At 35.1% G+C, this 126,363-nt stretch overlaps 7 protein-coding genes across 8 annotated transcripts in view; 4 read left to right on the top strand and 3 right to left on the bottom strand.

The window, feature by feature from the left end:
* The first annotated feature begins 10,622 nt into the window (after positions 1–10,622).
* Positions 10,623–12,251, top strand: LOC110465820. The gene has a single exon (XM_021521924.1). It carries the CDS (start codon positions 10,623–10,625, stop codon positions 12,249–12,251), a length of 1,629 nt encoding a protein of 542 aa, XP_021377599.1.
* A 3,228-nt stretch (positions 12,252–15,479) lies between these two features.
* On the bottom strand, positions 15,480–33,633 carry LOC110465837. The gene is made up of 15 exons (XM_021521945.1): positions 33,400–33,633; positions 31,050–31,252; positions 29,768–29,854; positions 29,363–29,540; positions 27,554–27,659; positions 25,992–26,091; positions 24,283–24,360; positions 23,943–24,094; positions 22,688–22,731; positions 22,092–22,197; positions 21,541–21,714; positions 20,667–20,796; positions 19,310–19,426; positions 18,252–18,303; positions 15,480–18,089 (listed from the first exon to the last, which is right to left on the bottom strand). The coding sequence occupies exons 1-15, from the start codon at positions 33,491–33,493 to the stop codon at positions 16,636–16,638; spliced, it is 3,075 nt and encodes a 1,024-aa protein (XP_021377620.1). The 5' UTR covers positions 33,494–33,633; the 3' UTR covers positions 15,480–16,635.
* Positions 33,634–37,102: 3,469 nt separating this feature from the next.
* Positions 37,103–59,543, top strand: LOC110465751. 2 transcript variants are annotated; one of them, XM_021521791.1, is made up of 16 exons: positions 37,103–37,162; positions 37,686–37,786; positions 38,296–38,519; positions 39,223–39,312; positions 40,248–40,415; positions 41,710–42,053; positions 43,298–43,403; positions 44,669–44,778; positions 46,140–46,337; positions 47,701–47,868; positions 50,412–50,618; positions 52,161–52,277; positions 54,247–54,390; positions 55,616–55,739; positions 56,630–56,704; positions 58,738–59,543. In XM_021521791.1, exons 2-16 carry the CDS (start codon positions 37,711–37,713, stop codon positions 58,894–58,896), a joined length of 2,310 nt encoding a protein of 769 aa, XP_021377466.1. In that variant the 5' UTR covers positions 37,103–37,162; positions 37,686–37,710; the 3' UTR covers positions 58,897–59,543. The 2 variants fall into 2 exon arrangements, with proteins under 2 accessions (XP_021377466.1, XP_021377467.1); XM_021521792.1 differs by having other exon boundaries at positions 37,125–37,162; positions 37,692–37,786.
* Positions 59,544–61,261: 1,718 nt separating this feature from the next.
* LOC110465761 (tRNA-splicing endonuclease subunit Sen2-like) lies at positions 61,262–89,435 on the bottom strand. Its single transcript, XM_021521829.1, has 11 exons — positions 89,423–89,435; positions 75,141–75,240; positions 73,455–73,663; positions 72,565–72,686; positions 69,257–69,387; positions 68,153–68,937; positions 67,102–67,155; positions 65,352–65,487; positions 63,941–64,110; positions 62,120–62,209; positions 61,262–61,356 (listed from the first exon to the last, which is right to left on the bottom strand). The coding sequence occupies exons 3-11, from the start codon at positions 73,647–73,649 to the stop codon at positions 61,288–61,290; spliced, it is 1,752 nt and encodes a 583-aa protein (XP_021377504.1). The 5' UTR covers positions 73,650–73,663; positions 75,141–75,240; positions 89,423–89,435; the 3' UTR covers positions 61,262–61,287.
* On the top strand, positions 75,441–104,886 carry LOC110465760 (smoothened homolog). The gene is made up of 12 exons (XM_021521828.1): positions 75,441–75,566; positions 77,640–78,673; positions 90,085–90,300; positions 92,957–93,135; positions 93,909–94,128; positions 95,867–95,990; positions 96,736–96,828; positions 97,079–97,187; positions 97,574–97,762; positions 98,145–98,281; positions 98,862–98,999; positions 99,326–104,886. Exons 2-12 carry the CDS (start codon positions 78,218–78,220, stop codon positions 100,447–100,449), a joined length of 2,985 nt encoding a protein of 994 aa, XP_021377503.1. The 5' UTR covers positions 75,441–75,566; positions 77,640–78,217; the 3' UTR covers positions 100,450–104,886.
* A 3,588-nt stretch (positions 104,887–108,474) lies between these two features.
* On the bottom strand, positions 108,475–115,264 carry LOC110465792 (MKRN2 opposite strand protein-like). The gene is made up of 5 exons (XM_021521885.1): positions 115,222–115,264; positions 113,295–113,518; positions 112,006–112,055; positions 110,126–110,291; positions 108,475–109,528 (listed from the first exon to the last, which is right to left on the bottom strand). The coding sequence occupies exons 2-5, from the start codon at positions 113,510–113,512 to the stop codon at positions 109,324–109,326; spliced, it is 639 nt and encodes a 212-aa protein (XP_021377560.1). The 5' UTR covers positions 113,513–113,518; positions 115,222–115,264; the 3' UTR covers positions 108,475–109,323.
* A 272-nt stretch (positions 115,265–115,536) lies between these two features.
* LOC110465834 (solute carrier family 22 member 18-like) overlaps positions 115,537–126,363 on the top strand; it is a 12,091-nt gene continuing 1,264 nt past the window's right edge. Inside the window, exons 1-8 of the mRNA XM_021521942.1 lie at positions 115,537–116,001; positions 120,450–120,693; positions 121,475–121,607; positions 122,492–122,604; positions 122,858–122,950; positions 124,275–124,387; positions 124,834–124,935; positions 125,517–125,637. Coding sequence (XP_021377617.1) covers positions 115,750–116,001; positions 120,450–120,693; positions 121,475–121,607; positions 122,492–122,604; positions 122,858–122,950; positions 124,275–124,387; positions 124,834–124,935; positions 125,517–125,615 — 1,149 coding nt within the window. The 5' untranslated portion in view covers positions 115,537–115,749 and the 3' untranslated portion in view covers positions 125,616–125,637. The remainder of the gene's footprint in view (positions 116,002–120,449; positions 120,694–121,474; positions 121,608–122,491; positions 122,605–122,857; positions 122,951–124,274; positions 124,388–124,833; positions 124,936–125,516; positions 125,638–126,363) is intronic.

The raw sequence follows: 126,363 nt of genomic DNA, 5'->3' as shown, positions 1-126,363 counted from the left end.
TAATGTGTATTGTCTTCTTCTCTACCAGAGACACCCAACCATTATTATGACACATTTATTTCATGTTGCCAGACCTGAAAAAGTCAAGGAAATATATATCAAGGTCTTTAAGCAAATTGCTTTTATAAGTATATATTTTTTAAGAAATAAGTTCCAGCGAAATTGTTATTCTTCTTCATTATACCATATTCCTTGCTATAAGTAACACATTTGGACATAAAACCTAGCAAAGTGCCGTCATTTTTGCTTTCACGATAATTCCTGAAACCATTGCATACGACATCACAATAATTGTTTTTTTTAATTGTTAAATATTTTAACATGTATGTGAAGGTGTTATTTCACTGCAAGATGACTAGATCACATGAGGACATGTTTTTCGTGTTATTATAAGGTCGTGACACATATCACGGCTGATGATTTATTTTCCGGTGATATACAGTCACAGAGTATTGCAATGAATTTGAATTGTTTGACTATTAGTACCATCAATGAGTCAAGTTTTTTCCACTTTCTCATCGACTTCGAAAAAATAAGGTTAACCCTGTTTATGTAATGGCACATAATATTAGATGTTGAGTTGACCTGGATTCCATTCATTGTTCGATTCAGTGTATGTATTAACTGCAAAAGAATTGGCATATCACTATTTTTAAAAAGACTATAGTCTCAATACCTTTATTTCGCTATGTACTATTAACTATCTTTATCACATTCCTGTTGAATCTTGTTATAGCCATACAAGCAATTTTCAGACCATGAAATACAACGTTCTGTATTGCACATGTACAATACAGAATGTTGTATTTACCTACTAGCCGGGACGACTTTTTATGGGAATTCCCTTGCCATGGCGAACTTAAAAGTTCCCGTTAATTGCAAAAAATTTCAAAGTTTATAAAAATCTTTGTATCGATCTCTACCAAATACGAAAGGTATGTGATAAAAGCAAGACCACCCACTAGTGTATCGTGCTTTCTGATTCGTTAGAAAAACGCAAGTGTGTGGTCTTGCATATGTATATGATGCTGTGTAATTCACTTTTGGCATACTCTATTTATTACCAACATTGTACAGACGCAATCACGTGTGTGTTTCGTTCATTTTTCAAGGTACAAGGCGGTTGACTCTGCCGGCGGATTTCTTAGTCCCCGCGGTTTGCTGTAACATTGAAGGTGACAGTAATCTTTTTTTTGAGTTCATAATATACACACTTTATTCGTTATTAAAGTTATTGAAGTAACCAGTACTCCTGTTATTTTTGAAATTCGTTTAATAAAGGGGTTTACACACCACCCATTCTGCTTCTCCACCTTTTCAGCCCCTCACATCACTGATGAGTCATATAAGGGCGAAACAGCTGTATGATGTAGTGTAATTCATTGTTGGCTTACTGTATCTATTACCAAATTTCATAGCTGCAATCTCCTGTGTGTGCTTAACGTTGATCTCCTTGTAATTGCATCATCAATGTTTATATATATATATATTGATACATATCAGTAACAATAATGGATATGATGGTACAATGTCTAAATTAAAAGCATCTGCTATCATATCCATTCGGTTATCGGTTATCAGATTATTAATGTTAAACATACACACCCTTTGGTATATCGGGGCTTTTAACATGTAGGTACCCTCATCTGACTATAAATATTGTTCTATTTATCACTTCCATTGGACAAGCCATTGACCAATCAAATTCACTAAAATTGTTATCTTCCTGTTTGATTAAAATTGTATTATTTATTACATACGGTTAGATATAAAACGTCATAGTTGTGTTGCTTTGCCAGTAAAACTTACTTATTTACTCGACAGAACGTGTTTACTTACACACATTGATTCAAATGGTCGACTTATCATCAGCAGGTCAACAGGCAGTAAGGAGCAAAGGTCAATCCATCTGTGCTTATCACCATGGAAAGCAGGTGATTTTCAAGTGTGAAACGTGTAATGAACTTGGATGTCCCCAGTGTCTACATACAGTTCATAGGAACCACGTTCTGGGAGACCTAAGTATCAGAATAGCAGCGAAGAAAGAAAAAATCAAGCAGTTTATTGAGCATATAGAGAAAAAGGATTTACTTGAAGTCAGAAATGAGTTGGATTGGGCAGACAATGAACTGAAAAATAATTCTGACCATTTTGCGAATCATATCATACATTTGACGGAACAAGGCAATCGAATGAAAGAAGAGATAGACGCTCAAATTGCAAAATTTACAGGACTTTATAAAGTATTGGAAAAAGGAAATGCTTTTGAATTGAAAAATTTCAAGGAAAAACTTCATAAAAGGCTGCAGAGTTTTGAAACACATTTGCAAGAATGTAAAGAGTTCCTTCACACTGGAGGTGATGTTGAGATCTACGATTTTGCTATTCCTAATGCTTTTGTATGTCCATTCAAACCTTCTCTAAAACAAGTCAGGTTTACTACAAACGACCACTTCTATGGAAACCTTGAAAAAGCATTTGGTACCTTTGAGCATGTCGATCTGCACGAGAGAGATGCAATCCCTGATATATCTTCAGGTTTGTCGGGGTCTACTCAGTCGAATGACATTGCTACAACTAGATCAATACGTTCAGAGACAAACAAACATTTGCACGAGAAACTTTCCCAGCCAGAACCTGTGTCATCCAAAGATAGACTACTACCAAAAGCTAAAGTAATAACTGAAGTCGCAGTCAAATCTAACGTTGGAAATACTATATGTACAGACCAAGAGGATAGAGTTTGGGTGACTTATTCTGACATGAAAGGTACAATTCTCTTGCACAGGAACGGCTTCGTGTACACAGAGGAGCGCTCCAACCTGCGAATTACGGATTTTAGTGTTTCTCCAACCACACAGACCATTTGGGCCTGTTACGCAGACGATTGGTCCGTGATGAATTGCTTGCTGTCAAAAAATCCATGTTTTCGTTTCCAATTCTACACCAACGACATGCCCGTTTGTCTGTGTGTGACATATGACAGTCACATCCTGATCTGAACCAATCAAAGACTCACTAAATACACACTTGCTGGCCGAAAGAGAATTTCTACGAAATTGTCTGGAACGAAAAATTTCAGTTGGCACAATCCAGTCAAGATTTCCGAATGTAGGGTTTCTCAAAATATCGCAATTTTGGATCTAAGCGTATCAGATGAAAACACTCCTCAGAGGCAGGTGCTTGTCATGAACAAAAACTTCGAAATACTGTTCAAATACACAGATGACATGCCGATTTTGGAGCCCATGGATATTTCGCATGACAGTCATGGAAGCCTGGTTATAGCTGACAGACGTTTTGTTCATCTTGTCAGTGATCAGGGGAAACACATTTCGGTTATACACTCTGACAGCACGTGTATCAGAGCGATCGGTTTGGATCAGGATAATATCGTCTGGATTGTCACTGATTTGATCAACGTGAAGCTTCTTCAATACTATCATGATTCTAGTCATGGCAAATCTTGAACCATTTCCTGAAAATTAGATAGGGGCAACCAGAATGTTCCTTATTACAATGAAGTACATCGCTTTGATTTCGTCCATTGCTGTTTTCGCGTAAAAGTGTGGAAAAAAACCAGTACGCGATGTGCTGAATTTAAGGAGATTTTGGAAAAGAAGTGCTATTTAAGTGGAAATTCCGGCAGTCATATCGATTGAAAACAAATCGTGTTATTACCCTAAATTACATAATGCACTGTTTTTGTTATACACTTTATAGACTAGTACTAGTATCGAAAGCAACTGTATCTATGCTATTTTAAAATTTCCCTTTACTAAGTGGATACATTGCTCTGTGAACAGATTTTAACTTTTTACTTTACGTTCTTATAAGCAATATCCGCACGGTCACATGATTGTCAAGTTGCAATACATCAAAAGACATTAATTCAACGGGTCAATTGTCACGAACTTTGTGGTTGATGTACTGTTGTTTTGTCTAAATAATTGGTGTTTTTTTCACTCCTACTGCGGACGATTTAGAACAAGTTGGCGGAGTATAACAAGGACAAATCTTAGAAAAGAGTGTCTAATACTTGTTAAGGATGTTTCGAATTGTTCATATATAAACTAACACATTATTGCAAATTGAGCTCTATGTACTCCCGTAAAAACACATTGCAAGTGAATCAATAAACTGAATCTTTCATCAAATGTGTTTATTATCATTCCTTATTTCATGTACTATGTAATACAACTGTGTAAAATATAGATTTTCGGATCTTCTAGGGTAGCAGTGTACAGTAGAAATGGCCCGACTCTGATAAACAAGGCACATGTCGAGGAAATGTAAACACAGCGGATTTACCCTACACAACACATGTATACATGTATATATATTTGTAAACTGCTTTACATTTACAATGCATATAAAGTACTGAGAAGTGTATAAACCTCTTTTTTCAATGTATGTCACTAGTGTGAAAACCATGGTAACCACATCAAAAATTACCAAAAAATGCCAAAAATTGCTATTTTAACCTAAAATTTGACCCCCGCAACTAGAATTTTTTTTTCCTAAGCTCTGTCTGAAATTAAAGATTACCTACCTGGTTGCAGATTTATCTGGGTACCAGTAAAGTTGTAAAACTACATTTTTTGCAATTTCGCGTCGTGTGCTGTTGTCAAATTTTACCTCCTGTAAAGCTAGCTTTTCATGTGTACGCACCCTTTCGGATTATGGCCAACATTTTACTCTCGAACCAAAGAAATCTTCTTTCTTTTTTACAAATGTGAAGCTCACATAGCCCACGTCATCATGCTTATACCAATTTTAGTACAGTTTTATTTTTATATTTTTTTACATATCATTATACAGGGGTTAGCCATTTAACAAAAATATCACCCATGGCCACATCCCTCTACTGTATACTGCTACCTAGGTGCTGTTCTTTCAAAGTCAGACAAGACAGTTAAGAAACGTGAGTTTAACATTTTGTTAATTGTTGAATTATAGCGAGATTGATGAGTTTAGATTAGGACTAGTAAACCAGAGGTCATATGTTCGACTCTAAGCGGAAGCATCGATAAATAATGGCCTCTGTTACACTAGTTTTGTATGTACCCAGAAAAGCCTTGAATCTGCACATTGTTTGGCCCTATTGGAACATCACAATCGAAATGTGCTCATTGTTAGGACCCCCTAGGTTTTTAGTCTACATATTTTGGATGGTCTACCTTTATGGTCTGAAAACGTGAACCTTTTTCGTTTTAACTCAAATATCGTAAGGATGCTATTTACTAAATAAAATGTTAAAATCTGCCGAGTCATTCTTTGAGAAACGGAGTATTTTTTTCATATTACATGTACTTATAAATGACCAGGTTCATATAGGGAAATTATGAATAAGAATGCTAATTTATGACTGACCCTCAAAAGTGGTTTAAAAAACGTTTTGTCTTGTTTTTAATTATTGTGCCCTCTGATGACAGTGGAACAATAAAAAGGAAACAGCATCAGACCATTATGTGAAACTATCAAAGCTCATGATTGCCAGGCATCGACAAAAAAGCTTCCATCGTTTTTTTTTTTATAAACTACACGTGTCTTGTCCACTGGTTATGTTTTCTGCATCCTTATCTTATACGCTCACATTATGCCTTCTTCCAGGCCTAGTTAAGTGAAGGAAGAACAATACATATTTTGGCTGCAACTTTGTTGTCGACGACGCACATTCTGTTAATCATTTTCTGAACTAGTAATATTTTAAATTTCAAACATCTTTTCTGCAAGTATTTGCAAAAATAAAATAATAAAAAAATCAGTTATTCCTGAGTGTTCCTTTTAAGAGGTATCAATCGACGGGATATTAACAAGTTGCTAGTTGGTTATGATAGCTCAGTGTATATTGATTAAGGTTTTTGTTTGTCATAATGTTTTATTGTGTAAAGGGTGAACGCGATATTCTTTTACAATTGTTTTATGTATTTGCAAATAATTTTTTAACTCTGCTTTAGAAAACAGATTATAAAGATAATACATACAAAAATATTATAAGACTCATTCATGCTCAGGGGTGTTGGATAGGAAAATCCCTGGGTGGAATTTCCCTATCCTACACCCCCGAGCATGAAAGAGTATTTTTCTCTCATTCTAACCACACAAATAAGTTCAGAAACCATGAAAATGCATTTGGACTGGCCACCATTTTGAAAATACCCCACCCTGAGCTTTTTAAACGAAAATGAATCAGCCAGCCGTATTAAACTTATCCCATATTGGCAAACGAGGTTTGCTTAGGAAAATTAATCACATCTATCTAACGTGTACGGTAAATATATCGTAAAAGGGTTTTAATTTGATCTGGTCGCGCCTTTTCCGCATTGCGGCATAGGAGAGTTCCAAATTCGTGACTTCACGTCATTGTCGAGCTATTGTGACGTCACCTCACGTGGAATGGGGTGTAAGGTAGACATTTCCTACACCCCTTTCTTACCCTGGATAGCTCTATCTTACACACAGGGAAATGAGAGAAAACGATTCTTCATTATGTTTACAGATTATTTTATTTATATACATGTATTTATTACTTGTATTTCTGATTCAGGCATGGCCTGGAGAGAGCGAAGCACATACTGTACAGTTGTTTCAATAGTATAGTATAATTTTTGAATCATAACATTACCCATTTTAATACATACAAAATGTACCTGTACTTGGTTTTGTATAATAAACTTGAATCTGTTGCTGGGGAAAATCATTCATCCTTGTACTTATGTGTGCTCTGTTTTAGAATGATCCACATTCACACTACACCAATATGACGCATCACATGTTAGCTTGAAGTTGACTGGTTTGTACTACAGTAATACTAGACCATATTGCTGGTAATAGTATCCTCATTTGGTTCTTGTTTTATCCAAGAATAAAAGTATACATTTATATACACCCTCCCTCTACTCATGTCTGTTCATAATATTATATATTATTATTTTGATCAAAAAGAAACAAATCATAGAGTAAACATGATAATGAGAGTTGTAGACATCATGTTTAAACAAATGGTTTGAGCTGATATGCCAGTCCATGAAGGATGTATCTGTTTTTAATTTAAATATGTTTAGCGTGTTAGATATAGCAGGTTAGAGACTGTCACGTCTCACACCATTATACGCATAAAATGAAGATTTAAGATTTTTCTTTTTAATAATTTAGATAATCCACGTGAAATGAGGAAATTTAATGTTTGTACTAATCATATACCTTAGAAATTCCAGGTATCTATAGCAGGAGATTCCTCATTTTCATCGTCGCTGTTGTAATTAAGTTTTGTAGATACCTCGGGATTGATTGGCATATATCAGATAAAAACAGTTGTTTGCAAGTGACGTTTCTGGAGGTTTAACTTTGTGTCATCGTTCTTTGTGGGAGGTTTTGCGATTTTGACCATGTTTTCCTCAATGTTTGATTGATTCCCTTCTAATGTCATTGTCAAATTTGAGCAAGATTGTGTGTTGTCTTGTGTTCAGTCATAATTGTGTTAACCTGATGGAATGGATGTCAGTTTCATGATGCACTTGTTGTTCTTGAGCAGTATTGTTGTTAAATGTGGTTGAATAAAACAATTATTTGATATATTTACGGGCTCCATGGACCGGAAGAGGTCACCGGAAGTACGAAACGTTTCTAGGCTGTGGCTGTACGATTCAGTGATGGAATCAGTTTGGTTGGATCAGATCTATTTACACTCACATGTTACCGGTAAAGAGCACCGCTTGTGTGACTACGGCACCCGAGACCTTCGCTCTTATCAACTGTAAGACAAATGTTTACAATCAATGACTGCATTGATTTATTTTTAATATAATATTCCCCAAGCAAAACAAAATCAAATAAAAAAATAAAAAAAATACACATTTAAATGTTAATTCATTATTGCCATTTCTCAACACGGGATTGTTAAACTATAAATCCTTAAAATGGTAGTTGTTATTTCTTGCTTAACGGTCAAAATTTGGGTTAAGACAACAACTGTTTAATCTGTTGTCAGTATACTGTGACCAAGAGGAACGCTGTGCTGGGTGTCTTGGGCAGGTATTTCAGTGAGGTAGCAATGTAAAGTCGGCATCAGATACGCGCTATCACAAACAGGCAAATACACCAACATACCCTGGCTTCAGCACACATACACACATGCACGTATACATAATACACATAGAGGCCGTTCCTTAAATGAACTTAGCTGTTAATATCGGTAGGGCGCAAACATAATAAAACCAATTTAAACATGTTTTAATTAGCGATATATTTTGAAATCCTTTTAAACCGACAAAATAGAATTGATTTATCAAAACAACAATAATGTACTCGGATATTTTTCACAGTTAATTCAAAAACCCCGTGGAATACACTGGATGAATCCCTAATTATATACAACGACAAAAATCACGAATTAAAACAAAAGTTTGAAATGGCATTTGAAAATAAATGTATTGAAATAATATTGCACAAAAGCAAAGCTGTATAAAGTTATGTAGCAATTTCTCATAAACGTATTTATCAAATTCTCAGAGCTTCATTTAAGACTATCATACCTCGCCGGCAATGTAACGACACCTTTCACTTATTATACTAAAGTTGTAATATTTGACAATGATGCATGCTCGTGCATGCTGTTGTTTTTGCCCAATAAATCATTAATGTGCAACGTTCTGTGAAAGGTTTTCATTGTTATACGAATGTAAATAAGTGAACCGTATGTGACTGATCTTAGACACATTAGGTTTGTATACTGAGGGTACATGCGTGCATGTACATATCAAAACGTTTCAAGACATATCTACCTTAAACTGGCACTAGTTGACCACTCAAATCTTCCATAAATGTTAAATCAGCTTTAACATTTGCCTTTTAGTTGAAAGAAAACGAGGCTTTGAATGAATAAAAAGAGTTTAAAATGATCATTATCTACGCCACGTTGCATTAAAGGAACCAAAAAGATACGAAATCGCAATTGATTTTATTTACATGTGGTTATTTAAGTTTATATATTTCCAGCAAAATGTTGGTGTTATGATGGAATGTAAAACTCTGGATTCACAAACATTGGCAATATTATTTACTCAGGAAATATTTTTTCGCATCAATATTTGTTGTATCCTCGTTATACATTTCAATGTCATAAACGTGCGAAAGTAAATACCACTGTTATAAGCTGATATAAATCATTATCAGTTGTATCTTATCTGTGATATGCCCATGTGCCACACGGCGTGACAGATATACAAATATGAATGAAGTCAATTCGCAAAATCAATATAACAATATGTCAACTCCTTACTTTTAAAATTTAAACTAGTGTCCGTTATCATTTTGTTTTCGATATAAAATGACTGTGATTTGATTCACTGACTGAACTTCATTATAAAGCCGAAATACAAATAAACTAACTTGTTTATGTTCCAGCAAATCGTGTAAAAAGTCGTCATTTCTTACATTTTTATATGATCACAATAAGCCAGTGATATGAAGAGTTGCGGATTCGTAGAGCAAAAAGAGAATAGTAAAAACCAATTTAATATATGAATTATAAATGTTTGCGCGCCTTCATCGACATGTTTCCATCTGTCCTGGTGTTTTTGGTTGTTGAATCGAGTTTGAACTTATCAGGTACATTATCATTCGGGGAAACGATTGTATTTTGTGTTGAATTAACACTTGATTTTTCTTTTTAATATTGTTGGATCAGTTTAGTGATCCTATAATGGAGTTGTTTGTGGCTTTGGTCATTCGCATACTCTGCTGAATTGGTCTACATCAATTGAATTGCTTATTGAATTGTTCGTATTCATCACTGCTGAATTTGAGATAGATGGTTCGTTATCCAATCTATTGAATCTGAAATTGTTCTGCTGGCGGATTTCTTAGTCCCTAAGGTTTGCCGTAACCTCGATAGCCACACTAATCTCTTTTGAGTAGTAGCACGGTTCATAATGTACACATTTTACTAATCATTTAATTTGAAATGAATCAATACAAGTTTCTATTTTGAAATTCATAGATTTGAGGTTTTCATGCGCCTCGCCTTTCTGTTTCAACAGTAGTTTAGACAATTTTGTTTTCCCAGCTTTTGACCCCTAGCATCAACGATGAATCATAGAAGGGCGAAACAGCTGTATGATGTAGCGTAATTCATTTTTGGCAAACTGTATCTATTACCAAATTTCATAGTTGCAATCTCCTGTGTGTGCTTAACGTTGATCTCCCTGTAATTTCATCATCAATGCTAATATATATATTTACACATAATTTAGGCGTTATCAGTAACATTTATGGATATGATGGCACAATGTCTAAATTAAAATCATCTGCTATCATATCCATTCGGTTATCGGTTATCAGATTATTAATGTTAAACATACACAACCATTGGTATATCGGGGCTATTAACATGTAGGTACGCTCATCTGACTATAAACATTAACTATAAACTATTTACCACTTCCATTGGACAAGCCATTGACCAATCAAATTTACTAAAATTGTTATCTTCCTGTTTGATTAAAATTGTATTATTTATTACAAACGGTTAGGTATAAAACGTCAACGTTGTGTTGCTTTGCCAGTAAAACTTACTTATTTACTCGACAGAACATGTTAACTTACACACATTGATTCAAATGGCCGACTTACCATCAGCACGTCAACAGGCAGTTAGGAGCAAAGGTCAATCCAACTGTGCTTATCACCATGGAAACAAGGTGATTTTCGAGTGTGAAACGTGTAATGAACTTGGATGTCTCCAGTGTCTATATACAGTTCATAGGAACCACGTTCTGGGAGACCTAAGTATCAAAATAGCAGCGAAGAAAGAAAACATTCAGCAGTTTATTGAGCATATAGAGAAAAAGGATTTACTTGAAGTCAGAAATGAGTTGGATTGGACAGACAATGAACTGAAAAATAATTCTGAACATTTTGCGAATCATATCATACATTTGACGGAACAAGGCAACCGAATGAAAGAAGAGATAGACGCTCAAATTGCAAAATTTACAGGACTTTATAAAGTATTGGAAGAAGAAAATGCTTTGGAATTGAAGAATTTCAAGGAAAAACTTCATAAAAGGCTGCAAAGTTTTGAAAAACATTTGCAAAAATGTAAAGAGTTCCTTCAAACTGGAGGTGATGTTGAGATCTACGACTTTGATATTCCTGATGCTTTAGTATATCCATTCAAACCGTCTCTTAAAAGTGTCAGGTTTACTCCAAATGACCACTTTTATGAAAACCTTGAAAAGGCATTTGGTACCTTTGAACATGTCGATCTGCACGAGAGAGATGCAATCCCTGACATATTTTCAGGTTCGTCGTGGTCTACTCTGTCGAATGACCTTGCTACAACTAGATCAATACATTCAGAGACAAACAAACATTTGCATGAGAAACGTTCCCAGCCAGAACCTGTGTCATCCAAGAATAGACTACTACCAAAAGCTAAAGTGATAACTGAAGGCGCTGTTTCATCTAACTTTGGAAATACCATATGTACCGACCAAGATGATAGAGTTTGGGTGACTTATTCTGACATGAAAGGTGTAATTCTCTTGCACAGGAACGGCCTCGTGTACGCACGGGTGAGCTCCAACCTGAGAATTAGGGATATTAGTGTTTCTCCGACCACACAAACCCTTTGGGCCTGTTCCGCGGACAATTGGTCCGTGATGGATTGCTCGCTGTCAAAAAATCCATGTTTTCGTTTCCAATTCTTCACCAACGACAGGCCCGTTTGTCTGTGTGCGACACATGACAATCGCATCCTGATCGGAACCAATCAAAAACTCACCAAATTCACACTTGCTGGCCGAAAGATAATTTCTACGAAATTGTCAGGAACGGAAAATTTCAATGGGCACAATCCAGTCAAGATTTCCGAATGTAGGGTTTCTCAAAATATCGCAATTTTGGATCTAAGCGTATCCGATGAAAACACTCCTCGGAGACAGGTGCTTGTCATGAACAAAAACTTCGAAATACTGTTCAAATACACAGATGACATGCCGATTTTGGAGCCCACGTATATTTCGTATGACAGTCATGGAAGCCTGGTTATAGCTGACAGACGTTTTGTTCACCTTGTCAGTGATCAGGGGAAACACATTTCGGTTATACACTCCGACAGCACGTGTATCAGTGCGATGGGTTTGGATCAGGACAATATCGTCTGGATTGTTACTGATTTGGACAAGGTGAAGCTTCTACAATACTATCGTGATTCTAGCTATGGCAAATCTTGTACTATTTCCTGAAATTTCTTGGGTGGTCAGGATGATCATTCTTCAATACTATCAAGTGGATTTTGCTGGCAAAATCTTGTACCATTTCTGAAACTTCGTTTGTGGCCTGAATGCTCATACGTATCATAACAGGCAGACTGCAACTGTTAAATGTTTTGATCTCGCAAAGTAACATAAGCGAATATACAAGGCCGTGCAGTGTTGAATTGAATTATTACTTAATAGAAATAAATCGCGGTGGTGTTGGAATCTAATGTTTTTGTGCCACGGAGATCATGTGACTACTACCATTCAAACACTGCTCTCCTGAATCTGTAAGATTGAAGATTGTAACTCTGTTAACTGTTCGCGGTGTGGAAATTGTCGCGTTGACAATGGTTCAGAAGTCTTTATATACCATGTAAATATAATCTAAATAATCTCTTTATTAACATTTATACATATATTATGCTAGTGCATATTTTCGCGCTAATTTACTCAAAGCAAAAAAACGCAAGAATTTCCCCTCCGCGAAAACCTCCTCTTTTAAAATATATATTTTCTCATAACTAGTTCTAAGAGAAACATCGGGCAGTCGCTATCGGCTCATCTGTTTTATTCGAAAATTTGGATATATAGCAAATCACATTTGTTTTCTTCGTTTATTCTAATGATATTTTATGAATACTCACTTAACACATAAAACAATTACTAAATATGTGTTATCATTCATTTTGTGAATAACATTCCTAGCGGAAATGTCTTTTCAGGTCAATTGTGAAAATCTGAAATCGCAAAAATAGAATATTTCCTAAATATTCGAGAAATTGAATACATAAACCGCATTAAGTAACATCAAAACGCTTTTATAAGAAGTAGCAGCTAAACAGTATGTTTATCTAAACCCCGGTAGTTCCGACAATTACTGAAATAATAGTGGAGGGGAGAGGTGGGGGAGATTGAAGAAGGGGAGGGTAGTGTCTGGATTTACGGGCCCAAATGTAATGATACATACTCAAACAGCTTTTTGAATTTCCGTATATGATATTGTTAAACATTATCTTGCTAGCAGTGTAAAATTTGTTTTTATATACATTATCTTCTAACAGTATGATATGTAAATTATATATATTATCTTCTAGAAGTATGATGTGTAAAAGAAATATTTACATGATCATCTAACAGTATGATATGTAAATTATATATATTATTTTCTAAAAATATGGTGTGTAAAATAAATATATACATTATCTTTTAACAGTATGATATGTAAATTATATATATGATCTTCTAAAAGTATGGTATGTAAAATGAATATATACATTATCTCCTAACGGTATGATATGTAAATTATATATATTATCTGCTAGAAGTATGATGTGTAAAATAAATATATACATTTTCTTCTAACAGTATGATATGTAAATTATATATATTATCTTCTAGAAGTATGGTGTGTAAAATGAATACATACTTTATCTTTTAACAGTATGATATGTAAATTATTTTTTAGTAACTTCTGGAAGTATGGTGTGTAAAAAAAATTAAAAAATCTTGTAAGCATTGCGATTATTTACCCCTTTTTTGCGAATACAGCTTTTTTTACTGCTTCAAATAAATATGTCAATTGGTGGACGAAACAATCGTCTTCATTTGAAAACATTAACAGTGTGATTATTATAGCTTTAGATGGCAATAGACCTCGTTCTGCGTTTGTGAATTACGGTAGTAATATGATCACATCGCTTTGTTTTACTGTAAAAAACAAATGATATTATTTACTAAATAAATGTTAAAATCTGTGGAGACATTTTTTAAGAACTGAGTACTCTTTCCTGCCTTTAAGATATAAACAACTTTTCACTTTCAAACAAATGAAATTGAAATTTCCTTTCCCTTACTTTTACACTTATCACATTAACAGGTTCAGAGTTCAAAGTATCAACTTTCAGAGTTCAAAGTTGCGATCAAAAAACATCTTTTTGTAAAACTAAAAAGAGAACAGGATAAGATAATTGTATTTTATTAACGTAATATGTTCTATATATATGTTTTTGTATGTGTGTATGTGAATATGTGAGTGTGCACACAATATGGGTGCTGTACTTCGATATAATGTGTTTTAAGTTACAACCAGTTATCTTCAAAATATAATAACTATAGTAATTTTTACTTAAGGAGTCTTTATGTGTCTTTTAATGGACCCCAGTGGAAATAAGCTTCATGGCTTTCTGGGTAATCCTGGTTTTAAGGGCATCATATATTTTACTTATTTTATTTTTCGTAGGCATAACCATTACTCAACTTGTAATTTTTAAAAGTGTGATAACTTTTTTTAGAGACTTATATAATTTTACATTAATATGTTTTATAATGTAATCAGCCATATACATTATTAGTGCCAAAACATGTATTGGGTACTGTATGAAAATGTTGTTGTACCTTTTTTACCAAATAAACTTGAATTGAGTTGAATTCAGATAACTCATTTCAAATCATGTTGTTCACAAACGACCAAAGGAAGAAAAAACGAAATGTTTGGTTTGTAATCAGCTGTTGAGGACGCATCTATTGTCAATCGTTTTCTAGACTGATAATCGGTAACAAAGCTATAATATAATAAATATATTTGACTTTGATATGAATACATAAAAAGTCATAAGATATTTTTCTTTTTATGACAGACCGGCCTTGCGAGTCAACGCAACACGGATTTAACCAAATGTATTATTACTAAATGTGTTTCAGCAAAATATTCGTTTAGCACCATAATAACATTGGTTTGGATTTAGTTTGTATCATGTTTTATTGTTTACCGAAACTGCATCATTGATTAAATTAATATTTTTATTTTGATATTTCCTTTCCTCTTAAGAAAACATAACGTAAAAGTTATTACTGTGTTCACATATTTATGTATTAACTATTTTCTGATCTGATGTCAGTGGATCAACTACATATCACGTATGATAACCTCATTTTTTATTCCTGATATTTTATTTCTGAATGGAAGTATGATCTGTAATATAAGATTAGAATTTACGATTAAGAAATCGATTGATATCGGTGTTCTAAAATGTAACATCTGCTAAAGAAAATAATCTATAAGATAGCATATGAATACGCAACATATATTCACTGCCTGGTTTATTAATTTTGTACATATTTGTGTCGGAAATAAATACATGTGGCTTTCGTTGTCAAAACATCTTCTTTATTTTCATGATGTTAATTTTTTTAACAGAAATACGTTACCAGGATACTTTTGCCGTAGTTTACGTTTCGCCCTCCGCAATGCAAGCGAATTTATCTTCAGAACCAACATTAGTTTACAACATGATTAACATAGTTTTCAAACGTAAAGGGCGAAATGAACATATGATCAAGTTGAATTTTATCGGCGTAGGACGAATGTGTGACAAAGCGAAAGATTCACTGTATACAGTATTTAAAATCAGAGAATGACTTAGTATATCCATTTCAAAATATAATCTCTGCTGAAGAAAACAAAATGAAAGTACATGTAAATGAACAAAATACAGGTGTATGTATATTCATCAATTTATTTCTGAATCTATGATTGCTTTACAAAGTAATGCATCCTTCATATTTTATAACTACATTGGCGTGGCACAGATCCCCCACCATGCGGTCTGTATATATGTGTATGGAATGTGGGGTTTGGGGATCTTGCCACGCCCCTGTGTTTAAAAAGCCAATTAAAATTCATCATCAATATATCAAAGCAGTGTTATTTCCTTAGATAAAGGAATCCAAAGATTTATCACAATCCGCAAAATACTCTTTTGGAAATGAACGAAATAATACATGTACAGCGACAAATAACTTGAAAATTACAAAACCACGAAAAGAATATTGCACGAAATCAAAACTGTGTAAACTTACAGTTGTTTCGTAACAAAATAATAAATAAATAATATCACAGTACTTTTAATCAAGACTATCACACGACGCTGTCGATATAACGATACTTTTCACCGGTTAAAGTAAACCATGTACTATTAGACAATAATACATGCGCGTGTAGTTTGTTTTGCCCAATCAACACTTACAAAACTCTTTAAAAGTCCCCCTCTTCCCTTATGTATGACAAGTGCAGACAACATGTGACTGGACTTGGGCAATTTAGACCTATAACACGAGGTTACAAACGTCCATGTATATGCCTTCACGTGTCCACATCAATTCATTAACCTTACGAAAAATTCTAAAAGAAAAAGTATAATTTATTGTAAACTATCTTTTAGTCGATAAACTCAATTAGAATGTTCGGATAATCATTTCGATGAACAGTCTTATATGTACTGACTGCAATGCATTGTTATACTAGCCGAAATACAAATAACTTATGTTCCGCATAATATGTACAGTTGTGGTTAGATTTCATGTTGTAATTCTAACCCATCCTTGACCAGCGTAGCAACTTGGTTAAGACGAAGAAGAATAGTACAAACAAATTTGAATTATTGATATCTGATGCCTTATTCAACAGGTTTCCATCTGCCCTGGTACTCTCGGTCGTTGGTTCAAAGGACACTTTGTTAGTCCTTGTTGTTTCAAACATATTAGTGCTGTCGGTTGTAGATTGAGATTTACCAGGTGCACTATTACCCGGTAAAGCGGTTGAATTTTGTATTGAATTGAAAGTTGAATTTTCTGATTTTGTTGAATCATTTACAGTGTATGATCCTAGAGGAGTTGTTTGTTCTACATTCGTAATATCTGTTGAGTTGCCCAATGTAACAGTTGAATCAATTGTTGAATTATTCATATTTAATAATGAATCTGTTGAATTTGAAACTGATGAATTCGTTATTGAATCTGTTGAATTTGAAATTGAAACAACTGAACTAAGTGTTACATCCACTGTTGAATCTGTAGATGTATTGAAAATCTCCGGAGTGGTAGGAATCGGTGTTGAATGTGTTGGTGAACGCTTAGTAGTGATAGATGATGCTGATTCAGTATTTATAATTGAAGAACCTGCAGTAGTTGAATCTGGTTCTGGTGAAATAGAGTTTTCAGGAGAAGGCATTGAAGAGACTAGGTCCGTTGTGTTCTTATGCAGATCAGGAGACGTTGCATGTGAATTCACAGTGGTTGGACGTTGTTTAGTGGTTTGAGGTGGCGTAGTCATAGATTTATCTGTTTGGTTTTCAATATCATTTGTACCAATAGTGGTTTGATTGAAGTTTGTAATTGCTGTAGTTTGAATTTTAGGAAGTGTGTGTATGGTGGCTTTAAGTGTACTGAGAGTTGTTCGAGGTGGTGGCTGTGTGAAGGTTTGAAGTATACTGCCAGTGGTAGAACGTGGTGGTTGGTTGGTGGATGAAATTGTACTTCCAGTTATATCTGATCGATCCATTGTTACTGACGGTGTCATTTGCTGTGTAGGTTCAGACTGATTGATAGGGGATATCTGGCTTGTGGGCGTAGAAAGTATTGAGGACATTGGATGACTTGTAGGCGTGGACGAGACTATAGGCTTGACCGTGCCTGAAGATATTGATTTATTTACATCCGTGGGTGAATAAGTGGTTGCATTTTGTTGCGTTGTGGTGATGACGCCGACGTCATCATCAGTCAAAGTTGATTTTGTAGATTCCATCGTTGTGGTAACAGATGGTGTTGTTGTGGCAATAGTAGTGACATGTGGTGTTGTCGTGACAGTCGTAGTATCTGTTGATGTTTTCGTAGTGTCGCGTGTTGTTGTGGTAACTGTGGAAGTTGTCATGGCGACAGTTATCATGTGTCGACATGTCTGACAGCAGTGCGCTCTCATTCGTACTGAACCATCACAGTCTGATGACGTACAGACGTAGTTTGGGTCATCACCAAGGGGACACAACTCTAAAATATAAAATCAACATAACGTTTTTATCACAAGTCGGAGTAAAATACATCACAAATACCATCATTTTCCCAAAACTCATAATAAAGATATTGATTTTTTTGAAATCGATTATATTTATCATACAAAATTGATTTTGTTCATCTGAAAGAATTACTTACCATCAACGTCACGTGTATTTCCACTGTATATACAGTTGCCTTGCTGGCACCACTGTAAAATAAATGAACATTTTTTTTCTAAAATATCTCAATGATCAGATTTTTTATGTTACACTTAATTGCATTCACTACAGGTAAAAAGTTATCAGTTAAGCACATTTATGTAAATTGTTGCATCACTGAGGATTCGCAAACGCTATATTTCCTCCAAGAATAAATATTTAAGGCGTTAAAAGAGACAAACAAAAATGCCAACTTCACAAACATTTTCGTAATCAGAGTTTCAAATACTGGTGAAGCATTACAGATGAAATTTAATTTCAACATTGATGAATAAGTGGTTTATCTATTTTTCAGGAAAGAATAGGTTGGGCTTTTCAAATACATTATTCACGTAAATAATTTTCAACAGTGCACCGATATGACTGATACTTAACATACATCTTGTACTAATCACATTGAATCACGCCAAAGATACTTGACTCCTTTACCTTACCAATTAAGTGTTGATTTATAACTGTTTGGTATGATCAAAATGTAAACATTTTTATAGCTACTCAAAATTTTATCAAATCAACCAGAATATTTACAAGCAATTAGAATTTAACTACATTAAGGTATCATGTAAACTTAACTACCCATCCAACCGAGTGAAACTCCATCAGTTACTTTCTTTATCGCTAATATCATGTTCTATCTTTTTCTCTTAACAGTTTCTTATCTACATTTTTAGGCTATCACTGCAAAGTTATACATGTTTTATCAGCTAAGCTTGTTATAAACGATGAGAAGGACTATGTATAAGTACAATAGTACTTGTTTCCTAATCATCAGAATTAAATGTCTATGTAATTGTAGATACTTATTGACATGAATAAAATATGGTTTAAACTTACTAACATACAGCATATTTCATAGCATTCCTTTCGCGTATTTATATAATTTATGTTGAAATAATTTGCCTGATGCGGGCAATAAGTAATAATAAGCATAATTTAAATTATCAAACAGAGTTTTAAAATATGAGTTAATGGAGTTCTTCTGAGTGTCATACTTACCCTCAGGTTCGCACAGGGTGTACCGTCGTGGGGATAGATGAGAGTGCACTCCCCTTTCCCCGGGATACGACACGCCATGCTGTAACAGATACTGCTCCAGGCGTCCACATGATATTCCTACAATATAAAATTTCCAGAATGAAGACATGTATTTTTGCTGGACATTATAACTGTTTATGAGTATAACAAGACCACCTAAGTGCATCTAAACCTGGTTTGTAAACTGCACCGGTACACCCATGCATTCATAACATGCCATTGTACCCTCAGATATCATACTTCACATTAACATCATGTCCTTGTTATGCAAATGTGAAGCAATTTTGATAACATTTCTTACATTGATACTGAACGGACAGGCATCCACTGCAAGAGCTAACACCGTGAAGAGATAGTTGTTTTTCTTTGAATAGTCCCTCTTTCACCTTCTATATAGCAGATGAAACAACCAAGAGGAGTTGTTTTCTGGTTGAGAGGTATTTCTCCTGTAAAGTTTTTCATAGACTTTTTTACCTATAAATTGGACATTCTTTTATGATGACGTCATTTTTTTTTGTTTTCATTTTTATTTCTTTTTTCAAACTTTTTATTTTCGAACAACTATATTTCTGTAAAATAAGCTGCACCATGTGAAAAGGAGTAATAAGTTATTTGTTACTATAGTTACAACGATAATAATAGTTTAAATTGTTGGTACCTTTACCTTAAAAAGTACATCTATGTGGTTTGTTTTATTATTTGCAACATTCAATGCGTTTTGCGTGCAACAATTCGCGTAATTAAATGTGTTTTACGTTAATTTATGTTTTACTCAACAATTTCACCAATTGTCATAGTGTATGTCTTGATACGCCATTTACAATATACTTCCATTCTTCTTGAATATGTGGGCAAATGACGAGTCCACGACAAATTCCCTATACTGACATATGCCTTGATGAAATACATTTAATATCATTTTATACTGTTAAACAGTGTGGGGTACTACAGCTGAATGAATTTTTATATATAATGTTTTTGTAAAGAACGGGAAATAATATAGCTTAATTAGTTTTACATGTTTTCTTTTGCCTTACTTTGTTTAGAGTATGACTAAAATCAATTTATATTTGTTTGTATCATAAAAAATAACATAATTTCTGTTGCAGCAAATTATGGTAGAATTAGTTATGACAATTTGGCGTCCACGCTTAGCGATTGAAGCTGTAATAATTTTCAACTTCCGAGCCCCAAAACTTCACACAAAGCCGCATTTCGAGATTTTCAAACTCGATCAAAAATCTTGCACCACCTTTCCCCAAAACTCTTTTTTCTGAATCCGGTACTGAATTCGGATTTTATTTCACGATCATCTTACCCTGCATACCGCAGATCGTTTGCCATACTGTGCCCTGCATTGGTCGTCCGGAAGATAAGTCAGTCCCGCTCCGTCTTCTGTACGCGGGTTATATAGGCCAGGAACATTCATCATACAATTCAAGCCCTTCCTGTTTAAACAAAAACCATGATAAAATGTACACAAAATCAAAGCAACAGAGTTACACTAGTTCAACTTAACGAGTTCTAATAACAGGTCAGACTACATAAGATCTACTTAACGCAGTGGCTTTACAACAGAAACCAAAATGACCAAAATACCGACGTCCAAAGGTACAAGAACATATAAAAGTTTCCATACAAACGCGATTACACCCACTGAAGATAAAAAAAAATAGTTTACATTCTACCAGATGACTACTGTATAGATATATACCGAACAATAAGTGTACACTGCCGAGATTTAACTACCCGAAGATATCAACAAAAAACATACTTACCAGGTTCAATTGTACACACATAACGATCTACCATACTGACAAGGTTCCCTTTTATACGGAAACAAAAGTTTCCAACCTTCCGAATTTAGACTATAAATCAAAAGCTTACACATTGTTGCGACTAACAATGACCCACTGAACACAGAAAACTAAGATGTCCAGACGAGATTTAACTGTAAACACGAAGAAAAATATCCAGATAAAACCGAAAAACAAATATCAAAAGTTCTACAATACAATTCCCCATTGCATGACTCATACGCGAAGATTCATTGGCCACCGAGACCTTAAAAGCCAAACACAGATATTGCACTGTAAATGGGAACCAAGTGTCCAGACTACGGAGGTTCTACTGGACACTGGCACCAAAATGTCAAGACTACGGAGGTTCCACTAAAGTGAATAATAACTTACCTGTCCAGACTTTCTATGTAGTCGTATATGGCGGTCCGTGAGCAAGGAGAGAACCACCACGGATGACTCGCTTCTGTGGGATCAGTCACCCCTAGCATGCTTGGGGCCATCAAGTACTTGTCTCCTTCTGGACACGCTTCGGCGACCACATTACCATCATGGTGGGAACCAAAACTGGAAATCAATATTTCAAATGTAAGAATATGAAAAAGTTGTGTTCAATCATAGAAAAATATTACTTATATAGACATGTTATTCATTGAAGCACAGATACACGTTTTGCCATGACCCGTTATGTTTTGTATGTTTTTTCTATGGACGATACTTCAGGATCTCTAGACATGCATGTTTATTCCTAATTTGATTTTTTCTAATATGTAAGAGGAAAAACTTGACTTCACACAAATATAACCAAACATTGAACGATTTGGCCTTGTTGGTTTTTTAATATTTGCGAGCTGATTCAATTCACGAATTAACGCAAAATTGTGTGTTTCGGGGAAAATAGGACATATATTTACAGGTGTAGAGTGTAACAATGTAAGTGTTACCTATGTCCCAGCTCGTGTGCAGCAATATGTATAGATAAGGCATTTCTTTTCTCCTCCACTAGAGACACCGAACCGTTCTGACACATGTTACTCATGTACGCCAGACCTGAAACACACGTCAACGCAATAGATAAATAAAAAATCTCAAGATTACATACGAATGACATCAAACGAGTTTAAGTTATCAAATGTGCGTGTTCTACGTTCATCTTCAATAAAGTTTCTTAAAAACAAGACATAATGTAAAAGAAATTAAGATTCTGGGTATCATATGATTTACCTTTGTTAAACATCACATTTCTGCATTGTTTGCATTCCCCCGTAATTTTTAGGACACAATCGCATACTCATCAAATGACTGCTCAAATAGTGTTATTATACATCAAGGGTATTAAAGGTACGTGATAACGTTATAACAAATAAAAAATAGCATAAATCAATAATGATTTCATGGTATATTATATTCCCTAACAGAATTACTCTTGGTATTGACTAGCTTAGATATACTTTTGGAACTTCAAATTACATGGAAATATAACAGCAGTTTAACACGAAATTTTAGATTGTTCCTAGTTCGGTTTAATGTTTCAACTTACCAACTGTCTTTTTAGACTGCATTAGTTTGTAGTATAAATCATATCTGAAAGAATAATACAATTCATATGGAATAAATCATATTTGATGATTATGTTATACAACCACAACTGTATGGTTTAGAAAACATATACATTTATAACAACTAAAAAAAAATGAATGAAAAAAAAGGTGTAAACAAAAAAACAACATAATTCAGCTTTAAATCATAAAGCAAAAAATCAGAACTGAAAGTCAATAAAGTAAGAAGCCACCAAAACAAACGACAAGACATCATGAACCTCCTAAATATTGGGGATGATTTTATGTGTTCCGGAACGTTCAGCATTTAGGGAATTGAATCAACTGGTCTACCCGTTGTCAGTATAATGTGACCCGGCGGAATGCTGTACTATGTGCCTTTGGAATGGTATTTCAGTGAGATAGCACTATAAAGTCGGCATCAGATCCACGCTATCACAAGGAGGCAATTACACCAACATACCCTGCCTCCAGCACACATACACAGACTCACGCTTACACAACACACACGGAGGCACGTCCTTAAGTGACCTAAGCTGTTGATAGTACGTTCAACCTTATAAAACCAAACCAATCCTACACCAATGTTGCACCTGTTATAAAACGTATTGTGTCTCCTGAAAATCCAGGAAAATTTCTTGGAAACAGATGATGTTTGATATACTGAAAAAGTATTTAGGCAAGTGTAACGATCATACATTTGTAATTAATTAATCAACAATTTCACCTCACTACATGATTCATTGATCAACAACAGTATGTATCTATCCCATGACTTGAAAATAGATTCAGAAGTGAGCTATGTAAGTCCGCCAACAGCGTGTAAGTTGACACATGTCTAGATCTACAGCATTTGGTTGGTAAAACAGAAACATATGTACCTTGATTCCCAGTCATATTGAATATTGTAGTAAAAAAGAAACCCAGAAATTCCAAGGGTTTATATAATTAGTTCACTTACATTCTCTGCAGAGAGCGTAAATGAGCGTAACCCATGGAACTTCTAGGATGAAAAAGGCAGATTTCGTTGTAATAGACTGACGTCATTGATCAACAAAGACATGGGAATAGATCAACCAATTGATAAAATAAGTATCCATGTCTAAGAAAAACCTTGACATATTGAATCATTCTAAATATGAGAACTAACAAACAGGGTTCGTTGTAATAGCCTTAACATTGGTAATCTGTCTAATCAGGATTTATTTTGTTAGCCTTTAATTTATCACTATTTACCCCGTGAACAATGTGGCATGGTCGTGATCCAGTAAGCGTTTGAGCACATCTCGTCTCCATTTTGAAAACTCAAACAGACATTCCTTATCGTCAACAGTATCACAGTCGGAACAGATCCTGTGTTTCTCCGACCAGGGGCAGATATTTGATTCCTAGAAAAAAACATAAGTGAATATGTAATTAAAACAAACATGTTACCTTTCACAAAAAATGTGAAAATGAGTATATTTCTTGTGAAGTTCAATTTAATGGCTTGGTTTTTATATCAATCAGGAAAACCCTTACTATAATCAATCAAGGGCATTCACTCTAAAAACCTTAAAACATCATGTTATCTTACATTACAGATGACAAGGCCGGTGAGTACAATTTCTACTTGCAGGTTCTGGCTAGAAAGAGTCTTGAAGATTACGTCCATCTGAAGCGAAAAAATACACGGTATCAAGCCAATTGATATAAAAATATTCCTCATGCCTTTATATTTTTTATTTCGTCAATGATAAGGCCTTACAGCTTAAAAAGACATTTGGAATTCGTTTTTTCAAGATTTGATTGAAAAAAATCTTCCTCTCCTGACCAAAAACAAAAAACAAAACTGTCACCAATTCCCTTATCGTTTGATATTTTACCAATGATAAACCTGTAACTATGACTTATATTGAAAGTAGGGATGGGTTTTTTAAGATAAAAAGAAAAATCCTAAGATAAGAAACAGTCCAGTGCGAGCAAGAAAAAACAATTAAACTAGCCTAATATGAGTAATGTCAAAACTACAAAAATAGCGGTGATTAACAGTATGGTTCTGTTCTTGTGATTGAATCCTGTAGGTTATGACTTGAGAATCATAAATCTATGTATAACTCACTTGAATAAATAAAATGCACAACCAATCATCATGAATGATATATTAGTAGCATCTATGTTTATAACACTGACTAAAACAAACAAACAAGTATTTTTATGAGTAACAATATGCATAAAAAAAAAAAAACATGAAAAAAAAAATAAAAAAAATATGCGTAATCAAACCAACACCGATTGATATCATATCGAGGTTATCAGCATATCACTTGTTCTACATCCTTGTGCAACAGAGGCTTAGGATCAAACACATTGTTGTAGATTTTGTTGGACTGGTCATCGACCATTACAACTCACTAACATTGTTTGCCTCCACCTCTTTATAAATGTATTATCGGACAGATGTAAATAATTTATTTTGTGTCATTAAAACTGGCTAATTCACTAGAGAGAATATGTATATACAAACTGATTTAAAAGGCAGCTACATCATCAGAAGCTCAAAAGACAACAAGGACCAAAGGTCAATCCAACTATGCTTAACACAAGGGAATCCAGGTGATTTTTAAGTGTGAAATGTTTAAAGATCTAGGATGCATTAAATGTCTGTCATCATTTTTAATTTCTTTTTTTCCGATCGCAAACATTGAGAGTGAGGTTGAAAGAATAAATATGTATATAGATATATAGAAATAGCGAGTAGAAGAGCATATTTTTGTATTGTGTAAACCACAGCTTGTTCTCTATCCTCAAGGCAGTCCCAAAGTATGAATTAATGTATAACCTTATTTATCAAAGAAAACGCAACAAACGCAAATGTTTATGGTGTTACCAACAAGTTAAATCTGCTTTACTTTTCAAATGCGTCCTTATCACCTTTCCTAAAAGGCATTTTAGATACATCCTAATCAGTTTTCCTTGTCCGCGATGCTCTCAGCTTAATTGCTGCCTTCGCTGTCTTTAGCCGAGGGGACTATTGGTTTTATATAATAGCTATATTTTCAATTATAGTATATCAATTCTATCTTCTTGTAATATGATTTGTATGTACATGTAACTGTTCTGTTTCACTGTGTCTTGAAAAAGGAGCGGATCGCTCCGAAAATTTGACAACCCAAACTTGTCCACACAGTTTTTCAACAATTAAGGATGCATGCTTACAATTGAGAACAAATTCTACCTCTAACAGTGTGTCACGATCTAAATGTTTCCTATCTATGTAAGTCGAGTTAAAACTATCAAACTTACCCCATGTACTACATGTTGATAGAACTCAAGCATGTTGTATTTTGCGGTCAAATCCTTTTCTGTGTCAGTCATATTAAGTGCAACGATATCCGTCTTCCATCTAAAACAACCAAATATGACATGGAAATGTTCGAACCCGTCTCTTATTATATTCTAAGTCTTTTGTCTATTCCTAAATGATATACAGATTTCTTTTTCAATTTCCATGCGATAAACTGAATTATGATATATTTATTTATGTATTTTTTTATTCAGTTTTTTTTTACTTTTCAGAACAGGGAATGTATGACAATCAATAGATAGTTTTGTTTATAATTTATTATAAAAAAAAATAACTACAAAATTTCTACCGAACAATGTATCATGAAAAAATGAACATTCAGTTTAAATATTCAAAAGGTTATTTTTAGCAATTGAGTGAAAATCCGGTTAAATTATTTACGACAATTTCATTTTTGTTTTTCATCATTTTTCTTTTAGAACAGGGAAAGTATGACAATATATAGATAGCTTTGTTTATGTTTTATTAAATACTAACAAAAGGTTTAACCATATAATATCTAAAATGAACACACAATGCAACACTTAGATGAGTCTTTGACTTGAAAGCTTAATCCGAAAATGCAATCTGGTTAAAATAAAAATGTTAATTTATCACCCAAATCGTTCAGACGTAGTGTTAAATGACGATCTGTATTTTAATCAGTTAGAAGAGAAAGAATAAATCAATTTTGGATATAAAGAAAATGAAGATATCTCTTTTAGTTATAAAAAGAATGAAGATGTCTGTTTTAGTGATAAAGAGAATTAAAATATCAGTTTTAGTTATAACGAGAATGAAAATATCAGTTTTAGTTATAAAGAGAATGAAGATATCTGCTTTAGTTATAAAGATAATGAAGATATTAATTTTGGATATAAAGATAATGAAGATATCAGTTTTTGGTTATAAAGAGATAGAAGATATCTGTTTGGGATATAAAAATAATGAAGATATCAGTTTTAGTTATAAAGAGAATGAAAATATCAGTTTTAGTTATAAAGAGAATGAAGATATCAGTTTTAGTTATAAAGATAATAAAGATATTAGTTTTGATTATAAAGAGAATGAAGATATCAGTTTTGGTTATAAAGAGAATGAAGATATCAGTTTTGGTTATAAAGAGAATGAAGATATCAGTTTTGATTATAAAGAGATTGAAGATATCTGTTTTGGTTATAAAGAGAACGAAGATATCAGTTTTGGTTATAAAGAGAATGAAGATATCAGTTTTGGTTATAAAGAGAATGAAGATATCAGTTTTGGTTATAAAGAGAATGAAAATATCAGTTTTGGATATAAAGATAATGAAGATATCAGTTTTGGATGTCAAGATAATGAAAATATCAGTTTTGGTTATAAAGAGAATGAAGATATCTGTTTTGGTTGTACAGAGAATGAAAATATCAGTTTTGAATATAAAGAGAATGAAAATACCAGTTTTGGTTATAAAGATAATGAAGATATCAGTTTTGGATATAAAGATAATGAAGATATCAGTTTTGGATATTCCTGTACTTACTTGAGGTAGTTCTGGTAGTCTGTGACCACTACATACTCCACGTACAGTTGCTGTGAACCGTCTGACTGCCTTTTCCGCCTTCGTCGTTCAGTGACTACTGTTGTTTCTGAAATAGGTTTGGATTATTGTAAGGGAGAAGGTTACATAGTTCAGCTTGAGATATGAAACAAAATACAGCACATGGCAACACACACATGTATATCACAGGTAGTATCCTCGTCTGTCAGTACACCTATAATATAATAGGTGTATTGACAGACGAGGCTAGTACATGTGGGTATATCATTTGCTTGGCCATGCTTGCCTTGTTTATGTGCCTGTGTTTGTTGTCAGATTTAAAGGAGCTAGACTCGCACTTGTCTGTTTTGCCGGGTTTTAAGGAACTGTGCAAATCTATCGTATCTCTATGTCTGTTTTTGTTGACAGAGTTTAGGAACTAGACAAGCCTTTCTCGTCCTTAGTTCTATTTTTGTCGTCAGGAATTGAGGAACTGGGCAGATCTATTGTTTCTCTATTTCTGCCATTGTTTTTTATTTCTTAGGATCTCGACACTTCTCTCTTACCTTTAAGCATGTTTTTGTTGTCAGGTTTGGAGGAACAGGGCAGATTTGTCTTGTCTATATTGTTTCTATGTCTAATTTTGTCGTCGTGTTCTAAAGCAAATTTGACAAATTTCGAGTCCAAAAGGCTGTTTTTGTCCGGATTTTCGGAGCAAGGTACATTTATTTCGTTGTTGACAGGTTTTTAGGAGCTGAGCAGATTTTTCTTTTCAATGTTGCCTATGTGTCGTTTTATCGTCAGGATTTTAAACAGGTGAAATATGTTTCATGTCTCAAACCTGTTGTAGAGCTTTGAAATGCTTGGCACACACGTCTTGTCTTCAAGTCTATTATTTTATGTTGTCGGCTTTTGAAGCTGGAACACCTGTCCTGTCTACATTTTTACACAAACTGTATGCAATAAATTGATTACATTTTTTTTTTCATTTCGTGGGTAAGAGGTAGACATTCATTTGTTTAACTGAGTCACACTTGATGGAAATCCACTCCTGGTTTCTTACAGGTCGGTAAAACAGTCATGCAGATCGGTCAACATAATTAGCATAATTTTGTTTATTTGTATCAGCGTGTATCTGCCTTTTATCCTTTGATGCATTTATCTACACAGAAATCTACCTGTAAACGATCGTTACTGTGGGACACTCGTGGGTAACACTTGGTTCAATCACATTATATTTAAATAAAGATGTTTTATAGAACCAGCCAGGAAGCCTCCCATGTTGTAAGCATACGTCAAAGGGCAGATTTGGGAGGATTAAAATATCTTAATTCGTATCCGCTTTAGTAAGATATCTTCGAACTAAGTGACCCCAAACCACCTCAGACTGTCACGTTTTGATTATCATTTATTACACAATGTCCATCACCTACAGCGTGTTCTGTACTGTTCAATGATATATCTTTCTATTAAAATTAAAAAGGGATTATTTGATGATTATGAAATATTATATTTTATAGAACCAAAAATTAACTAGCATATCGGGGAGAAAAGGCAGGAAAGATAAGAGAAGAAGTATTTATTTAGTTTCTGTTGGTATCGAAAAAAAAGTGAAACTATTTAACTATCTTGATTCAAAGATTTAAATCACGTGATGTAAAATTAGTAAAATTGGTTCGTTTTCCCCCACAACTTTAAAATCATGAAACCTGAATTGGGGTTTACTGCACAGAAAGTTTGACATTGAATGAAACCAATAAACAAAAAACAAAAAAACAACAAATATAAAACACAAATAAAAAATAGACTTACCGTTGAATTGTATGACGTCTCCTGTAAGGTCAATGGGTGTAGTGGACTTGGACATTGAGTGAGGAAGAGTAACACGACTTCTGCCCGCACCTGATGACCTTGGTGACCGCTGACCTTCGACATTCTCATCACTTGATATGACGGAATGGAGGAGACCATCTCTAACGAAGTGTCCATGCTGGTATTAAAACATTATCAGCAGGTTTGAATTTTTGCGCGAAAATTGTATTGTCTCATAAATGTATACACGTTATATTACATTATGAGATACAATGTATTTGGATTGATTTCATTTATTCAGGACATTTTTAAGTTCGCAATAATATTTGAAGAATAATCTGATTGTATTTTTAAATCAAATTTAATTATTTATCTTTAAAAAAAAAAAAAAAAAAATCAAATTACCATTATGTTGATCTGCCCGTCTTTCCAATCAATGGAAAATGCCGAAGTATTTTCTTCATCTTTGTAGAATGTTTTCTCACTTTGAAGCTATGAAAAGAAATACAAGAATGAGAACCACGAACAATCCCGATTGATGAAAATACATATGAAAAGAATAAATAGATCAGATGAATTAGAAAATAGTGAACTACGTCGTAAATACTTACGCGACAAAGTCTGAATTCAAAGTCGATACAAAAGTTATAATAACCGAAACAGGCTTAGGGAAGACACCAAAACAAAATGAAAGCCAACATGAATCAAATATAACAATATGATTTTGAGTTTAGAGAAAAAAAATCGAATTTACAAACATTAAAACTGTCTTAAATCCCTCTAAACTATGAATTGTTAATATTTTTGTGAATTTATTACCGGTGTATTGGACAACGTGTGTTAATTTGACGTCAAAGATAATCATTGAGGCCAGAATTTTGACATTGCCATAAACACATCGTGATTTTATTATGAAAAAGATATCTCAATAGCAAAGTTTCTAAAGAGTGAAATATTATTTACTCTAAAAACTTTGAAAAAGTTCAATTGTTTAAAAAAATTTACCATAAATACAAAATTGAAATTCACATCAGAAAAAAAAGGGGTTGAGATACTTATGATAACTTTTATTTATTTTACAACAATTGTGAAACAGTTTATTTCAACGTATATGAATCACTCTTGTTGGCCCGGTTGTAAGCGCGCGCGCGGGTCTTAGTGTGGGGGGAACCGGAGCACCCGGAGAAAACCCACGTGTTCCGGCAGTTGAACCGCCAATCTTTTCACGTCCGGTCGGGGAATCGGACCCCGGCCGCCTTGGTGATAGGCAAGTGCGCTATCCACTGCACCATCCGATTACCCAATACGTTCTTGGTAATTGATGCCAAATTATATTTTGGATGTATTCTATGACATTAGTTAAACATTGGAGAATTATCTAACATTTTCAATGTGCTTAGTACGTTCTTACATACTATTACAGGTGCGTACAATTTCAGAGCGAAATCTGACTGAAGTGACACGTGACGTTTAGGACATCCTGTAATATCAAGTGGAACCCGAATTTACTGACAACTGACTTTTAGAACCTCTTGTGATATATAACATAATGAACGACCCCAAAACTACAAGTGTTTATGTCTTTTACACTGTCTTTACCGACACATTGCCATATCTGACTAAACCATTTGTTACTAAAGACAGGTTTCACTGTACACATGTACTTATAAAATAATATTTGACGTACCCGTATTGAATTGTTGCTGAAGACATCCTCCACGAGTCCGTCCTCCGTAACTACCAGTAGCGATGGGGGAAGAGCGTTTCGCTTGACGCGAAAAAGACGTAAGGATATGACGTCACTTCCACCTTGTGGCGTTACCTCCACGTGGAGAAAATGGCCCTTTGTTGTCGCATGTTTGTATGTTATGTCAACCGGGATGGTTTTATCTGAAGAAAAAACCTTCTTCTATGAAAAGAATATATTATACTGATACGAAAAACGCACGTGTACTGTGCATCGGACGTTGGTCTTTATCACCGAATTATATAGTCAGTCTACACATGTGATTGTAAACGTATAATAAAACCTGTCTAATCCGACCCTAAACATTCTGACATAATTTAAAATCAAGCAAAATGCTTCCTAGATAATCTTCTTACTTATGAAATCTATAAAATCCCAGCTTTGTATTCTGACATCCTGCCTAATCTGATTAATATAATGTATCCCAAAGGGTGTCGAATGAGACATGCTGTCGGAATGTGCAGGTTTCAGATTTGACAGGTTTTACTGTATATGCAATTCTGACCAGTTATCAAAAAACATAAGAGGTGTTGAAAGAATTGTAACACACACATTTTTTGGATTCTCAGTCAGTTGCAACAGATCATTTGTGAAGTTCACATAAAAAGGTTAAACCTACTGTAGATAGGAAACATGTGATGGCAATGTGTAAGTATATAGAAAAGCATTTCGACTATCACATTTACGAGTACACCGCGAACTTAGCTGAATGTGTTAATAACAGGAACAAAAAAAGGTGAGGCAGTTACTAAAAATGCTGTTGAATTGTGTTCATCTTTAAATTCATAAAGACAAATTTCAAACATCGCTTCCGTCATATTGAGTTATTACTATCAATTTCTTGTGAAGAATTTCTCATCGTTTACATATAACGACAATGTCTGTTATTTATTATTATTTTTTTGTGGAAGGGGGAGGGAGGGGAGTGTTTTGGTCAATTGAAACAATAAAGTTGAATAAAGTGCTACACTATATACCAGGGACTCTATATACTGTCCCTGACTATATTATTCAATGGGCCAAACACCGATAAACGGAACACACATTAAAAAGTATATACCGGGTAATGGACCAAACAGAAATCCTAAAACACAACACCTGTACGTGAACATGTATGTAAGGAATCAAATACATGTAATGAAATACGGAACACATAAATCAGATAAAGTGATAGTTTGATGCTTATTTGAAGTTATATTATAGTGATATGCTCCTCATCAATTTTGCCATTGCTATATATTGGTATTTAATCACTAATAAGTACACCAACCGAGTGAGCCCTCCTATTACACAGGGGCCTGAGAACATTTGTTACAGCTATATTTGGACTTTAACTAAGGTGTTCAAAGTAATTTTACATGTTTTAGGGGTTTATATCGACTTTCGGTAAAAATAACAGCCCAGATGATCATATATACGAGCTCGTATTCTCTCGTTTTTGTAACAAATGCTCAAGTCCCTGTGCCCTATTTCTGTATCAGTCATAAGTTTTACATGTCTAGGAGTCGAACCGGGGACTTCTGGCTTACTAGTCTTGCGCTCTGTGGAATGAACTAAAAGAGAAATCCCCCAAGAAAGAACTCGTGCTATATACCATTGGTCATATAGCGATTCCTCTGAAAGCATCGCTGGATATTATTGTCAATATATCCCGGTTTCCTATGTGGGCGCCAATGTAACAGTTCATTATTTTGTTTTAATAACTCCGCTATGAGTCGAACCCGGGACCTCTGGTTTACCACGACCGTAAGGGGAGCTTTGAGACCTGAATGTAATAGATTCTATATAGTGGAGCTATGAGACCTGAATGTAATAGATTCTTCAAAATGGAGCTCTCAGACCTGAATTTAAATGACCTTAGCTGTTAATAGGACGTTAAACAAAATTAAACCAAACCAATCTGGTTTATCAGTCATACGCTCTACCGAATGAGCCAAAGAGAAAATCTCCCTAGCCGAGTCGGTATTAAAAGGCTTGTATTCTACCAATGTGACGTTTCCTAAATGAAAACTAGTTAAACGAACGCACACCAGAATATTCAATATTTAACTATATTTACCTACCGCTAGTTTATATATCATTACATTTTTTTCTTAAACTGTTCACTTTAAAAAAGCTAATGAAGTTTTGAATATTTAGACTTGAAAAATAAATGGACGGTGTTATTTAAAGAACCTTAACGTTAAAAGCGATTTATTAAACAAAAGAAAATTGACATTTATTTACATTTTCTATGCGGTGTGTGTCAATACGTTTTTGTCAATGAGAAAATAAAATAAAAGTCACAAACCTTCATATTTTGAATCAGACAGGGATTCCAAGCCCCCATTCACAAATCCTAGACAGGCATATACAATCCACACCAAATACACAGCTACGTCCATTTTCCGTAATCAATGTAGCAATATTGCCGATTAAATGTAAAAATCAACATTTATAATGAGTGAAAAAACATCCGGAAAAGATGACGCATTTTCCCCATGTCACAAAAACTTCTATAAAAATAACGGTTTTACACGTCACGAGGTTGCTCTGACTTTTAAAAAATCACGGTGAGTTCACCCCTTAATTTTCACACCACTCGACTGGAACTTGTACTTAGATTTGAGATATTTCGGCCCTGGGCGGTGTCGGTCAAGCTTGGCTTGTCTTTGACTGACTTTGATTTTCCAGGAGCGTACTCTGACACCAATGGTATCCTTATAATTGAAAGATTGCAATATCTATACAAAAAAATGTAAAGTTAGACAATGTCTTATTATACAGAATTGAAAGCGGGATTCATGGAAAATGTATTTAACCCATTTGCGTTCATACCGGCATGAACATAGAAAAATATGACGTTCAATCCTTAAACACGTATTGACATTTTCAATTTTGTAGTTATTATTGATTTGAATATGTAGGTATTCAATTATATTTAGATATCTAAGTGTCTGTATCGTCAGTGCAAATGAAATTCCCGAACATCCTAACGTCACCAAAATGTTTGCTTTTAACGGTTGTCTCAAGCTATTCGAGGCGGGAGGAGAAGATTTAAAATAACGCTGATCCAATTGCGTTCATAGCCCTATGAATGCAGCTTCTTTTGGTAATGTTTAAATATAAACAGGTTCTTGTAGACTGAACCCATGTACCGTAAAAGAAGTAAATATTCGACTATAACAGAAAAGGTTCCTGCATTTATGCAGAAATACAAAAGTCAGACACATATTCAAGCAATCTGTCAATGGTGTATCAACACATGAGAAAAAAACAAGGAAGCGCTTTTTTAAATTGCCGTTTTTCATACAGCTTCAAATAATTAAGCTTTAAACGCTTCGAGATGTCAAATTGACCCAGAAGGTATCTATCATATGATGACATCAATCAGCTATGTACATGTTATTGCTTGATTTGATTCAACTTAATAATTGATGTATTCTGAATTTCATTCTTTTAGTAGTAAGTATCGACTGCAATTAAAAAGAGTATAATCGAGAAAACAGTCACGCAAATTTGTTTTTTGTTGCCCTTTAGTTTTTTTCAGATTCTTTCTCTCCAGTAAATAGGCCATTAATTATAACTTAGTTATTTGATCAATAGCGGAATCCTCAATGGCGCTTAGATATGCTAAGATCCATACAAATAAATATTTCTTAACAGTCCCAATGAGTGGCTCACAATAGAGTCATATGCATGCTATCTCCGACAATATCTTAAACGTGTACACATGTACGTAACTCAAAATGGCCGTAGGTGAAAATGGCTCTATCTCTCATAAAAGCCGGTAACATTAGATATACATGACCATTTATATTGAGATATGCAGAACAGACTGATCCCGGTACGATAATTACTGTACAATGCATGTTTCTGTGAAGAACTATATATATGTATACTGCCCTCTATGACGTCACTCTTCGGATTCCTTTTAATCAGACAACTCTCGCTTTTCCGACGATTACATAAAACGAGTTACTGCGCATGAGTCTTTTTATCTTCAAAATACATCCCCATGTAGAGTTGAAGGAAATTATATACCTACTGTACGCCGGCACTGATATGGATAATAAAAATATACAATATTTGATATAGCGCCCTATCTAGTTAACATAAGCATACAATGAATACAATTAGCATATACATCAATCAATACAATTTTTGCGGAATTCACAGGAGCTGCCTTATCAGAAGCTAACTGCTAGTTCGATGCCACCTGGCTAATATCTCCCTATGTGTGTATGCCTGCGTGTGTGCTGGAGATGTAATGTGTTCTGCTTTGTAGTGGGACCGTGCTTCCAACGACATCATTTATAGTGCCACCTCACTTGAATGCTACAGCACAGATACCGCAACACCCACCCCAGACCAATTTATACTCAACCTAGGTTGTTGGAGTTATGTTGGCAGGAGAAAAACACTTTCCATGGGGATCGAACCCCGGCCGTCTGCGTGGGAGGCAGGAGTGTTAACCACTCGACCAATCCGCCCATTGAGGCGACTAACGTGCACTTGGGACCTCCTGTATAATCATAGTGGGGGTTGTTCTGTGTTTTTGGTGAAAGGGACATAGGAGATACCAGAATTGGTCTGCTGTCCTCATTTGGACATTTTGGAACTGTAACTTGTCATTTCTCTCCAACCTGTTTTTTTCCCGTCTTTAGTGTCTCCCTATCAAGTGACTACATGAATTCGTTATTACATTACCCATGGTGTACANCCCCCCCCCCCCCCCCCCCCCCCCTAGTAAAAACCGGATTGCTCGGGCTACTAACGTTGGTGCCAAGGCGACGTTAAACGAAGGCTGTACATATTAAACTCTGTCATTGTTTTGAATAATATTTCATTTATCTATTTTTTCAAATGAATTATATTTAAAGATTCAGATTATCTTTCCAGATATTTTCATTATACCTATCCGGCAGTATTACTGGCTGTTACGTCCGTACATCAAAGATATATTTACACCTAAAAAATCAAGAACCCTGAAGACATAACGTGTCGTTTAAACATAGTAGGGGAACTCCTTGTCTATATGTGTGATATATGTATTGTAGCACATTTCTAAATGACCAAAGGTGTTAGGACATCTGTGTGTTCGATTCTTTAATGGGCAGTTGAGTACGTTTGTATAATTGGTAAAAGCTCGTTATCGAAGTCGCAAATCTGACGGTGTAGTTTATAAACCTGCTTTATTGATGCTTTATAGTTATCTAAATAGACATTAATACAAAATAAAGTATGCCCAACTGTGTGTTAAAATGTGTACTTATTGTCCAATTACAGAAGTTTTATCTTTTATTGAATTCTGGGATCAAATTGTACAAAGTCTAAATAGCTTATCGAACATTAAACGCATTTTCTAAATCTTCAATATTTTCAAAGTTATTCAAATTAGATGTTAAAACTGCATGTTTAGGGTTTCAACTTTACCATAGGAATTTAAGAAAAGCAAAAACAATTGTAAATTTTCACATGTTTATCAACTACCGCATTTTTAAAAGTTGCATTAAGCAGATTCGTTAAGCTAACTATGCTTTGAAATAAAAGCGTCCTAGACCCTTTAAATTGTACTTGAATATTCAAAACCATGTCTAAAACTCTTGTGTGGTTAATTGGTTTATTTTTGGTGCTGTATGAAGCGCATGTTAATAAAAATGTGTATATACAGTTTGATAGTTTTTAAAGAATAGTCTTTTGTGTTATCATCGTGAATGCTTTTTGCAATCAGAATTATAATACAGTGTATTGGTGTGTTTTTTCAATTCCGGGTCCATTTTACATCACGAATTGTAAATTAAACCAAATATCTGAAATAATTTGGATAATTTCTTTTAATTAAACAAAATACGCTGCCAAAAAAATGAGAATACTGTGCTAGGAGCCGAAAATTTATCTCCAATAAGATTAAAACTAACGGCAAATTTGTGAGGCGATCTTTTTACATGTGAAGAATCGACGTTAGCTGTAAACGAACGCACCTCTGGAACAAGGGCGGCAACCGAGGGTTATTTTATGACGTCATAAAGCATGTAGTGAAGTAAACATGGCGCCATGATAGGAAAAAAAAGGTAAGGAAACAGTATATATGCATGTGAGTATCACAAGGAAGTCAGTCGAATTTAGATTTTTTTTAGGGTAGCTCGAGTGGTTACTACCAAGATACAACATAATTTCATATATCTTCTTTGTTTTTACCAAGCGCAAACAAGCATCTCTTTTAGTTTTAAACATGTTGAACTTGGCCATACGGTCACGATTGTAAGGTTACCCAGTTAGGTTACCTTATGACTCATAATCTAACACATATATTTCATTTTTGGACTCACCCAATTCCAGTTCAATTTTACTCCCTTCTGGTGTTTTTTTTTTAGTAATGCTTTCCGAAAATCTCATAACTTTACATCTGACCTGCACTACAGTCACAGGCATTTGTTTATATCAATAAAAATAAGTCACACCCTACTCATATAAAATATTGGTATATTATATGAGTAGGGTTTGACTTCTTATTGATATGACCATTTGTATTGATAGAAACAAACGCCTGTGACTGCAGTGCACATATATGTTATCATTCTTATTTTTTTTCAGTTTCAGAATTTAGAAATGTAATACCATGACAAGTTTTCGAGCAACACCCATCAGCAATGATATCACCAAAATTGTAAGGAACCACTATAACCCAAAGCCAGGTAAAACATCAGTTTCCACCCACTTTGAACATTTCCATTTCTTTACCATTCTGTACCACAGGGGCCAAGAAGATGTGGGGCCTGTGCAAATGTTGTAATTTTAAGTATATAAAACAAAAATAATATTTTAGCACCATGTCAACATTCCATACTTTACAATGTGAATCTTGAATGGTGTTGTTTATCTCATTTCCTACTTGTTAAAAGAATATGGGGGGAGAGATTAAATTTGCAAACCCTAGGTCTATTGGGAATTTAGCATGACTATAATATTTACTAAAAATTGTAATTATACCTTCAGTGTTTTGAAGTCACATTTGGGCAGAATTTCCGTCCTATTTCCAATCAGAAATAATCAAATTATGGGGTAATTTTTTCTCAATTTTCTGGGCCAGTCTATAGAGCATTTCATCCATTGTCCAGAGAATTGTTTGGGTGCCACAGAGTAGCTAAAAACTTGTAGAACTAATAATAATTAATACACTTTAATTAAATTTGTCAAATTCTAGACAAGCCGTACAAATTCAAAAAAGTATGGAACAGAACCAATACAAATCTACTGGAGGAGCGGCCGAAGATGTTATGGAAACGCCATTACTTACGTCGCCTAAGCAACCTGGAAAAGGGCTTTCACACCACCCCCTGTGAGCCATATCGTGAACTTGGAGGGGAAGTTGTCCTTGACCCTTATGACCTTGTACTGAAAACCCTTCAAAACACCCTTGATGACCAGGTATTGTGCTGTATATAATATATAAGTTCATCTTTGCAATTTTTTGGCTTTCATGTTTGTAGTAAATAATTGAGGAGCCATATATATGACTATTTAGATGTAGCATGTCAGCCAGATAAGATATCTAGCAAATATTAACTCTAAAGGACAAATTAAGAAATAATGTTTGAAGGACATAAAACAATTTTTTAAATTAGGATCACATACATTTATCTAACAGCTCTTATTTTCACACACACATATATATATATATATTTATTTCATGTAATTTCATCTACGTTAAATGAAAGCACTTTTATTTTTACTGGTTAATTTGCAACAACCGTTGACTACTGGACAATGCACACATCTAAATAATGATGCATGCATATATGCAATGCTGTTCCAAATTTTACCCACCATATCTACCATTGAGTGGTTGAGTGATTGATATAAGTATGAATAATTTGTTTCATAATTGTTGCAAAATTAATGAAGTTTATATTTTAGGTCAAACCATTACATATGAGATGGTAGAGTAGATATAATCAACATGCATTGTATTTGCATGTCTTATGTCACAATGTATCTAACAAGAACATTTGTAAAGTGGTGTTTTCCAACATTTTCCATCCATCGTTATATACATGTACTACCTATAGGTTCACTATAATACCTACACCTACGTTTCGCTAAGAACCATTATACACCTTTTTTGTTACAGGTTTGGTCTGCACCTCACAAGCAGTTTTATGATGCCAAACCAGACCGAAAGAAGAAAAAAGTGTTACCAGTCATCAAAATTGAAGGAGAAGTAATTATATAGGGGACCTTCTTTATAGTTTTGATGAATATTTCAGGTGTGGTGAATATTTTTATATTTTTTCGAGGGGAAAATTATTAAAAGTCTTCATTCAAAGAGCTCATAAAGAATCATAGCAAAGTAATTGGCATTGATCCAACACTTTCTAAAAGGAAGAAAATAAATTATTTTTGGTGTTCAAGTATAGTTTAACTAATAATTTTATATGGTTTATAAAGCAGAGTGAACTTCACTTTAACAGTGCTTCTTTGAACCTGCTGCCCCCATTGCATGATCGTAAGAGGCGACTAAATTTGGGATCTTATCTTCTGTCTTCTTTCTAAACAACTTTCTTCTTCCTAATGTCTCCCTTAAAAAATGCCTCACTTTTGGCCTTTAGTTGAGCTTTCGCCTCTGTGAGGAAGGCTTTGGGTTCTGTCCCATGGCCAAGACATACCAGAGTCTGTAAAAATGGTAGTTTCTACTCCTGCTTAACTGATTCTCCCGTTATCAGTATAATGTGACCAGGTGGGGTGTCCTGCTGGGTGTCTTCGGCAGTATGTTTCAGTGAGGTAGCACTATAAAGTCGGCATTAGTTCCTCGCTATCACAAGGAGACAAACACGAACATATCGCAGCCTCCCAAAACACACACACATCATATACGCTACACACATGCATCTTGCACTCAGGGGAGGCCGTCCTTAAATGACTGTTGATAGGTCGTTAACAATACTAAACCAAACCAAACCAACTTTGAAATTGCCTTAAAAAGTTTAGGGAAGGCACAGCAAATATATTTTTTGTTTGGCTTAAATTAAATATTCTTATGACATATGACCTGTGCTGATCAGATTAACCACTATCTATAAATTCCCATAAAAGTCCCATAATGTAATGAACATTCAACAAAATTTCACATTCATATAATGAAAGGTTTATTTTCAGATCCAAAGTCCGGACAGAGCAGAGGGACCTGCAAAGTCAGAAGAGTTGGTGTCGATTCCACAATTAAACGGTTATCGCAAGGTCAGAGAGAAACTAGCAGAGGATGCCAAGGTCATACGCTATGTACGAGGTGGTCAGTCTTATGAGGAATATGTCCGACAGCAACAGGTAAATGGTCCTTCAAAATAGGATAGAACAGTACTTGTTGTTTGGATTGGCTATATCTACAGGGTTTTCATTACGAACAGACAGCAGGCCAAATGACTGGTTTAGTTCCGATTTTGGCCTGTCCAATCACCTTTTACTTGCATATCTTTTATATAATTTTACAAAAGTTGGTCGGTTAAAAATGTCATTTAGTCTGTTCAATTAGAAGTTAGTAAAAAGCGTGCTTCTACCAAAATAATTCTTTTATGTGAAACAAAATATTTTGAAAAATTGCTTTCAACGTTAAGATGGTTTTGAAAGCAGAAAAAAATGGGATGGTAATTTTGATACTTTTATCAAAATCTGTAAATATCCCTCTGTGTGGGGGATGTTTCAATGCAAATGATGCAAGCAAATTACAGGAATTTTATTAGAAAAATTAAACTGCTATTGTGGGCACAATATGTACATATTGAGGATCAAGGGCCTGTTTTTAATTCACAAAAATATTCACCTGCTCAACTCAGACTCTGTCCTCAAGCCCAATTTCTTGTTCCATTGATAAAGAATTGTATAGAAATTCACACTTTGTCAATGACTAGGGAGAACTTTAGGAAGACTTAATGCCACATGCTGTTTTTAATGTTTAAACTTGACTTTTTTAAGATGTCAAATAATTAAGTAAGTAAAAAATACAGAATTTGTGCTTGAGCATGAGAATGGTTTCATGAATACAGACTTAGGTGTTAAATTGTAGTTTGAAGAATATTCTGCACGCTCTCAATGATGTTGGGATAAAGAATTTGACCAAGTTTTAACACTTACAGAACAGATTTCTAGGTCTCTAATTACAAATCACCTTAAATGGCAAATGTTTCAATTTGTTACAGAATTTCATCTGGGGGTATTTATTTAATCTCTCATTAAAATAAAATCTATATTTCGATTGGAAAATCAGGAGGTCCTGAAATATTAATTTGGGGATGATATAAATATAATCCCAAAAAATGTTTTTGATTTAGTACTGCCCTCTCTATACCAAAGATGTTTATTTCATTAATACTAAATAGTGATAATGTTTATTATTCAAGGAAAACGATCACATTTTAGCTGCTAGAACATTGCACAAATGGACTTGCACCTATACTAGCTTCTAAACTTCATTTTCCCTCTTGACTTTATAGAACTGATTTCCTAACTAAACCATAGAATGCTCCTAGGTTTTATACAAGTATCCATAGTTGTGAATGGAGCTTGCTTGAAACAATTACCTTTTTCACGAATAATATAAGCCTTTTTACGATTCCACACCTAGGAGTTACAAAAGAAGGGTGAAGATGAGGGCAGTTCGGACAATGATATGGTTCTCATGTCGATAAAAGATCTACAATTGGGACTGGTTCACATGGCCGATTCCGACTCGGAAGAAGATGACAATGACAGTGAGAATGACGACACCATGTCATTATTGGAACAGGAGCAGATGGAGTCTAATGTTTTGCGCAGGATGACAAGGATACGAAAGTCCTTGGCGTTGCCCTCTAACATGGATTTTGAAAGTTTTCCCAGAGTCTTGATGGATCCCATTGAAGAAGGCGACTCCATGGAAGACCTAGAGGAAAGTTTTAGTCCACTGATGAAAATCGCTAGTGGTATTACGTGAGTTTAATCAATTAATTATTTATTTACTGACATACGTCAGGTTATTCTTGTGACAGTTTTAAATTGAAAGATTTTCGGGGTTGGAATAATTCATGATTTTGACATAATCACGAAAACACTATTGGGGTACACAGTACACACCCTATGTAATGTCAAAACCTCAAATTTAATACTGTACTGTCTGCTTGTACTTTTTCATTTTCCCATGTATTTTATGGCATGCACGGCCAAATCAATTGCAGTTCAGTAGAACATGCAACAACACAGCTGGGAACCCTCCCTCATTAAGAGGGAGACTTCCTCATGTTGACCTACAAACTGATCTCCCTCGAAACTTCCTCGTTCAATCAGCTGTTACCGAGCCTTTGAAAGTTACAGGGGAGCCACACCTGACTTCAGGGTTCGTCAATCATACTGTTACGGTGCATCACAAATCCTTCTGATGTATTGATTGTGACGTCATTTGTTTGTGAGAGTAACGTCATCAATTTTGAGAAAACGACGTAATTTTCTCACACAAACCAATGACGTAACAATCAATACCTGCTCTCAAGAGAAGATAACTCTGCAATACGCAAAGACGGAATACCTCAAAGGATCAATGTAGACTGCATGTATCGCCCGTGAAATTGTGCCTACAGTCAGTCAGTGCCTTCAATTTGATGCAGGAAACGTAAGTGAGCGGAACCCCTGAAATTTCAAGGATGAAAGTATCGTAACAACATCTTACCCTTAACATTAACCCGTGCCTGTGTTACCATCAAATTGTTTCCATTGATAATATGAGTTATGGTCCTCAATTTAATTTAATAATAAGAGGCACGGTAGTCTAGTGCTAAGACACCGGGCTCGTGACCAAATGGGTTACGGGTTCGAGTCACGTCAGGGCACTGTGTTGTATCTTTGAGCAAGACACTTTACTCCACTTGTTCCAGTCTACTCAGCTGTAAATAAGTACATGGTTGAGCAGTGCTAAAATTGTTGAAAGCTAGCTGTGAGCACCGAAATAGCAGCACAGCCTGTATGCTCCCCAGGGAGTTGGGAAAGATATTGGCTGATTGCAAAGGCCCTATAACCACGGATAATAATTTGTGAACAGCTTTGAGATGAACAAGGTTGTGATAAAGCAGTATATAAGAACCTCAAATTATTCTTATTATAATTATTAATTTATGTATTCCTTTGGATCTAGTTTTGCACATTCCTACACCACCTTGAATTATTCATTATCATTTTTACAGGGAAAAGAAGGAAAGAATTCGCCGGGACCATCTGCAATACCTGGAGTGCTTGTACACTGTGATTGTGTCTATCCATAATATGAAAGGTCGTGACCTAAAATCCAAGGTACCAATATGCTGTAAATGACTCGACTCTCCTGTTTTTGTATATATATTTTGTTTAAATTATATGTTTTGCTAATTTACCTTCAGTATGGTCTTTAATTTTCTTTACAAAATATTTTTTCTCTTCAACTTCCTCGTTTAGTTGCCTTTCCTACCCATATTTTCTTAATAATCTCCCTTGTTTTTCAAACAGAATATATGCTAATCCATATTAAATGAAACATTTTCCTACCCACCTGTCTTATAAATATTCAGTAACTTACCATTTTCGTTAGGGGTTTCGATACTTACATTCCTTTTTACTCTACCTTCAAATTCTAGTTTTCAAAAGAAAAGTTTCGCCTTTATAATGTATAATAAACCATATCATCAAATGGAATAATCTGCCTGAAACTTTAAGAAAAAAGCCAATGTAGATTAACCCATTCAACCATGAAGACCCATTTGAACTCCTCTAATTCAAAGGTTGGAATAGTCCATTATGAAATTTCAGGGGTGAATGAGTTAAAGAAACCTCAGTTGACTTTGACAACTGAATCCTCTACAAGCCCCAAATCACCTATAGTACATTCCCCCATCCCTAAGAAAGACTTCACTCAGCTGCACACTTCCCTCAGAAACTCAAGTTACTAGCAAACTCCCATCACATCATTGATCCAAATTTACCTTGCCCACTCCACAACCTCCATTAAGTCATCTAACTAATTCCCAAACCTCAGAAACTGAAGTCACATAGCACACTCTCCAAACCTCAAAAATCAATACGTAGTCAAAAACAATTCCTTAACCTCAGAAAGCTGAAATATTCTGGCTTGATAACTTCCCTCATGTCATGCCAGAAACCCAAAACCTCATTCTCCAAATGTCAAACACCCAAAATCACAATGTCCGCTCTCCAAACCTCGTAATCTCAAAGTCACCCTGAGCACTGTGAATCTCGAAAACTTCAGAAACACAAATAAAGGTACCTAGCACACTCACCAAAACTCAGAAAACTAATTTGAAAATTAAGCCCTCCACAAAACTTGTGAAAATGTAAAAGTCACCTAGTCCACTCTCAAAACTTGAAGAAAAAACCAAGTCACCTAGCCCACTCATTACACTTCAGAAAACCAGAAGGTACATCTGGTTCTTTTGCCAAAACTATAATAGAAATTTCTGACCAATGAAAAACATATCACTGTAGATACAGATAGGACCAAGGCAGGCAACGTATATATATTTAACCTGACCAAATGACAAACTTTGTAAAACAAATTTTTCCAGACTCCTCTGTCTCTAGGCGCAGTGAAGGCACTGGAAAAGTACTATAACCCCAGCCATCTCGCACCCGTTCATACTGGGGATAGGGAAAGTAAACTGAACTACCTTGCAATGTGAGTAAAAAAAGTTATCAAAGACACAGAAAATGCAAACACCAAATTAGCTACTTTGATAAAAAAAAATAAGGTTTGGCAATTACATGGCTGCTGCTTCATACAGATGTGGTTACCGACTCTGAGACGGAGATATGCAGATCAACTTGATCAAACTTGTGCAAAATTGCAAAACTTGCAAAAATTCAGATACAAAAACTTGAATTTCTTTTGACAAAATATGACTGTGCTTACTGGTACCATTGGATAGAAAGAGGAAGTTATAGGGGAGATAACTCTGACAGTCATATGCTCAGCTATACAGCTACATGTACTGTAGGTTGAAGTACCAACCCACCACTTAATATAAACGTGATTTGTGCTTTGAAATAAATCAGTTTAATTTTTATCATTAAACTTTAGTAATGAACTAATGATAAATGAGATAGTTCCAAGCTTTATACATATCTTTTGTAAATCATGTTTTAGTTATTTTGATAATGAATTGAGTATTATAACTTTGCTATCTGAATGGGGAAAAAAACTGCTATGTCCTGTGAGTAAAACATGAACTGATACGCTATTATATGAATAAAACAACTCACTGTGGTGCTGTGTTAATGTAAAAATGAACTATCCTGGAGTTTGAATACAGTAATGATTTTTTTTAAATGCGAGCAAAACAATTAACAAACTGCTGTATGGTTTGCGAGTAATTATATTATAAACTTTCCTTTTATGCGAGCAAAAAAAAGCCTAAAACACATCTACAACAACGAACCCCTTTCATTGACAAATTACTAGTATAGAATGCTAGAGTTGAACTTTTCTATAGAATTTTAGCATATAAAAGAATTTTGCTGGTTTCAAAAGGACAAAATGAGGGTAAAAATGGTGAGTCTTTGAAGCTTTGACCCGAGGGAGAAAATTGATAGATTTAGGAAGTGTAGGCAGAAGGAATCCCTATCAGCTCAAACTGAAGAGCACCTAGCTAATTGACATAGTAAAACAATACTTCAGGACATTACTTCAAACTGTCTATGTTATAAGTACAGTGAGTGAGGCATTTTTTTTCAACCAACATTTTCTTTCCATAAGAAAGAATTCAAACTTAAAGAAACCTTGATTCTTTTAAATTTAATTTGAAGTTGGTTATATTTTTGATAATAATAAATGAGTCTTAAGAATTCAATATTCTTTACAAAAAAAAAGACTTAAAACTTAGAAGGTAAAGTACATTTCACTTAATATCATGTCACTTAATGTCACATTTTGGTTATTATCATGTTTTCTTGATGCACCATTTTTCCTGCTATATCATCTGTGAAATTCAATTCTGTTATTATCACTTGTTTTGATGTTGATTTAACATTATTTTGTAGTAGCCGATTTCATTCCAAGCTGCATAAGGTTTCCACTACGACAGTGGACTCTGGTACAGATGGAGGTAACAACCACGTTAAATTGCCCGATCTCAGCATCCCCCCGGCTGGTCGCAAAGTAGTGGTACAGGAACTGCCATCATCTACCATCTCCAACACTTTTTCTTCACCAAAGGCACCACTTAGTTTTGGAAGGAGGTGAAAATACATTAATATCTGTTAATGTAAATTACCGTAATAATCCAACTTAAAGTACAGGGGGTCACTATGAAATGTGATTGTGGGATAAAAAAAAACGTATTGGGGATGGGGTACTGCAGAGATAAAGATTACATAAAAGAAAAGGATTTGAGGCTCATTGCTCAGAAGAGGATGATTGGCCTTAAGCTTAATACCACATACATACCGGGGTATTTGCAAACTCTCCCTATTTAGGAGAAAGACTCCTAATTTTTTACCCTTAAATTTAGCAAATTCGTCTAGTGGATTTGCTAAACTATCCCCATATTCTAAGATCTAATGATTTTATCTGAGAGACACGAATCAAAATATGTCATTTTAAAGGGTTGTTTTGTCTCTAGGGGATATATACACACATTGTAAGTGGTTTATAAGAATGTTGAATAATCATTTTTATTATTATTATTAATTATAAGTATTCTTTGAATTTGAAATTGTACACCAAAGGTCACATATGCATATGTACATATAAAAATTAACCTTCAAAATACAACCCCTGTGGGGATATAAGTATAGCTTTGCAGGACCCCTGTGGGAATATAAGTATAGCTTTGTGGGACCCCTGTGGGAATATAAGTATAGCTTTGTGGGGCCCCTGTGGGAATATAAGTATAGCTTTGCGGGACCCCTGTGGAAATATAAGTATAGCTTTGCGGGGCCCCTGCTCACATTGATCTTTTTATGCGTCAAAATGTAAAAGATGTGCATTGATTAGGGTTACATTCCCATAACTTGTTGAACCTGTTAAGAAAATTTGGCACAGATCGGAACCGTCGGGCTAACCTCAGGAAAATTTGGCACATGTAGATTGAGGGGTCCAGACGTACCTGACCAAAACTAAAATGCTAACTATTGCTAGTTTGCGCTATTTCTTTTTTAAACAATGTCAAGCCACATGTAGTTTTTAAGATATGTTATGTAATTCAGTGGTCGCGTGAAAGAAGGGCATTATATTCTTAATACATTGTTATTTATTCTCTGAAACTAAGCATTTTTAGCTGTGCTTATAGAACGGTTCTAATGCGTTCGCTAATCGTGGATTTTTTTCTGCACCACCTGTATCGTTTCAACCGGGATACGCGAATGAAGCCTAAATTGCCTTACAAGCATCAGCTGTAGGGAATTTCCCTTTAGCTCAGTGGTAGAGCATCCGACTAGGCACCTAGGGATCGGGGTTCGATCCCTAGTCAAAGCACACTATTTTCTTCACTGTTACAAATGGTGCCGTGACCAGGATTGTGCTGAAATGTGATTTGATGAGTTAAGGTGACGTATGCCTAGCCCAGTCCCCCTTTGTTCAAGAATATTTTTTGTTTTCCAGGAAGTCTATGCGTGTTCCGATGGAGGCTGTTCTGAATTTAATACAAAAGAAGAAACAGATCATCATTGAAACCTGGGAGGAATTGGTGAACTTACAAATTGGCCGGAAGGCTCCATCAGCAGGGATGGGAATGCATGCCAACCTCATCCTTAAGGCCATGCAGTGGAAGTACGTAACCTTAGAAACCTGTCCAGTTACCATGGAAACGTGTGTTTAATGTATCCATTGTGGGATATATATATATTTATATCATTTGAGCATGAAAACCCTGCATTGAGTAGAAGTTTATTAATTACTTTTTAACATAGGAAACATAAAGTTCAAGTATTAACTCATTCACCCCGGAAGACACATTTGAACTCTTTCAATTCAAAGTTTGGAATAGCCCATAATGAAATTTTAGGGGTGAATGAGTTAATTGTAATATAGTAGTTTCTGGTAAAACTATAAGCCTGATCCTGAAACTGGATCATGTCTTAGAAAAATGCCAAGTGATAGTAGGAATTTAAATCACCTCCCTCATCTTCAGGAGTTGTCTCATGTCATGCAAGATGGTTTAATTGGCAATGTCTAATAGCATGACAGTTAAAGGGAGATAATCCACATTTTGTCAAATGCAGCTGACAGATATTTCCCAACCATCTCTTCAGATATTGGTGTGGATTTTCACTGGATCTGATAAATGTAGTTGGTTATGTCTTATATGTTAAAGTTGTCATGTAATCTATGTTGTTATGGATGATAAATGCTAAAATACGCTGCAAGTGGGCCCTTAGTTTAGTCTTAATTATCAAATCCAGAATGATAAAAAGACCCTATAGTACATTCCCTGTCCCTCAGAAAGACTTCACTCAGCTGCACACTTCCCACCCTCAGAAACTCAAGTTACTAGCAAACTCCCATCACATCATTGATCCAAAATCTTTTTACGTCTGCATTCTAGGTTCTAATGAACACACCACCCTATATTCTATATATTTGTAGTCTTCTTGTTTTGTTTTATATTTTTGTAGTCTTTGTGTTTTGTTTTATATTTTTGTAGTCTTTGTGTTTTGTTTTATAAAATTGTAGTCTTTGTGTTTTGTTTTATATAATTGTAGTCTTTGTGTTTTGTTTTATATAATTGTAGTCTTTGTGTTTTGTTTTATATAATTGTAGTCTTTGTGTTTTGTTTTATATAATTGTAGTCTTTGTGTTTTGTTTTATATAATTGTAGTCTTTGTGTTTTGTTTTATATAATTGTAGTCTTTGTGTTTTGTTTTATATAATTGTAGTCTTTGTGTTTTGTTTTATATAATTGTAGTCTTTGTGTTTTGTTTTATATAATTGTAGTCTTTGTGTTTTGTTTTATATAATTGTAGTCTTTGTGTTTTGTTTTATATAATTGTAGTCTTTGTGTTTTGTTTTATATAATTGTAGTCTTTGTGTTTTGTTTTATATAATTGTAGTCTTTGTGTTTTGTTTTATATATTTGTAGTCTTTGTGTTTTGTTTTATATATTTGTAGTCTTTGTGTTTTGTTTTATATATTTGTAGTCTTTGTGTTTTGTTTTATAAAATTGTAGTCTTTGTGTTTTGTTTTATATAATTGTAGTCTTCGTGTTTTGTTTTATATAATTGTAGTCTTTGTGTTTTGTTTTATATAACATTCATATGGATATTGAGATAAATGTCTCGTTACATACACCTGATGTAGAAAGCTGATTTGAATGCCATTTTTTATTTACTATATTTATACAACTGTCGCTGTTAGGAATACTGCTGTTCATTCAATTGCTGTAATTTAGCACCTTAGAATAACTTTGCAAACTATATTGGGCTCTGTACAAATGTAGGGTCAGATTTCAAAAGGTATTACACACACACTCTCAAAGCGACAGTAAGAATACCGAAGCAATTAACGTACTAATTACTTTATTTTTTTTCAGAACTCTCGTTTCAATTTGGAGTATTTTCCATTGTATATTATAGATGATATAACGATTGAGAGGAGTTCCAGTTAAGTAATCCTTGGCAAGTCAGGATATTCGTGTGTTGCTTTGAGGTTCATTTTCGTGTCTTTATTACTTTATCGTCATCTTCGGTTGCGTCATCCGAAACAAGGTTTCCATGCGATAACTCTGGGGTTGATTGAACTCAAATTTCATACAGTGCTTCCATCCTAAAAGGGCTTACTTGGGATTGTTTTTGAGGTCGGAAGGTCAAAGGTCAAGGTTAACCTTATTATAAATAGAAAATCTGTTTCCGTGCGATAACTTCAGTTTATTTTTAATGATCAAACTCGGACTTCATACAGTCCTTCCTTACCAATAGTGCTTGCTTGGGATTGCTTTTTAGGTTCGAAAGTCAAAGGTCAATGTCGCCATTGTTTCTGTGTGAGAAGTCCAGTTTCTTTAGGTTGATTGGGCTCAGACATCATACAGTGCTTCCTTAGATCCCGTCTTCATAATCTCATTAGAGTTGCCTGCATAGACGACACATCCTGTTTTCTAGATAATTAACTTTGGCAGTGGGCATGTCCGGAGTGAACTCCTAATGGTGTACATTTCTGTTTTTGTTGGGTTTGTTTTATGTCTTTTTTTGTTTATTCTGGTTTAGGGAATTCTTTAAAATGAAAATCATAGAGGCCCTTAGATATTATATCAATAGTAATTAAGTTCAGTAAAGTGTAACTCAACAGTTAGAAATATTAATGTTAAATTAAACATACAGGAGAATTGGCAATCAGAATTCTACTTCACCTGGTGGTGGTTCCGCAGCGTCATCAAGTTCTCCTGGACCGAGTCAAACACCACACGTAGAGGAACCTACCTCTTCATTTGGCACAGAAAAAAAAGAAATGCCTCCCTCCAAGAAATTGCCGATCTGGCAGCAAGTGGCCAGTGAGAAATATCCCAAATCATCACCGACCAAAAAAAAGTATGTAGAAGGGGATTGAAGTGCTCTGATATTAATGATTTCCAACTGCATCAAAAAAGGGTGCCAGGTTAATTATGGTGAAAATTTACTCATTCACATCTGAAGACACATTTGAACTCTTCCAATTCAAATGATGGAATATTTCATTATGAAATTTCAGGGGTGACTGAAAAAACCCATTACATTTTCATCAAAAATGAATGCATGCTAAATAAAGCACATTATTTCATAGTAGAACATTTTCAAGTTTTATAATCTTTATAAGAACCAGTTTTATTAGCTCACCTGGTCCCAAGGACCATGGTGAGCTTATGCCATACCGCAGCATCCTTAGGCCAAGGGGACTCAATTCTGTATAAATGGTGGGTGTGGCACCCCTGGGGGCAGAGGGGCGGGGCCCAATAGGGGAAATAGAGGTAAAACCTTTAAAATCCTTCTTCTACCGTACTGGGATTAAGGGATTTTATCCTTATAAGTCTGGAGCATCCTTAGGCCAAGGGGACTCAATTTTGTATAAACAGTTGGTATGACCCCCCTAGGGGCATAGGGGTGGGGCTCTGTTTGAAGTTTGTTCTCGTTATATCTCAAGTACTGGACGGATCTTTCTGAAATTTCATATGTACTTATAGCACCTACCATGGAGTGCTATATCTTTACTTCATACCAAATATTTTAACCATATTCAGGTGAGTCTGGGCCTCTTGTTTTAAAATCAACTACAAATATTTTAGAAAAAAGCTTATATTTAACAGTAGACAGTATTAAAAAAAAAATAATCATTAGAAATGAAAGTAATTTTAGTGACATATCAGATTTTAGTAAATCCATCTTTATTTTGTTTATACTCATCATTTATTATTGTACTTAGAAAATTATATAACAAATCTTCAAAATACACTGATAAGTTTTCATTTTCTTCAAATTTGAAAAAATGGAAGAATAAATCCAAACTTTTGTTTGTATTTAAAATATTAATATTTGAAATTTACTGTAAAAGAAGTATTGAATCAACCTGAAAAAAGTATCAGTATTTTTTGGAAAATTTTGGAAAGCTTTGTAAGCATTCTAATCTTCAGGGCGAGATCAGACAAAATATTGAATCTCATACATATTAACTCATTCACATTTAAACCTTACCAAACCAATGGCTGGGCAAATTATATAGGTAGAGATGAATGAGTTACCTGGTAAAAAAGATTGAAACCCAAAGGAAAAGTAACATGTATATATATAGGGATTGAGAATCATCACAGTATCAGAAATGATTCAGATATATCTCAAATGTCCCATTTCAAAATTTTTACTTTAATATTTGTTTAATGCAGTTAACTTAAAAGTTCAGGCTTTAAACAGTTTTAGACCCAGGATGTAAATTTTTGCCAATTTCACACTTTATCATGATGCAAAAAACAGCTTATTTCAGGAATTTACCAAAATAATATGTCAATAAGGTTTCAAAGCCTTAGTGGCAGATGACTCCTGTGCATGTTTATTTTTAGAGGGAGACTGATTTTATAAATCAGTTTTTATTTGCTGTTACAGAAAATGTACCAATACAAAAGACGTAGGCAACTTAGCATATAATAACAGGAAAAAACTTCACAAAATCCGATCCACAGTTCAACAGGAACTGGAGGCCTCGCTACAGAAAATGGAAAGGTAGGAATGATTGTGCATCACTTTATAAATTGTAAGTCAAATCTCAATGTCACTTAACCTGTTCACCCCCATGTTACTTTAGTAGACTCTACCATGCATTGATGTGGATGAGTCCATTATGGTCAAACAGGGGTGAAAGGGTTTTAACAAAACTGGTCACTAGAGGTTATAGTAAGTCATTGAAATGTTATTTTAATCATTCCTGGGGAGCATTCTAACAAGAACATCTAAATGTACAGGAAGATTAATTTTTACAGTCAAGGGTAAGATTTTTAGCCCGCCATCATCAGAAGTGGCCTGGCTGATCATGATCCCCGTAATTTGCCTGTGGTCCATCATTGCTCTATCTGTCCTTGTCAAGTAGGAACTGTTTAGGCATAATATTTTCGTTGGGGTTAAATTTCATTATTTTTGTATGGGAACAAATTCATTGGGATTATATTTCATGGAATTGATATTTTAAAACCCTGTATTTTTTTCTGGTAAGTAAGAAGTTTACATTGACAAACGTGACGAAACAGTGCAGGTAAGTATAGTACAGGTTAAACAGGGCGAGATTTACTCACTTGATGGGTATCTGTCTAATAAATTCTTTTACCTGATTGAGATCGGGTTATCTCGGTCGAGGGTTAAGATTCTGTAACAAAATCCCAACCTCGGCTTAAGCCTCGTTTGGGATGTTACAGAATCTAAGCCCGAGACTGAGATAACCCGATCTCGCTCAGTTACAGGCAATTGATTTTTTTACTTGCACATTAGCTCGAAAACAACTATTCAATTTTGCTAAAAGCTACAAGTATCCGACCTTGGGCCTCAAAGGATAATGACCTTCTCACGACTAAAGCTACATTTGAATGCTTCTGCGTAAAAATGTAGTCTGTCCTTACAATTAGATTACAACGTATTCCACAGTGTAGAATTTTATCTACAACATCAAATATCTAACAACATGTAAAATATACATATAACGACAAAACGGAACATTTATAATGAAATTTTTCAATTTCAAGCAGTTAACGCACGGATGAATACATCATAGTGTAAAAATTCCGCGAAAAGTCACGTAAAGGTACAAGACAGATCGGACGAGATTAATAGAATCTTTCACCCCCTTGGGGGTGAGATAGGAGAATCTCAACCCGAGGGGGAGGATTCTTAAGTTGCCAAACACGAGGCTTTGCGGAGTGTTTGGCAACTAAAGAATCTTTCCCCGAGGGTTGAGATTCCACTATCTCACCCACAAGGGAGTGAATGATTCTTTTTCTCTTACCCTGTTCTTTCATTGTGTATCATATGCACAATGTAATGATAACGTTACATGATAAATTCAGGGTTGACGTGACGTTGATGGATTGTTGACGTGACATCATTGTATTGTTAAAGTGACGTCATGCCATTGTTAGGAATAGGGGAATCCCGTCAACCCTGGGGTGAGACAAGGAAATCTCACACCGGTAAAAATGCGGTTACACCTGTACAGGGTAAGAGAAAGAAAAATCTAGCATGGGGTATAACATGGGATATCTCTGTCTGAGGTGCGAGAAAAATCTGTCTCGCTCTGTAGCTTATACATACACATAATGTATACTTTGTAGACTCAGTAGTTCTTAAGATGCTGACGTTACCTATGTACAATGTAACAATTATAACTGACAATTATTGCCGGACAAAAATCAAATACTGAAATAAACAAAGGGCAATAACTTTTGCAAAAAATATTGATTCAAAATTCTTTTAAGGGAGACACAACTTCATATCGTGATTATAATGTATACCAGGTTTCAAAGAGTTCGGTCGAAAAATGTAGGAGGAGATTGCCGGACAAACAAAAGTTTACGCCGGACGGACGGACGACGCCATACCATAATAGTTCCGTCAAATTTGACGGGCATATAAAAACCTTTATTGTGCTGTAAATGGCACAAACATATATATATATATACAATACATAATGCATCTCTGTACACAGGGAACAGGTGGTGTCCTTCAAGATGAAATACCAGGTGTTTGACAATTTGAGTCCACTCTTTGAGGAGCATGTCATCAACATGCGGAGGGGCAAAACCAATATGGCACGCAATGTCGATGTTCACCATGTACCACCTTCTAAGTGGTGAGTTATTATTATTTATCACATATTGTACTGTGTTAGCCAGTGAATACCCATGTGATTTTTTTTGTGTAATTATATGATAAAACAGCCCTGTGATATAAGTTGGTTGTGACGTCACGCTTAGGACAAGTATATATGACGTCACAGACTTACGCACTGGAGTCAAAATAGCTGCTTTTTACATTTCAAGGTTCAATTGTCGTTTAACACAAACAAATGCAACAAATCTTGATTATGTGATAAAAGGATCTTACATTCGTTTTTATTTCAAATAAAATTTATGAAACTTGTCACAAATTTTTCATTTTAGCGAGCCTCTTTGAAAAGTTCTTAAGACTCGTTTCATAAATCTCATATGAAATGGAACTCATGTAAGATCCTATATTCCGTCTTTGCGTATTGCAGAGTTATCTTCTCTTTTGAGCAGGTATTGATTGTTGCGTCATTGGTTTGTGCGAGAAAAGTACATCGTTTTCTCAAAAATTAATGACGTTTCTCTCACAAACCAATGAAGTAACAATCAATACCTGGTCACAAGAGAAGATAACTCTGCAATACGCAAAGACGGAATATATTAACAGTCTACACCAGAATTCCCTGGAGTTATCTTCCCATAACCTTACTATAGACTGTGACATGTTCCCATATGACATGTTGGCAATAATAAATGATTATGAGGTCATTCTTTCAATTTTGTTGTCTCCTCGATTCCTGTTTTTGTCATCTAAATTAGGCAGTTATAAATATTCTAAGATTTAAAGTAAACAGGATTACAGCTTTTCAACTGATATCAGTAGTTTTGAGTCTCTTAAGGAAAGTGCCCTTGAAATAGATTATTATGGGGTTAAATATCAGGGTTGATTGCCAGTGACTGAGGAAGCTTAATTGGTGGGTTCAGTGTCTATCTGGAGTTTAGAGGTCCAAGGTTCGAATCCGATTCTGGCCGTGCATATCTCTTCTCCTGTTAATTATACCTTATACTCCATGTCTAAAAATGGGCCCCCACGACTTATGAAATATAGCATAAGAGCTTTATGTAAAAGATGTGGATTAATTAGGTTGCCTTACAAGCGTCAGCTGTAGGAAATATCCCTTTAGCTCAGTGGTAGAGCATCGGGCTGGGGAGCCAATGGTCGCGGGTTCGAGCCCCAGCAACGACACTATCTTTATCACTATTCCTCGTCCTATTACACTTCATATACAAGTTACTCTTAATGTTTGCTAGGTATGATGAGCTGAGAGAGAGAACCTACTCTATCACTGGACAATGTGACCCAGAAATCAACACCATGCTCAACAAACTCGGCCAATTCTCTACCATGCATACCAAAACCCTTCTACACTCTAAGTTAAGGAGCTCATAGCATTATACCAATAACAAACTCGGCCAATTCTCTACCCTGCATACCAAAACCCTTCTACACTCTAAGTTAGGAGCTCATAGCATTATACCAATAACAAACTCGGCCAATTCTCTACCCTGCATACCAAAACCCTTCTACACTCTAAGTTAAGGAGCTCATAGCATTATACCAATAACAAACTCAGCCAATTCTCTACCATGCATACCAAAACCCTTCTACACTCTCATTAGGTAAGGAGCTCACAGCATTATACCAATAACAAACTCGGCCAATTCTCTACCATTCATACCAAAACCCTTCTACACTCTAAGGTAAGGAGCTCATAGCATTATACCAATAACAAACTCGGCCAATTCTCTACCATGAATACCAAACCCTTCTACACTCTAAGGTAAGGAGCTCAAAGCATTATACCAATAACAAACTCGGCCAATTCTGTACTAGCATACCAAACCCTTCTACACTATAAGGTAAGGAGCTCATAGAATTATACCAATAACAAACTCAGCCAATCCTCTACCATGCATACCAAAACCCTTCTACACTCTCATTAGGTAAGGAGCTCACAGCATTATCCCAATAACAAACTCGGCCAATTCTCTACCATGAATACCAAACCCTTCTACACTCTAAGGTAAGGAGCTCATAGCATTATTCCAATGGTGTTTAAAGTCTCCTGTTGAAAAGTTTACCAAGTATTTTGATCAGGATGTCATCAAATTCAGAAACAGACATCCTTATGATAATTGCGATATTTCAGTTTATTTTGCAGTAAATAACCAGAATTTATGGATATTTAACACATTATGGGCGGCATCTTCACAATACCCCCCAAAAACAATGTTTGATTTGTTTCCTGACTTCTTGCCTTGCAGGCGAAGCTGTGTCTGTTGGTGATGTCCCTGCCAGCCTACTCCATCCTCACTATCTGTATGCAGAAGGCCATCAAGGTACAATTTAGTACAGATGATACATGCACTCTCCCTCATGTCTTTTGCCATGTGTAAATTGACATAAGTGACATAATAATAACTAAAACACTTGTATTTTTGTGTGAATATACCACTTAGGTAACCCATTGTATTCCAGAAGAGGAAAATGTCCTACATTCTCTGTTTAACATGTGTTTGTAGCAACTCATCCGTGTTAAAGTTGGTTAGAATGCCGATCTATATAGCCACTTAATCACATAATGATGAGTTGATGCAGCACTGTTTTCTCATACTGTATGTATTGGTTTTGGTATCGATCCCAGAAATAAAAATCAGTTATGTTTTTGGGGTGTACATTCGAGCAGATTTTCTGGATCAGTCCCAAAAATTGATCTACAATAACAATTCATTTATACCTGATACATGTACATGAAACGTTTTCGGGATTGATCCTTAAAAAACATTTTTACTGAAATGAACAAGATTGTAAACAGAATTCACGATAGAGAGGCATGTACTTTTGTTAAGCTTTGGAGTGAGGAATCAGTCAGAAATAGAACAAGGGGAAACTCCAAAAAAATATTCCCATATCAGTCAACATCCCTGAGGAGAAACTATTTCACATTTCGTACAGTCAAAACCTGGAACAACCTTCCGGAGGACGTTGTATTTACTCCAAATATCAATACTTTTAAGAACAGAATAAAAATAATAATAATAATTTGAGGTTCTTATATACCGCTTTATCACACCCTAGTTTGAAGGTCATCTCAAAGCGGTTCACAAATTATTATCCGTGGTTATAGGGTCTTTGCAACCAGCCAATATCTTTCTCAACTCCCTAGGGAGCATACAGTCGGTGCAGCCATTTCGGCGCTCACAGCTAGCATTCAACAATTCTAGCTCTGCCCAACCACATACTCATTTACAGCTGAGTAGACTGGAACGAGCAGAGTAAAGTATCTTGCTCCAAGATACAACACAGTGCCGTGCCATGAGTCGAACCCACAACCCTTCGGTCACGAGCCCAGCGTCCTACCACTAGACTACCATGACTCCTTGTTAAAATAGTTAAACTTTGGCAGAATGAAGAACTTTAATATAATTACAGGGCAAATTTAAATAACAATGAACTTTAACTTTATATTACATAATTGTTTAATTTTTTGAGTTCAGTAAAGAGGAGCTCTATCGGCTCCTGTAATTGGAAACTTTAACTTAACTTTAACTTAACTTACCTTACCAGAAAAACTTTTTGGATCAATCCTGAAAAGTTGTACATTGTAGCAACTCATCCATGTTAAAGTTGGTTAGAATGCTGATTCATATATAGCCACTTAATCACATAATGATGAGTTGATGCAGCAGTGTTTTCTAATACTGTATGTACCACAAAGACTTTTCGGCATTAATCCCAAAACATTGTATTAAAGTATAGGTGGGATAATAAAAAAAAAATGAAAAATTTACTGAAAAGCTGGAATTAGCTTAGGATCAAACCAGAATTGTAGNTCATGAAAATGGCCGCTGATGACGATGTGTCGAGTAACCTTAAGTGTGTTCAATATGTGCATAGAATTTTCAGAAACTGAATTCTATAAAATGTACAGGGTTAACCCTTTCACCACTGTAAACCATAAAGGACTCGGCAGAGTCTTCTTAAGTTACATAGGGGTGAAAGGGTTAAACTCATTATATGGCATTTTACCAGCATCAACATTTATCCTGGAGTTGAATGTAAAACAAAAAATCATTTTACAACATTTATGAAACAAGTTGGCTTAACTTATATCAATCACTTGTTGGCCCAGATATTAGCGCTTGTGAGGGTCTTAATGTGGGGAAAAAATGGAGTACCCTGAGAAAACCCAGGTGGTGATCATGGGGAGGGTGACCCCATACCTATTCAATTATCGGGGAATCAAACCCCGGCCGCCTTAGTGAAAGCAAGTGTGCTACCTTTCCACACTTAACACTTGTTGAGTCTTGTATTGCCAGTATGGATCTTGGACCAAGTGATCACTGTATGCACTATCTTTTTGTGTCACCAGTACGTGTTGGAGACCATCCTGCTGGGAGACCTGGGCATGTTCATTGAATGGCTGAGCCACAGAAAGATGCCGCTGGTACTGAACCTTGACTCTGATTTAGAGCAAGAAAGAGTCGAGAAAAATGAGGAAAACACGGAAACCGAGAAAGATGTACAATAACATTGTTTAATACTGATGCAGTTTTGGTTTAGATTAACATTGTATAATACTGATGCAGTATTGGTTTGGATAATGTAAATGGTGAATTCTTTAAACATTATCACACATATGTTAATTGACAATTGGAGATTTTTAAGAATGAAATCTGTGATTTGGAACGTCACAGATAAATGATATAGGATCAAAAAAATTCAACCCCTTTAATAAACGTAAGTGACAGTTTCCAATTTTGTTTTTTTAGCAATCTATTTCTCACATAATTGCCTAGTATTTGTTTATTTCAATGGTTTGACTTATACATGCTGTTTTAATAGCTGTGTAGAAATGACACAAAGTATCATTATTGTACATTTTTACTAACAATTTTAATTTATTAAAATACTTAAGAATTATTTTTTAATATTTGTTCTGTGGTTGGAGTATGACAAAATATTTTACAGTCAGTGCAATTTCCTTGTATTTGTTAATAAGCTATGAGGTACAACGTAATGTATCCATTGTACTTTTGCTGTGTACTATAAATGAGACAATCTTTAATGTCACCAGTTACGTGCCAACTTTCAAAACTGTTTTTTAACTTATACATAAATCGGTGCTATAATTTCATTTAATTGTGCAATTTTATAGGTCTGAATTATCTTTATAACATGCAATAAAAATTATTTTTATATCATATTTATAAATTTTAATTGTTTTTGTTGTTTATTTACATTTAAAATTGAAATAGATACAACTCCCATTAACAGAAGCAGGCAATGCTGTGGGGCTTAATTGTCCATTTTTCTCTCTCTGGAATAACAGATAACCTGAATATCCCCAATAATGCTGTAAATCTGGAATAACTCATTCACCCCTGGAGACACATTTGAACTCTTCCAAATCAGAGGTTGGAATAATTCATTATGAAATTTTTACACAGAGTGCCTGCTGTGCATTTCATTTTCTCATGGAATGTCTTTTTGATGATTTCTGGATAAATACTCTGACTCATCTCTCCAAAATATTCAAGGCAAACTACCAGTAGTACAATTTACTCCACACACTTCAATTCAAATTAACCCTTTCACCACTCCAGACCATAATGGACTCATCCATATCAATGCATGGTAGTCTACTCAAGTTACATAGGGGTGAAAGGGTTAAAACAAATTTACCTGTTAACACTTACTTATACTTGCCCGAATGTCATTTTCCTTATATATGTTCTCATTACACATGTTGTGCATATTTTTACTGATCATAAAGTCATAGAGGTTTTTAACCCTTTCATCACTGTAGACCATAATGGACTTGCCTAGATCAATGCATGGTAGAGTCTACTAAAGTTACATAGGGGTGAAAGGGCTAATGGATTTTTAAAGAATTGACGGGTGTATTCCTTGGATGGCTTGGGTCAGTGTAATAAAACGGTTTTTTCTACCACAATTTCTCCTGTTTATGGACTCCAAGACCATCCAGTAAATGTGGTAACCAGTTGATTAAACCTTCCCTCAGTTTGATTGGTTAAAGCTGCGGTCACATCTTACAGTCACACACCTTGTTGACCGTAGTGGGGGATGAACGTAGTTGACCATAGTTGACCGTAGTGGGGGATGACGGTGGTTGACCGTAGTGGGGGATGACCGTAGTTGACCATAGTGGGGGATGACCGTGGTTGACCGTAGTTGAGCGTAGTGGGGGATGACCGAAGTTCAGCGTAGTGGGGGATGACCGTAGTTGACCGTAGTGGGGGATGACCGTGGTTGACTGTAGTAGACTTATGTGACCTTAGATAAACACATTAAACGTTGTTGGTTGTAGATCATCTTAGTTATAAACTTAACATTACTTAACCCTACTGACCGTAGTTAACAGTATTTAACAGTACTGTGAATGTACTTACCCTAATAGTTGTCATTATTTGACCCTCTTTGACAGCAGTGTTAACCATAGTACCATGCTCCTACGGTCAACTACGGTCAAGTAGGGTCAATTACAGTCAACTACATTCAAACTACAGTCACAGTAGGGTCTAAGCATCAAAACGTGTTTGGCTAACCACGGCCAAATCATGGGTTTCTTGAAGTTCAAACTACCTTATAACTACGTCTAACCACGTTTTATTGTGGTTAACTAAGGACATCTATGGTCTACTACGGTCATCCGCCATAGGTCAACTATATGCGTGACAGTAAGATGTGACCGCAGCATAAAACCCTGACCTATGGGACATGACAGTTTGAAAAGTCAAAAATTATTCAAAAATAATTTCAATTAACAAATGAAACTATATCTCCATTAACTTCATACATGAACATGTATTATTTATCAATGAATTTTAGAAAAAATTGCATCCCCATCTTGATCAACAAAACAAACACACATTGTTTCTGAGTATTTTATTTATTGTGTCTATGGCATTTCCTCCACAAATTTCTCTTGTCGTTCTTGAGATGGGATCCACCTATTGACTGTTATTTGCTGAAATCAGAAAAAAATACATATTACATTACACCTGCTAAATAATTCACCACTGATTTACAATGATTTTTTTTATTATTATTACTGTAACAGAGATAATTTTATTTTAATGCCTCCACCAGGAGTCAAACTTGAGACCTTTTGCTTACTGGCCATGGTGGTACGATCTACCGAATGAACTGAAGAGAAATTTCTTAGCCAAGTTGGTAGGAAGCGGCTAACATTTTACCAGGGTGACATATTCCCCCTCTAGGAGGAACTTTTCCAGGATTAAAGCCAATGTAACAGAGGTCAATATTTGTTCATTGCCTCTGCTAGGAGTCAAACTGGATCTCTGGTTTACTTGTTTTACACTTTACGGAATGAGCTAAAGAGAAATTCTCCTTAGCCAAGTTGGTAGGAAACGGCTAGTATGATTGCTCTCTTAAACCATCAAAAAAAAAATAAAAAAATCTAATTGATGATATTTTAAAAATTTATTATTAAGTTTTATTACCTCTTGCCCACTAAAGAACTTTTCTAAAAAGTGAATTTAGGGTAACACTTTAATTCAAGTTTCTTTTCCCTAAAGTTTTATAAAGAATAATTGGTTTGGTTTGGTTTGTTTGTGTTTTACGTCCTACTATATATAATTAACAGCTATGGTCATTTAAGGACGTGCCAGGTTTTGGTGGTGGAGGAAAGGCGGAGTTCCCGGAGAAAAACAACCGACCTACGGCCAGTACCTGGCGGCTGCCCCACGTAAGAATAAGTGTTTTCCTACCTGTACTTTAAACCTGGAGAGACATTTGGGAGATTTCAGCTCCTCTGTCGTCAGATCACTTGGTCTGATCACATAGCATAGCATCAGTTCCTGTGTAAAAACATAAAACATATACATATGTAACAGCAGAGGGAAAATGCACGGCCAGACTGGGGTTCGAACCAGGGAGTCTGGGACCCTCCGAACTCTAAACAGACACCCTACCAATTGAGCTACCTGGTTGCTGACAATCGACCTACGGGTAGTATAGTCCAGTTCCGCTACACATGTAGAGTCTACTGACATAAAATGAATTATTGAGAATTCAACCAAGATCTAAAATACAGACCTCTGCCTAATATCTAAGCCATTATAAACAAGAGGCCCAATGGGCCTGCATCGCTCACCTGGTATAAATCTCACACTTGTAACCTTAAAAGTGATCTAAAATAAAGCTACAGGCAAAATATCAGTATTTATGATTAAAACTCATTCAAAAGACCCTGTTAATTTTTTTAAAAACATTTCACCCCTGTGATTGAAAGTCGAACAAAGTCATTATGTTGAACAAATTTTATAGCCTTTCATCTCAGGATGCAACTTGCAAAGTATCAACATCCTGGGACCCATGGTTATTCAGAAGAGGTCGTTTAAAGATTTTAAACAAATTTGACCCCTGTGACCTTGAATATAAGTCAAAGTCATTCACTTTAACAAACATAGTAGTCCTTGATCCCAGCATGCTACTGACTAAATATCAACATCCTGAGCCTTTTGGTTATTCAGAACAAGTTGTTTAAATATTTTGAACATATTTGCTCCTTGTGACCTTGAATATGATTCAAGGTCATACATTTAAACAAACTTGGTAGCCCTTGATCCTAGTATGCTACTGACTAAATATCATCACCCTGGGCATTTTGGTTATTCAGAAGAAGTTGTTTAAAGTTTTTAACATATTTGACCCCTGTGACCTTGAATATGGGTGAAGGTCATTCATTTGAACAAACTTTGTAGCCCTTCATCTCAGCATGCTACTGGCCAAATATCATCACCCTGGGCATTTTGGTTATTCAGAAGAAGTTGTTTAAAGGTTTTTTAAGACAATTGACCCCTGTGACCTTGAATATAATTGAAGGTCATTCATTTGAACAAACTTGGTAGCCCTTCACCCAAGAATGCTACTGGCCAAATATCATATCCCTGGGCATTTTGGTTATCGAGAAGAAGATGTTTAAAGTTTTTAACATATTTGACCCCTGTGACCTTGAAAATGGGTGAAGGTCATTAATTTTAACAAACTTTGTAGCCCTTCATCCCAGTTTGCTTCTGACCAAATATCGACACCCTAGGCCTTTCGGTTATTAAGAAGAAGTCGTTTAAAGTAAAATATTGACACCGGACGACGGACGGACGGACGGACGACGGACGCCGCACCACGGCATAAGCTCACCTGGCACTTCGTGAGCTAAAAATAATAAACTCTCTATGTAGATTTTTATTAAATCAGTTTCAGAGAGAAGTTACTGACATATTTCACCAGCCTTTAATGTTTATCCAATTAATTTCAAATACACTAACTGAGATATACATTCTTGCCAATGAATCACAGTATTTTGGAGGGAGACTCTCAATTTTGGTCCCAACCAATGAATTTGCAGAACTATTTCTATTTCCTAAGATATGATGATTTTATTGGGGAAAAAAAGCTCAAAAGATGCCATTTAAAAGTGTTATTTTTTTCCTTAGGTTGTACATACACACATTTTATTTGTACTTTTAATTCTGAGTATGTATAAAATATCAAAAAGTTGTCAAGTGCGGGATATAAGTTCAGGTTACCTTAGCAACTTGTTCTGTGACACGATTGAGTCCTGCTAAACTGATCCAGGAAAAGTCACGACCTTCAACCCCTGTGACCTCTGGCACAGCATTGACTTCCTCTTCGTTGATCGTCTTGACTACCACGGAGTAGCTGCCATGATAAAATGGTGGCCCAACCTTGTACAGAACTGGAAATTAAAATGTCAGTTTAATATCTTGCAAACTTGTGAATGTTCAGAGAAAGAACAGGCCTGCTGTATAACACTGCATGATCGTAAGATTGACTAATGAGGGGAAGGAGCCTGCAGAATCAGGGGTTTTCTTCCCTGTCTCCAACAAAAGAGGACACGGAAGAGACCAGAAGAGATATGCTGCTTCCATGGCAACACTTGGGAACTTTTTTGTTTCCCAGCCTCCTGTCTACTTTCTTTCCTATCTTAATCTACTTTTGTTTCTGGCAATGTCCCCCAGGCATCCGTCCTCATATGACCCTGGCTGTTGCAAGGATGTTAAACCACAAANGGGATCGGAATAGGTCACTTGAGCAAAGCTCAGGTGACCTAAAAATCATATCTTGCCGTCAATATTTGTACTTATTGTGATCTGCCCCTCTGTACAGGCCGTAGCATCACTTTAATACATACAAAACTGAACTCTTTATCTGAGGATGCCCTAATCTAAATTCCTCTCAGCTGTTCTAAAGAAGCAGGTTTTTTTAAAGGAAAAGTAGACCAATGGATGGGTGACAGATGTAAGACAAACACACAATGTAAAAAATAGCATGACATAGCCCATTTGGCCTTCATCTAGGCGAGCTGAAGAATTCTCAGTGATCTGTTAAATACTGCAGTCTGAAACATTATACCCACCAAACTGTTGCACTTCCCCGAATCTGGCCTGCATATTTATATACGTTCTGATAATGCGTAGCAATTTTTATAATACTTTTACCCAGGTTGAATTTGCCCTTTTTTTTCATTTGTGAAAAACTTCCAAATACATAAAACAGTACATATCTATTGCTGTTGTTATTCAATTCACAAAATGAATTTGCCCAAATAAGCTGTTTGAAGCATTATCATGAAAACGACCTCTTGCAAAAATAACAAGGATGCTCCAGACTAAATACGGATAAAATCCCTTAATCCCTATGGTAGAAGAGGGATTTTAAAGTGTTTACTTCTATTTCCCCTATTGGGCCCCACTCCTTTGCCCCCAGGGAGGGGGCCACACCCACAGTTTATACAAAATTAAGAGCCCTTGGCCCAAGGATGCTCCATACTAAATTTAGCTAAAATCCACTAAGCCATTCAGGACTAGTAGCGTTTTAAAGGAAAAGTTGACCGATGGATGACAGACGACGGACACTGCGCCATGGCATAAGCTCACTTGCCCTTCGGGCAGGTGAGCTAATAAAACATGATCTTACTGAAGTCTGTGCCGAACTTGAGTCCTGACTTGGGGACCCATCCCAGGCTCCTGAAGTAGTGGTATACAACATAGTTCGGCAGAAAGTTTTGTTGAGCCTCGCAGAACCTCATCCACATCGTACTTAGATCTAGCGTCTGAAGTATAAACACAAGCAGCAAATCATTACATGATTTGAAAAATCCTACTTACCCACATATGTTTACATGGGCGAGTTCGATCATCAATTATGGTGATTATGTATGGTCTTACTAAAAGTACGATCAAACTGACTTTAGTAAATAGATGTGTATTTCGCACGCGTAAAGAGACAAGAAGCTACGATGCGCATGTCCAGACCACTGTGGTACAATCTACCAATTTCCTTTGGTCGGACCAGAGCAACTAGTGGTCGTCTGCGTATGCGTGATTATTTGAAAGCAAGGCAGTGAGTGATTAGTTGTTGTTTACCAGCATGTAAGCACATTAGGTGTACAAGCACGACTAAGGTCAATGGCTGATGATCCAACTCGCCCACAGTACAGAAAATTTTCTCTTGTCCTGGAGTAAAATCTACAAGCTCTATGTGTCAGCAAAGTGGAATTGTACACTCTATTGTCCCTAAGACATTATTTGAGGAACAGTTGTAAATGTACATGAAACAAGTATTCATAGAATATCTTTCTTTAAAACAATTTCTGCAAAAAGTAATTGATGATCACAGTTTTCATTGTGTCAAATGGTTTAATTAAAATATTGATATACATGCACACTTCTTTTCCTTGACATGTTTCTGGCAGAGTTAAAATGGTATTTCAGCGAAAAGTTTTGACAAAGAGTGTAAAGACAGACAAATCTCAACCCAAGGGGTAAGAATCTTAAATGTATAGTCAGAGACTTTGCCGAGGGCAAGCCTTTAAAGAATCTTACACCAAGGGTTGGGATTTTTCTGTCTTACTCCTAAATTGGGGAATGAATATTTTTCTCCCACATCGAATACATGAAATACAAACATCTATTTCATAATTTCCAGCAGATTGGAGTTATCTTCCCTGATCTACTATTGATGACATGACATCATTACATGTTGATGTGACGTCATGCAATTGTCATGACAGGGAAATACCCCCCTTTTTTACCCTAGAGTAAGACGGAGATTTCTCGCACCTCATACAGAGATATCCCACGTCATACCCCATGCTAGATTTTTCTATCTCGTCCGATCTGTCTTGTACCTTTAAGTGACATTTCGCGGAATGTTTACACTGCGATGTATTCATCCGCGCGTTGACTGCTTGAAATTGACAATTTGCATTATAAATGTTCTGTTTTGTCGTTATATGTATAGTTTTGATGTTGTAGATAAAATATAATCTACACTGTGAAATACGTTGAAATCTATGTAAGGACGGACTACATTTTTACGAGGAAGCATTCAAATGTAGCTTCAGTAGTGAAGAGGTCATTATCATTTGAGGCCCAAGGCGGGATCCTTTTAGTTTTTAGCAAAATTGAATAGTTCTTTTAGAATTAAAAGGTGCGAGAAAAAAAATCAGTCACCTGTAACTGATCCAGATCGGCTTATCTCAGTCTCGGGCTAAGATTCTGTAACATCCCAACCACGGCTTACGCCTCGGTTGGGATTTTGTTACTAAATCTTAACCCTCGACTAAGGTAACCCGATCTCGCTCAATTACAGGTAAAAGATTTTATTAATCTTTCAATGACTGGAAGTGTGGATATCTCTGTGTAATGGATGAGAAAACACTAACCTTTCCGTTTTCTTTCACAATGAGGCAGCCCAATCCATAGCTGAGGAAGAAGGCCTGAAAAGAAATAGGTGTCATTCTAAAATATAATTTAGATACTATGGACAATTTAAAAATACACTGCATAAAATGTCTTTCTCAACAGTAAACACAAGTGGATGAGTTATGGAGCATCAACACCTGGAATTTTGTTCAGTTGGTTTTTATATGGTTTACGTGTTTCGATTGTTTCAGTCAGTTGAAACATGTAAACCAAATAAAAACCAACCTAATGGAATCCCAGCTAGTGTTGATGCCCTATCACTCCTCTACATGTATTTACCTCCCTCTGGTGGAGCTTTACTAAATACATCAGTAGTGTGGGAGGACACCGGAGTACCTGGAGAAAACCCATGTAGTCTGGCAGGTGACCCAATACCATTTCACGTCTGATCGGGAATCGAACCCCGACCGCCTAGGTGAAAGGCAAGTGCGTTATCCTCTGCGCAGCCCCACCACCCTGGACGTTGGATCACCCTGCCCTTTATGTTTTTCTCCAAAGTTGTAAATCTTCCTAATGCACTGTGACTTACTTTGGTTGTGAAAATACATGATGTCCTTTAATTTGCAAACAACAGAAATTTTCATATTTTGATATAGTCACTTATTTAGCTAATAATGTACCTTGCGATGCTGACCAATTAATTTTTCTTTTACCATCGCCATTCCTTTTTCCAATAATAGGTATTTTCTTTTGTGTTATCTAAATGATAGAGCTGCTATTTTTATAATCTTTTCTGTTACCTTTATAGGGTTTTTGTTTCATTTTGTTTTTTTCCTTTAGTCTCCTTCATATATTTCTTTTTCAAGGGGTTTAAAATTTTGTTGATTTTGTGAGTACTCCTAATCCACGAGTTCAAAATGCCAGTAAGTAGTTACAGGATTACCATAGGGCTATTCTCTGTATAACCGGGTACTTGTGATCCACGAATTCATGTACCACCAAAATGATGTGTTCTTGGGAACCATGAAATTTTGACCCCACAAAAATATCTGATTTAACAGGAACCTTTACCTCCTCAAGACTAAGGTGAAGAAATTCCTTCAGTGGGTATGCATCTTTTTTAAGCACTGGAAGCCATCTCTGTTTGGAAAGTTTCCTGTAACGCCCTTCAGTATCGCTGTCGGAATCTTCTACGACCAGCACATCTCCTTCATCCTCGTCTTCCTCACAAAGCTGATCTAGCGGAAGGTCGGGTTCTTTTTCGACACCCTTCTCTAAATCTTCACCAACATCGTGAGATGACGAACAAATTTCTGGTACATTACATCCCTGATTGTCCACATCTGATTGGTTACCTGATTCGTGAGTTTCATTTACAAAAATATTTTCATCTGACTTTTTCCGCCTGTCCAAAGGTAAAGGTTCAGAATAGTTTTCATTGATTTTACTTTCACTTTCCACTGTTATATTATTAGCTCCACTACTTTCACTTTCCAGTGATGTGTTATTATTACAACATAACCTACTTTCAGTTTCCGCAATGATTACATTGTTAACATCTGCACCTTCACTTTTGGATGGTAATCTAGCGTCAATTTCATTTTCTATAGAGTTTGCATGGTCAGTATGTTTACTTTCACTTTGACCTGAAGGAGCACTCCCCCAGAAATCTTCATCTGTTTCAGCCCAGTCTTCTTTACTAGAACTTTGGAAATTTCTTTTCAGATTTTCCGCAGGAGATGACCAGAATTCCTCATCTGTATCTTTCCAGTTAGCAGCTACAGTAGGACCTACTGAAAGTGTTCTTAATGGGCTAGGCTGTTCATTCATTTCCTTATCACCAGCTACAAGTTCATCTACGAACAATAGAATAAAACAGATTATTGAAAATGTATGTTATTGAATGTATAGTGCAAAGTTGCTGAACTAGTGGTCACGTCCACGGATCATAATGCATCGCTTGAAAAGCTTGCTAGTTTGCCTGCATGGCAGTATTTCCCCCTCATATTCCTTGGCTGTTACACTGTTAAGTATGTTATAAAAAAATATCAATTCACCCCAATTGCAGAGGGTGAAAAGGCTAAGGTTTAACTGCAGCTGAACTTCCCCAGTATACATTACTCACCGTACAGTCAAGTACAGATTTTCTTTGACAATGAAAGTCAATGTGATTACCTTTAGTACTCATCTCTTCATCTTGGATGGAAACCTCCAGAGAGCTGTCATATTCCACAAGGTCATCTGGTGATATTTCACCGCCAGCATGCTGCATTTCCAACCTTTTCCACTTCATATGACGAATGTAACTGTAGTGAAGCATTAAGTGGTCTTATACAAGTTATATCAAAACTTTTTCTCTCTCTCACTCTCTAGCTTTTTAATATATCTCAGTCTGCCTTTCTCTTTCTGTCTCTCTTTCTAGCTATTGTTACTCTCATTTTTAATCTTTTTCAGTCTGTCTTTCTCTTTCTAATCTCATTCTCTAGCTATTGTAGCTCCTCCTTTTAACCTATCTCAGGCTGTCTTTCTCTCTCTAGCTATTGTAGCTCCTCTTTTTGATCTGTCTCAGTCTGTCTTTCTCTCTTTTCTCTGTAGCTATTGTAGCTCCTCTTTGTAATCTGTCTCCGTCTGTCTTTCTCTCTTCTCTCTCTAGCTATTGTAGCTCCTCCTTTTAATCTGTTTCAGTCTGTCTTTCTCTCTTCTCTCTAGCTATTGTAGCTCCTCATTGTAATCTGTCTTTCTCTTTTCTCTATCTAGCTATTGTAGCTCCTCTTTGTAATCTGTCTCAGTCTGTCTTTCTCTCTTCTCTCTCTAGCTATGGTAGCTCCTCCTTTTAATCTGTTTCAGTCTGTCTTTCTCTCTTCTATCTCTAGCTATTGTAGCTCCTCTTTTTGATCTGTCTCAGTCTGTCTTTCTCTCTATAGCTATTGTAGCTCCTCTTTGTAATCTGTCTCAGTCTGTCTCTCTCTCTTCTCTCTCTAGCTATTGTAGCTCCTCCTTTTAATCTGTCCCAGTCTGTCTTTCTCTCTTCTCTCTCTAGCTATTGTAGCTCCTCTTTGTAATCTGTCTCAGTCTGTCTTTCTCTCTTCTCTCTCTAGCTATTGTAGCTCCTCTTTGTAATCTGTCTCAGTCTGTCTTTCTCCTTTCTCTCTCTAGCTATTGTAGCTCCTCTTTGTAATCTGTCTCAGTCTGTCTTTCTCTCTTCTCTCTCTAGCTATTGTAGCTCCTCTTTGTAATCTGTCTCAGTCTGTCTTTCTCTCTTCTCTCTCTAGCTATTGTAGCTCCTCTTTGTAATCTGTCTCAGTCTGTCTTTCTCTCTTTTCTCTCTAGCTATTGTAGCTCCTCTTTTTAATCTGTCTCAGTCTGTCTTTCTCTCTTTTCTCTCTAGCTATTGTAGCTCCTCTTTGTAATCTGTCTCAGTCTGTCTTTCTCTCTTCTCTCTCTAGCTATTGTAGCTCCTCCTTTTAATCTGTCTCGGTCTGTCTTTCTGTCTTCTCTCTCTAGCTATTGTAGCTCCTCTTTTTAATCTGTCCCAGTTTGTCTTTCTCTCTTTTCTCTCTAGCTATTGTAGCTCCTCTTTTTAATCTGTCTCAGTCTGTCTTTCTCTCTTCTCTCTCTAGCTATTGTAGCTCCTCTTTGTAATCTGTCTCAGTCTGTCTTTCTGTCTTCTCTCTCTAGCTATTGTAGCTCCTCCTTTTAATCTGTCTCGGTCTGGCTTTCTGTCTTCTCTCTCTAGCTATTGTAGCTCCTCTTTGTAATCTGTCCCAGTCTGTCTTTCTCTCTCTAGCTATTGTAGCTCCTCCTTTTAATCTGTCCCCGTCTGTCTTTCTCTATTCTCTCTATAGCTATTGTAGCTCCTCCTTTTAATCTGTCTCGGTCTGTCTTTCTGTCTTCTCTCTCTAGCTATTGTAGCTCCTTCTTTTTAATCTGTCCCAGTCTGGCTTTCTCTCTCTAGCTATTGTAGCTCCTTCTTTTAATCTGTCCCAGTCTGTCTTTCTCTCTTCTCTCTGTAGCTATTGTAGCTCCTCTTTGTAATCTGTCTCAGCCTGTCTTTCTCTCTTCTCTCTATAGCTATTGTAGCTCTTCTTTGTAATCTGTCTCAGTCTGTCTTTCTGTCTTCTCTCTCCAGCTATTGTAGCTCCTCTTTGTAATCTGTCCCAGTCTGTCTTTCTGTCATCTCTCTCTAGCTATTGTAGCTCCTTCTTTTTAATCTGTCCCAGTCTGTCTTTCTCTCTTCTCTCTGTAGCTATTGTAGCTCCTCTTTGTAATCTGTCCCAGTCTGTCTTTCTGTCATCTCTCTCTAGCTATTGTAGCTCCTTCTTTTTAATCTGTCTCAGTCTGTCTTTCTGTCTTCTCTCTCCAGCTATTGTAGCTCCTCTTTGTAATCTGTCTCAGTCTGTCTTTCTCTCTCTAGCTATTGTAGCTCCTCTTTTTAATCTGTCTCAGTCTGTCTTTCTGTCTTCTCTCTCTAGTTATTGTAGCTCCTCCTTTTAATCTGTCTCGGTCTGTCTTTCTGTCTTCTCTCTCTAGTTATTGTAGCTCCTCCTTTTAATCTGTCTCGGTCTGTCTTTCTGTCTTCTCTCTCTAGCTATTGTAGCTCCTCCTTTTAATCTGTCCCAGTCTGGCTTTCTCTCTCTAGCTATTGTAGCTCCTCTTTTTAATCTGTCTCAGTCTGTCTTTCTGTCTTCTCTCTCCAGCTATTGTAGCTCCTCTTTGTAATCTGACTCAGTCTGTCTTTCTCTCTTCTCTCTTTAGCTATTGTAGCTCCTCTTTGTAATCTGTCTCAGCCTGTCTTTCTCTCTTCTCTCTATAGCTATTGTAGCTCTTCTTTGTAATCTGTCTCAGTCTGTCTTTCTGTCTTCTCTCTCCAGCTATTGTAGCTCCTCTTTGTAATCTGTCTCAGTCTGTCTTTCTCTCTTCTCTCTTTAGCTATTGTAGCTCCTCTTTGTAATCTGTCTCAGCCTGTCTTTCTCTCTTCTCTCTATAGCTATTGTAGCTCTTCTTTGTAATCTGTCTCAGTCTGTCTTTCTCTCTTCTCTCTCTAGCTTTTGCATTGTATCTCCTCTTTTTAATCTGTCTCAGTCTGTCTATCTCTTTCCTCTCTCTATCGTATCTTGTATTCCCTATCTCTTGTTCTCTTTCTCCTTTTCATTCCCTTTCTCTCTCTAAACAGTAGAAGTCAATATGTATTTATCGTGCAATAAGTCCTGGGGTCCAACACATAATTTCCGACACAAAGTAGGGCTTGGACTTATGACAGGACAATGATAGAGTATTTGCTGGCACTGCTAGTGAACTGTAACATAAATTTTAATTTTACAGGAATTAACTTTCTACCTTAATAAATATGGTTATGAATTGTAATCTGAAATGTCTTGTTGTTACTGAAAAGCAATGGAATAAAAGAGAAGTGACATGAAAAAGTTTATTAGTATTTCATACAGGGTCAAACTTCCCTAAAACACTGCTATACAAAATCATACCTTCTCCTGTTTGCAAGTTTAACTCTAGTTGTCTCCCCTGATGCGTCTGGAATGTTGACGGTCCTTGCACGAGAGTTGAAATCAGGTTTGCTCTTGGACAGAGAACCTTTTCCAAAGAATCCCTGAAACATCAAAGTTGGACACAAAACATAGGTAAGACATTGATTGTAAATGTATCATAATTATATTTTACTCAAAAGGACAGACCTTAACTTTCAGAGCAATCAAACAGTGAAAATTAGCACATCTTTGTCTGGTCCCGAAAATAGATCAATCATATTTTACTGACAGAACTTGTGTACAGACTGTCAAATCTTTGTCAGGAGATCTAGAAACAAGCAGAAAAAAATGAGATGGCGTGTACAGGTCCTGAGAATGAAACAACAACACACATTCTGAAAATCACACTCAGTTGGATACCACTTGTTAAAAGGAAACTTTATCAACTTAAAGCAATGTGGGACGGGTCGTCGCCTTTCACCTCAGAGCTAGTTGAGTCAGTTCAACCTCACTTAGGGTGATGCACATTGGCTAGACAAGGATAGGTACAGGTGCATGAGGAGGATAATTTTCATAGTGTCTTTATATCCCAGAGGAGGATTCAAGACGATAAAGGTAAGAGTTTTCAATCTATAGATCAAATTATCATTTTTCACGAAACAAATGACTTTTCATTACAAAAAAGGCTACATATATAATAACATATTTTCTACTTGTATACAGAATTACATTGTTTCATCGATCACAATTTTTATTTCCGAAATTTCTGAAAAAAAATATATTTAGTGACAAGTTAACCATAAAATAAGCAAACAAACTACATTGGACACATGTTTCAGAGATTTTATTTTTGTAAAGTTTGAGATTGATGCCTATACAACTGCACTCACCATTTTGTAAAGAAAATCAACATCCCCAGAATGTCTTACTACCACATGGCTACCATGGAACTCTCCTGTGTAGTAAAACCATGTTTTGTCATTTGCAGTCTCCCCTGTGATAGTTGCTATGGGAACAGGAAAAGGTGGTTCACGACTCACATACACCCTCCGTTTCTTGCGTGGATTTCCAATACGTCTCGACATTACGGCCCAAAGTTCTGAGTAAAATTTCATGCAAAGAAGATATCACATTAGCATGGTGCAAGAATATTTTTTTTATTTTTTTTCGTTTTTTTCAAAATGTTTTAGGTTTGTTTTAAGGCGGTATTTGGTTAAATCGGCCCAAGGAAATATCGGCCCTACTATGTATCTATATGTTAAATACATGGAATATCTACATTTATAAGTATAATTATATTTAAATAAATATATTAAAGGATTTCTTTATTTACGTACTGGTGTTGTTTTGTTTTTATTGCCTTACACGAACAATGATGTTTGCCTACCAGACTGTTGTTATAGCTGAGTAGCTCATAATTAACTCTTGAGTACCTCGATCATCACTGCCTCTGTATGCATCGGCTAACTTCCTCATTAATCATATCAAACAAAATCATTCGAATAATTCAATCTAATTAAATAATGTCAGTGTTTCAGATTAAACTTGACCTTTTTACACACAAAATGATAACTATCTTCCTTGACGTATATAACCGATCACATTAGTACAGGTAACCTCCCCTTGTGGAACTCGCGAGTGAGACAAGGAAATGCAGAAAGGAATTAATTAATTGAAATATATATGTTCAGAGTTTGATATATAAATGAAACCCAAATAAAGGGGTTATTATAACATTTATGTATATTCCATGTAAACATAGGGCCGATTTTATCTTGGGCCGATTTTATCTTGGGCCGATTTCACTTGGGCAAATCGAGGCCGATTTTACCTTGGGCCAATTTTACCATAAATCGTTTGGGCCAAGAGAAAATCATTCACAGTCTAATTCATAGTATCTTCCATCATTTGAAAGCTCGTTTGAGCAACGTTTCAATGCCTTTATATTTTTTCATAAACGTTTGTGTGCTAATGTTAATTTATACTATATACATTACATAACATTAAATGTTCTAGTAGAATGAAGCACTGAATTCCTGGGATGAATGGAAGGTGCCCCAAGAAAAGTCATGGCAAAGTGGCAGATTTGCAGGGAACGTGTAAATCTTTAAAAGCACCAATTTGCAGGATAAACTTGGCTAAACCCAGACAACATGATTTGTCAGCGGCCCACTGTCTCGCATCAATGATCTGCCTAGTCGGTACAGTTAGACCACTTCGTCATCGAAAATGTCGATGGTTCTTACCTTGCGATAATTTTATATTATCACATCCAACCACAGGGACTAGCAACGATTTATATAGGATAAGAATACAAATAGCGAGAAAAAATACGTAACACATAACTTAACCACCACCCAAATGTTATGTACAGTTACGTATGTTTTCTCGCTATTTTTATTTTAATCCCATATTATAAATCGTTGCTACTGCTAGCCCCTTTGATTCAACAGAGTTACAAAGTACATACAATGAACAACATCTCAACAAACTCCTGCAACCATAACTGTGTAACAGGGTTTAAATGATCGTGTGACAGTTAGTGTGCTTTACAACCGCAAAATGAAGTTACTTACCTATGATCTGTTCCCGTGCAAACTTTACGGGCACCTGTTCATGGGAGCAGACATCTTGTTTTGGGAAAATATTTTTTGGAATGATCAGTATTAATTTCTCCTGAAATAATTTTTTAAAACCAATATTTTTTATTACAATTTATCAAATCAGTGACGCATATTTTCTCTACATTTCTATTTAGTGCAGAAACGCAACACATTTTTATAACACGGGGAAATCAAGTCGTAATAAGTTCATTGATAAACGACTCGCCCCCGTAAACCGGAAGAGCTTTATTTTTGATCACGTGACGCGAAGGATATTGATTATTTAGGTCATTCAGGTATACGTTGGCGAGATATCAACATTTATTGACATGCTGGCTTAAACCATGTGGTGGGATAATATCGATTAATCCCAACATTTACATAGCCAGCCAAGTGGCGGTAAGTTTGAGTCTTTCATTCTCTATATGGATTGCATTTTCTTAATTAACCTAATTTTAAGTTTGACATGCAGCAGTCTTTTTGTGTTGGTGTGTATTGTACACAACACAATATCATGTATGTGTCATATTCACACATTCTTGTGATTTTGTCGCGTGGTTGACACCTTTGGTGTGATGGTTTTGTTTTGATTGTACGTACACGGCACACTGAAGAAAAACTATTTGTGTGTAGTGCTAGCCTAAATTTGTGCTGTATGCTATACTTTTTCAACAAAATAATTGTGTTACAATATTTGCAATATATTGGTATGGTAGCCCAATTTCAGTACCCCAATGCAGTCCCTTGACAATGGCAATGGAATATCTTAATTATATTGAATGTGCTTGCCAAATGCAACAGTGTGGTAAAAATCTAAAAAAAAAAGTCTTAACAATCACACAACTACCCACTTAACTATATATATACATGTATGGTTAAAGTTTTTAAAATAAGTAAAAAACACTTTAAAAAATGTTGTAGTGTGCACTTAGTTGTTCTGTTAAATTCTGTTAAAAGAATTAATGGAAACTGAGTGGAATCAAGATGCAGAATTTAGATATTTAAGTTATCACTAGATCATTGCATGGCACACTATTGCTGGGTAGATATGGCAGGATTTGGGTGGATATGGGTCAGTGCAGGGTAATAGCCTATCCCCAAGTAATAGTAAGCTTACCCTGCAATTAAAAGTAAGCCTTCCCCCAATTAATAGTAAGCCTTCCCCCAATTAAAAGTAAGTCTATCCCCAATTAATAGTAAGCCTTCCCCCAATTAATAGTAAGTCTATCCCCAATTAATAGTAAGCCTTCCCCCAATTAATAGTAAGTCTATCCCCAATTAATAGTAAGCCTATCCCCAATTAATAGTAAGCCTATCCCCAATTAATATTAAGCCTTCCCCCAATTAATAGTAAGCCTTCCCCCAATTAATAGTAAGCCTATCCCCAATTAATAGTAAGGCTATTTCCAATTAATAGTAAGCCTATCCCCAATTAATAGTAAGCCTTCTCCCAATTAATAGTAAGCCTTCCCCCAATTAATAGTAAGCCTTCCCCCAATTAATAGTAAGCCTACCCCCAATTAATAGTAAGTCTATCCCCAAATAGGCAAGTAGGGTATTGGTCAATTGATGAAAATTATCTTTTCTAAAAATTCACCAAGATTAAGGGTGCTCATCCCTAAGAGGCAATTAAGAATAAAATAAGTAGATTTTTTTTTAAAGTTCCCATTCTTCCATGTTTTAACTAGTTTTATCGCAATAATACGGAAACCAGATTTTGTTAGTATAGTGACTGGATCAACCTGTACACGGCTACATGATTGTGTCTGTATTTATCTTGTGTAATTAAGGCTCTCTATTTTATGACTTTATGGCCATCAAGTTTGATGTAACTTCCCTTGTATATTTGATGGTAATTTGCCTTATATGATGTTGTTGATAATTATGATAAACAAGAGGAAGTTTAAACAAGTCCAAAATCCATAAGGACAACATGTATGTACAATCTCATTACCTTACATTCAAAGACAAAGTGGGAAGAACATACATGTAGTATGGCAATGTATGTAAGACCTATACAATAAAACATTCTTAAATGCAACATTGGGTAGATCTTCCATATTTTACCTGCCAAAAATATATTTAACATCCTGGGCTCTTCAATTCAAAATTCCGGAAAATGAGAATAACTTAAGAAACTTAAAATATTCTAAAAAAAAAAAAAAATTAGCTGTCATAGACAACAAGTAAGGAATCGGAATGGGATGCTCTGAACAAAAATAGGAGTACAGTAATTGAAAATTAAAAAAAATCAAGTTATGCATTTATTTCATGAATTTTCCAAATTTTGCAAACAATTTTCAAAATATCCATATGGGGACAGAATAAGTAAGAGTCTGTTAAAGTACTGTGATGTCAATCCTAGCAGTCAGTCCTAGCAGAACAATAACTGATAACTTTATACCTTTATCGTATCCTTTATTGACCAGTATTGATAGCCCTTTGTTTGCATCATTGTAAATTTCATTACAGGTGTTGGTGATTGCCCGGTGGTCAAACTAGTTTGGCCATTCCAGGGTATTGCCCAGCCGTCACTGTCATGGTTGATAAAGCTTGGCCGACGCAATTCATCCGTGATATGGTTGTCATGCAGACACGACCAATTCGGCCATGGTCAAGACAACGACTAAAGAAACTTCTGTGATTGTCCTTTTTACGGAATGGAATAATTTGTGGACTGGACAAAACGTGAACCTGTTTACGTTAATCCCAGTTACCATGGTGACAAAATTATTTATGATTATCTAGAATTCTATGCAGTCAAAAGTCATAATAATTTTCGAAATGGTGCTTTAACTTAAAATCAATTCTAATGTCAACTTTTATGTTGTGAATCGTATATTACCCTGAAGTGCTGCTGAAAGTGTAAATTATATTTTTTAACTGTTTAAAATTTAATGAAATTTCATTCATTATTTCATGTATACATATATAAATTTAAGTGTGAAGATGCATATTTTTCCTGCTTATCAACGGCTGTTTTGAAAAGATTTGTTAAGAAAATGATTTAGGCCATTAAATTGGAGGAATGATTTTATCGACAGTGAAACATGTCTTCTAAAAATTTCCATCGTCATTTGACAAAACTTTTGTACAGTCTCGTGATTTTGAACATTTTTTGTCTGGAAAATGTTCTCTGTGCGGTTTGCAATGTCTCAAGAACTGTAAATGAGTGCATTCCGAAAACATTTACACAATGTCTGGGGGCAAATATTCCATTCAACTACACAACACTGGAATTTGTCAGTGATTCTTCGAACCTTGCGGAAGTTGAACAGAAGTTGAAGCTATGGAAGGGTCTACAAGGTGCTCCAGAGTGTTGGCTGGTTGTCCAGCCCTTCTTGTGTTCTGTGTATGTACCGAAGTGTGACAATGCTAAAACACAGGTGGAGTTGCCGAGCAAGGATGCATGTCAGAGAGCGCACGAAGCCTGCAGACTTGTCGAAGATTACCAGGGGTGGCCAGATTTTCTGGGCTGCTCCCAGAGTTACTTCACAGAGTGTTCGGTAAGTACAAATTGTCAGCGATTTTTGGGACACAAATATTTGAGTTCTAGATAGGTGCGTTTCTGATGGGATTCATTCACATTTTGAGAACTAACTTATTCCAATTTGAAAATTATGAAAATAAGGAAGAAAACATACCACATACAATGTATATAGAATTCATAAAAAATGTATAATGTACATTTATAAACACTCCAAAAATGATATCTAACAACATAAACATATTTCTTATTTTAGATGTTAGTTGTATATGTACCATCTTGACATGTATGGCTTTATATTCTATTTATTACTTTCAATTACGAACAAAATGTGCATCATTTTGGCTTGTGCAGTTTTAAATTTTAAGACTTTTAAATTGTACCAGAAGTTTTTGTGAAATTCAAAAGTTATTTGAACCACTGACAACCTTAATGACTAAGCTACCAAATGAAATGTAAGTGTATAGTAATACCAAGTATTGAGTACTTAAGATGGACATTAATTTTACTACAGAATTCGGTTTGCCTTTAATATCCCACCACAATTGCATTAGCGGTTATTATAAAACTCAAAATGAAACATGTTAAAAGTTGAAGGTCTGTTTCTGAGATTTAACGATGTTCCAATTAATTTACTTTGTCAACTTTTCGTTAATAAGGCCAATAAACTGATTAATGAAATACAAAATTCATCATTAATTTTAGTCAGAATAATTGTGTGTTGGTTTTATGGAGTTTTCGGTAGCGTTCATGATTTCTAGCCTATCTCCTTGCTACGTACTAATTTTAATAAGAGTCTATAAAGCAGTAGAAGTCTGCTGATACAGATTTCTCGCTGCTCTAGATCTGTTGGCATTGTCACTCTCCTACTTTTATCTTCAAGTGATCTCACGGCCACTTGAGACGATAAATTACAGATTCAGTGCTTCAAGGGAAATAATTTTTAAAACTCAGATTTCATTTTTTAATTTGCATAAGTGACTTGCAACAACAACATGGCAGTTCGGACAATGTATTTCGTTAAAATGACAACACTATGTTTTACTTGAACAGAAGAAATGATTTGACGTATTTCATGTTGATTACTTAAGTCCATATAGTGGTCAATTACTGTAACATTACTTATTTAAGGGGATTCAAATTTTAGCGCATTACCAAACTGTAACAGATTAAATCTTTAACGAATTGACTTACAATATATATGCAATAGAAATCTTTACATATTATTTATAGAACCTTCACTTAACGCAATTGTTTAAAGCAGAAATTATTAAATACCACGAAAATATGTACAACGGTATATTATTTACAGTGTTCTCCCCAGAATGTTTTGAAAGATTTAGCATGGTATTTCAATATTGCTGTTAAAGCAGCACTCTATGTAAAGTTAAAGCAGCATGGTAACTTTAGATTTACTATGAATATATAGCAGAGAAGATCTAGGATAGCAGCATGGTAAGAAATTATAGGAGCATGGTGCCATGCTGCAAAAACAGCCTGGGGAAAACACTGATTTATGCAAGACTTTTAAGATCTTGGAAATTTGTTTAGAATAACAACTGCCTGTTCCCATATCATGACTTTGACTTCTTTCTAAATATATATTGTCCTGTCTGCAATAATTAATAATTCCAGATTCTGGTATGTGTGTGTTATAATATTTGCCTTGGTGATTGACAGAAGCCGTATATAACAGTAAATAGGAGTTGGAACACTTATTTGCGTACAACCCTGCCAAAATTGTTGAAAGATGTTTCAGCTTGATATTTATTGATCATTTATATAACCTCATACTGTAGATAGTATATTACATTTTCGATATATGTTCTTTACTGGATATCTGTCATTCTCATGATCAGGAAATGGTCCTTTTAAAGATACATTTCAATATTTCTTGGGTTCAAGCTAACTGGTCTTTGAGTATATAAGCTTGCTGAGAGCTCAGTTGGTTGGTAACAGGTAGCGGGCCCCCTTGGGTACGCATTCATGTGACATAGTAGTACAATTTTGTGTCGTCTGTGAATTAGGAAATGTCTTTTGTTGGCCGTCAACGCAGCCATTGTTGGTGCCCATTCAACAGAGGAAGGAAATGTCCCGGTCGTCAATACCGATTTATTCACGGGGAATCTGTTTTTAGTAAATCACTGAATGGGATTGGTATAGCATACACACCATGGACCGTTGAGTCAAAGTCTTAACAAACAAAAACAAAAACCCAGTTTTTGGGGAAATTAAACGAGAAATTTGCTTATTTTTTGTGTTTCTGGTATGTATTTTGAATTTATAGATACATTTTTAGTTTTGAGTGTCAATATTTTGTAACATAAACTGTGATTTAATAGATGAAAGTTTAATGTTAAGTTGTTGTGAAACTGACAATGCTTTGAACAACAGGTCAAGGGCCCCAGGTACACAATGTAGCCTCATGACTGGGATATGATCCGTGATACTTTGATGTCTAACATCCAATTCCTGGATCATATTTTACATGTATACCTCTATCAGTGCAAATTTAAGATGATAAATTCAAGTTTAAGGTCATATTCGTAGTATTTTGTTTCATTTTAGACCGAAAATTGAAAGCTTGAATGTAATATAAGAAGGTAACAGATAAAATGGAAAGCCAACACAGGGATGTATAATGTACAATTGCACTAGCCAAACGCCCGGGGCTGGTAGATTTAATGATGACTAGAGAACATCTTCAATTTATAACTGGTACCTACTATGAAAATATAGATCAGACTAGTAGCACTATCTACAGTCAAACTTCGATGTTTCAAACTTCGTGGGCCGGTACCATCTGGAAAAAATCAAAACATCGACTCACAAATATTGAATATCGAGACCCTGTAAATAAGACTGAATTTGATTCTTTAAAAATGTGATGAAACACAAGCAAGACATTTAATTTTAAATATAGATATTGGATTTCTTATCAAATTCAACAATTCTTTGTCTATTAAATTTCCGAAGCCACTATACTGTTAAAAATAACCACGGGACATTTTAATGTTTTTGAACAAGTGAATATTTCACATGCATATATTACAATGTAGTTGTAATTTTCATTGTTTTAATAACGAATGGGCCTTGATTTGACTTAGAAACAGCAAGAAATTTGACTCATAAAGGTCTGATTCATGAAAAGAGTATAACATGTAGTAAGGAAAACGATTCTGGACTTTGCCGTAAATATATATAAGCTCTACACATCGAGAAGTCTCAATCATCGTACCCTGATTTACGGAAGTTTGACTATATACCAATATATTCTAAATATGAAAATGTTCACCTGTGCTACCTGTACATTACCTGTGTGGTGGCTATATATAGCTACATCAATATAGTTACTGGATGTTTCTTTATATGTTGACATCTACGTAAACAGTTCAAGACCAAAGGGATTCTTTTGAACTTTAAACTTCCACAGAATTAAATCTTTGCCATTAAAATTCGGGTACTGTTGTGAAGTATATATACAAAGCATGATTCTGGTACGTAACACCCTTCGAAATTCCCTGTTGTCAATTAAGTATACTGAACAAGATTTTGGCAACACCCTTCCCCGTTGTCAAGTATATGTATTGAATAAGATTTAAGGTACTGTTGTGTAGTATAAGGCAGGATTCTGGTACGTAATAAACACCCTTCCCAGTTTTCCAGTATACATGTATACTGAACAAGATTTTTAAGGACTCCCATCCCTGTTTTGTATATACTGGACAAAGCATTTTATAACTGATCATTCTTAACAAAGAAATTTGAAATTGAATTTAAATCTCTGATTAGAAACATGAAAATATATTGGTAGTTTAAAACCAAGGCACTAAGTAAAGACACTAAGTAAAAAAAACAATGATTATTCTTAAATATTTGATTAATTAAAGATAAATTAAATATTACGAATTTCTCTTAAAAATTGGGTATTATAAAAATGTCTGGGGAATCGCTTAAAATAATACATTTGTATGAAACATGAAGATCATATGAAAGATTTAAAGTTAAGAATAGAAAAGTTCAGCTTCCGCTGACAAACTGTCCCATCTTTCAACCTGAACCTGATCAACACCCCATTATTTGCAAAGCTTCTTAATGTCAATAAAACAAGATACAATTATAAAAACATTAAACTTCTGATCAACAAAAGAGTGCCATTGTTACCAGAAATAGCCTGTTATGTGTACCACAAGGGTTAGTGTTATTGACTTAGATAGCGATTAACACCTGGAAATTACAACCAATAGGATACATTTAACAGGAATCTTGGTGAACAAAATTTGCTAACAAGTTATAGGTCATTTTCTGGGATTCTTTGGTCATTTGTATAATAATGTTATAAGACGCGGAGGCAAAATGGATTTTGCGCAATTTTAAGTTTCAAGTTTACTAGTTTACTAGTAGTCATTTTATTTTCTCGGAGCTAGCTCATTTAAAAAAAACTATTTTGAAATGTTTACTCATTCACCCCTGAAATTTCATAATGAACTATTCCAACCTTTGAATTGGAAGTGTTCAAATGTATCTTCAGGGGTGAATGATTTAAGTTTCTATAACCTATCTCTCTCATTACAGTGTAAATAGTAATGAACAAAGATGGTTTGTCACCATGACAGGCATGTTTTGTCCTTGCTTCTGTTTCCTATAGTCTAGATTCAGCTTTTTTGATTGACACATGAAGCCAAATTAATACATTATAGCCATCTATAGTATGGAATTGTTTGTTAAACATTTAAAGTGATAAGCAAATGAATCTGGCCCAAAAGGTTTTTTGCTCATATACTTCCATCAAATTATATATGATAACCGGTATATATATATACACATGTATGATGGTTCAGCAACGGTCTCACTTCTTATTTTCATCCAACGACTTCTGAATATAAACAAATTAGGTCAAGGGTAATAATATTTGGCCAGTAGCTAGCGATGCTGTGATGAATATCATCAAAATTGTTCAAATAAATGGAATTGACCCAGTAGGAGTAAAATAACAGTTAAAACTTTTAACAACTTCTGAAAAATAAAAAATACCTAGAGTCCAAAATTTGGCTACTTGCATTCTGACATGAAGGACTTTCAAGTTTGTTTAAACAAATGACCTTGACATACTTATGAGGTAACAGGGTCAAATGATTTTATACAGTACAAGGAAGCTAAAGGGATAGGTTTATGATACCAGACTAGTTACAGTAGTTATGGTTTGTAGTATGCTAATGCAGGGATATTGCTAAGGGGGCATGCGCTTCGAGCCCATGGCCAGGGCCTCTCAAACCTGAAATTGGCACTTTCTTTTTCCCATTTCCTTGAAATTTTCATATTTCATATATATTTCCACTCTTATATTTATCTTGACTAAACATTTCTCAAATTAGCACATTGCTCACAGCTTTAAGTATTTCCCTTACCAATGTAAAGGACTATCAAATTCAGTTTGTTCAAAATGAATGACCTTGACTCACTTTCTAGGTCACTGGGGTCATATGTTCAAAATCCAAGAAGTTCTTTTCAATAGGTAAGGAAGAAAGTCATGGAACCAAGGGTCATTGGCATAAGTATGTTTGAATGAAGGATCTATATCTAGTTTGTTAAAACAATGACCTTGACCAAATGTTAATCACGGGGCCTGGGGTCGAGTGTATAAAAACTTCCAAATAACTTCTGAATGAGTAAAATGTTTTACTGTATAACTGTACAAGCCTTGTTATAAAAATGAAAAAAGGAGACACATGTAGGGTACAAAGCACAGTTGTATTTAACTCATTTACCCCTGAAGACACATTTGAACTCTTCCAACTTCAAAGGTTGGAGTAGTTCATTATAAAATTTCAGGGGTGAATGAGTTAAATCCAGTATTTTTTTTAACTTCAATTTTTTTTTGACTTTTCCTTAACTCATTACATCTTTGTACTTTAAATCAAATTACATTTCAATGAAAGTCTTTGAAACGGTATGGTGTAAATTCCTGCAGACATTTAAAGGTTGTATATATATATTGCCCCATACGAAATATATCTGTCGCAGTCAGGAGGCCGCTATACACAATGTATAGAACGTGGTAACATGAGCAGAAGGATGTTCAATAACTTTTGTTATTTGAAAGGAATTATCGCGTACTGGTCATTAAAAATCCATTTGGCATTTATTCGACAAACTATTCCCGTGACTCAATTTGACATTTCTTATTCAACAAAAAAAATAAAAATCCATGTACCTGTATTATAAATTGTCATAGAAAAAGAGATTAGAAAGACATTAAAATTGAAGGTGTTCGGGGTACCTACACTGTATTCAGGTATAGATTTCCTATACATTGACGTACAGGTATGCATTTGCTGTATTGAACAGTATACAGAGGATAGAAAAACTGAGTGCCCGGTAATAATGGGTCGATGATTGGCTAAGATTCACAAAAATGACTTGCTAAGACCTGTTGTTCTGATATTTGTTGTCATTTTGCAAGAAAAGCAATCCTTGATTTAAAACTGTCTATAGACTTTACGTGAAGGTTAGAAGAATTATACAAAGACAAAATCTAAAATTCAAAATTGAACAAAATCAGAGCATGGAATTGGATGAGTGTATCTGTTATGGTACTTTATTTAAAAACAGGTTACTGTGTCTTATTTTGATTTTAATCTCTTAAATCACATTAATTTTATAGTACAAATTGATTCCAACTGATTATCAATTTTGAATTTCCAACTGATGTCCCATCACTTCATGTGAAATGTTTTGAATTAGCATATTGCACCCAATTATTTCAAACACAATTGCATTCCTCAAGCTATTATATTAAAGATAACACCCTTACCTTTCACCAAGATGACCAGTGTTCGATTCCCCGATCAGACGTGAATTTGTGGTATGGGGTCACCTGCCTGACAATGTTGGTTTTCTCATTATACTTCGGTTTCCTCCCACATAAAGATCCCGCGTGTGCTAACATACGGGCCAGCAAGAGTGATTAATATAAGTTGTTTCAAATTTGTTGTAGATTAAATAAAATTTACATTTACATACATTATGTATAGGGTACAATGTAGATGTTGCAATTCATTTAAATTTTCCCTCACATAGTATTAATAATGAACATTCATAAGGCTACTATTTTTTTTTACCCTAATTCTTAAAGGTTTAAATCTTAAGCATAACAAGGGGCAAGGTTCAAATCCTGGTTGTGGCACCGATTTTGTAAAATGCAAGGCATCAAACAGGACCTCAAAGCCAGAAACCTGTAAAGTCTATCTCTGTATATAGCTATCGGCAACTTTGTGTCAATTGAGCGACATAAATTATGTTATTATTAAAATGAATTTATGTAAAGATGTATGTGGTCAACCTAAATTATCTGAGTCTGCTTACATTGTGTGCTAATTATAGACTATGGACATAGAAACAGGTTTGCCTGCAGCCATCAATTAACTTAACTTATTTAACGTACTTATTTAACGTATTCCCAGTCTTGTGTTTGAGAGCTAGAGTTATATCTTGAAGAGTAATAACAGTGTGTTATTTATAATCCCTGGCATTGTAAGTAATATGAGACTTGTGTATTTAATTGAATTGGCCTTATTTTGTTACATAAGATTTTGATTTCATTGGTTTTACCACCTGTACAGCTACAGTGCTGAAATTGGAGTACTCTATCAATAGGAAAGATCTTGTAATAATAAAGTATAGTCAACTTCCATTTGATTGCAAAATTGTAAAAATCAATCTGACATTGCACAATTCAATTTGGTCTCATTTGTACCAAGTATTTGAATTAAAGTTTTATCTTTTTTTGATAAGTCTGATAAAATGGTATAAAGAACATTTTTCATCTTGGATGTTTGTTTTAATTTAAACCTATTATTTTGTAAGACTGAATGTAAGAATAAACTCAGTATAATTTATTCCACTGACATGAAAATCTAAAAGTTTATATTTTAAACATCTGTTGTCTTCAAAATATATATCTACGGTATTTAAACTAAAAAAGAAATAAAGGTAAATGTTTGGATATTTATGAAATTTCATTTTAAAAATTGATTTCAGAAATATAATTTGAAACTTTGGTGTGTATCTAACAAGTTTGGACATATTCAGCTTGTCAGTAACTCAAATCTTTCAAATATATTTTTACAAAATGTCTCCAAAAATTTTATAAACTAGTTATGAACTTCAATAAAATGATATTAAAATATTAATATGAAATTGTACCTGATTGGACAAGTGAGTTTGTTTGTCATTAAGCAGACTACATGTTGAAAACTTCAGCCCTGCAGAGCTCACCAACCCAACACTGTTAGTCAAAACAAAGACTTCCTTGTTGAGGTGCTGAAGGCATGAATGTTACTATTTTGTAAGGTCAAAAGGTCAAATGTACAAAATGAGAATTATTAGATGTGAGGAATTACCTCATTGACTGCAAGTTTTTTAAAGGCTGTCTTAAATATCTACTGTACTTAAATGTTAATAGTTCAGGGTAAATGTATATTAGGACATTTAATATGTTTTTGAAAATTTTGAAAATTGTTTTACCAGGAAACAAACTAGCTAAGTTTCTGTCTGTATATATACACCAATATTCTGCTTCTGAGCAGTCATGTCAAGAAATTGAGATAAATGGCCAGAACATGTACAAAACAAACTATTTTTATTCGGTAAAGTTATAATGAAGTTTCAATTGATTGTTTGTGTTTAGTGAAATTGTACCTATTTAAGTCCTTTACAAGATAGAAAAAAAGAAGTATAATTGTAAAAAAAACACCAAAAAAACATATTTACATATCACTGTTTAGGATTAAAAACATAAGTGCACAATGTTGCTTTATATTATGAAGGTGTGAGGTCAATTTGCCACCACCTGAATTAGAAATGGAAGTTTTGAAAACATTGATAAATATACTAAGAAAACCTGGATTGACTGTATCATATATAGGTCAGTATACACTGGACCAGAAAGTTTGAGTTGGCTTCAAACTCATTGGGTCAAGGCATTTTTGTTATGTACAGTGAAATCACTTATTTTCGTGGGGTTTTTAATTTCGTTGGTTTTGAGGGTTATCTTCATCCGTGAATTCGTAGGTCCACAAAGGAATTAAAAATTTGATATAAAGCAATTCTCCGTTTGAGATTTCACACGACGGTGCGTAAAATATAGGATTTTGTTAGTAAACAATAGGGGTGTAGAAGTAAAGGTTTGAGGCTAAAAATCATTATTTACTTTCCAGACCCATCGTCTATCAGAGGAATTTTGTTTCGATGTCCTCTGTCTAGATATTGTTTCTACACTCTCACAGAGTTCCCTTCACTTGTGTTCCAATGAAGACCTAGGATTTCTTCAAGCTGCTGTCATTGCTTTCAGGTCAATTTTCAAGGTCATTGTTGCTATAAATAGAAACTAATTCTCTTTACATGACCTTGAATCAATTAATCTTTCCCTAAATTGAAATAAGGTAATGTGCATAAAAAGGAGAAAAATCTGCTCTGCATTTGTCAGAGTTTAGACACTTGGTCATTAATAATGCTTATGAATGTAGATTCAAGTTTATACAATTCAAAAACTTTGGGCAGTAATGGGGCTACACCCAGGGGTCAAAGTTCACCTTAGCTTCTCTACCATTTCCTGATGAGCATTCTAGGCCTAGCTAGGCCTCTGGTCCTCTTTAATTGTTTAACAGACTCGGAAAGCAGAACTTGTTGATATTTTTAAATGTTCTGGAATCACGTTGATATTTTAAATGATCCAGTATCGTCGGAGGGGTGAGTCACATATATAGTCACGCCTAATTACCCGACGGTTATAGACAGAAAATACTATTGTATATACCCGGGCTACCCACCACTGTGTAATTATACCTGGTAGAAATGACCTTCGAAAACTGATGAAATTCAATACATTATAATTAACATTAGAATTTACCCGTAGGCTATCAAGTAAGATTCAATTATCTACGTTTGTTGTACTTTGTGTTTTTACACATTGACTTGGCAGTGGAGACAACTTTGAAACAAAGTGAAATTTTATAGTGGATGTGGTTAAATGGGAATTCCTCCAATAAACACATTTTCTCCATTGATTTAGAAGAGTCGGGAAATTAAAGCAGTAATGCAATTTAGCTTAACTGTTACATTCTGAATGGAGAATTACGTTTTCTTTTTGATATTCTTCCAGTTTTTGTTTGCCAATTTTTCCTGAAAATGTACAGAAAAATATTGGTACATATTAAAGTACATATTGTATATGAAAGCACATGTACAATGTCCTTTATCATTGCATTTCTGAACATATATCCATGACACATGTCTGAAATATATAAATTATATTTAACAACATTCTTGCTGGCCCATGCCAGATGGAAGTGTGGGGGGCCGGGTGAGGGGGGTCTTCATGTCGGAGGAACCGCAGAAACCCACATAGTCGAGCAGGTGACCTTTTCATGTTCAATTGGGGAATCGAAACCTGGCCATGGCCATGCATGGGTGTCTTTGTGAAAAGCAAGTGAACTACCCACTGTACCACCCAAAATCACCACCCGTCTGTTAGAATCACCTGTCTTTAAGGACTTAGCCTGTCTATAAGACAAAAAAAATCTCTTTCTTGTCCAATCTTAGAAGCATCACAGCTGTAACTATATACCAGGTACCTTAAATATAGGAAAAGAATCGAAGAAACAGGATTTTTCGGTCTAAGGTATGTTGATATTACTCATAAATATGTTTAAGAGATAGGAGTTTGACACCCTTAGACTAGAAGATAGTTATGTATAACGATACATACTTGAGCTTCCTGTTGTTCGTGGGTGTCTGGAACATATATTGACACATACCAATACTGAAAACATTTCTCACGCATGCCGATAGCACTCAATTTAATCAGTCATCTATATGATATTGATATGTATAGGCAGGATATATCTGTGTTTGTAATATCTTAGGGAGTGTTTTAAAGTATTTTTGATAACTTTAATATTTTAATGGTTGTTTTGAAGCTTAATCAATAAATGTCAAATTAAACCTACAAATGTATATGATTACATGCATTCCTGAGATATAGCATATGTATATGTCATCCAAGAATACCACAATTTACGTCTGTGTGAAAAACTGGACAGTACACTACAGGAAATTTAAGGATCCCCGCACCAGTGCAAAAAAATGAAACTATGTATATATAAGTTATTTCCTGACATGACTACAGCTTTGATAAAAATAAAAATAATTTCTGAAAATAAAAACATACCTTACAGGACTTTCATGAGGAGAAAAATAAAGATGCAAGAAACAACCAGAATCCACATCAGTGTTCTGCGTGTAAAAACACAGCAGCGCTACACCAGGACTGGAACTCTGGACTTGTAATTGTTATATTCATGTAGTATATTTATAATTCGTAATGAAGAATAAAGTTCTAACCAATGATGTGCCGTTTTCTAATTTCAGACTTCTCACACCTACGAGACCTTGACCTTCAACACCACAGGGGTGTGTAACCCGCCCCTGGTGCGGACGACCAATGAGGACAGTTGGTACGAGACAGTGCCAGGCTGTGGTATCCAGTGTCAGGATCCGTTTTACACGGACAAAGAACATCGCGAAGCCCACATCTTCATCGGAGTGTTTGGGTCCCTCTGTCTCGTCTGCACTCTATTTACAGTGGTGAGTATTTGCCAAGACATTTAAAATATATTAGTCAGTTTACGAGCTCTGGGATACTAACGCAAGTATTTTGGGAAATACTGGGGCACTAAAGGTGACATCATGGGTAATATCGGGACACTGAAAGGGACATCATGGGTAATATCGGGACACTGAAAGGGGCATCATGGGTAATATTGGGACACTGAAAGGGGCATCATGGGTAATATCGGGACACTGAAAGGGACATCATGGGTAATATCGGGACACTGAAAGGGGCATCATGGGTAATATTGGGACACTGAAAGGGGCATCATGGGTAATATTGGGACACTGAAAGGGGCATCATGGGTGATATTTTGACACTTAAAGGGACATCATGGGTAATATCGGGACACTGAAAGGGGCATCATGGGTAATATCGGGACACTGAAAGGGGCATCATGGGTAATATTGGGACACTGAAAGGGGCATCATGAGTGATATTTTGACACTTAAAGGGACATTATGGGTAATATCGGGACACTGAAAGGGGCATCATGGGTAATATTGGGACACTGAAAGGGGCATCATGGGTGATATTTTGACACTTAAAGGGACATCATGGGTAATATCGGGACACTGAAAGGGGCATCATGGGTAATATCGGGACACTGAAAGGGGCATCATGGGGATATTCTGACACTTAAAGGGACATTATCGGAAATATGGAGATTCTAAAAGAGGCAACATGGGTAGTTCTGTATCATTTTGGAAAGAACTTGGGTGAACTAAAACAGCACCTGATTTCAATATCAATTCTCAGTCTTGCATACTGTTTGTTAAAATGGTGTCAATGTACAATATTATATACTTCATATTCAAGTAAAATAGTAACACATTTACTTTTAAATCTTGAATTTTTAAAGTTTCTCATAGAAATGCGAACTATTTGCTTGGAGCTCCGATATATATAAGTACATATCTGTATACCTACAGTACTCTATATACATTGTACATACACACGTATAGAGCTTATCTGATTTCACTGGTGATTGACAGCTCAATGTGATGGGTCGGTTCACAGGTGTGACGGGTCAAGGGAGATAATCTCAGGTGTGTCGTGAGTCAGTTCCTCATTCAGTTGAAACAAAAGACCTGTTTGTCAGGTACATAAGACAATGGCCCTGGCCTACTCATCAGTTCCTCACCGCTGTAGAATGCTCATTTGTTTTGGTCACCTATTGAATAGCGGGACAGATCCCATTTATCATAGGCATATTTCTTATTGACGTTTTTTAATTTATAATTGTTTGTACATATATGTTGTATGGGTGCTTGAACAGAAAGATATTTTATGACAGAGTTTTTTATTTGGATTTTACATGGTGATATGATAGTTTTTTTCAGACAAAAAAGGATGATTTCTCTTAATGTATATAATTCATGGATAATAGTTCAAATTCTGTATGTGGTTTCATTGTGACTTTTGAAAACTGATTTTTAAGTTAGATATTAATTTATTTTAAAATTTGGAATTTTAAAATTTGGAATTTCAATAACTATTTTGTTTAATTAAATATCCTGCGATTCAAAGAATTTGGATTTAGCCACTTCGGGTCAGTTTCCAGGTTATTTTTCTGCTAATGATATTTTGTTGGCCCTCGTTTATTTTTCAGTTTCTGAGGTTTAGAGTTTCAACCTTGTGATATTTTGTTGGCCCTCGTTTATTTTTCAGTTTATGAGGTTAGTTTCTGCTCACAATATTTTGTTGGCCTTCGTTTATTTTCAGTTTTTGAGGTTAGTTTCAGCCTTGTGATATTTTGTTGGCCTTCGTTTATTTTTCAGTTTCTGAGGTTAGTTTCTGCTCACAATATTTTGTTCACCCTCGTTTATTTTCAGTTTTTGAGGTTGCAGGTTTCAGCCTTGTGATATTTTGTTGGCCCTTGTTTATTTTTCAGTTTCTGAGGTTAGTTTCAGCCTTGTGATATTTTGTTGGCCCTCGTTTATTTTTCAGTTTCTGAGGTTTAGAGTTTCAACCTTGTGATATTGTGTTGGCCCTCGTTTATTTTTCAGTTTCTGAGGTTAGTTTCTGCTCACAATATTTTGTTGGCCCTCATTTATTTTCAGTTTTTGAGGTTAGTTTCAGCCTTGTGATATTTTGTTGGCCCTCGTTTAAATTCAGTTTTGGAGGTTAGTTTCAGCTTTGTGATATTTTGTTGGCCCTCGTTTATTTTTCAGTTTATGAGGTGATTTTCTGCCTTATGATATTATGTTGGCCCTCATTTATTTTCAGTTTACAAAATTAGTTTTGCCTCATATTATGTTGGCCCTCAGTTTTCAGTTTTTGATGATTATAGTAATCAGCACAGTTCTCCCATTTTTGGACTGCATTTGTATTTATGGTGCAAAATCATAGTTCAGTGAGTACAAAAAAACAATATAAAGGATTTCTTGTGTATGGTGGCATCTTGTGTAATTAACCCTTTCACCACTAGACCATAATGGAATCATCCAGATGAATCTATGGTACAGTCTACTAAAGTTACCTAGGGGTGAAAGGGTTAAGGACAGAATTGTTACTAAGTGGGACTCCATACTTTGGTCAAAGGACGTCAAAGAAGTCTTTTGTCTATTTTTAGATTCCAGCTGACTACAAAATGTACACTATCAATGTGACAACTTGTTTACATTCCAGCTGACGTTTCTGATAGACTGGAAGACTTCCAGCCGATACCCAGCTCTCATCCTGTTCTTCATCAATGGCTGCTTCTTCTTCTGCACGATCGGCTGGATGGCTCAGTTTTCTGGGGATGCAAGGACGGACATCGTGTGTAAGGCTGACGGAACCACACGCCACGGGGAGCCCAAGCTGGGGTATGTAATGGTCCAAGGGTCTTAAGTTCGTAAGATAAAACTCCCTATTTGATTGGCTGCCAGATGACTTTGAATAGGCCCTGCAACAGTGTGGAGGGAGCATCAAGTGTTTGCTTTTTGTGTTTACCTCCATTACTCAAAAAAACTCAACATTCTTCAAAATTCATTTGTGGATCGAGGTGTAACCGTAGAAATTCTCTTGTGCAGAATTTTTTGCGTCAGGAATGTTTAAAAATATATATTTATTCTTTATATCTGTAACATATATGTAATCTTTAAATAGATATTTGCTTGTGGATATTTTCACACTCATTTACTTAAAAAAAAATGCAGGTTTTCCCACTATTACAAAAATCTTGTCGAATATACTATAGCAATATTTTAAATGTAGGTCGTTGTGACCTATACTTTGTGCTTTACTGTCTATGGTTAGAATCTGTGTATCTTAATTTCTTTGGTTAAAGTTGATATTTCACTCCGTATTTCATTCCAAGTGACTAGGGAATATTTGTGGTTTACAAATACTTTATACTGGGAATTTAGCTTAGTTTAACTTTCGTCTTTTTTGCTGTCAATTATGTGGGAAAATTTATCATCGCATCGAATAGAAGTTACCAAGTAAACATTTACAGTAATTAAGTGTGAATGTCGAAATTAAGGTTCAGTGAATGTAGATTTTTACCTACAAAGAGTGACAGTTTTCTGGTGTGCATTATTTTCTTGTTATACAGATTAGATTCCCTGTTTGATTGTCAAATGATTTATTTGTGCAGGTCTGGAGAGACAGCCTCCTGTACATTTGTGTTCATCCTGGTCTACTACTTCATGATGGCGGCCTCTGTCTGGTTTGTCATGCTGGCCTACGCGTGGCATCTCACCTTTAAGGCCCTGGGAACACCTCGCGACGACCTCACTAGTAAGACGGCCTACTTCCACATCGCCAGCTGGTGTGTTCCTCTGGTATTAACCATCATATGTCTGGCTGTATCTGAGGTAAGTAATGGTCAGCTACAGGTCATCTACAAATTCACTCTACTACTCACTCGAGTTAGATTTTAGGGTTGTTTCGGGTTTCCATATCTCACATCTAGATCTCTGTATTTTGAGAATGGTGGGAGATTTTAGGTTTTACTGGTTTTGAAAAAGCCTGTAAATGGCCCTAAAAAAGCCTGTAAATGACTCTAAAAAAGCCTATAAATGGCCCTAAAAAAGCCTGTAAATGGCCTTAAAAAAGCCTGTAAATGGCCCTAAAAGAGCCTTGAACTCCAAAGTAAAGTTTGTGAACAAACCCTGGACACAAGGTGTCTGTTAGCTTATTGTGTGATGTAGGATCCTTTTCCCGTCTTCCCTAATCCAGAAAAAATGACCATATAACCACATAGGATAAAATTTTGTTTATTGTCAGCTATCAACTGCGTTTTAAAACACAAAGATTGTCACCCAAATCTAGCCACAGCATTTGTGGAAGAACTGGTGTTACCAAAATGTCTGATGGAAAACTTTAATATCTAAACATCATTAATTCATTTCTGACCGTCTGACTACATACCATATATAAACTGAACACGTTATCAACTTTACAGCTTTATATGTGACCAAAGTGTAAGTTTGTTGTTAACCTTGAAAGCCATCTTACTTAGATCAATATGCAATTGCTAATCAGAACATGGTCTGTGGTACATAGCTATAATTTCGATAGATTGGGACATTTTGTGACCTTTATTTTACAGATTGACGGTGATTCTGTGACTGGGATATGTTTTGTGGGGTACTGTGAGTTTGACATTTTGTGTCCTTTATTTTACAGATTGACGGCGATGCTGTGACTGGGATATGTTTTGTGGGGTACCGAGAGGGTGACATTTTGTGACCTTTATTTTACAGATTGACGGTGATTCTGTGTCTGGGATATGTTTTGTGGGGTACCGAGAGTGTGACATTTTGTGACCTTTATTTAACAGATTGACAGCGATTCTGTGACTGGGATATGTTTTGTGGGGTACTGTGAGTTTGACATTTTGTGACCTTTATTTTACAGATTGACGGTGATTCTGTGACTGGGATATGTTTTGTGGGGTACCGAGAGTGTGACATTTTGTGATTTTTATTTTACAGATTGATGGCGAATCTGTCACTGGGATATGTTTTGTGGGGTACCGAGAGTGTGACATTTTGTGACCTTTATTTAACAGATTGACGGTGATTCTGTGACAGGGATATGTTTTGTGGGGTACCGAGAGTGTGACATTTTGTGACCTTTATTTTACAGATTGATGGTGATTCTGTAACTGGGATATGTTTTGTGGGGTACCGAGAGTGTGACATTTTGTGACCTTTATTTTACAGATTGACAGCGATTCTGTGACTAGGATATATTTTGTGGGGTACCGAGAGTGTGACATTTTGTGACTTTAATTTTACAGATTGACGGCGATTCTGTGACTGGCATATGTTTTGTGGGGTACCGAGAGTGTGACATTCTGTGACCTTTATTTTACAGATTGACGGCGATTCCGTGACTGGGATATGTTTTGTGGGGCACCGAGAGTGTGACATTTTGTGACCTTTATTTTACAGATTGACAGCGATTCTGTGACTAGGATATGTTTTGTGGGGTACCGAGAGTGTGACATTTTGTGACCTTTATTTTACAGATTGACGGTGGTTCTGTGACTAGGATATGTTTTGTGGGGTACTGAGAGTGTGACATTTTGTGACCTTTTTTTTACAGATTGACGGTGATTCTGTGACTGGGATATGTTTTGTGGGGTACCGAGAGTACGCCTACAGGCTCGGTTTTGTGGTTATACCACTTGTGGTCTGTCTTTGCGCCGGATTGGTGAACCTCCTACGGGGTAAGTGGGTAGATTTTAAAGTTCTTCTACTGTGGCAGAATGAGAACCTATAATATTGCGTTGATTAACTAATTTTATTGTCGCAGTGTGTATCAAAAATTAAAGATTGATATTGTTAAGATTACTAGTTGATGTTTCACCTTTTTTAATTTTAAAAAGGTGAGAATATATCTTATGCTTGCCTTTCATGATAACTGAAGCTAGAACTGGTACACTGTAAGCCTCAGGCAAAATACACCCCTTGCCAATGAAAAAAATATATATATCAGAAAAGGAGTATAACTGGCATAAAGATGTGGATTTAAAAAAACACCATTGCATAACTTTTTCCAGTACAAATCATGTGTACTAAATCTCATAAATATCAATCAAGAAGGCAAGTACATGTAGTACTTAGGGCAGAATGTTTAAACAGATATAAATATAAGAGATATACATGTAACTCCTACTAAGAATCAAAATACAATCAAATATATTTCATTGTAATGTACAGTCTTTTCAGTTCGATTATAAGTTTTATTTTTCGGTATTTTTATAAAAAAAAAAGGACCTGGATTATGCTATGAAACAGCGAGAAATTTGACTCATAAAAGTTTGATTAATGTGGGATAAAAAAATCAGGCTTTGCTATAAGTTTGTCACACCGAGAAATTTGAATCTTCAAAGTTTGACTGTAGAACATAAATCACAATCACAAAACTGATAGAAGACAGTGTATGATATTGTATTTTGTGTCTATTGGTAGGACTTCGCACACTTGTCAAGCTAAGGAAGGACACGCCAGACTTTATCAGTGACAGGGCCACGTCAAAGATAAGGGAGACAATCATCAGACTCGGTAAGCTGCCCACATAGTCGAGATTTAACCTGTTTTATCAGTCTTAGTGATTGTAATTTAGACCGATTGTAACGTTACATATTGAACCATGAAACACCTTTTCAGCTTAATTTGCACTTATTTCTGTCAGATGGAATTTCTACATATTATTAGGAAAAAAATGTTTTCTATTTTATTTTATTTTTACTTTCATTTTAGGTATATTATACTTCGCCTTTCTTTATGTTTTGTTTTTCTGCCTTCGTTTTAGGTACATTTACTTTCTTGGCTTTTGCGTTTGTGTTGATCTCATTCTCTATACACATCTACTCCTTTGCCAGTGAACAGGAATGGGAGGACAGCTTTAAGGACTATTACTTGTAAGAAATTAACTCATTTGAAATCATTTCTGTCTTGATGTACAAAGATTTAAGCTGCTACTTTGAATTTATTTTTACAAATGTCTCCAGAACGTAGCTCAAGTTCAATAAAGGGCTACAAGAACATGGCCTCAAGTTCTTGTTTCTCTTACAGGGATTTCTAAGATTATTTCTGTGAAAATATTGGATAGTCACAACTTTCCCTCACCGCACATGATAAAACAAATATTACTGTGAATATATGTATCATCATTACGAATGTAAAACATTTTTACATCAATGGGTTAAAAAAGTAAATAACCATATGAACTTGTACAGACTGAGAGAAATCAACAAAAGTTATTTTCATAACTTTCAATTAATGACGAAACTTGTGTTTTCATCAGCTGCCTTGCCAACGCGACCGTGACTAAAACGGTGGACAGCTCCTACTCGCGTACCTGTACCATGGCAGCCAGGCCAAGTATCGTGGCTGTCGAGTTCCACGTCCTGGCATTCTTTGGCGCAGGAATTGCGATGAGTAGTTGGTCATGGACGAAAGCTTCCCTACTATCCTGGGAACGTTTTTTACGGAAGTAAGAAATGATAATGTGTGAAAATTTAATATGTTGTTACAGTAAATTATTCTTGTTTTAGTTTAAGATTCATTCAGGGAATGTGATTTGAATAAAAGAGCTCAAAANAAACACAAAATATAATATGCCACAGAATAAAATTAGGAAAAGAAATGTTTGTAAATTTTATTTGGTTGCTAAAATGTGTTGGTTTTTTCCTTAGGAGTTTGAACTCCTGTAAAAGCTAGCAGGATTAGTATTAGTTTCTCACTTTTAAAAAAAAAGGTCAATGAATAAAGCAGATCTGGAAAAGAATTTGACGAGAGGTAATGCGCTAGAGACACTTTCCTGAAATGGTGACTTTGACTGTTTACTGATGAAAAGTAATTCCTTTTACCCTCAGAGTTTTCAAAAAGCCTTCAAACAAGCCGGTGAAGATGAAGAAACACAAGATGATTGCGAAAGCCTTTGAACGCCGAAAGGACATGAATAATGGACGCATGTCAATCAGCTTCGGTAGCACACATGATGACCCTTTAGGTAAAATATTAGTTTCAGAGATCTGAGATACAAAAGTTTAATAGATCAATGAGATTTAACTCATTAAGTACTGTTAGCAATTCAAGTGATTGGTAACAAAATAAACACAAAAATCCAAAATGAAAATTCTAGGGGGTTGAACTTTGGACTTATTCAATACCAGTTCTACACTTAACCATTGTTGCTATCCAGAAATTGTAAAATGCACAGCATCAAAATGAGATGTGAATACCTCGATAATGAAAGAAGGGATTCAAAGTCAGAAAATCTGTGTTTTAAAGGAGATAGAAGGGAGGGTACTCCAAGTATAAAAAAGGCTTTGAAGTGGAACTCTTCTTGACAATTATAACTTGCACAGTGGCACCCTTTACCTTAAGCTGTTGAATTGCCATTATCAATGGCTCTTATCCTTGCTGATGTGATAAAAAAGATTTTGTGATATCAAAATCAGGTTTTTTTTAAGATTTAGCTGTGATTAAGAAAATGTGTTCAATTTAATACTGTTGTGTAGAATCTAAATAAACTTTAACCTTCAACCTTGATCTTAAACCCTAAACCTTCTTTGTGTGTTGTTTTCCAGGAATGAAGTTTGATTTGAACAGTGTTAGTTCTCACGAGATGTCATCAAACTTTGCTAATGCAATGCCCAAACTTGTGCGTAGACGCGGAGGGATGATAATACCCACCGCTGGCACACTTCGACGTTACTCTGACTCAGGTATATTTTGATTCCTTATAGACTTCTGGTGATGCTGGTATATGTTCTATTGACCTGATAGAATAATAATAACCTTGGTCTAAGTCAGTGGTTAATAAAGTTATATCAAAGTTTAAACTGAATGGAAAATCCTTATGTAATATGAGAAAATGTATAGCACAGCAAAAAATGCATACTTCATCAAAAAAGATTTGATTAAAAAAATCAAAAACATGATAACAATAATGGTCAAAATGACAAAAAAAATATTACTTCAAAATATATTTTATAAGAAATTTCTATAATTTTCTGAAATCAACTTCAATGTTTAATGATTACTTTCATAGATATTGGGTCCATGGCATCAAAGATGGCATCTCGTCGTCAGTCTCTAGACTCACAGCTCAGCGAAGCTCAGGGTCAGTTCCACCAGAGTGATCAAAGTGAAGATATGAAAGGAGGGAAGAAAAAACGAAGGAAGAAGAGGAGGAAGAAGAACAAAAAGAGGAATAGGATTCAGCCTGTTCTTGGTCCAATATCAACCAAGCACACTGGGACATTTAGTCACCGTCGTGGAAAGAAAGGTCGTCGAAACAGTGATTCATCAGCCATAAGCAAGGCCTCGGCTCACGGAATTGATTTTGCTTTGGAACGAAATAGCATGGAAGCAGTATCATTGAATTCATATTCACATAATAACAGCCTGGAGGCAGTGACGTTACCCGCCCCACCGAAAACTCTGTCAACAAACTATGCCATATTCACTGCTAGTACTTATATGAATGAAGTCAATCAAGAGGAGAACGGTAAAAGGAATGGTAGACAGAACGGTAACACGGGATCGCAACGAAGTAGGGCAAGGGAGGTAACTTTAGAGATGGCAGAAGCTCACATATATCAACAGCAACAGGCCAATGGAGGATTGGGAAATTCAAATCGTGCAGGTCGTCAAGACAGCTTCTCTGGATCAAGACAAAACGTGAGATCCAATCAAGGCAGACAAGGGTCTGCGGGGAAAACAGTCAGTCGTATCGAGCCAGGACTTCGACAGCCCAATGGATCAGCTTCAAGTCGTTCTAGCAGGGGAAGAGTTAGTTCCGGAAGGTCCGATAGATCTGGTCTCAGTTCGGCTCGATCAGATCTTTCAGGTCCAAGGTCAGAACGATCTGGTCTTGGATCAGCTAGGTCAGATCGGTCTGGTCTTGGATCGGCTAGGTCAGATCGGTCAGGTGTCGGGTCAGCTAGATCTGGCCTAAGTTCAGCAAGATCAGACCGCTCCGGTCTTATGGGGCCAGCAATGAGACTGACTAATGGTTCCGCCTCTAGTAGATCTGGCCAATCAAGGCAGAGTTCTGCAAGGTCAAATAGGTCACAAAATAGTCAGATCCCTGTGTCTGCACCAACATTACCAGGCATAGCTGTAGTCGAAGTGGAGGACGAGGATCTTGTGTCGGTGACTTCATTAGACTGATGTCAGCATAAACAATTACTTCTATCCATTGTTTGAAGACTAATGTCACCCTAAATAATCTTGTGTACCCAGTGGTTAATACAATTATGTCTCATAGATAACAAAACTGAAAAGACTATAATTTTACCTGTTCATGAAATGTAATTTTGCTTAACAAGACATCTCGTAAGGAAAGTATGTAAAATGAATTTCAAAAAAAATTAAATGTCTTCCATTTTATTTCCCATAGTAGATTCTTGGGGATCTACATTTAAAGGAAGTGGATCTGTCATGGTTGTAAAGGGTAAAAAAAATATTTTTACCCACTTTTGTACACTTGATATTTAAAAATACATTGTAATTTTACCTGCTCAGGTAAAGCAATTGTTTTAGAAGATATCTAAAAAGAAGCATTTCAGAAAAAATAAGCATTATTTTGTCTTCCATTTTATTTCCCACAGTAGATTCTTGGAAAATCTACATTTAAAGGTAGTAAAACTCTCTTGGTTGTAAAGGGTAAAATTTAAAAAGCGATATTTTCACACAACAGTGTACATTACGTATTTTTGGAGAAATGGAGCAGGCAAAGGATTTGTAACTATCGGAACCTTGGTTCCTGTTGCTATAGTGATGGTAGTGTTACAAATGTATATGTTCTGGTTGTCTTACACCCTTACAAGATTTTGATTTGTTGCTATATGTATGTTTACATGTGGAGAAGAATCTCAAATACGATATCCTAGATACTCATTGTCAAGGTTGAAACCTGATTTTCAAGGTCAGACCTATAATATTTTACTGTTTTTATCCTTCAATAAGCCCAGGGGGCCAACACATAATCTCTTACTCAAAGGAGGGGGCAGGCTTGATACAGGACAACACATAATCTCTTACTTAAAGACGAGGGAATTAATACAGGACATTAGTTGGAATTTCTACTGAGCTACAATAGATATTGGTGGGCTTATTACCAGGCATGGGCTTATTGCTGGATAAATATGGATGAGTATTATCACTTGATACATTTACATTATCAAATTAGATAACATGTTTAGGTACATTTTAATAATGTACGTTAGATTGATGTTAATTATAGTTTTAGTTACTAATTGTTCATGGAAGTTTTCATTTTGAAAAAGATACTGTGGATTATTAATTTTTGTGGGGGATTTATTTTTGTTGATTTTGTTTGTGGGTATGTATTCTACATCAACAAATTGTTATACACAAAATGTTGAATATGTGTTCTGAACAACAATTTATGAAGATATTGGTATACCAGTATTAAAAACCTTGGCCAAAGTCAAATTCTTGGGTCAAAAATAATTACATTGTCAAAACCATGAAACTTGAGCCCCATACAAATATATAAATTCACAGTATATTTATCATGTTGTGACTGGTTCACATGTAAACTACAGTATTCCGTTCAAATTAGTTTGTTCTAGTTGTTACCTAAACTCATAAATTGTCGGAGAAACTGATCTGTCAATCCAGGCATTTATATACACTAAAACCTTGTTATACTGCCAACATTTTCCCAGCAATTAAATTTAAGCATTATATAGAGGTTTGGCAAAAACCTGAGAGAGCATATTGAGGAATTTGTGAGGTAAAAAATTCAAAAAGATTGACTTTGAAATATATTTGAAGCAGACAAGTTGGCAAATTAACAAGGGGCATTATATCAAGGTTTTACTGTAAGGCTTATCAATGCAAATTTGTTCATAATATGTGAACGTGAATGCAGTGTATGACAGCATTTTATGAAAAATAATTATTTGAGAAGACAACGATATTTTTATCTTAGATGCATCATTGTCGAAAGACATACTTTTAAAACCATATCTTTGTTGTATGTATTGTTGAACTGCAATGAACAGTGATTTATTTTTGGGCAGGGGGAGGATGGAGGGGGGATTTGTTTAAATTCTATGCAATTTGACAGTTCATGAATAAATTAATAACATGTCCATCGTCAATACTTTTTACATGAGTAGTATTTTGTATCAATTGTTTTACCTTAATGTCTATGCAAGTGCTTTTACCTGTAATGTTGTACTTAAATTGAAGAATATTTCCACCATAGTAGGTAAATGTATAATTCTGATATTATGTGAATTTTCATATGCATTAAATATCAGACATTTTATTTAGAAATTTACCTCTTATTTTAATATGTACAGTAATAACTATCATATATTTTGTAATTTTCATTAAAAAAAATGATTTCATTTATGAAAATATGAGGCAGCCATTGTAAGGAAATGTGATAAAATGCTGAAAAGGTTGTTTTTAATTACATTTTTAAAAATTACGTTTATATATGCAGAACTCTCCACACACTTTTTTTGTAGTAATGTGTTTTGGGGGTTTTAACTCATTCATTCCTGAAGATGCAAATGAACTCTCCCAATGCAAAGATTGGAATAGTCCATTATAACATTTCAGGGGTGCATGAGTTAAGGTACCAGACGTGTATTTCCATAGTGTTTTTAGTTCACTCACCTAGATCTGTATCATAATCAAACGCTTTATCATTTTCAAAATATAGTAAGATTTTATGCCAGGATGTTTATTTTTACTGTTAGTATCAGCAGAAACAAAATAGGAGAAATGGCCGTTCAGATTTGTTCCCTTTCAACAATAAATAGGAAACTTGCTTACCAACATTCCTGATAAACATAGAACCAATCATTTCATCACTTATGTCAACATATTTAACTCATTCACCCCTGAAGACACATTTGAACTATTCCAAAAAAAAGGTTGGAATGGTTCATTATGAAATTTCAGGTGCGAATGAGCTTATTGGTAATCATAAAAATCCCTTTATTCTTGTACCCTGACAATCCGATAAATTTCCCCTTTTTTTCCATAATTTTACAATTTTGATGAAGAGATTCTCAGAAGTTTTAAATAATGAAGAACCGTCCATAGGTTACTACCATAACTGATTTTACTCAAATCTGTCGTTTTGTGTCCTGATATTCTGTGGCTGTTTCATTTCAAGGGGATGTTAAAAAACACTAGATGCACATTTTAATTAAACTTATCGACAATAGCTGTCGGAATGATCAAATTGTTTGTCAGAAATTTAACTCTTGGCATTTTCTTTTGTTGAATAGGTAGCTTACAATGGTATTTTTTTGTGTTTTCCCCTCAAGATTTAAGTGAAATTCTGCAATTTGTAACAGAAAAATTGTAGTTTTAAACACTTAAAGGATCTTAATAATTTTGTCAAGCCATAGGATTTATTTGTTTGTAGACAAGAAAAGATACTTATGTCTGAAGTGTGGTCATACTTTCTTTGATTATTGTTGTCTGTGACACAATGATACCTTAACCTTTCACCACTGTAGACCATAATGGACTTATCCATATTAATGCATGGTAGAGTCTACTAAAGTTACATAGGGGTGAAATGGTTAACATCTAAATTCCTCTCACTCGTCACTAACCATGCTATACTGAAAGTATGTGGGACATAGTCACATGACTGGCATGTCTATTTTTAGAAAGTGTTTGTTTTGGAACTAATTCAAACAGCAACCATTTCCTCATGAGTAATTTGAAAGGTATACAGGGCCGTTTCCGTTTAACGGTTCAACTGGTCGGACCACAGTTGTTGGTTTATTAAATAATGTCGGACCTAGTAATCTGATGCTGCTTTCAGGCGAGGCCTGCACAAACATTTGGAGGTCCGCCAGTATTCATACCCGAAAATTTAAAGTGGACGCACCGGTTCCGCATAAACGAACATGTCCGTGGCCTAAGATATTGATGATGATGATGAACACTTTTAAAGGGAGATCACTCTGATACATATCACCAGCAGTCCTTATATTCGTAAGGTAGGATATATTCTTGGGTGGCTAGTGATATGCCGAATTTAAATGTCCGTCCACCATGTGTCTTTTATTTCGGATCATCTTGTATATAAAAAAACATTTAATGACATCATTCACATCATTCATTATGGAGTAAAAACTGAAAGTGAATATCCTCGAAAAAAAATTACAATGGGAATAAATGGATGAGAAATAGTTTTGACGAGTGTGTTATTATCAAATAAGGAAAAATAATTTTAGTTTGAAGTTGATTTATTCAAATTGAAAAAATTCACAGTAATATTATTTAATGAATGAAAGAGAAATAGATTGTTTATTCTCTATAGATGAACTTGTATTACTGTTCTAGTAGTGACAGTTTACAATGATGAACTTATTTACCGGTCTGTCATGGCTCAACTCTAAGAATATAGTGTATCTAGTTGTTAATGCTATTTTACATATTTTCTGAATTTCTGAATTAAAATTATTGAATTCTTTTTTCAAAATTTGATATGTAAACTATATTTTATGACTTGTGATATTTTAAGAGATTTTCTAAAAACCAGTAATTTTTGAACAGGTGCATTTAAATGTTGTGAATTTCACTAAGTGCTAATGTATGGTTGTGTATNTTCACTTAGTTTACATGCTGATTTCCACATCACATCTAAACAATAAAATAAAGCTACCAGTATCTATGATATAACTCAGGTGACCGCTAAGGCCCTTGGGCCTCTTGTTTAATTTGATCTTGTCTTCCTTAGCAATGGAGTGCTTTACTCCAGCCCCAGAATATCTGTGAAATTGGAATATTTGTGCATGTTTTATAGTTCATTTTGTTCCAGAATATTTTATTATATAGATCTTAAATACAAAGGAATTGGGCACCAGGCAAAGCTTATGCAAGTCCTCTCCGTAATACTACTATTGTTTAATATTAGTTTATATCTGTCATAGTTCCCATTTTCAAAATTATTAACTTGTTCACCCCTACAACTTTAAACTGGACTTGCCCAGTCTTTGATATGGTAAGATTCGAATGTGATTTTAGGGGTAAATTGGTTATACAAAATTTTGACAAAAATTTCAAAAATTCTTTGATGCTGACCTTACAGTTTTAAAGCATCTAACAAAATTCAGTAGCTATTCTTTTGCTTACGAATTATGCAGCAAGCAGTCATATTTACTGAACAGAAGTTGCATCCCTTTCACTGAAAAAGCTGCAAAAACTGAGAAATAACTTTAAAATGGTTGATTACTGATATTTTAATCTGTAAAAAATGCAAGAACATGATAGCCTTGGGAAAATGTAGGAAAAAAGGATGAATTAAAAAAAATATGTATTTTTGTTTTCATTTATAAGGAAAAGTGATTGTGAATCGTGATCTTTTGTGAAGACATTTGAATGAGGAACATTTAGAGGTTGTATCTTTGGTGAATTTACATTGTATGTTGTTGAAAGTTGTGGTATGCATTAAGTAATTTAGAGTAGTTCAATTTTATTTGATAAACTCACTGTAAATTAATTTGTCATTTACCATGTTTTATACAATTGTATGAATGAAAAGTGAGAAGTTAGTAGGACACATAATGCTATTGTTGATCTATAAACCGTTGAAAGAGGTATGGTGCACAATGTCTGCTTAGCACTGTTTTACTTAATCTTCTTTTAAATCCGAAAATACACCATTAGTGACAATGTGTATTCGTGCATTTGATGACCATGTCTAAAATTAAGACATATTAAATTTCACATTCTCTAATAAAATATCTAATAATTGAAGTAGATTTTACGATGGGAACTTTCGATCAATAGGTTACAATACCATACACGTACCTTAGCTATATCTGATCTATGGTTTCTACTGACAGATCAAGATTCCATATCTTGGTTTGAGACAGAATGCAAGAAGTTAATGACATATTGTTTGGCGCATTTAAAAAAAAAAAATGGAGTTAGCACATGTAGTGCTAGTCAGTATTACGTGTGTATTTTAAGAAAAGGATTTTAATGTTAGATGATGATTGATGATGATGATGATGATGATGATGATTAAAGTCATCTGTAAGTTTGTACTTGCATGCACAGTCTGTCATTAACACTTTTAACGTCTGTAAAGGAAAAATAAAATGTTTTGTTGTATATTGTACGAAGTAGCAAAATTGATGTAAAAAGAAAAAAGTATCCGATTATGGACGAAGGTTGAAGCAGGCCAAAGTATGCCATACCTCTTTCTAAATTGATGTATATTCAGATAAATTTTAAAGTGCCATGTTTGATACACACCATGTGCTTAACTGTAACTACTGTTCTGAAGGTGCTTGAGAATTGTTGTATATATTAAAGAGATGTAAACATATAAAAAGAGTTTGTGTATAATTATGTAATTTTTTCCCTGCACTTATCGCCTATCAAGCTAGGGCTGGAACGTTAACTTACACATTTACCTTTATAATGAGGATGGTTACCTTGTATTGGGAGACTTTCCTGAAGAGGTCATCATGATCATATATAGATATTGTAACTGTAAAATAGGTTCAATTTAGGAGTGGTATTTAATCAATTATAAGCTTAAACAACCCATTTGGACTGAAATGTCTCGCCTATGCCCCTCTTTGACCATCAATGCACATAACAGAAACTAACTTCAACACAAAAACTTAATGTTGATGGAGATGCTGACAAAGTCAATGGACCATGAAAGGTAGGCCGCATCCAGTTTTTGATGCATGGGTTGAGATTTACTACCTAAGATGCATCTATGTTCCAAGTTTGGTTGGTCTAGCACTAACACTTTCAGTGAAACTAACTTAAATGCGAAAACTTAATGTTGACGTCGCCGTCGCCGGAAAAGCAACAACTTAATCTTGCTTCCACTTTGCGCGGCGAGACAAAAACTGGTAAATGTATCTTCATTGTGATTGTAAGGTCAAAATCAGTTAACATGAAGGTACTGTATTCACAAGAACAACTAAAACTCAATTTGTACCAACAAAAGTAGCCTAAATTTGAACATGTATTTATAGACAGCTCTTAATAAAGAAAACCAGTAACCATCAAAGTCTTTTGCCAGCAGTCAAGATGAACAACATTACAAAAACACATCCCTCGGCCAAGTTGTTCAGAGCCAAAGCAACTGAAACTGTGAACACATATTTTCAAAATGAAATGTTTTAAAAATATCTGAAAAATTGCTATTATACTTTGGTGCTTTTGTCTTCAGAAGCCATTTTTTAATCCCTATACTTGTAGTTGTCTGCTGGATAACCAAACTTCTCGGTAGTGAAGCGGACGTAAAACCCATCAATCAATCAAGTTCAGTTTTGAATTTCAATACTTTTCAAAATATACAAAATGAAGCGGAGAAGAATAAACTTGTCATGACAAAAGAAAACAAAATAACAAATTATATAAATGTTTTAATAAAAATTCAACATTTTTCAAATAGATATTTTCTATCAAAGCTGTGATCCTTAAAAAAATTAATACATGTAAAGTGCAAACTGAACAGACAAGGAAGGGAGATAACTCCTTCAAGATCTTCAATAAGATTCATCAGTTTGGAAATATGTACCATCAAAGTTTTACTTTATACACAAACAATATAAGTATTAAATGTGTGGCAAAGTTTCAAGACTGACTGGTCCCTTTTTCAAGCTATGACCACCATTAAGCTTGACTAAGGGACAAGTCAGTCTTAAAACCTTACGACACGTTTAATACTTAAATTTGTTTGTGTATAAAAGTAAAACTTTGATATAACTCCTTCAAGAGTTCTGCAAGAGACTCGTTTCTAATCCCAAAAGTTTTGTTCATATCAATATGAACAAATATAAAAATACTTGACAAACATAAAGAGATTTCACACAAATATTTCATATGACATAATACCAAAGTTATAAAGGAAGAAAAATGCCTTCAAATGTAAGATTTTGCAAGCTCTGTTTCTTTGACTTATGATATAGTTGCACTTTTCATGGACACAAGTACTGATTAGAAGGGAGATAACTTTACCAGAGGCTAATGTTAATCTTGATTCCTATTCCGTCTTTTAGTATTGCAGAGTTATCTGCTCTTGTGAGCAGGTATTGATTGTTACGTCATTTGTTTGTGAGAGTTACGTCATCATTTTTTGAGAAAACGACGTAATTTTCTCACACAAACTAATGACCTAACAATCAATACCTGCTAACAGGAGCAAATAACTCTGCAATACGAAAAGACGTAACAATCAATACCTGCTCACAGGAGCAGATGACTCTGCAATACGAAAAGACGGAATAAAGCTTTGTACCACATGTATCAAATACACCTTATAAACTAGAGGAATGAAATGTCAAATGAGTTTAGGTCTCTAACCTAGCAGTCTAATACTGTATTAAATTAACATACAGAAAAACCTCAATATAATGCCACTGGTATCCATTGCCACCTCTCTGTCACATATCACCAAGTATGTCAAAGTCCCCTTTTCTCTCTTTCTTAATTTAACATTCACTTATATTTCCCTCTTTATATTGCCAAACCCCTTTATAATGTCACAATTTTCCTTGAAAAATGATGGCAGTGAAGTGAGGTTATACAGTTTATATACCTAATGATGTCATTCTAGACTTCTAAGGAAAGATCAAACTCAAGATTTAGTGTAGCTGTTCTAGATAAATATAGATATTCATAGAGAGAGGAAGATAACTTAAGATGTACATGCATACAAATATAGATTGATATTAATAGATACAAATGTATATTTGTATATAATGCTTCCCTATAGTTACCTCAAAAAATCCTTCTTACTTCTGCCGCCTTAGAAAAAATCCTGCACATATCCTGGCTACTGACATCAATCTTTAAGACCAGGACCTGGGCTGAGAGAAAAGCAAAGGATCATTGCCAATTTTAGAAAAACTTTAATTGCTGCCTTTACCCATTCACCCCTGAAATTTCAAAATGAACTATTCCAACCTTTGAATTGGAAGAGTTCAAATGTGTCTTCAGGGGTGAATGAGTTAAGTACCACTAGATGAAGAAGAGGTAGGTACAATTGTAGGTTAACAAGTGGTTTCATTTAACCATCTGACAGAGATATCCATGTGTAAGGATTTGTCTGTACATAGAGATGTACTGTCCCGCACGTCTTGTGTGCTTAACGACTAGCTCCTCGCACAACGCCGACTTGCTCCTCAGAGAGTGATTGACATGGTGTAGTCCAAGTTGCCATAGAAACTGTATCACAAAGTCAAAACAGTTGTATATATCCTCATGGTATCTGAAACAAAATTAGGAGCAAAAGTTAATATATTTCCCTCTTTTGTTAAAATCTTGTTTAATATGTTGCAAAATTTACCAAACAGATAATGTGAACTATGCAATATGGTGGTTGTCATGATTGTTTTGTTCTCTCTGTCAATTTTAAGTGAAAATGTTGAAATGGACTATAACCTGTAAGCCATATATTTTAGTACTGATCTATTTTTGTGATTAATTTTGAGGGCTGTAATTCATGTGCAGTGCAAATGAATATTTTGTCAATAAAAGTTAGCAATTGAAACTTTGTTATCATGAGATTATTGTTTTTCTTCACTTTGAAAATAATCCTAACAGCATAAAAAAAATGTTTTAAAGCTAAACATTTTCAGTTCTGAAAATATTTGTTTTAACCCTTTCACCCCTATGTAACTTTAGTAGACTCTACCATGTATTGATCTGGATGAGTCCATTATGGTCTACAGTGGTGAAAGGGTTAAAACCACTAAAAAAATGAAGAAATGAACACCATCAAATATTTTAGCATCAATGTGAAAATGAAGCAACTGATGACAAAAATGCACAATGAGGCTAGCATTGTTGCAGCGAATGACCATACCTGTACTTAGTCCAGCGGTCACTTCTACTCTCCTGTCTCAAATTTGTATCCCACTCTAATGACAAATCTTTATCTCCAGAACTTTGTATCATCTCTATGGCAACGCATTGGTCCCAGCCAGGTGTGTTGATGTTGACTCCATCCTCATCATAGTCAAATGTAACACCTGTGTATATTAAACATCACACCTGTGTATATTAAACATTACACCTGTGTATATATTAAACATCACGCATGTGTATATTAAACATCACGCATGTGTATATTAAACAATACACCTGTGTATATTAAACATTATACTACAAACACTGACATGCACATCAGTCAATGTGGTGTACCTTATTACCTGCAATAAATGCAATTTACAGTACATTGGCGAGACCTGCACCCAGCTCAATGTCAGGATCAACAACCATCGCTGCTCCATCAAGCAGAACAAACCACACTTCCATGTGGCAAGGCATTTTAATATGCCTAGCCACAGTTAGAAAGACATGCAGGTTGTTGCCATAGATCATTGCCCTACATGGGATGAAACGAGACGACGTTCGAGAGAACAGTTTTGGATCACCAATCTACAAACCCGCTACCCTCGAGGTATGAATTCACGAACGATAGGCAGTTGCCATCCGCTCGTTTTCCTTCCAGGGGGCATTTGACCTAATGATGCATTACTGCACAGTTGGTCTGCTATCTCGCTTGCCTGCTGCTTCATGTCAGTGTGTGTGACCAACAGCCGTTGTCAGATTCATTTTGCAGATTTATACAGTATCTTAGCCAGTTCATCTACTTATTCCTCCTGCACTCACTTATTTGATAATTACATGCATTATTCCTGCAAACCAAAAGAGGCGACTAAGTGTGGACCCCCTGCTGTGACTGTTAGATCCCCCGCAAAATTGAGAGGCGACTAATGAGACATTCCGAAGCAAATTGAGATTTTTCACATTTACCGGGCCAGATTTCCACATGCACATGTTCCACGTTTTTGATATCTCATTGACTCACTTTGTGTGATAGTGTATCTTGCGCAAGAATAGGTCCTCTACATCAGCGTTCCTTGTCCGCGATGCTCTCAGCTTAATTGCTGCCTTCGGCTGTCTTTAGCCGAGGGGACTATTGGTTTTATATAATAGCTATATTTTCAATTATGATATATCAGTTATATCTTCTTGTAATATATGTAATATGATGTATATGTACATGTAACTGTTCTGCTTCACTGTGTCTTGAAAAAGGAGCTGATCGCTCCGAAAATTTGACAACCTAAACTTGTCCACACTGTTGGAATTACTTCTTTGCCCCAAACATTACACCTGTGTATATTAAACATCACACCTGTGTATACTAAACATCATACCTGTGTATATTAAACATCACACCTGTATATATTAAACATCACACCTGTGTATATTAAACATCACACCTGTGTATATTAAACATTACACCTGCATATTTCATCCAAACATTACACTAAACTGAAGCTTGTTTTATATAAATCATACACGTGTCATTTCACAAAGACACTAAGTGTTAAATGCAACAAGGACTTATGTATGTTGCTCAAGGCTCCCACATGCTGTAAACCTTATCTTAAGCCTTTCACTACTGTAGACCATAATGGACTCATCCACATCAATGCATGGTAGAGTTTTACTCAAGTTACATAGGGGTGAAAGGTTAAACAAAAGATCTGCAAAGTTTAAATGAATATCTATATCACCTAAAATAAGCACCATTATTGTCTCCTTTTAAAAGCTTTCTAATGGGGATCGAGATAGTCAGCTTCTCCGGACTACACTAAACTATTCTGTCACTTCTATTTTCTTTTTATATTTGCATGTTACTGTCCAAAGTACACGATATATATACATGTTTACCTTGTGAGTCGGTCAACCCTATGTGCAGATTTGATGTATCTGTGTAGTTTCTGTAACAAAAACAGAGTCAAAGGTGTTTAAAAATATTTAACAAGAGAAAAAGATATATTGTCTCCGTCAAATGTGTATATAAAATAACCTCATGATTTACACAGAAATATACATGTGTGGCAGGGTTCAATTGTACATAGGATTAAGGTCGCCTTCTAGCTTCGAGCTAGGGGGAATTTCCCTTTAGCTCAGTGGTAGAGCGTCCGACTAGGAACCTGGAGATCGAGGGTTCGATCCCCGGTGGAAGCACACTATTCTCTTTCCTGTTACACATGTATGTGTTTTATCTTACAGTTATTTTAATAAAGAAGTAGATTTTATTTCAATCAGAGACTCAGGTATGAACAGTTTTGAAGAGTAATTGAACCATGTATGGGACTACAGATAAATCAACAGGAATTAATATAAGCTCTTATCTTGTTTTCCAATACCAGTGTAATTATATATATGTAATTAATATGTTTGAATATTGAATAAATACTGTTTAAACTAAATCATCCTTGATACTCCAGGGGTTATGCTCACTTTCACTCTCTGCCTCCAAAGATTATGTCATAGCAAAATTGAAGGCATCCAGGTAGCTATTTGATTGGTCTCAGGTAAAAAAAACCTGACCAATCGCTAGGCCAATACTTGTTTATTGAAAATTACAGAGGAGCAACAACCGACTTCAAAACACATCAATTTTAATGTTACCCAGCTGCAAGATTTTTTTTATGTTCATCAAAGGATCAAACTATTCTTCTTTTCTCATCCACAAGGTGGTGTACTCTGAGACTTCGATATTGCTATGACATATTTCGGGGGTACACTACAGAGCGTGAAAGTTGGCGTATTTAACCCCTGGAGTATCGAGGATGAAGTCTCTGTGAGTTTGGAAATTTTCAAAATAAAGATATCTGGATGTGTAACCTGGACGTCTAAGCTCACCATATAAACGGTTGCAATTGGTTAATCTAAAAATCTAGAAATAAACTCTTGTAAATTTTCATTTTCTTATCGTTTTCTAAATTCATTTTTATAAGAATAACAACATAAAACCACGAAAGATAATATACGATCATACTATAATGATCATTTAGTCTAATTCAAGGCTCGCTTTCATCCTTTCAAGACATTTCAGGTACTTTTCATCAATTTTAGGGCCTTTTCAAGGCCTGCACGGACCCTGTATTACTCAAATAGTTGGTTTAAATTCTTGACATACTTATTATTATCAGTGTATTTAATGTACTCACTGTAGAAATGTACCTAACGTTGGTTTGATGATGATGGAGAATGGGCGGTGACAGGCCTGTACAAAAGGTGATGGTAAGACGTACGGGGGGATTCGACTTGCACTTTCTCTCGTGTCCCTCCCACACAGGGGGCAGATTTGGGGGACAGAGAAACACAGGATGTTCTGTGTCCGGTCACAATGCTGGAAGCACCTCACTGTAGTCTCATCTGTGGCCATCTTGATCTGTATAATTATATTTTAAGACTCATTATATTTAGAAATGTTAATTGGGATTTCTACTGCCGACTAACAATATAAAATTCTCCTCCTTATCCATTCGTGTTCAGCTTTTATAATACTTGTACACAAAATGTAGAAAAAATGTATCAAAACTTAGATACCAAAAGGTCATACAGGACTAATTTCGAAGTTTTACTTGATACATCAACAATGTACGTATTAAAAGTGTTACAACATTTCAAGACTGACTTGTAAAATAAGTCGTCCTTTTGTCAAGCTATGACTGAGTGAGCGATTTGAATGAAAATAAACAATTTCGTCACATCTGTGTACAAGTAAACAATCTGAATCCCTCACTAAGTCATAGCTCAACAAAGGGACTAGTCAGTCTTGTAGCGTTGCGACGTCCGTGTTCAATATGTACAATGTGTGTATAAAGTAAAACTTTCATATGACATATTTCCAAACTGATGAATCTTATGGAAGATGTACATGTCATACTTGGCTTATTGATAAAACATACTGCTTTTGAGCCAGAATTATATGCTCATCATGGTTTTACTAATTTCTAAAACATCTGTATAGATCTATTTCAAATGAACAAATTCAACGCAAGTTAAGAACATATGACACAAATTTCAACGATGTAGGAAATGTGAATAGATTGTCTGCCACTGTCTGTGATTTCACATGGAACAAATAAACGTTGGCATTGGAAGAATTTCTAACTTAGTTTTCACTCTGTTCCGTTAAATCTGCCAAAATTGATGCATTTAATTCCTGAATTTTTAATCTTCTTTACCAAACAAGTCAGATTTTTTTTTACATTGTTTTTTAAGTACAATTAGATATGTATCTACAATCCGATCCAGAGTATACAGATGTTTTATCTGCCTATTTCTTATAGAAACTACAAAATAAAACCTACATATTCAAACACACAGTCTAATCCAACCAATTTGTTGGATTGAGATGGTGTTGGGTTAGGCAGATTTCACTGTAATGTTGCCTACTGTATAACACCAGTTACAAGTTCATATTACCTTCAAGAGCAGGGGTCTGACACAGAGATACATGTATGTGTATATCTTGTATTTTGCTATATTATGCACCACTATCAGCCACAGCTGTGTCGCACACTATTATTTATTATATACACATCATATATACATGTTAAGTGTAAAGCAACTGCATGTGCGATCAGCCTTCATCCTTAGAGAACCAACATCTCATTCGCTCGGCCCAAGTGTGTGCCCTCAAGCAACACTCATATGTATAGTATCAGACTTAAGACAGTCTGAGCTCCACCCTTGTCAACCCTCGGGGTGAACAAAGCAATTAATTATTAACTGTGTATATATATAGCATTATGAATGCAATACGACGATATAGCACAGGAGCCTCAAATTCTACCAAAAAATAATTATAACAGTAATACAAAGAAAACTATAAAATGCTTAAAAAAATAGGCGATTTTTTGTATTACTGTTATAATTAATTTTTGACATTATTTCAGGCTCCTGTGGATTATTTATGAACTCTGAAAAGTAAGACTAGATTTTGTTTTCTGTATGATCTAATTGTAAAAGAACTCTTAACCATGTAGGCCTATATGTGTTGAAATATGTAATAATTTCAATTCATCGCTTCCCCTTTTTTTGTTTTAAAATTACCAATGACATACCTACACAGAAATTAAGACCTACCTGTCAGCCTGTGTACAGCTCCAAATTGAACAGCATATCACGTGGGCGTCTATAAATAGTTACCGTAAAGTATTCCCTGTCTGATATTGTCAAGCATCAAGGTGTTTGTTTATTAAATTAATCATTTTTTAAAATGTATTACAGTTGAATGACTTGTAAGTTTATAAAGTATTTTCAGACAAATGTGTAGTTTATTCTTTTGGAAAGGTCTTTACGACAACACAAAAAATGATACTTTTGATCAGCGTGACAACAACGTTTTGTTAACACCTACGAAAATACAGAACATTTAAAGATATAAATAGACCAAGTTAATATAATTGTTTTGCTTTCGTTTTTGACACGTGTAAACAAAGAATATGTTTTTTCACTTATTTCTACATTAGATCGGTTTTATTCAGATATGTTTAATTTTAAATGATCCAAAATAATCTGCTCTACTTTTCGCAATGTTGGCGCCTGTTTTAAAATCGAAAGGTGACAATATAGAACGTTCCGTGTCCTACACGAAGATAAGATTTTGTCAACATGGCGACCTATGATTTGAGAAGTCGTAAGCTGCAGCAGCAGAATACAGATAGAGCGGACATGAAAGAAAGTAGTTCTAACAAAACAGATACGTCGAAATTATCATTTGCCGACGAGGAAGACAAACCCATGATGTCAAAATCTGCTGACATAAAGATATTTGGACGGTCGTTCAATTCGACTATAGTAGCAACACATGTGAACATTTTCCTATATGCAACATGTTTTTGGATCCAGACTGGAGCACTGCCTGTTAGTATAGTATAAGAAGTTGCCATGTGAAAAAGTCAATGTTTTGAATGGGGTTACAATGTCTACCAACAACGAATGGATAGTATGAGCTATATAGGTGCCTAGCTAGTTAGCTTTTTAAAGATGGGAGTTGCTATCTGTTACTGATAGTACTGGTGTTAGTTTTATATTTACACTGTGTTTGTATAGCAGAGCTGGACGGGGTAGATCGTTGGTGACCAGGAAGCTCAATTGGTAGAGCATCTGTCTAGAGTTCGGATAGCCTGAGTTTCCTCTGGCCCTAACAACGGACCTCGACATTTTGATCACATACAGATGTCTGGCGTGGGGCCAGAGTGCACTGCTATATGAAAACGTGAAATCCTCCAACATCGTTTATTTTGGTATCAGAGAGTTATGAGGTGCTGACAACAAAAATCTACTATGACATAACACATACCTCACATATATCGATAAATGGATTATTTATTGATCCAAATCCGCTCTTATTAATAACACCATTTTTGTAGGTCATAGGGTGACTAATCAACAAACCATACCAAAAACCGAATATATTATTCTTGTTTAGAAGATATCCGGACAGTGTCCTTTTGTTGATTAGTCACTCCACGATACCAATTGGTGTCGGGGAATTCCACATTTTCATAATTAATAGCAGTGCATGCGCTCTGGGCCCCACACCAGACATCTATATGTCAAAATGTGTAAGTCTGGTGTTAGGGCCAGAGGAAACTTGGGCTAGAATTTGGAGGGTCCCAGGTGGTGCCATTGACCAACCCTTGTTTCAAGCATGAAGCATTTGATGTATTGCTTGGCAAGGGGATACCCGGACCTTGGTTTTTTACAATGTAAATAATAGTGTTTTTTGGGGCAAAGCGGAAGGAGGAATGTAGCGGAACTGGTTTGGGTCAATGATCAGCAACTACGTAGCTCAATTGGTAGAGCATCTGTCTAGAGTTCAGAGGGTATTTGGTTCGAACCCCAGTCTGGCTGTGCTCTTTGCATCATCTGTAACATATGTTCAGTTAAAAGAATGTTAAAATCAATTTTCAGGCCCTATTTAGAAATAGACTAAGACCATCATTATGAGACCAATAATAAGAGTATATACTAACAAGAAATATTCCCTCTTTGATATGAACCATTGGAGGTAATTGTAAAGACACTGGTATAATGCCTTCCCTTGTTATTCAAATATTTTACCCTCCAAAAGTTGAAGAGATCAGTATGTCTATATGACCAGAACATAGAAATAGAAAGAATATTTATATGAACTATTAAGAAATGAAATGATGCAAAATGCTGCTATTGAAAAAAGAAAAGAGGAGATATGTTTGAAGAAGTTAAGGATTCATTATCTTTTTTTTTTTAGGTTTCACAACAGTTGATAATATCTTACGATTACATTTGTTTTGCAATAAAATTTATCATTGAGAATATCATTATATAGGGGTAAGGTCTGTTTTGCATTATTTTGAGGGAATATGATGTATGCAGATATTTGAAACTTACTGATAATGAGTTATCTCCATTTTGCAGTTAATCCTCTGTGATGTTGTTGTCTCTATTGTGAATGTTTGTTGCAGTGATATATATTCTATTGTTGTAGTGAAATATTCTATTGCTGTAGTGATATATTCTATTGCTGTAGTGATATATTCTATTGTTGTAGTGATATATTCTATTGTTGTAGTGATATATTCTATTGTTGTAGTGATATATTCTATTGTTGTGGTGATATATTCTATTGTTGTAGAGATATATTCTATTGTTGTAGTGATATATTCTATTGATGTAGTGATATATTCTATTGTTGTAGAGATATATTCTATTGTTGCAGTGATATATATTCTATTGTTGTAGTGATATATTCTATTGTTGTAGTGATATATTCTATTGTTGTGGTAATATATTCTATTGTTGTATTGGTATATTCTATTGTTGTAGTGATATATTCTATTGTTGTAGTGATATATATTATATTGTTGTAGTGATATATTCTATTGTTGTAGGGATATATTCTATTGTTGCAGTGATATATATTCTATGGTTGTAGTGATATATTCTATTGTTGTAGTATATTCTATTGTTGTAGTGATATATTCTATTGTTTTAGTGATATATTCTATTGTTGCAGTGATATGTTCTATTGCTGCAGTGATATATTCTATTGTTGTGGTGATATATTCTATTGTTGTAGTGATATACTCTATTGTTGTAGAGATTTATTCTATTGTAGTTGTGATATATTCTATTGTTGTGGGGATATATTCTATTGTTGTAGTGATATACTCTATTGTTGTAGAGATATATTCTATTGTTGCAGTGATGTATTCTATTGTTGTAGTGATATATATCACTGCAACAATAGAATATATCCCTACAACAATAGAATATATCACTACAACAAAAGAATATATCACTACAACAATAGAATATATCACTACATAGAATATATCTCTACAACAATAGAATATATCACTGCAAGAATAGAATATATCACTGCAACAATAGAATATATCGATATATTCTATTGTTGTAGTGATATATTCTAATGTTGTAGTGATATATTCTATTGTTGTGGTGATATATTCTATTGTTGTAGTGATATAATCTATTGTTGTAGAGATATATTCTATTGTTGCAGTGATATTTATTCTATTGTTGTAGTGATATATTCTATGGTTGTAGAGATATATTCTATTGTTGTATTGATATATATTCTATTGTTGTAGTGATATATTCTATTGATGTAGTGATATATTCTCTTGTTGTAGAGATATATTCTATTGTTGCAGTGATATTTATTCTATTGTTGTAGTGATATATTCTATTGATGTAGTGATATATTCTCTTGTTGTAGAGATATATTCTATTGTTGCAGTGATATTTATTCTATTGTTGTAGTGATATATTCTATAGTTGTAGTGGTATATTCTATTGTTGAAGTGATATTTTCTATTGTTGTAGTGGTATATTCTATTGTTGAAGTGATGTATTCTATTGTTGTAGTGGTATATTCTATTGTTGAAGTGATATTTTCTATTGTTGTAGTGGTATATTCTATTGTAGTTGTGATATATTCTATTGTTGTGGTGTTATATTCTATTGTTGTAGTGATATATTCTTTTGTTGTAGTGATATATTCTATTGTTGTAGGGATATATTCTATTGTTGTAGTGATATACTCTATTGTTGTAGAGATTTATTCTATTGTAGTTGTGATATATTCTATTGTTGTAGTGATATACTCTATTGTTGTAGAGATTTATTCTATTGTAGTTGTGATATATTCTATTGTTGTGGTGATATATTCTATTGTTGCAGTGATATAGTCTATTGCTGCAGTGACATATTCTATTGTTGCAGTGATATATTCTATTACTGCAGTGATATCTTCTATTGTTGTAGTGGTATATTCTATTTTTGTAGTGATATATTCTATTGTTGTAGTGATACATTCTATTGTTGCAGTGATATATTCTATTGCTGCAGTGATATATCACCACAACAATAGAATATATCACAACTACAATAGAATATATCTCTACAACAATAGAATAAATCACTACAACAATAGAATATATCACTGCAGCAATAGAACATATCACTGCAACAATAGAATATATCACTGCAACAATAGCATGTATCACAACTACAATAGAATATACCACTACAACAATAGAATATACCACTACAACAATAGAATATATCACTGCAACAGTAGAATATATCACTGCAACAATAGAATATACCACTACAACAATAGAATATACAACTACAACAATAGAATATATCACTGCAGCAATAGAACATATCACTGCAACAATAGAATATATCACTGCCACACTAGAATATATCACTACAACAATAGAATATATTCTATTGTAGTTGTGATATATTCTATTGTTGTGGGGATATATTCTATTGTTGTAGTGATATACTCTATTGTTGTAGAGATTTATTCTATTGTAGTTGTGATATATTCTATTGTTGTAGTGATATATATTATATTGTTGTAGTGATATATTCTATTGTTGCAGTGATATATATTCTATTGTTGTAGAGATATATTCTATTGTTGCAGTGATGTATTCTATTGTTGTAGTGAGATATATTCTATTGTTGTAGTGATATATTCTATTGTTGTAGAGATATATTCTATTTTATTGTAGTGATATATATTCTATTGTTGCAGTGATATATTTTATTGTTGTAGTGATATATATTCTATTGTTGTAGTAATATATTCTATTGTTGTAGTGATGTATTCTATTGTTGTAGAAATATATTCTATTGTTGTAGGGATATATTCTATGGTTGTAGAGATATATTCTTTGTAGTGATATATTCTTTTGTTGCAGTGATATATTCTATTGTTGTAGTGATATATTCTATTGTGGCAGTGATATATTGTATTGTTGTAGTGATATATTCTATTGTTGTAGTACCTGACCAAGAAGCTGGGAGTGGACATGGTGGTGTTTGGTTACCTCCAGACGACCTTTGCCATTGTCCAGCTCGCAGGCGGTCCATTGTTCGGACGATTCGGTGACCTGTTTGGAGGAAGAGCTGCCATGATGCTGGCATTTGCCTCAGCTTCTGCAACATACCTCTTCCTTGGTCTTGCTGACAGCTTTCCTCTACTGTTCATATCACGTCTCCCATCAGTGTTTATGCATGCAATGCAAGGTTTGTGTTATAAAAAATAGAGGTCGTTTTACTGTTTTTACCTTGCAATATGGCCAGGGAGGCAACACAAAATCACTGATTCAAAGTAGGGATGGGACAATAAAATTACGTTTTTGGAATTTCTACTGAATTCCAATTGATATTGGTGGGCTTATTACCAGGCATGGGCTTATTGTAGGATAAATACAGTAATTATGTGTGACTGCTTTTTTGTAGACTTTTACCTCTTTTTGTAATACTGTGTTTACATTATTGCTCTAATATGTTGAAAACACCTGTTCACATCTTAGTCCCTTTATCACTAAAGTAGATGACATTTAGTTTTTCTTGTGTAATGCTCTCTGAAAATGTTCAAAGGACTATGGCATTTTGAATTAATACATTTTGAGCAGAATACTGAATAAATCTTTGGCATAAACAACCATGATGAAATTAAATTTGACTTGGATAGCAGCATGGTTGCAAAATATGACATCATTGTGCCGTGCAGCTACAGAACAGCTGGTCACGTCTGTATTTTAGGCTCTTTGCACAAACGTCATATACATACCACCCTTAATTTATTCATTTATGTGCACATTGAGATGATTATCTTCTTGCTTAATGTATAATGGTGATTGTAAGCCATTTTTGTTTCACAATTATAACTAATACTTTTATCCATATGTTGTAAAGCGCTTTAGAGTAATTTTACAAATTATATAGGGCGCTGTATAAATGTTGTATTTTATTATCAATAATATCGAGATATATTTTTTTTTGTTTTTTGTTTTGTTCGTAGCTGGTCAGATGATCGTGACAGACATTGGAGACAAACAACAGCGAGCAGGGTCGCTAGGCATGCTGGGATTGTCGTACGGACTCGGAATGGTAGTGGGCCCATTCATTGGGGGACTGATATCAAAATACTCTAGGTAAAATATGACATTTCACCTTTTGAAATTTTCACCTCAAAGCAAATCAGAAGTCATCACTTTCGGAGATAAAGCTCTGCTGTATGAATATTTGAGTTAGCTCTGCTGTATGAATATTTGAGTTGAATGTCGATTTCATGCAGTTGTGAAGAAAATTATCTTCTATTTATAGTAACGATGATCTTGACTTTTAACTTTAGAAGTAGTTTCAAACAAGCTCTTTGGCTTTTGGAAGCAAAAGTATGCAATTTGAGCTTGATTTACCAAAGGAAAGTTTACTAGTATTTGTGGGGAATTAAATCAGGAGAGACAGACAGTAAAACAGACCGTCAGGAATGGTACTACTGTATAGTTGCTAATATTCACAAAGGTTTTACATAAAAAATCGGTCATACAAAATAAATAAATCCGTCAGCCTAATTATCTTGTTTGTCACAATGAAACCATTTTTGCATACTATTAGCCTTGTAGGCATGAATAAGTAAGCTTACAGATAAACTTCAGCAGAACAAAGAAATGTGTACAGTTTAAATCCTAGACAAGTGAGGAAGTTCTACACTGTTCGTGTAGAAAGTAAAACTTTCATGTTTTATTGATACCGGTTAGTAAGAAAGCCTTTTTCAGCATTTCTTTGTCCCGCTCAAGTTTTTGTACAGCTGACACAAGCCATCTCGATGAAATGGCTTGATTGCGTGATGCGCAAAATTAAACTACTGCAAATAAGTTCTGGACACAAAATCGTGAAATTTTAACCCCACAAAATTTAACATCTTAACAATATTTAATGCCAGAAAATGATGAATTCAGAGAGGTATATTTAGGAGGTATTCGACGGTTTATAAGATATGACGTATTGTACTATTCTTGACTTGTTGCGTTCTCAGTGAGCAGACGGCTGCGTTTGCAGCCTTTACAGGATCTGTTCTCTCTATATTGGTCGCCTACTTCTTTATACCCAAGACAACCAAGAAAGTAACAGTAACCAGCACAATTGAAGGTATTTATTAGAAACCAAACGAAATATTGAAAGAAATGGTGTTTTGCTATGAAAGGGTTGATTGTCTAAAAATATTTAGGAATATTGTAAAAATCATTCTCTTTCAATATGTTTTTCTATTCACTGTTAAAGCTTTCACCGATCAAGATTTACTTGTTCACTTAGCTAGCCAACACAGTAACATGATAGGTAACGGATGGTTACATGAGTGCATGTATTATGTTATAACTGGAAGTACATGTTTTTTTTCCAGAAAAATCGTCATCTGTTTTTGACTTCAAAAAGATTGCAAAATTGGTAATGGCTCCAGGTGCGCTCTTTCTGTTGACCATCCGAGCCGCAGCAGGTATGCTGTCAGACAAAATCAACACAAAACAAGTATCTTATTTTCCACATCAACCCAAAAATAACCTTTACCCACCTTTTTTGTCACAAAGGTCAAATATGAGGAAAACTTCAAGCATCTTCTATAGGCCTGGAGTAGTTATATTAGGAATGTAGGATGCTGGGATAACATGCTATAAAGTCTGTTCAATGCCATTAGGCTATTTAGTAAAGAATGTAAAATCTTCTGACAAAGATCTATCAACTTTGAGCATTAGCTTGCTTAGGTCACGCGTGAGATGTGTTTAACAAACATAGCATTTCAAAGCAACTTCTTACATTCAAGCTTGCATCATAAAACTAGGTAACACCATTTGGGAATGCTTTTTGGACAAAGTTTGATATTAACTCATTCACCCCTGAAGACACATCTGAACGCTTCCAATTCAAAGGTTGGAATAGTTCATTATGAAACTTCAGGGGTGAATGAGTTAAACATACTAACATGCATTGAAAATGGAGCCAGCACTCCACTCTAAAAATAGACAAAATAAACTGCTTTTGGAAGTTTTAGACAAACTTTGGTAGTAAACAACTTATATCTCAGGAGCAATGGACTGAAACTCAAAAGATAAACAAAAGCAATATTAATCTGCTTAATAACTGCATACTCTTGGCAGTTCTATAGAATTGACCCAAGTGTTTGATTGTTTGTGCCACTGTTTTTTGTGTAGTTGCTGATTTGGAGGCGCTGTAGTCTAGTGGTAGGACGCCGGGCTCGTGACCAAAAGGTTGCGGGTTCGAGTCACGGCACGGCACTTTGTTGTATCTCTGAGCAAGATACATTGCTCCTCTTGTTCCAGTCTACTCAGCTGTAAATGAGTACGTGGTTGGGCAGTGCTAAAATTGTTGAATGCTAGCTGTGAGCGCCGAAATGGCAGCCCCGGCTGTAGGCTCCCCAGGGAGTTGAGAAAGCTATTGGCTGGTTGCAAAAGCCCTATAGCCACAGATAATAATTTATGAGTAGCTTTGAGATGACCTACAAACTAGGTTGTGATAAAGCGGTATATAAGAACCTCAAATTATTATTTATTATTGGTATTATTGAAAATGGAGCAAAAACTCCACGGGCAAAAATAAACTGCATTGATAAGCTTGACAGTTCTATAGAATTGACCTAAAGGTTTGATTGTTTGGGCCACTGTTTGTTGTGCAGTAACTGCTTGTACCAGGTATTTTAGCTCCTGTGTGTAATTGTTTGGATTGCGAGTATTCCTGTGTACAACTTAGGCTACATGTCTTTTGACATTTTGTAATCAGTTACTTTGATTCCTTTCTCCCCACAGGTATACCCATCGGTGTATTCCAGAGCATGTTTTCTGTGGTTGCCTTGGAGACATTTAAATTGCCACCAGAACAAAATGGCTACATTCTTTCTTATATTGGAGTTTTAACCATGGTAGGTACACAGATTCGAACCCACTTTATATAACAAGTGTTAATTTCAATAAACTAAAAACTTAAACTTTTTAAATTCGAAATCTTTTCTTAAAATCTGTGTCATATATAAAATATAAATATTGTATGATTTTGACAGTCATATGACAGTTTGGGGACAGTCAGACACCAAAATGTATAATTTTTACTATGTATATACTGCCCATTTGATATCAGTTGTCCATACTTTACCAGTCCTGACGTTTGCCACCTCTTTCCTGGATGTGATATTCCATTGAGTTTAGCAGAAAAACCTGTTTTAGATACAATGTATTTGAAAACAAAGAAATTCAGTGTTTTCGGTTTTCAACTGCTGTGCATGGAGCTATTGTTTTGTTCATATATTTAGCAAATTATTACATGTCAAAAAGAAACAGCTAAAACTTTCCTCATTGTTATTTGTTTCAGATTGTACAAGGTCTAGGTGTATCTATACTGACAAAGAAATACTCGGAAACCTCCATTTTAAAATGGTCCTCATTTTCCCTCATATTCTCCTACTTGGCCTTGGTAAGTATATACTTGTAACCTTGATTATAAGAATCTTCCTGTTTCTTGAAAAATTGTCATTTATTTCTAAATATTTTCTTCGGGTTGGTAAGTATGGATTACGGCAGATGAATGAAGCAATCTGGATATGCTGCAGTGGGCCAGTTCTAAATCGAGATGAGGGGGCTCAAATACTCTCACACATCTTTTACCAAGTATTAAACAAAGCGTAGCTGAATCGAGTCATTTCGGTACATATATAACATCTATTGTACATACGCTTACAGCCCAGCCGAATCATCATCAATTTGTGGACAACTCTTACATATTTTACACCTTTGTGTACATAGGTACGCTTCACTGGTCATTTGTTTGATGAAGGTGACAGAGTACATACTGTACTAGTCATTGTAACATCATTTATAAACACTGTTTGGTTGTGCTACATGAATCTTTTCATAATCCATACTTACCAACCTGAAGAAAATGTTTAGAAATATAGAATTTTCAGTTTTCCTGGTTTTTTGACCTGCCTAGTGCTTTATTTTACAGCAAAGTTGTACTGGTTTGACCTGACTTTAACTTTGTGCTTTGTGTTACAGGCCTTTGTCACCGATGTCCAACAACTTTGTATAGTGATAGCGCCGTTAGTAATGGGACTTGCCTCCTCCAATATCGTCATCAGCTCAGCTCTCAAATGAACAGTGTCCGAACTTGACACAGGTAACAAGAGTCATCTCCATTTCACTCTAATTTCCTCACCTTTAAAGTAATTTATCTCCCCTTTGTATTAATACTTCAAACGATAGAACTTGTTTCCTCCATTATAATCTCACAGTGTCTGTAATTGATCCATCAAACAAGAGCTATCTCCCTTTCACAATTCTTATCTCTCCATTTTTAGCCCACCATCATCTGATGGTGGGCTATTCAAATCACCCTGCGTCCGTGGTCCGTCGTCCATCCGTTGTCCGTCGTCCGTCCGTAAACAATTCTTGTTATCAGTATTTCTCAAGAAGTAGCAGAGGGATCTTTCTCAAATTTAATATGCAGGTTCCCCTTGGTCCTTAGCTGTGCAGGGCAACTTTTGAGACTGATCGGATAAACAACATGGCCGACAGGCAGCCATCTTGGATTTTGATAATGAAAGTTTGTTATCGCTATTTCTCAAGAAGTACCAGAGGGATCTTTCTCAAGTTTTATATGTAGGTTACCCTTGGTCCTAAGCTGTGCAGGGCATTTTTTTGAGACTGATCAGTATTAAGTTTAGATCAAAAGTTACCTCAAGGTGCATTTACTGTTAACATGACTCGATCAAACAGATTAGAGGAAAGAAGAGAAAAGATCGAACTTACAAAGAACTAATGAAGATGGTACAAAGGTGGGCGCCAAGATCCCTCTGGGATCTCTTGTTAGGGATTGATCTCCCCTTAGTTATAGGGCTACTAG

This window comes from Mizuhopecten yessoensis, unplaced genomic scaffold, assembly GCF_002113885.1.
Source record: "Mizuhopecten yessoensis strain PY_sf001 unplaced genomic scaffold, ASM211388v2 scaffold11101, whole genome shotgun sequence".
In the NCBI taxonomy this organism is placed as follows: domain Eukaryota; kingdom Metazoa; phylum Mollusca; class Bivalvia; order Pectinida; family Pectinidae; genus Mizuhopecten; species Mizuhopecten yessoensis.
This window is presented reverse-complemented; position numbering and strand designations above follow the sequence as displayed.

Excerpts from the sequence above, each read along its gene's own strand:
- LOC110465820 (XM_021521924.1), top strand. The coding sequence starts at position 10,623 with ATGGCCGACTTACCATCAGCACGTCAACAGGCAGTTAGGAGCAAAGGT.
- LOC110465837 (XM_021521945.1), bottom strand. The coding sequence starts at position 33,493 with ATGGACGTAGCTGTGTATTTGGTGTGGATTGTATATGCCTGTCTAGGA. Across the intron at positions 22,198-22,687 it reads GCAGTCTAAAAAGACAGTTG|GTCTGGCGTACATGAGTAAC; the intron begins GTAAGTTGAAAC and ends CGTGTGTTTCAG. Across the intron at positions 21,715-22,091 it reads GCACACGAGCTGGGACATAG|TTTTGGTTCCCACCATGATG; the intron begins GTAACACTTACA and ends ATTGATTTCCAG.
- LOC110465751 (XM_021521791.1), top strand. The coding sequence starts at position 37,711 with ATGACAAGTTTTCGAGCAACACCCATCAGCAATGATATCACCAAAATT. Across the intron at positions 39,313-40,247 it reads TCATCAAAATTGAAGGAGAA|ATCCAAAGTCCGGACAGAGC; the intron begins GTAATTATATAG and ends GTTTATTTTCAG. Across the intron at positions 46,338-47,700 it reads CCACTTAGTTTTGGAAGGAG|GAAGTCTATGCGTGTTCCGA; the intron begins GTGAAAATACAT and ends TTTGTTTTCCAG.
- LOC110465761 (XM_021521829.1), bottom strand. The coding sequence starts at position 73,649 with ATGTCGAGACGTATTGGAAATCCACGCAAGAAACGGAGGGTGTATGTG. Across the intron at positions 65,488-67,101 it reads TTGTGAAAGAAAACGGAAAG|ACGCTAGATCTAAGTACGAT; the intron begins GTTAGTGTTTTC and ends TTTATACTTCAG. Across the intron at positions 64,111-65,351 it reads CAAGTTCGGCACAGACTTCA|TTCTGTACAAGGTTGGGCCA; the intron begins GTAAGATCATGT and ends TTTAATTTCCAG.
- LOC110465760 (XM_021521828.1), top strand. The coding sequence starts at position 78,218 with ATGTCTTCTAAAAATTTCCATCGTCATTTGACAAAACTTTTGTACAGT. Across the intron at positions 95,991-96,735 it reads ATTGGTGAACCTCCTACGGG|GACTTCGCACACTTGTCAAG; the intron begins GTAAGTGGGTAG and ends GTCTATTGGTAG. Across the intron at positions 99,000-99,325 it reads TCGACGTTACTCTGACTCAG|ATATTGGGTCCATGGCATCA; the intron begins GTATATTTTGAT and ends TTACTTTCATAG.
- LOC110465792 (XM_021521885.1), bottom strand. The coding sequence starts at position 113,512 with ATGGCCACAGATGAGACTACAGTGAGGTGCTTCCAGCATTGTGACCGG. Across the intron at positions 112,056-113,294 it reads ACGTTAGGTACATTTCTACA|AAACTACACAGATACATCAA; the intron begins GTGAGTACATTA and ends TTTTTGTTACAG. Across the intron at positions 110,292-112,005 it reads AGGGTTGACCGACTCACAAG|GTGTTACATTTGACTATGAT; the intron begins GTAAACATGTAT and ends TAATATACACAG.